The sequence below is a fragment of the Zonotrichia leucophrys genome, chromosome 5, assembly GCF_028769735.1.
Source record: "Zonotrichia leucophrys gambelii isolate GWCS_2022_RI chromosome 5, RI_Zleu_2.0, whole genome shotgun sequence".
Lineage (NCBI taxonomy): Eukaryota > Metazoa > Chordata > Aves > Passeriformes > Passerellidae > Zonotrichia > Zonotrichia leucophrys.
Window position 1 is genome coordinate 60,515,866 of NC_088175.1, and position 144,179 is coordinate 60,660,044.

A 144,179-nucleotide genomic window follows, 5' to 3' on the forward strand; every position below is an offset into this window, starting at 1 on the left:
AGGGATAGATCATCTCTCAAGGTCCTCTCTGCCTCTTCTTCTATTGGTCTATATTTATACCAGTCAAAAACATCAAAAATATGTTTGTTCCAAAGAAAGGAAAGAGAAAATCTTTCTTCAGCCCTCCTCTGAGATTTTTCCTGCTGGTTTTATCTATAGTTGCAGTGCATTTGGAGGCATCCACATTCATTTCTATTTAGACAATTAAGGAAAGGACCATTTTTACAGCCCTATGCCCCTGCCCATGTTTTCTGTTGTGGTTCATGCTATAAAATGGTGTGTCTGCACTCGGTTCAAAACCTTTTCTCCAGGTAAGCAACAACCCCACAGCCCCAGAGCACGGGCTGGGTTTGCATTTCAGTCTCAGCTCTGCTCATTCCAGTTGTGTCAACCCCTCCAGTTCACCTCCAATGCAAAGGACAATGGAGTAAAAAACCTCCCTGGCCAGTGAAGAAGAGATGATATGGACAGCAAGGAAATTTCTTCTTCTGGCCTTTCATGGAAGCAAAATGGTTCTGGATCCACTTATGATTTTTGTGTTTCATCTGCAAAGCAAAATTAGTCAACGTGAGGAAAAATATCTTCTGCCATTTACATTTAATAAAGTTTTTATGATGCAGTGTCTTCATTATTTTAATTTATTTTCAAATGGCAATAAATTACCTTACCTGTGGAGGTCTGGGTGGCCATGGTAGTTGAGGACAACCATTACAATTCAATCTGATTAAAAAGTTTTAAATAGCAGTCCCAGTCACCAGAAAACACAGTTTAAGAGTGGTCAAGCCTAAAGGTTTATTGTGTCAAGCTCAGATGCTATTTACCACCCATAAAAAGAAAAAAAATCAGAAAAAGGCAAGAATATTTGTGTGAACCTTTTTAAAAAGTTCGGACTATTCATCCAAAATGAATTTTTGAAACTCTTTGCATAATTGCATTTCTAAAGTGGTTTATGCATGCACACATTCCCATGTGTATGTAACCCACCAAAAAGAAGTAGAACATTTTATTTTAGGCCAAAAAAGCATTTAATACAAAGAGATTTTTTTTTTTAGAGAACTTTTCTCCCTAAGTTCATGTTATTAAACATGTGCAGACAACAGTAGCACTCAACACTTCATAAAAGGTGTTCTTCCTTAAGGTTTCCACCTCAGCTTCCTGGAGAAAAGCTGCAAATCCTACAGGTCCTGCTCAACTGGGCTGGTTTGATAACAGGGTTTGTCTCCATCTGCTGGTGTTTTAGCTTTCAGAGTCTCAAATGTCTGAAAAAATAGTAATATTTTTCAAAAGATTTGTGAAATTCAGGAGATAGTCATCAAGAAGTTCTCTCTAACTCCTAATTATTACTACTGAGACCAAGTACTGTCTGTAGGGCTGGATGCCATTAAGTAAAGTCATATTGATACATTGATCCTCATGAGGAATTTATTTTCTCTACTCACACTGATTTAAAATTCTTTTTTTTTTTTTTTCTGATATTGGGTGACCTCCTGCTTGAACCAACCCACCAGGGAGGGTGGCAGATTTACACCCAGGGTAAAACCCTACATCATCACCACCCAAATCACCAACCATGAAGCTCAGGTGTCCACCTGTGAGACTTGATCCTTTGACTTTGGAATGACAAAATCATCAGGAATAATCCCATTAGACAGGGCTGCTTCCCTCCATTGATGCCAAAATATGACAATGCCCCTAGATCCCTGGAAATGTTCCAGGCCAGGTTGGATGAGGCTTGGAGCACCCTGGGATGGTGGAAGGTGTCCCTGCCATGGCAGGGGGTGGGATGGGATGGTCTCTGAGGTCCCTTCCAACCCAATCCAGCCTGGGATTCCAAGTGCAGGAACAGATACCTCTCACTCTGCCATCTAAAGCCATGAAAGACACATCTCATCCCACACTCCAGGGGTTAACTGCACCCCAAGGGCTTGTTCCCTCAGATTAACATGAAATTCTTGTCTCCCAGCTGGATTTAGATGGTGAAGCACCTATCCCAGGTCTGTCCCAGCAGGGCACAAACATTTCCAGTGATCTGGCAGCACATCTAGGAGTGGGGGAGCTGATACACAATACCTTGTGCACTTCTCATGGCAGGATTCATCTTACCTAACTCTATCCACCTGAGAGGCAGCCTCAGGTCTGAGCCAGTCATTTTAGCTCCCTGAACACCCAGCAGAGAGATGCATTTCCAGAGGGCAACTTATTCCATGACTTCAAGAGACCTGTCTTTGGCAAGATAAATCCAATCCTAAGAAAACCTTGTCACCTACATTTTCTTTTCACTTCAAAATAAAAGATCACTGTCAGCCTTCCCACCTGGCAAACAGCAGATCAGAGCTGGACTCAACATCCATCTGATGGGCAAGTGAGGCTCTGGAGAAGGCAGTGGAAATGCCCTGAATTATTTCAGCTGAAAACTACAGTTGCTTGCCTGTATCAGAACTACCCTGGCCTGATACTACAACATTTAAATACCTTTGCCAAGGACAGTGCTCACATTCAGTTCCTGGGAATAGGAAGTAAGTTTTTATGTATTCTCAATTAAGGTAAGTCTCCTTGTAACTTGTTTCACCAGTGATTCTAAAGATGATGATCATTAAAAGTCCTGTGTCAGATTCTACATAGGCTGCATTTCCTTTTACATTTAAATGCCCACATGCACATAAATGCACCCATCAGAGCACCATTACATCAAGAATATACCATTACATCAAGATTTATTTAACTGAATCCCCCCTAATTAGGTCATAAGGTATGATTAAGCAGTTGTTAACTGTGTCATAAGGAAGTCAACAAAGGGAATGAAATATTTAAAACAGTAATAACATACCTATCCTGCTTTGCTATTTATGCACAGTTAAACACATAAAAACAAAGGAGCAACTCTTAATTACAAGGACAATTTATTTTGCTGACCTTCTTTTTAGGACACAAGCCAAACCCACTGGGGGCTGGTTTGGTGGTTGCTCCGGTTGGCTTTGCAGGGAAAATGTCCTGGCAAAGTTGTTGGAGAGGCTGCAGCTCCTGCCTGGAGAGAGCAGAGCCTTTCACAGGGCTAATTTACAGCCTTCCCCAGTGGTCAAGGGCAGCCATGGAGTACACAAATTACAGTTAAAAATAGAGATGGCTTTGTGGAATCTCATTCCGGTGGCTTCCAAAGGTGCAGGGCCAGGAACATACATCTCATTCCACGCTGCCTCTAAGCCCTAAGCTCATTTTCATCTTTTTTTTCCTTTTTTTTTTTAACTTTTCCCCTTGGATCCTGAGCTCCACTTCAGTTTTGAACTTCCATAGGAAGGCAGGAGGTTAAACCAAACTGCTAACTGTGTCTCTTCAAAACTGACATTTAATACAGGGTATAAATCACTGTGGGAGCCTGTTATTCCTTCAGGAATGCAATTACATAGGGTCAAATAAAACATGAAAGAACCCAACAAGTTTTAAAATGTAGTATGTTCTCAAAAGCAGGCAAGAAGGAATGCAAAGCAGTCCAAATATGCTAACATCCACATGTTGTCCTGTGTGAGGGGGATTAGAAGGGAAGGTTTCTGCTCTTTAATGATTATGTTGTTAAGGGTAGGTTTGTTGCAGGTTCTTGCTGAATACCAGCCCACTCAGGGAGCTTTGGGCAGATTACTGTATTTATTTAAAGCAGGTGTCTTTTATATATCTCATTATTTTAATTGCCACCGCAGTTGTGTTTAGGATGCCATTTAGCACACAATGGGATGTGCAAAGTGAGCATTCACCTTTTCCTTGAGACTCAGAGCCCCCACTCCTGTGGTGATGGAGAGATATCAGGGACACATCAGGGGAGAGAGGAACACAGCACTGCAAAATCTGCTCTCTGATAAACAAATCCTCCTGATTTGGGCCACCTCCATCTCAGCCTCATCGGTTTGCTTTTGAAACAACAGGCAAAAACATTCAATAAAACCTCATAGAACCTGTTAAAATCGGAACCAAAGGTGATTAAGCAGGTTCAGCACCTCCTACAGCATCACTCCCTGTCACCATTCACATTTCACTCTGAGAAAAGCCTTTCTGATTTCACATTTAAAATATATTTAAATAGCCTGGAAGGAAAAAGCCAGAGGTTCTAGCAAAATTTTGAGGTCAAATTTGCCACCCTCAATTTCACTACTCTGTATTTTACACAGTGAATAGTTAAACTTAGCAAACTTTGAAGTTATTTCATTGAAAATCTGGGGTTTATCAAAGGCAAGTTTTATCTGAAAGTAATTTTTTTTTCAGCTAAAAGGGATTTTAAAATTCAAAATTGAAGGCTTTTTGAAAAAAAACCAAACAAACAATTTTTAAGCATCTAAGTATAAGGATTCCTAGAAATTTTTCTTTTTCTCTTTTTCAATAAGTGACTTCTTTCCAAGAGTGAGTGATGTTTAAAAACTACATATATGAGAGAGTACTTTGCTTTTTAAGAGCCTTATATTTTTTAAATTGCTTCAATCTTGCTTTTAAAAGTTTTGCTTTCCAAATTTAAATGCAAACCTTTCACTTTTTAACCCTCTCCCTAAGAAAGTAACACAAGTAATACTCTGTATTTCAGATGTTTTCCAGGGAAAAAACATTTAAAAGAAATATGTGAAATAACTCATTTTTCTCTTTTCAAGTGAAGCAGGGAAAACCTTAATAAATTGGGCAAAAGTAAGGGTTTCCTCCAGATCTTTTTAAAATTACATTTTTACAGCATCTTTCCTAATGGGAAAATTACAAGTGGGGATTATTTTTCCCTACAAAATCCCCATAGCTCCCACTCTCAGGCTCCCTGATTTCACCTCCACTAAGGCTGCCAGAATAAAACTTTGGATTTCTCTCCTCTGTTTTATAGCAACCCACTGCATTACAGCTCCATGGGTCACTGGTCTTGCCAACACTTATACATATTCTCAGAACACAGTTTTTGCAGAAGAAACCCTTTGTTAAAGGTAGAACTAACACTACTGTCCATTACAAAGATAATTAAATACTTCCTATTGCGAGGATGTGGTTTTATTTGCTTAAAATGTTGATTCACTCCAGCTACAAGGGTGAAATACCCCATGTTAATCGTGGGCCTCGGGGTTGGTTTGTGTGTGGGGAGGATTTTTTAATATATTTTTAATATCAAGCAGAATGACTCACCTGTTTCAGAGGGGAACAAACACTGCTCCAGGGGTTTCTCAAACAATCCCTGAGCCCTGTGCTTTGAAATGTTTTGGTGTCCTAATTCTTTGTAGGTAGGGCTTAAAAATTCCTAGCAAGGGAATCTCTGGATAAAGAACAGATTTTTCACTGGTCATGTGAAACTGTCCCCAAATGCAACCAAATTCTGAATGTTTGTAAATTGCTGTTTCCACTCAGGCAGAAACTGAATGGAGAAAGAAATTTGAATTTCACTCCAAGTTTGAAGCTGTCTTCCACGCTTAGAGAATTCCTCTTTTTTAAATGATGTTTGGGAAGGAAATCACAGTGAGGAAAATCTCATCCTCACAGAAGGCACCCCCAAACTCTGAGGACACCCTGGGTTTGTTGGCAGAGGTGCAGGGTCTGTGTGGTGCCTGAAGCATCTTCAAGACCCCAACTCTGATGCCTGTGACATGCTCTGAGCCTGACACTGCTATGAGGAATTAGCTTGGAAAATGCTACTAACCTGGCAAAATGTTTCAAGTTTAAATGTTTCTATTTAATCCTTTCCAGTAAGTCCTCCCTCCTTCAGCTGGGAAGGTTACCTCCTTCAGATACAGCTCCTTGAGCTTTCCTCTGCTGGGAAGAGCTAAACCAACACCAGGTAAAATTCAGGTTAGATACAGGGCAGGAATTCTTGGCTGGGAGGGTGGGCAGGCCCTGGCACAGGGTGCCCAGAGAAGCTGTGGCTGCCCCTGGATCCCTGGAAGTGTCCAAGGCCAGGCTGGACAGGGCTTGGAGCAGCCTGGGACAGTGAAAGGTGTCCCTGCCATGGCAGGGGTGGGACTGGATGGGCTTTAAGGTCCCTTCCAACTCAAAACATTCTAAATTCTAAGTCCATTTTATGTATAGCTGAGCCTGTTTCAGGAAAAGCTCCCCACAGCAGTTCAGTGCCAGCAGATGTGCTGCAGAGATGCTCCTGACTGCAGGAATCTAAGGCAGGTCTGTGTGGTCAAGGTAGAAGTTGAATACAGAGTGAGCAAAAAGGTGAAATTTCAACTTTTTAGATGCATTTAGTACTGAAAGTCACAGAATCATTAAGGTTGGAAAAGCCCTCTGAGATCATCGAGTCCAACCTCCCCCCAGCACTGCCAAGGCCACCACTGACCCTGTCCCCAAGTGCCACATCCACAGAGCTTTTAAATCCCTCCAGGGATGGGGACTCCACCACTGCCCTGGGCAGCTGTGCCAGGGCTGGACAAACCTTTCCATGGAGAAATTTTCCCCAATATCCAAACTAAACCTCCCCTGGTGCAACTTGAGGCTGTTTCCTCTTGTCCTGTCCCTTGTTCCCTAAACAAAGAGACCAACACCCAGAACAGAGAGTTTGTAGTGGTCCCTCAAGGAGAAATATTCATTTCACCAACCCAAGCAACACTGAAATAGTGAATGTGCTTGAGCAGGTAAGGAGAAATGTCAGCCCAGCTCTGAATGCTGAAAGAAGTAGCCCATGGAACTGCAAATCTGCTGATAAGATTTATTACATTGAAAGTGATGCCTTAGAGAAAAGCAAAATGTAGTGGCTTTATTTAATGAGAGAAAAACAACTTGAACACTCATAGGCTCAAACCAGCATTATTAATATTATAAAAGGTTCTGAAGAAACACTGGGTAAAGTATAGACAGCTGTGACACAGGGGACAGGCTTCAGTCTGGATAGAAGTGTCAGGCTCTTGTACCAGGCTGCTCTATCCAAATATTAGGTAAACCCTTGATATGTTGCCACACAACATTTCTGGTGAAACTGGAGAACAGAGGGATGAGACAAGTGTTGTAAGGAGGATAATAAATTGTCTAAAATGGAGATGAGAGCATGTTGCACTGATGGAACAAGTGAAGTGAAGGGAGGTTACTGGAGGAATTCTCAATATCAGCTGTGGGATGACTGCAGTTAACACTGCCTCTACCATGCTGCTGCTAAACGTGGAATCATTTCTATCCTTTCCAAATTGCCCGAGGCACAGAGTTAAAAGACATCATCAGTACCAGGAAGATCAGAATATCATACCTGAGGAAATGACCTACAAACCACAAGATGACTCAGGGACCAATACAAATATCTACTGCAATTATTGACACTGAGTAGGACACTCGTGATTCTTTCTGATTAATTCTCTGCTCAGTTGTGTTTGACACAGATTAGTTCAAAGTGGGTTCAAAGGGATAAGTGTGGAAAACAGGTGCTGGTCAAGATGCAGGAGACATCATGACAGTAGAGGGATGGAGTAAATGGAAGGTCAACACTGGTAATTGTGGTCAGGAATAAGAAGAGGAAGATTTCTAAGGATTACATCAGTGGGGTTCATAAATAGGATCCCAAGAGGAGCCACAAAAGCCTGAAGCTGCAGCCTCATTAGGTTAAAAACAGACATAAAATGAGGCTGCTTGCTCTCACTCATGGGAAGCTGAGCTCTCAAAGGGGAGAGAGACTTAATCTCAAAAACCTGATAAAAACAACACTAAATATGGGTTATTCAGCAGGAGGAGGAAAGTGCTGAAAGACAGGATGGACTTAGCAAGCACTTAGAGCTGAGTAGTGTGTTCTCTGCTGATAAAGTTCTATTCCCATTTCCTAAACACCCTGAGTGAGCACACATTTCAGAGGAACCATCAGAGCAAAGGCACTGCTTGTTAGACAGGATTTCCATCCCCTAGAAAGAAGCCAGCACTGCACTGGAAGTGCCTCAGAGACCAGCAAACGCCTGGATAACTAGGCATTATTATCTTTAGATTTAAAACAATGTTCTGATTTGGAAAATCCAGGTCAGATGGAGGGTTGCAGGGTAAATCATAAACCAGGTGTGTGAGCAGTTACTGTGCCTGCCATAAACACAACGGCTGAGCCCTAGGGGCAGACCCTGAGGATCATTTTCAGTTGGTGCTTGATCTCTCTTATCCCACTGGTGAAACTGGATTTTTACTAAGTATTGTGCTGGAGATCCTCGTTCCACTCCACACAGGCACACTCACACACACACACATGCATTCAGGCAGGCAGTCTCATAAACTTTAACTGCATACAGAAATTCCCATATTGCCTCTTGGATGTGCTCCAGCTCATGAAGGAGCACTGTGGATGATCAGTACCTGCCAGGTACAAAGCCTTCTCTTTTCTCCCCAGGTCATGGGCTGTCATGAGCTGCCCTAATGCCTTTGCAATAAAACTCATCAAATTCTCCCAGTATAAAGTAACAAGCTGTAGCCCTTCTACCAACCTACATCTGCTACTTACAGCAGGCCAAGAAAACAACCGGCGATGTCAACTCTTCATTCTGTTCCTCAGATCATCAACTCTCTGAAAATAACAAAATCTGAAAGGCATATGGACCTTCTCATAAAAACAACAAACACACAAACAAAACCTCAGATGAGTTTCCCAAGTCAGCAGGATCTGCCTGCTAATTATTACAGTACAGAGGGACCGAGCATCCTGTAGCCAGAAATTCCCCAAGAAGAGGCCTGAGATCTTCCCCCAGGCTGGACTGTTTGGACACACTGAACTCCCTCATATCTGGGGATAATATGTGGGATTTGGCTGCCCAAATCAACACAGCCACAAGACCTAAAAGGCTACATTTAGATTAGATATTGGGAAGGAATTGTTCCCTGTGAGAGTGGGGGGCCCTGGCACAGGGTGCCAGAGCAGCTGTGGCTGCTCCTGCGTCCATGGAAGTGCCCAAGGCCAGGTTGGACAGGGCTTGGAGCAGCCTGGGATAGTGGAAGGTGTCCCTGTCCATGTCAGGGGGTGGGAAATTGATGACTTTAAGGTCCCTTCCAATCCAAGCCGTTCTGGGATTCTGTGATAGCAGAGCACTTGTGATGGATGGTGAGGGCTGCCTTTACCCTCACCTTTGTGCTCCTGCCTCTCACATGTAGACAGTGTGGGCTCTGCAGAAACAAGGAACTCCTCTCTGCCTCAGGAGTCCTTGAGGAGATATTTTTACCCACACAGAGAGAAATACAGATTGATGAATGGTATTGGGCCTGGAAAAAGCAGGCTGGAAAAAAAAGGAAAGAGAAAAATCTGTAGCCACAGATGGTTTTGACCCTGGAGTGCTCTCTCCCCCACCAATCCCCTCAGAGCCTCCAAGAAAATGTGTCCGTGGGGCATGAGAGGATGGGGATGGGAAGAACACAGCATCCTACACAAACATGACCTTCCCTGCAGACCCAGGGCCTGCTCTCTCCTCATCACCAAGGGCAGGGAGCAGCGATGTGAAGCAACAGGACAATTCCCTTCAGCAGATGGGCCCCCCGTGCAGCCCCCACCGTGTCTGTGCTCAGAGCTGCTGCCAGCCCTCTCTTCCAGGGAGAGGATAGAGCTCACCTCCTCATCCAGAAAAAAAAAAAAAAGTAGCATCTGTGGGAGAAAGACATATGTCTGGCCTCCACCGTGAACCCTGCGCCTGGCAGGAGAAGGCGATGCCGATTCCAGCCCCAGCTTTTCATTCCTGTTGTAACAGTCATAAACGCCTGCTGAAACCTAAGAAGAACAAGACTGTAATCCTAATAAAACAACATTCTGGAACCCTGAAAACTAGATGGAGGCTTCTCAGGCCAACTTTAAAATTATATTCACTTTTCCAAGAGCTGCACTTTGTGTGTGCCGGCGGGATGGACGCTGGCAGGCTGACCCCGATGGGATGGGGGATTTCAGCAGGAAAAGGGCAGGAGGCAGCTCTGCAGCACAGCAGCCATCCTGTCCCAAAATATAGAGAGAATCCCCCAAGCTCAGGTTCTCAGGATCCCCTCCTAAAAGCAAGCCTTGATATTTTTTCTCCAAATCCAGCCTTTTTTCCAGATGCCCTGAAAGCATAGAGCAGGAACAGGCTGTGCTTGTTTGAAGGCAAAAGCTCATGCAAAGGCCCAGCTTTCAATGCCGAAATCTTTCCCTCCTTTTTTGGAGTGTGGTGTTGAACAGAAGCCGTGGGACTTTGTGCACCAGCCACCCCCAAAGTGAAGAGCAGGAGAAAAAGGGGTTCAGCTTTCCCTGCTCTCCATCACCCAGCTCTCCAGGGATGCTGTTCTCCCTTGCTGGCATCGTCTTCGGCAAGGCACCACATCAATTGTGCTTCTCTGTGGGCCTTAAAACACTGACCAGCACTGAGCCCAAGGGTGGCATGTCCTCAGTAACCATCAATTTGCATCCTTCCCCTGGCATCTGCAGAGCTGGAGCTGCACCAGCCAAGAAGCTGCACTCTGGAACACCGAGCTGTGCCAGCCTTTTCAGAGAAAAAACCCCTCTGTTGCCAACTCTTGTGATTTTACTGCAAATCTTCCCTGATGTTACATGAAACCTGAGCTCCTGATGTGCCACTCCATCCAGCACTTCCACTTTAAGGAAAAAAATCTGTGGTCTTTCTGGTCTTAAAGAAAACACTTTCCAGGAGGTGGCCTGAACACATGCTAAGGGCTAAAAGTAGCATTCACAGAATAAAACCATGTCATGATTTTTAAAAGGTTTTTGCAGTTCTGGGGGCCAGACCTGGGATCTGCCAAACCACATTATAGAGAACCCAACAATTGATTGGACAAGCACACTTTCTGATAACAGGTATTGGTTGGTGGTGGTGAAAGGGATGTGACAGCTCCCCAGTCAGCTCTGTGGGGATGACATGAGTCAGTCCCTGCAGGGAATAGCACACTGGAATTGCAAACACCCACAGGGCACTGGTAATATTTATCTGGCAAACAGCATTTTCTATCATCACATTGTCTTAGAAGCATCAATTAATTAACTTTAACTCACCAGTGAAGTAGGAAATGTCTTCCCAGGCTGGGAAAGGTGTGGAGGTGCAGAGAGGCTCCAAATCCCAACCCCAGCCCAGGGAGGCTATCGGGGTCAGGGCTGCCTTTTTAACAGCTCAGCACTTGAGCAGTGGATGAGCTTCCCCAGCATCCCCATTGCCACTGACACACCACAAAAAGCAGCCAGCATTTCCGAAGAGCTCAGCGTGTCCATGTGCACCACAATCTCATCACCACTGTCCTGGTGGAAAATGAGGGGCTGAAAATCTTCTCCCAGGCCACAAAAGGCTGCTCTTGGTGCTGACACTGAGGGCCTCTTTGGACCTGGGTGAGTCACTTCACACCCACACAAACACACACAGCTACACAGCTCCTCCCCACGCCACAGGACGTGTCCTACTCGTGACATTCACATCACTCTTGACTTCCCAACTTGGCCCTGACTGTGGGTGGTGAATTCTTAGAAATCTGGCCCTGAGTTATTTTGGATTGGCCCTGCAGAGCACAGAGACTGACACACCTCAGCTCTCATGTGCATTCAGTGCTGCACAAGAGAGGGCAGATCCCAACTGATCCACAGGAGCCTCGAGCATGGAAGAAAAGAGGAAAGATCTGCCCACATTCATGCACAGTTCCTCATTTGGTTTGAGTTTTTCCTGAGTGCTGCCTTTAATCTCTGCAGAGTGGAATTTTTGTGGAGGGGAAGTTTTGGAAAGGAATCAATGGACAACATCACAGATCAAAATCATAGCAGGTATTTTAGCTGGCCTTAAAAGAGAGAGCATTTCTGAGTGTAATGTTCAGATGGAGGAGGTTCAGCTCTCAGTGCCTTTCACACACTACAGTTTTCACACTTTAGCCAATAAAGGCATCTCCCCTGTGCTTCTTCCTCAGGATCTCTTCTGCAATAGGATATATAAGCTGTAGAAGTCACATTTCACTTTCAAATCAGTGAAGCAGAACATTATGTGATGTTTCAGTCCACAGAGAAGGAGGAGAGAACGAACACTTTGCACTTAAATAACTAAAAGCTTCTAGCGTGACACAAAGGCAAACTTCACTAACCTTTCATTTTCCCCACTTCTTAACAGCACACAGATCCAATGAAATCAAATGAGATAATCCCAGCCTGGTGCAGCCTGGAAGCAGAGGTGAAAACCTCCCAGAGCTCATGCAATCTGAATAGAGCTCGGACATTGTCGACTTCCCCCCTCAACTATTTCCAAATAAAACACTTTGTTGCTTGGCTGCTCCTGCCAAATGAGTTAACAATAAAAGAAGGAACTTGCAAAGCTTCTATCCACAAGAAAAAAAATAGTGAAAAAAAAAAAAAAGACGAAAAAGAAGTTAAGGAACTTTAGGAAAAAAAACAAAAGGGAAAACCCTCCAAGAAACTATAGGGCAGATGCTCTGACTGGAGTAAATCAGCACAGACCCAGCTCTGTTGCTTTACCCCAGGCAAATTGTGGGCCTGGTGCTATTCTGCATTTCTCAGGGGCAGGGGGTGGTCTCCATTGGAAGATTGCAACACTGCAGGATACTTTTCCATATTAAAAAGGCGCTTTTTAGCGTTTTGTCTATTGCCAGGTTTTGGGTTTATTGAGGACTCATTTGGCAGAGCCATCCTGGAAGAACAATACAGATGTTTTATGGAGAAATAAACTGGGACTTGGGCTGGATTCTTTCAGTGCTGGATTCCACCTAATTTGGAGGGAGAAATGGCTCTTTTAATGAAGGGTGCAATCAAAACCTGTATGAAAAGCCAATATGCCCTGGGCAAACGGAACAGGAGATACACTGCCCCTCTCTGCTGCCTAGTAAATTCTGGTCTCTTTCGCACAGCAAAAGCCTCCCAGAAAGGCTAGAAAACATCCTTTTTTCAGGCAGGGAATCAGAGCACCATGGCTTTCCTTCTGCTGAATCTCTTGGAGGGACATGGTGACATCTCAACTCAATGGGCCCCTCAATAGAGAGGGTCTTTACAGACTAAATCTACCACTTCTTAATAAGGAGCTGGTCCTGTGGAGTCACCTGGCCTTTGTGAGCTCTCCCTCAGCAGGGACCCACATTCATCTTCTTATTTAGCACCATTTTTTAAATAGCAGCTTCTGGAGCACCTAGAGATGATGTGAGTGTCTCTTCACTGATGCAAGAAGGTGATGCCTTGTAAGGAAGGGTTGAAAAAGTATTGCTCTCCACTCCCAGGCAGGTTGGGTTCTTTTCCTTGCAAGGAAGGTGATGCCAGATGACTGGGAAATGCAGGTTTGTTGTTAAATGTCAGCTACACGATGTAGAGTGCCCCTTAAATCATGGCAATTGTCATTGATAGAAGAAAGTGCTTGCCACCCTCCAGCGATGCTAAATAGTCATTGTCCTTTAGGTCAGATCAAGCTAGAGGAAAGCTGCAGGCTAAAAAATACTTTTTTTATCTTTTCTTTGGCTTCTTCCTTACTTCCCATTACCCAAATTTTGCTTTTTACATCAACCATCCCTTCAGATCCTTTTTTTTTTGTAGCACTGAACACTTCGGTTAGCAAAGCAAAGGAAGAGAGACTTGAGTGTTAAACTGACATGCCCTCCCAAGGGTTATTAAAAGTGGCCAGATGTGCTGGGCTATGCTAAAGAAATCTTCACAGGGGAAGACTCCAAAAGTGAAATATTGGAACAGAATTCACACAAATTCCCAATCACAACGCTGCAGGTACCAGAAAATAAAATACAGCCTCAGCAGCTCCGGGGAGTTGAGAGTTTGCAAATCAAGGGGTTGGCTGATGGGAAGAAAAGAGTTTTTGGGAATTGCTTTGGGCCAGCATCTAGCAAGGCAGATTAGGCTGGCTCTGATCCAGCAATGCCCTTAAGCACATGCTTAACGTTAACCCTGAAGGAGCCACTGGAATCAATGGAAACAGCACCCTGGTGTCCCACAGGCATTCAAGACAGGTTTGGGTGGTCACAGCAGAGAAATGAACCCCCCTTGCCAGGCAGAGGTTTCTGTCTCCAGCACCTGCTCAGGCTGCGTGGGGTCAGTGCATTGGGCTACCTGCAGGGACAGAAATCTCCTATTCCAAAACCATTTCTAACTTCTCATTTATTTTCCTCTCTTTTGAAGTCAACAGCCAACTCTTCAAAACCACCTGTGAAATTCTGTAGGAGTGGTTGGAGACATTCCTGCTGGCTCCTCCAGAGCCTGGATTTCACTGACATCTCTCTCTGCTTCACTTTCAGTTTGTTTTTGGAACAGCACAATGGGGGATTTTTGACCTGTCTCGAGAAACTCCTTTTTAAGGATAGATGGGTTTGTTTAAGGTGGAGTTTCTCAGCTCTGGACGAGAAATGGCTACCTGTAAAGCAAGGATGGAAGGTCCCTCTGAGCCCTGTGGAGAGCTTGTTCTGGGGGTACAACAAGGGATACAACAAAGACAAGGAGTTGGTTTTGCCTAGCAGCTGAATAACAGTGCTGTTATTTATCAATAATACTTAATTTTTAACCACCAATGGAAAGGATAACAACAGTGGTTTAATATATTCCATTTCCTATATATCTGATGAACTGATAGCCAGTCATATGCTGTTCAATATCCAGTTTTTGGCCTGGCCTCCCTTTGTGGCCTCTGTTTGCATTTGCATTAACGTGGGAGTATTAATCAGGTCATGTAGACACCCAGGAACATAAACCAACTCAAACACCCAAAAGATACACACCACACTCAGAATCAACACACAGAAACCACAGGATGGAGTGCAGTGTCCATTAACTGAACCAGATTAATCACATACACACTAAGGGAGGCCAAACATAAAACATCTGATTCCCACCAACCTCTTACTATACAAACCCCAGTAAATACTAAAGTACCCAGAGGCATGACTGGCCTCCTGCCCTTACCACATATGCTCTTAAGCCCCCCTTGGAAACAAGGTCCAGGTAAGGAAATCATTATGCCACAAAAAGGCTTCTGATATGACCACTCCCCAGGAAACCACCTCCAAAGTCCATATTCTCAAAGCCCAAGTGTTATAATCCTTTGCACAAACATGTCAAGCTTGTTCTTATAAGCTTTCCTTAAGTCACAAATCTTCCTCTGATTTGAACCCAGTGTACTCAGACAAATGTAATCATAAAATCATAGAATAGAATAGAATAGAATAGAATCAGCTGGGTTGGAAAAGCCTTCCAAGATCACCAAGCCCATCCATTCCCCCAGCACTGCAAAGGCCAACACTAACTCCTGTCCCCAAGTGCCACATCCACATGGCTGTCAAATCCCTCCAGGGATGGTGGTGACTCGACCACTGCCCAGGGCAGCCTGTGCCAGTGGCTGATCAGCCTTTCTGTGAAGAAAATTTTCCTGACATCTAATGTAAAATTTGTATTCATTTAGCCTCATGTTCTTTACCTTACATGCCTTATTTTCCTCTCTGATATTTATCATCCTGATCTTTAGATGAACAACCCTCACCCTTCTTCTCAGCTTTCATTTTCTAGGTTAAAATTTTCTCCTTTTCATTGCTATCCCAAAGGACAAGCTCTTCCCTTCCAACATCTCCACCATCTTTTTCTGTAACCAGCCCAGGTCAAACTCACACCTCAGGAACATTGGGACCAGAATGATCCATAGGATGCCACAGTTCCTGGCATATTTACCTTCTCCTGAAAGAAACTCCTCCTGGGATATATGAAGGTGTGCCTACCTTTTTCAGAGCCCATCCCATGAATTATCCACATTTTTTCTCCTTTGTCATCTACAGATGATGAGTCTCTATAGTGGAAATATTCTTATTGCTTATTACTCCCTAAACGCGTGACTTAGCATTTTTCAGTACTGGATTTCATCTCTTTGCTGTTATTCCAGTCTTCAAGGTCATCCAATTCTCTCTGCACAGTACATCTCCCAAGTCTGTGTCATCAGCAGACTTCAGCAGCATGCTATGTTTTGTGCCAAGGTCATTCATGAAAATTTTAAATAAGATCCATCCCCAAGAAAAAATCCTTGTAGAGTTCCTCTCATACCCAGCCAGAGACTTTCCCATGCTACTTGTTGTCACTCAATCAGTTCATCTGAGCAATACTTGCTCAATCTCCAGTTGATGTGTTAATCATGTAAACAGCACAACACCAAACTATTAGGAAAGGGTTCTTCATCCAAATAAAGCCTCGCCCTTGCAGAGAAAGATTGTTGGATCTTTCCCACACCAACTCTCCCAAGTAAAACAGCTCAAAGGGGCCCTAAGCAACCTGGTCTAGTGGAAGTTGAAAGCCAAACCACTCTAGGATTCTGTAGTGAGCAAGTTGTCATATGACAACCAAGACACAATGAGGATGGCTCTGCTTTCTGGTAGGTGAGATCTTACACCTGCCCAACTTGCAGAGCAGTGTCAGGTTCCTAAAAGCTGTTAGGCCATTGTTCATTGAAATTAACACTGTTAAATTAATGTTAAAGCACGAAGCAAGTACTGAGTTACTGTAATCATTCCTAATGGAATAACACTTCTCCAGAGAGGCTGGGGGACGTGGTTTAGTGGTGAACGTGGTGGTGGTGCTGGGTTGAGTTGGGATTGGTGATCTCAGAGGGCTTTTCAAACCCCAATGATTCCTATGCACATAGATGGCTTTATGTATTTGTAGTCTAATATTGATAAAATAATAGCCTACTAATAGTAGTCTATGAACTTGTGCCTATTTCTGTCTCATATTAGGTGGGGAAAATAAAATGACATCAATCCAAAGGGAATAAAGGTTATGTTGCCTTCCTTTGATAACACTGGGAAACAAGCAGCTCACCATTCAGGATTCGTTGGTATTCGGTGCCATAAACACACTTCCTGATGGATGGCTGTGATTACAACGAGCACTGTACAGAAATGGCACTGCAATTTAGGAGCAAGGCAAACAGGAGGGATGGAGTTCAAAGCCCCGCCGCGCTCGCTGGGCTCGTGCTTGGTTTGCTGGTTTGTTTTGAGCCGACTCCACGCCCGCCAAAGCCGCCATGGCCTCGAGGGTCGCCCCAGCTGAAAAGCATCTGCAGTGATCCCCGCTGACCTTTCCCTCTGATAGCACCCTGCCTGCCTTTTAACGGGGGCCTGAACCCAGTCAGAGGTGAAACAGATAAATGACTGAAGATCCAAATGTTTTCTCAACAGGCAAGTTCCCACATGCTCAATTTTCTTTTCCTCCATGAAGAACAAGAGGGGGAAAAAATTGCAAGTGATTAGCTAATGAACATCTGGTTTGCTTTATTTGGGCTTCCTTGCAGCCAGGGGTTGAATTTACTAATTTTTATTTCCTACTAAAAACAAAAAAGGAGCTTTTTTTTTTCCAAAGCCTGTAGAGGAGAGGCTCCTCACAAGTGTGGCCGTTCTTTCCACCACTATGATTACCTGGCCCACATGCCACGTCCTGTGTGGTTACCTTCTGTCCTGAACTTTTCATGTGGTTTGACATGTCTTTAATTTAGACAATCAGACCACGTCTAACCTGAAACAAAAACACTCTTTGGAGATCCTGAACCCTTTTTGAATCCTACAGATGTCAACCCAGCGGGATGCGATGGCAAACTGTTAATTATATGTGCAAAAAGGGTCGATGTAATTACATAGTAAACACAAATATTATCTGATGTAAATATAGACTGATTGTGCTCTTGCTCTGCTGACTGCTAAAAATAGCTGATTTAAGGCCCAGCTCTGCACTGACTTTAGATTTGAGCAGCACCATGGACTTGCCTGTGCTCACTTCAGCTCCTGAATTCATCTCCATTTGTTTATTTTCCAGGGGTTTCACAGGACTGAACACGTTACCTGCATGGGAATAATCAGAGATGGGATTTATGAACAAGCAAACAATGATTTGGAAATCTGTTCTTCCTCCACCTCACAGAATCCAGTTTCCCAAAAAGGCTTAAGCACACACCTCAACTTCCCCAATGATTTCAGAGCACTTCAAGCAGATTCCCAAAATCTGTTGCTGCCTTGGGGAGTTACAGCCTTTCTTTGCATGGTCAATTCATTTCAGAGGCAGCTATGAGACTAAATTTCACTGTTTACTGTTGCCCAGCTCTGAACAAGGGGTTAAGGAAATAAATTGCCAGCCATAAACCCTTTAAAAACATGGTTTAGTTTCTTCCTCCCACTCCCACAGATTTACCTTACACTGACTTTGCCAATGAGTTGCTCACTCCAGTCTCTCTTCAGTGCAGTCACAAAAGCCCCCAAGCCTCGATGGCACATTTTTATTCAACAGACATAACTCCAAAATTGTTGAATTTATGGCAAATCTTGGATCCCAATCCAAAGCAAAGCTGCAGCAGTGTAAATCTGGAGGGACACTCACGTGACACTTGTAACTGATATCATACCCTGCCCCAGTTTATCACCCCCATCTTTATCGTTCAACCAACTTGTTCTCTAGAGAAGGATCATAAACCCACAGGTAATTGCAGGATGGCCACACAGACAGTAAAAAGAAAAAGCCTGCAGATGGGTAGTTCAAAGACAGATTTCTCAAAAAACACCAAACCACTGAAAGGAGCCAAGCTGGGTCTCATTTGTGGATGCACTGAGCATCTACAAGTTTATTTAAAATCAGCCATAGCTGCAATATGCAACGCCTATCAAAATCAGACATTTACCCACAGCTGTGGCTTTTGAAAGACGTGATTTACTTCAGAAGTGAAGAAGAAATAACAGGGCTTTTAGACAGACTAATAAATGTATGGTCCAGAGACTTTTCCAGTAGCATATTTATTGTCCAAGCCCTCCAGTCAGCAGCACACTTAATTTTAAGCACATGCTTAAGTGCTTTACTGAACAAAGCTGAAATGTGGACCCACCAGGCAGCTCAAGAAAAGCACTTTCACATCAGTCATCCTGCATGAGCAGTGATAGCAGCCCAGCTCTTTACCATGATAGGCATAATCCAAGCTCAGAAACAGCTCTTCCCTTTGCAGCTGGAATCTAATTGGGAACAAAGCAACCCTGGGGAGCAAGAAGAGTTATCCTGACTTCTTAGGATGTCCCATATGACCACTGGGTGATCCAGCATGGAGAGCTGGAAAGGCTTCACCCAGTGTGCAGCTTTTGGAGCAGCTGGTGGTAGCGACATACAGCAGCAAAAAGGATGCAGGATTAGGCAAAGCTACAACAACAACACTGTTACACCAAATAATTTTATATACCTGAGAGTGCTAATACACATCTGACAAGGTTAGAGGCCCACCAAATTCTGCATATTGTCTGTGCCATGTACCCCAGCTCCATAGCTCAGGAGACAAGGAAAAGATCCAGGGTGACCACAGCCATAACAGGTGGGTAAAATGCCTTGGGTTAATTTCCTACTCCTTGGGTTTAATTTCTTGCCTTGGGTTAATTTCCTACTCCTAGGTTTCTGTCTGGAAAAAGGACTGTTGGCACCTCTGCCATCTTTAAAAGAGAAAGGAAAAGTAAAAATTGTATTTATCATTTTATAAGGAGTGTGGTATAAAAATGTGCCAGTCAGAAGGAGGGCAGGCATTATTTTGATAAATTATCACCCACAGTGCTGAACACTAGAGAAGCCACATAAAATTATCTCTAATTGAAGGGTGGATTCTCTGGTATCCACTTAGATTACAGCATGTTCTAAGCTTTTCCTGCTTTCCTGCTCCTGCCATCTTCTAGTCTAGTTAAAGTTGAGCTCAGCTTTCCCTGCGCTGGGAGGAGGAATTAGAACTCTCTCTAAAGCCTGGCCATCTATTTGCATAAGAATTGTTAAAACTGACTATTTTTGAGATTCTTTCAGATGTGACTGAAACTGGGCTATGGATAGAGAGTGATGGGGCAAAAATCAGGGACAGGGATCCACAAACCCAAGCAGTCACACAGAGCATGGCTGCATTAATCCTTCTCTCCCTTTAGGAAATAAGACTAAAACAACAACCTCACATTGTCACAGTGCAGTTTCTTGCTCATTTAACACAGGACTCTGTGACACCTCAGACACATGGTTGTGCTTGGAGGACTTGGTCATGCCAAAGTTCATGCCAGGCTCCATTCACCGGCACCAAAATCAGCTCTTTATGTCCACAAGCAGATTCAGAGCCTGCCCTGCAAGTACAGATCTTTTTTTCTGAGCAAGCCATTGATAGTGGAACCCTGGAAAAAGTTAAAGATAGAATCTAAAATGTTAGGCTTTGTGCTTTCCCAGATCAACTGCACCTGCATAAGCAGTATGATAAATTATATAATTGTTAGATGTGATGATTGTTTAGTAATTAAATGTAATTATTATATAACCATAAGAAGAATAGTGAGAAACTATGTTGGAAATTCAGAGAGGGGCTAAATTTATGTATACAATAGAACAATATAAGTTTAATAATTAACATGAAAGTTATGTAACGATAGAGTATAAAACATGATCATTTCAGATGTATGGTCGGAGTCAGATTTGGGTTGAACATACCCCGATTCCCAGAGCTCTTAATAAAAAGCACCGCATATAATCCCCCGTGATTATGTGTTTTTGAATGCTAACACCATGGCCAGCAGAAATCTGTGAAATGCCAGACCTGCAGAAATCCTGTGAACATTCCAGAACCAGCCTGGACCCCAGTGGAGCCCATCCCAGCCTTCTGACCATTTTCCCTGTTAACTTTTAGAGACCCCTCAGGAGCAGTCTGCAAGTCCCCCAAAGAGGCAGCAGCTGTAAAGCACTGCCTGATCTCGGTGCTCCAGAGCCCATTTCCAGCTGCCTTGGCTCTGCCCTGGCTTTGAAAGCCCTGCAGGACATGGATGGAGGCTGCTCAAGGTACCCCAAACTGCCTGAGCTTTGAGCCTTCCTCCCACAGCTGAGCACCAGCCACAGGAGATAAATTCCCCAGCACCAGGGATGTGTGTAACTCTGGGAGGGGATGTCAGTCCTGTCCTGGGAGCTCCAGAGTGAGAGTTTTGTGCTGTCCTGTCCTCCCTTTCCTTATGGAAAGACAAAGAGTTTATATTATTCTACAGCTGTAGGAGTCAAGGAGAAATCTGGGCAGTAAAATGTCACCCACCAACACCTGCATCCATAGAAGGAGAAAGGTTGGAACCTGAGTCCAGTCATTCCCCAGCACCCCCAAAGCCACCACTGACCCCTGTCCCCAAGTGCCACATCCACACAGCTCTTAAATCCCTCCAGGAACTGGGCTCCACCACTGCCCTGGGCAGCTGTTCCAATGCCAGATCACTCTTTTAGTGGTGAAATTTTTCCTAATAACCACCTGGCTCCATCCTCCTGGCAGGAGCTGTGCAGAGCCACAAGGTCCCCCCTGAGCCTCCTTTTCTCCAGGCTGAGCCCCTGCCCAGCTCCCTCAGCCTCTCCTGGGGCTCCAGACCTTTCCCAGCTCCTTTCTCTTCTCTGGGCATCCAATTTAAATCCTCAAGGAGAGTACAAAGCTACATGCATGGCTTTAAAAAGATTATATTAGATAAATACAGGGGAGGAGCAATTTTATTATGAAAGGCAGTAAGAGATCTGGATTTTCATTGCTGTATAGTTGGAGCTCCTCTCCCCTCTCTTCAGTGGTTGTAGACCAGGACTCCACTGCAGTGATACTGAAAAGCACAGGACTAAAACCCAGTTGTTTCCCCCAAATACTCACAGCCTAAGCAGTTTTTCTGTGGCAAGGAACATTTCAGTCCATAGGAACCTCTCTTTTCCTGAGCTGTACTGAGGCAATCCTGACCCTGCCTGATTTTCCAGGTCACTTTCTGCATTGCCCACACGTCCCTGAAGCACATGGAGAGTCCCTGAGCTTTCCAGACATCACTTCCCAGCACAGAGGCAAAGTAAGGAAGAATCACCCTGCTGGTTCTGATGGCTCCTGGATCAGAGCTTCACGTCCCTGCTCTGCACCTCAGCTCCCAGGGCCAAGCAGCCATCCCAGAACTCCCAGCCCCCATTAATGCTGCAGAACTTAAAGATTTGCAGAGTTTACTTGCAAAGCCTTTTAGAAGCAGGGATGAGTAAACAAGAGTGAAAAGTTAAACAAAGGAAATACATTTATGCTTGTACTGTTTTCAAGTTTATGCAAACAATCCATTTCTAAAGCTGTCACTGACAGTCCTGGCACGTTCTCATTCCCCAGCTCAGAGTCATGTTGGAAACTGAAATCACAAGCATTTCTGAGATGCTTTGGGCAAAATACCTCCCTCAGCTCCACCAGCTGAAAGTCAGTGAGGTTGGCTGTGGCTGCAGAGCCATGGCAACATCCTTGTGCCATGATTCTGGAAGAAGAGGGAGAAGAGGCTGAACCTCTCTGGCCACAGCAGCTGTGGAAGAAACTGGAATAGAGTTATCCCAATGAGTTGTGGAGAGATCAGTTGAAGAAATAACAGCAGGAAGCCATCAGGCAGAGAAAGAATTAGAAAATACTATTTTCTAGCTGGTCAGGCAGTAAGTGGAGCTGCCATAAATGCAACCTTTTGCTCATGGCTTGCCTAAGGGAAGGATACATGGAGAGCCTGCTCTCCATCACCACACTCCACATAGGAAGGGAGGACTCTCTGCTAGACCCAAGGGTCAGCAAAGCCACAGCTTCCCAAACCACGTCCCAAGAAGTGGCACACAGGTTTGTTTCAGAGGGAAAAGCATGCACAGGCTCTGCTGCAGCTGGAAGACAGCACAGTTGCCATTGTGACGCCTCCTCCGCCTCTTTCCTCCCTCCATTCAGCAGCACGGGACAGCACGTTTAACAGCTGAGCAAAGCCTACAGAGTTAATTTCTAGCTTTGAGATGGTTACTGGTAATTGTAGGTAATTTCAAATATAATTGCAATCGAGTTGAAAAAGATCTGTTTGCAGTGTTTATGCTCATCACTCTAATTTAAGACCTAGAAAGCTGGATATGCTGCTCTTCAAATACACACCCATTTTTCATCTTCCTGATTTTACCACGAGCCATCATAAAAACAGCCCCAGCAAACCACAGTCTGCAATGCAAGGCAAATGTTTGAGAAGCTGCATATAAAGTTTCAAGCAAAGCTGCTTGAAGGTTAACGACAGAACATGTTAATGATTATCAAATAGACAAGGAAAGCCACAAAGAGCTTCCAACACAGAAATGCAAGAGCCCCTCAAAATAAATGGTGGCTAACCTTGTTTGGAATAATACTTCTCTTCAAAGCCATGGGCCTGTTGCATGTCACAAATATGTCCACATGTAGTTTTAATACAGGAATAATTACCCATGGCATGTTTGTTAGTGGAAAAAGCAAAGGTCTCCTGTTACTTACACATAATAAAACCTGCATTGTTTACCATGAATGAGTTATATGAGAGTGGCAATAAATAAGTGTTGTAACAAACTTTTGCTGCCCAGGCCTGCAAACTGTTCTTAATATTTGCAGTTTGGTAGCACCTAGAGGCCCTGCTAAAATCTGTGATGCTGAGCCTGCTGCAGAGCAAGAAGCTGCCACTGCTCTGAAACACAGAAAATATGCTGTAGGCAGAATAAAAACATTCAAACCCCTGGGCAGGGTGACTCAAAGCATGCAAGTATTTGCAGAAAGCTCAGCTGGGAGGGACACAGTGCAGGTGGCCCTTCTGCTCCCTCTGGGATGTGCCCCATGTGTGCAGCCATGTGAGTGGAGAGCAGGAGCCAAACAACCTTTGATTCTTTTTTCTTTTATTCTACTTTAAGTGGGTACTGCCAAAGAGCCTGCACCAGGGAAAGCTACTCCTGTGTTCAACTGCTCCCAGCCTGGGGACTGAAACATGACCATTTTAAACACCAGGATACACCCTTGAAGTTAAAATCAACAGCTGTGTGCTGGCTTATAGACACTTAAAATATCTGGGGTTTAAAAAATACATCTGGCTTTCTATAGTTGACAAAACTCTTCCTTGGGAGTTTTAAGCTCTTTGGTAAAGTCAAAAGGAATCACAGGATGGTTTGGGTTGGGAGGGACCTTAAAGACCACCTAGTTCCAGCTCTCCTGCTTTTATCTGCCAAATCTGTGCAGGGATTACAGAATCTCTGGTCATCTCTATCCAATGTTGATCTCTGTCAACATGGGGCTGCTTGAAAAAAACCCAGCCAAACCAAAATCCTTTGCTTGCTGTACTCTTCACCCATCAAACAAGACACTTTTAAAGCTGGAAATTTCCTTTACTCAGGAAATTGTTTCCCATGAAAAAGTCAGAGGAAAATTAAAAACCAAAAATTCTTTACCTTAACATTTTCCTACTTCTTGTTTTAAAATTAAAAAATATCTTTCCTTCAACTGGTTTTGTTGGGTTTTGGTAGCCATTTGGACCATTTGAGAATAATTTCAGGAGCAAGTTATCCACCCAGCTCTTCACAGAGCACCACCTCTATGAAGATTGGAGTACTTGCTTATTTTAATGCAACCCGCCAAGGCAACCTTCTCAGCAGAATTCAGTCAGAAATGCTATAGTTTAAAAACTATTTGTAACTTATCCCAAGAAAACTTCAAAACCTTGCTTTAAGTAATGAAATGGACTTTTTTTAACTTCTCAGGAAGTTGTTTCATATAGCAAAAGAAGCAGCTGTGGGATTACTGCTAACCCTGCACAGGATCTGTAGCCCTGCACCACTTGACCTGAGCCAGACATTGCCCCCAGCAGTGTTTGCTCCTCCTTCATTCATCCCCCAAATAATGCAGGGCCATTCTCCTATTTATTTCTGTTTCTTCACTTAGGAAGAAGGAGTTTAGGACAATTTAAGACCATCACCTCAGGACGGAACAACATCCCCGTTACTCCTGGTTGGATAAAAGGTTTACTAAAGATGAAGAACTATAAGGAAAAACTAGTGAACAAACTGAAAGAGAAAAATTCAAGCAAATTAATTTCACGGCAGCCTTGCAAGACAGCAAGACTCCTCCAGACTTCTGCAGGAGGAAGTCCAAATGATTGCTCCAAAATAAAGCCCTGATCTCACAGGTATCAAACAAACCCAGGTGAGCTATGCCCTTCTCCAGCCACTTGGTTGGATGTGTTAGACCCACAAGCCTCTCCAACCATCTGGTACATGTGCCAAAAGGAAAACGTGAATGATTTACACTCAGGAGCAATGGTGGTGGTGGGGACCAGGACTTCAGATTTATCAGCAGAACCTCAGCACTTCATTGTCAGTGAATGACCATGCCACAGGAACAAAACCTCCAGCTCCCAACAATAATTTCCATTCTGTTTTTCCAGACTTTCAAGGTTTTTGCTGTGCTATCAGGGACTAAAGCATCTTTTAAGGCTTTACTGAGGAGGCAAAATAATAGAGGGGCCTCAGAAACCTGGTAATCAAAGGCAGCTGCATGCAAGACATTACACTCAAGCTCTAAGAATAACCATTAATTGCTTGTGTGGGTCAAAAAAATCAGCTCCCATGAAAAATTAATATCTAAATGAAGACTAATGAGAGGCTGGTTAAATGTAGCAGAGAAATAACAGTAAGGAAGAAAAATTTAGGACCCTGATTCTAAGTGCCTGGAGTAACCAAAAGTGATGGTGAAGCTGAGACTTGAAGTCTGATCCTTCAGACAGGGCTGGGCATGTTTATTAGCTCAGTCCATGGGTCACCTTTCTGTTATTTAGGGGTGCCCAGAAAAGCCTCTGTTGTTATTCAAGTTGAAAGGACAGCAAAACCACTGAGATAAGTAAGAGTCTTTCCTTGTGAGGACTCTGGAACAAGTTAGCAAGAAAAAGTATGGAAAAGGGATTTTTCCTGCCAATGCTGTGCATACTGAATGCCTCAGAGATACTCCTCCAGGAACACAGAGAGCAGGGCTCTGAACACACTGCCTGCAGCTCATCAGTTTGTTTTCCTCCTTTATAGCTCATGCTGCCTTCCCATCCAGGCTGGAGGCACTTCTGCATAACCTGTGACCCAAGGAATAACCTCAGTCCATCCACAGGAGTCTATGCAGAGCAGAGAAAATCAGCCAGACCTCACCCACCCCCCAGGTTCACATCTTTGCCCAGGCTGGCATCAGGTGTAGCTCATGGTGATAAAATTGGTTGGAAGTAAAATTATAAATAAAATTGGTTGGAAGTAAAATTTATAAACTCAGTTGTCAAGACAAATTTGAAGGTCCCAGCCTGCCAAGCCCTCAAAAGAAAGGCAGAGGAGATCTGAACCTACTGTAAGGGATAGATACTACTCTTCCCCAAGTTACAGTGAAATGCAGGGCAAAAATATTCCATCCCAGAAGCTGCTGTTGCTCCTGCCAAATACCAGCAAATACAAGCCTGCATTTCTTGATCTCTGGGTATTTATTAGACCTGAAAGATGGTCTCATGTTGTGCCCCTCAGCATCCCAGCACGGCAGAGGCAGCAGCAGCTCAGCAGCCTTGCTCAGCAGTGCCTTGCTTTGTGCTCTGGGGAATGGCAGCACCACAACCCCACGAGATGGGAAACAGCTCCCTGACCATGAGTGCAAGGGAGGGTCTGTCAGCCAGATGCCTGGGACAGGAATGGCAGGAGATAATCTGGTACCATGAACATTTCAGGGAGGTCTTACTCTTCCACAGGGAACCATGAAACCAGCCAGGGAACCAGGAACCAGGGAACTTGATCTTCTCAGGAAACCTCATTTCAGCCCTGCCATTTGGTCTGTGAAACAGGGAATGGGGAATGGGTGGGTAATCCCCAAGGAGCACCAGGCAAGTTCCCAGACTTATTCCTCAAATGCTTTGCATTTCAATGTACAAATTGGAATACAAGCAAAGACCTTTCTTGGTAGCTGTTCTTCTATTCCTGGAACTTGGCAAAGGGACACTCAGTGATGCTGGAGATGCTCTGGTGTTCCACAGGCAATGTGAAATACTTGGAAAAAATGCAGCAAATTCAAGGCCAAGATAAAATATTTTTGGCCATGAAGATCAACCCTAACCTTTGTAAAATGCCTGTCGACAACAGCATTGTTTATTACAGCTATAGTCCAGCTGGTACTTTTGAGCTGAGAACTGGTTCTGATTCATATTTCATCTGTTCTGCATCACAAACCTCCATCCTTCTGCCTGTGCTCCAGTGAGGAAACTTAACTCCAGTATTTCACATTCAACCCAGAGTTTGTGGGATTCTCTACTTATCTTGAATCAATTTTAATACCTTGCACTTGGTGTTTAATGACATTTCATAGAGTATTGTACATTCTAAAATAAATAAATACATAAATACACTTGAATTATGGATTTGATTTGTGTCTGTTAATCCAAATATTTGTATTTACTGTGATCTCTGAGACACCTGATGTGGTTGCTGGTTTTGATTCAGTGACTGAAGCTATATGAATAGAAGGCTCTTTCCAAAACTGCAGTTTGATTCCTTCTCTGAAGTCACATTAGGATATGTGTTTTAAGCACCTCATTCTTGGGCACTGTCTTCTACAACTGATCCTAGTGGTCCCTTCCAACTCAGGACATTCTATGATTCTATAAATTCATTCACTTAAAACACTGAAAAGGAATTTAATGCAAGTGAAAAGGAATTTGATTCCTGGCTAATCAAATTAAAAGCCTTTGTTCAAACATAAGCTTTCTATCCCAAGAAACCATATTTAAAAATAATTTTTTTAAAAATCTGCATTTAGGCCTCAAAATCAAGCACTGCCAATTAAGGAAAGCAGGTATCTCACTACAGCTCTCTTGTGCTTATGCTTCATGATGGGTCTTCAGTTACAGCATCATTTCAGACCATTTTTACATAACTTAATTTACAGAGTGAGCAGTCCTGAATAATGAGCAGCTACTCAGTATTTTGCTCCACCCTCATTACACACTATGTCACTACAAATTCTTTTGCAGCTTTAACCCTGATCTGAAGGCAGGATTAATAATTTCTCCTTAGGTTTTCCTAAAGAGCATTTCAATGGACTATATGAGAGCTTGCCCAATAGTAATCAATTCCCATTCACCCTGCAATATGGGGAAGTGGTACATTTCCCATTTTACAGGCAAGGAGCTGAGGCACAGAAAGGAGGTCAAAAGTGCTCATTAATTTCCAGAGGCCAATTTGCTATGCCTTGGACATGATTATTCATGGTGATTAGCATTAAATACGTTATGCATCCAACATCCTGGTCTTGTTGAGTAACATGGCTGCTGGTGGTCCACATCAAATTTGTAGGATTTTAAGTTGGATGGTGAGCAACAGAAGGTGAGGAGCAGTGACCCCCAGGAAATATCCAGTTAAGGGAGGGATGGTCCCACCTAGGGACCTATTTTCCCAGGCCAGCATGACAACACCTTGATTTTGGGACCATCTAGTTGGTCATTCATTACACAATTTCCTGTTGCTGCACCAGCAGAGAAAGGAATCTTGCAGACAATAACCACACTAGTAGGAGAATGCAAATTGTTCATCCAGACATTTCTCCCATTTACAAAAAAGACTGAGGGAAAAAATAGTTTGTGGAGATAAAATGAAAGGTCCCAGGGGAGCTGCATCAAGCTTTATGCTGATATTAGCTAATATAAGCTTTATGCTGATATTTCCTTCACAGTCTGGAGAGCTGGTACAATGAAAGTTTTGGGTTGGCCCTTCACATTTGCAGTAAAACATGTTAATTTTTCCAAGGGGATGAATTTGTGTGTAGTTTGAGACTGTTAAGACAGACACAGTCCTGAGACTGCTGAGCAACCCTGTGCCTGGGTTTGTGCCAGTGTCCATTGAGGAAAAGCCATGTGTGAGATGATCTATTTCTAGCTGAGTCTTAAAAACTTCCAGGGATAAAGATTTCCCTCCATTCCTCCTCCACTAGCAGCTTGTTTCAGCCAGGAAGAAAGGTTTCTCTGATGTCCAGCATGAAGCTCCTACACTGCAATCCATGGCCTTTGCCCCCTTACGGTGTCACCTGCCACTATCGAGAAGGGTTTGATCCCATCATCTTTGCAGCTGAATTTCAAGCAGTTGTATTAAATTTCCTCCTTATTTGGCCTCAGTCCTGAAAGAAGCCATGATTTCTGTCCTTTCTCTGGGGCCCAGATACACTCTTGGCCCAGAACAGGGGGCCCTGCTTCTTTCAGGGTTAAGGCCAAGCACCTGTACAACCACCCCAGGGCTCCATCTGAGCCACAGGCTGAAGTTTCCCTTCCATGTAGACAGCTGGGGAGGGTTATTGACCTATTTGATACAGACTGGGGACACAGCCAGAGTCGGCATGAACAGAGGAAAATTCACATCAGAGGTTTTTTAGAAAGCAGAACAGGCAAAAATAATCTGTGATGTGTAACTTCAGGGCTACAGCACACAGGCAGAGCTATGGGGGCACCCTGAGTGGGGTCCCAAAACCACAAGCAGAGCCACCATTCCTACCAGACTGTTTAACCACTGAAAAACCAGAAATTATAAAAAAGAAAATTCTTCTTTCCCCAGGTGCCATTACATTCTGGGAAGCCTAAGCAGAGGCACGCAGGCAGGGAGGGAGTTTAGACCAGGACAAGAAGAGGAGAGGCTGAGCTGGCTGGGGCAGTTAACCTCTGACAGACAGTCTGTAATATACCTGACACAGAAAACAAACCAGGTGGTGCCACTGCTTGGAAAATACAGACACAGCGGGGGCCTGGGCATGGAGGAGGGGGAGAGAGGGAAAACATGAGCAGGGGAAAACCGAGAGGGCAGGAGTCGTTAACCCCTGATAGTGAGTATAAAGTATTTTACTCCCCATCTCATTCATTAGACCATGTCAGCTCCAGGAGTACCATGGCCATTCCCTCACATAAATCCAGCAAGTTTCTCTTTTAAAAAGGCCAGACCCTGTCTCTGCCATGGCAATCCAGCTGTCTGGCTGGCTGCCTGCCCTGCGTGCAGGAGCACAAGGGCTCAGCTTTGGCAGGTGAGGGCAGCCCTCTCCCAGGGGCTCCTGCACCCTCTGCCTGGCACTGCCACTTGCCCTCTGCTTCTGTCCCCAGGGGCCACTGTGTCCTGTCCCTGTCAATGCCAGCCCATGGGCAGGAGCAGAGAGACACTCAGCAGAGATCTCTGTTCACCACCAGCTCCGTAGCAAAAGCTGATGAGGAACAGGCTGCTCAGGGAAGTGACAGAGTCACAGTCCCTGGAAATATTCAAAAGATGTGTGGATGTGGTACTTGGGGACATGGGTTAGTGGTGGGCTTGGCAGTGCTGGGTTAGCAGCTGGAGTCAATGATCTTAGAGGGCTTTTCCAACCTTAATAAATCTATAGTTCTATAAACTTCTGGATGACTGATTTTATCCATGGCCCAGCATGGTCCTCTCAGATATCTGATCATAGGAGCTGTGACACAGGGAAAAAATGGGACTCTCACCCTCTCTGCAGAGCCACATCCTTCACAACCCTAAGGAACAAATCTTTTATAACCCATGCTTAAATAAGGGTACATGTTGAGAGAAAGGAATTACACAGAATAACTTGCATCTGGTACTAGTTTGGAGCTTATCTCTGCACTTCCAGCATAAGGGGACACAATGTACCCCCATCCTGCCCCATTTTTATAAGTTCCTCAAACCAGCAACCACCCCAGCAAGGCTCTAGGAAATGCAGGAAATAGTTCTGCCCTTGAAATCTGACCTGAATTTTTACTAAAAAGCTAGCAATTCCAATAAAAGAACAGAGGCACAAAATCAAACTATTTTTAACACATCTGTCTACAGTTAAACAACATTGTTTTTCTTTGTGAGAACTTGGTAACATCAGAAAAGTTGGAGAGCCTTCCTGGGGCTGAGGTATTACAGGGCATCTTGTATACCTTGGCATTGTGTGGCTTTCCAGGACATCATTTTAACACTTCACAAATCAGGCTTTATGGACATTCTTCTCCCATAAATCCACTGCAAAGCAAACACAGAAATTACATGTTACACATAGCCAGGTAAACTGCACGGAAGATCACCAGCGAGCAGAGAATTTTTAAAATGTATAAAAACCATAAAGCATTTTTGGTGTTTTATGATGGCAACATTTCTTTTAGGGCCTGATCCAGCCTTCTTTGAAGTCAAATGGAGTCTTTCCATTGACATCAGAGGGTGTGGGATTTGTCTCACAGCAACTTATACCAATGAGAACAATATTTTGCTCTGAAGTCATGACTTTCTGCCGTGGATGTTTGGAAAACAGCTCGTCACCTGACAATACACCCTGAAGGTACTGACAGTCCATGTGTTTTCATTATTTCAAAATGAGACTTGCTAACAGGCTCAGCTGTTTAGGGAAGGTAATATTTTTCTTAAGTACGCCTACCATAAAGTAAATTAGCAAAATCTTCTTCGAGCTGTAACTAAAACATAAGGGCACAGCTGCCCTGGAGGAGTAAAAGGGCTCTCAATGTAAACTCCACTGATATCATCACCATCAGAAGGTCATAAAATTGATTGATTATAAATACAGTCCTCATTTGTTTACAGCTTGCATTTTTGGGTCCTGGGTAATTAGCACATTAACCATCCCTCAAAGTGAGCGCTTACAGGTGCCGCTCCCAGAGAGCCAAAGTGGAAAGCTGCACAGGAGCAGCCTGATTTTCCTGCCACAATTCCAGGATGGAGGGGAGAAATGTCAGTTATGTGTTTAGCTACGTGATCACACCTACCCAGGAGCCAAGGGCTAAGGGGGCATTAAAATGACCCCTTAATTTCCTTCAGCGCTAAGGTAGCACCCAAAAAATGAGAGACATGTCAGCAATGTGAGGGAGATCTCCTCTTTGGGAAGCCTGCGGCTGCCAGAAGTCTTTTAAGATTCTTTTTCCCTCGGCACAAGCCAACAAAGGAAGATAAAGATCACCCTATTTGTGGTAACTGGTACTTAGTTCCTTTTAGTTACACTTAAAATAAACTCTCTTTGAGTTCTCCAAAGGTTTCAGCCTTCAGACACACCACTACCGAGCTGTAAGCCAGCCACCTTCCTCTCAGCCCCTCTTGGCTCCAAGTTCACGACTACTCTGTGCTCAGGACATTAAACTTTAAAGTCACGTTTTATTTGTACAGCTGGATGCACCAGGTTTATGCTTATTGTCTAATTAGCCAACTAAACCACTTCTGAAAGGGTTTTAATGCTTTACCCCCAGTGAGATCTCTGTAGTGAGTGTGTGTTGAAATGCTAATGGAGACAAAGAATTCCTTTTTGTAGGAATTTGCAGTATTTTGGATACATCTCGTGGGCCAAATCTTCAACTGCTGTGGCTTGGTTGGAGTGAGGCAGGTTATTCCCAACTACAGACATTGAAGGACTCCTGAAATTTAACAGCATGCCAGAGAAGCTATTAACTAATATTCTGGTTTTCAGATGGCTTAAAACTCTATGGCAAATTTCCAGGTTTTTCCTGTTTTCCACAGAAGTTTATTAAAAATTCCTCCTGCATGTGGGACAAGATAACAGCTACAGGATTCACCAAGGCACTAAAGATTAAAGTAGGCATCATCTGCCCTGGCATTTACATAATTTTATAGATTAATTCCTTCAAAACATTTCCACTGGCATCATCTGCTGCACAAATAATTTAAAAATCTCATACTTACATTTTTTTAATCCATTAAATGAGAGTAGCAAGTGAGCAAAAAGTGAAGTCCCTGGCATAGCTGATATAATCTGTGCATTAAAAATGAGACCTTGCTTTACTTTTGGGGGTATTTCTGTTAATGCTACCAGTTCCTAAATGGAAATATTCTGGAGAACTGCCTCTTCTGATGTATTTGTACAAGCTAGAGCAAAAAGGAGCCTGAGAAGAGCCTCTAAACACTACAACACCGGCAGTAAATAATGCTAATAACCCTTAATTATGGGCCTTATTTAATTCCTGTTTCCAAGTGCCATGAATGTAGCTAAATGAATGTGCTAAATGATAGCAAATTAGCTTTAAAAATGTTAATGGAAAGTTGCTTAGTGCTGAAGGCTGTTTTTCACCCTTCTGGCAGGAGGGGAACTCCTCCATTGATTCCTCTCCAGCCCAATTGAATCCACAGCTGACCCATTCAGTTTTTAGATCCTCACACCTCTACACACCCAGAGACCTATTTTCACTTTAAATCCAGAAAATTTCAGTTGTTTTACTCCTAAGATTGTTTCATTTATGGTTTGACTCGTGATCTTAAAGGTCTTTTCCAGCCTAAATGATTCTGTGATTCTAGGTTTTGGATGACTGAATCCTCCTTTACACAGTTGTTCGATTTTTTGTTTGATTTTGCTCTAACTCAACACCCATCAGTACATGCAGCAGCCAACCCCAGCTTGGCTCATTTGAGTTCCAGGTGGCAAAATTTTCCCATAAAGTTTATCCAAAGAGGAACATGACAAACATTACAGGTGCAGAATACTACACAGAGCTCCCTTGGTCTGATAAAATTTAGCATTTCAGCATTCCTGCATCCTGGGCATGACGCCTCCTTGTAAAACTGTCTCATGACCAAACCACAGAAGAGGAGATCAAGCAAATGATTCAATTTCTAACTTTTGAAATCTCTAGGGTTTTTATACTGGAGCCAGTTGCCCAGCTGAGCCCATAAACTCAACTGGAAAATATGATGTGCTTGGTCAGACCGTGTTCCTGTAACAGTGATGACCCAGCAACATGAGCACAGCAATTTTTCTAGCTGCAAGTGCTGATCTTTATTGAAGCAATTGGTACAAAGAAGAGCAAAAATTAATCACAGATTACCCTGAGCTGGAAGGGACACACAGGGATCATCCAGCCCAACCCCTGGCCCTGCACAGCACCATCCCCAGGAATCCCGCCCTGTGTCTGAGGCATTGTCCAGATGTTCCTGGAGCTCTGGCAGGTTTGGTGCTGTGACCATTCCCTGGGGAGCCTGGTCAGGGCCCCACCACCCTCTGGGAGAAGAGGCTTCTCAAGAGGAAGAGCTTCTGTTCTGAAGGTTATCCACCCACCCATCTGCACACCTGCATCCCTTGTGCTAATATTATTCCTCCTTACAAATTTGGCTTCAGATTTGATCTTTGCAAGCACTAAGAGAAAAAGGTGATGAGAGACAACACCACCACCCTACACCACCTCCCCCACCCCCTAAACCTTATCTTTGCAAAAAAATAGCCAGACCAAATTGCAATTTATCCCAGAAATATCTCTGGCTATTCTGAAATGTTTTGCTGCCATTCCCCATCATTTGTTTTTTTCACACTGCTGTCCCCTGCACTTTGAGGCTGGATGATCACTTAACATAAATTGTCACAGGCACCCAAGTCATTGACTTAAGCTGGTTTATAGCAGTTAAGGATCTAGTTCCTGACAGCTCAGCTCTGGCAAAGAAAAGGCTGAACTGTGTTTTGCAAACAAGCAATGCAGTGAATTTCATTCTGTTTCTCTGTTCATGAACCAACATTGGTTTGGTAAGAGATATTTGTTATTCAAGTACTTGTTGGACAGCTTGGATCAACAATGGCTCATTCCAGAAACAGTTCATTTCAATTTCTTGCTGCTCATGGGGTGAGAACTGTCACCGAAATCAGATGGTGCTGATGCTAATCTTTGAGGGGATGAGTAAGTCTTTTAAAAATAGGAGAACAAAGGCTGATGAAGAACAAATATACTTGTTCACATGTAAATGCAAGTACAGATACAAAGAACAATCAATTCCCAAACTAGCATGCAAATAAAAATCTGTCCAGGCATAAACAGAAAGATATGAAGGACATAGACAGTCTCAGTCTGGCAAGCCCAGGTGGAGTAAAATTACCAGCGTGCAGGGATGGTTATAGCCACTCTAATTAAACTTCTGTCCCAATAGCAACAGGATTTCAACCTCTAATTCCTGCACTGACTCTGCTAAACTGTGGCTGAATTACAGAATCCTCCCTTGCACAGCTATTTAGGCTTTCAGAGATGAAGCATTCAAGGCATCCCTTAGTAAAATGCAGCAATGCTTAATTGCTCACTGTTGTTATTTGCTTACATTTTCCTGCACAGAAACGATCCCAGCCATGTTCCCACCTATCTGTTCATGTTATTTCTTTCACTGCTGAATTACAAATCAGCACTGGTACCTTTTTGTGATGCACACCTCGCAGCCAAATAGACTCTTCACCTCCTCTTTCAACACTCACAGTACTCAACCAGAACCTTTTTCTAAATATTGGAGACTTGAGGTGAACTTCAGGAAAAATATCAATTAAAGGTTGAACTTCCTATGAATTTCTATAAGGCATCAGGAAGGTGTCATCAGAAAGTCCCTGCACTGTATAGTGGTGTGTACAGGGTTTTCTCACACCTTTTTCATGTAGGCACAGGCAGAAAAACAAGGGATTTTTCAAAGCTCTGTCACTTTAACTGCCTTATTGAAATGTCTCTGAAGATCCTGCAGCTTCACTTACTGCTCTGCATTGCTTCTCTGCTGACACCAGCTCAGGACAGTCTCCTTGGCTTGACTATCTGCTCGGCCAGCCAAGCCAAACTGACTTCAGAACATTTGATGAAAATGTTAATATTGCTTTGTTACCTTACCAGGCAGATGTGAAGCTGTTCCCAGTTGGATTTCAACATCCCAGTGCTGGTGGGTCAGTGCCTATGGCTGCACAGAGCCTTATGGAGCTCCTCATGACAGCACTGTTAGAGTGATGTTGTTGCAAAAAGGAGTTTCTACATGCCATCGCTGCAGCTCTCACCTCATCACCAGCCAAATGAAGGAACAAGGAAAAATACTAAAAGAAGGAACTAAAAGTGAGCTGGAATTAATTTCACTGAAATAAATATTTTTGTAAAATCAGCTGTACAAGCTAAGCTGTTACTGCACCACCCAGGAATGAAGGTTCACTTCTCCAAGACGCAGAACTTTTCTGTGGATTGTTCTGAACCCACCATGATTCCTCATCCTCACCATACTTTCTCCTTGGAAGTAGCATAAAGAATTTATTCTACAGCTTGGGCCGTATACAAAACTCCTGAGCACTAGGTTAGCTCAAAAGTGGAAATCATAGTTTCATTAAAGGCTTATCAGATCCAAAGATTAAATTTTCTCTCCAGATAACCACAGGATGCTCACAGTCCCCTTTGAATTCCATGGCAGATGCCTCAAACTACTAGAATTACTAGAAATTACTAAATCACAGAATCACCATAGACTGGTTTGGATTGGAAGGAACATTAAAGATTATCTAGTTCCAAACACCTGCCATGGGCAGGGATGCCACTCACTAGATCAGGTGCTCAGGATCCCATCCAAATCACCTTTCCATTAACATTTGAAACCAGGGCCTGCTTCTAAAGAGGAGCTTTCAGCTGGCATAAATCAGATTATCTGCACAGATACCAAAGAGCCACAGAAACTGTAGCACTGGAGAATCTGCCCTGCCTTTCAGGGATTCAGATTCAGGGAGCTCCTGCAGAGCTCTCACACAGCCCAGCAGTGGTGTATAATATCCAGATTTCAGGAAACCATCTGGGAATTCCCCACCGTGCCCCTCAACCACAAAGGTTACCCTGTGCTGATTTAATTTAGCTGGTTGTGGTCTGCCCCGTGCAGGGAGAGCACATCCTTCCTAAGACATTAGTGACTCACAGCCAGAACCAACCATTGTTGAGGGAATTTGTTGTTTGTCAGGGGAAACTGAAAAAAAAAAGTTTTGCCAAGTACTTCCTTTGGTAACATCCTATACATTTAAATGTCACAGCTGCTGCCCAGGCAAGGGAGGTAATGTCCCCATAATGAGCTGCAGCTAAATAAGTGCATCCAAATCACAAGAGTGCCCTCGAGCTGCCCCAAGGAGCTGCTGTCCTTCCCTCAGGCATCCCATCCTCTGCACGTGGCCCCACAGCTGATCCATATGAATCCAGCGTTTGATAAACACATTCCAGCAAGTGGCAGGACCAGGCTCTTCTCAGGGGAAAACAGGGAGAGGCTCTGGCAGTGGTAATTCTCAGGAATGTTCTTCCTACACTTTTGGTTTTTAATTACAACTGCAGCAATTACTGGCTTCGAGACAAAAAGGAAAGAAATTAGATTTTCTTGGGTATATAGAATCACACCCTTGTGGGATAATTAAATGAACAAAATCTGCTGTAGAAGGGAGAGCACCCAGTGCTGCCTGTGGGAGAGGGAAAAGTCACTGAGCTCTGCTCCCTTAGCTTTGCACTTCACTATCTGAACCATCTCAGAGTGAGTCACCTGTGTGAGGTCCACAGCATCACTTTGTTTCCCAAATTGCTCCCTAGATCTGCATCAGCATCTGACTCCGTGTCAGGGCCCTGAGGGCCCTGGGTTTCCTTCCCCAGCCCAAGGCCATCAGTCCCAGCCTGAGCCAAGCCTGCAGGTCCAAGCCATCCTAACCAGAGCACAGCCTGTGCTGCTGCTGTGCCTGAGCACCAGAGCAAGTGTGACCCCTGGAGCAGGCAGCTGGAGCAAGGGGATGAGAAGATGAGCAAGGTGATGCTCAGTTGGTGACCCAGCTCACCTTCCACCTCCATGGAGCACCAGAGCCCAGGGAGGAGAAAATCACATATGGAGCTTTTAGACTGTGGTGTTTTTCACACAGGTAGAAAAGGAGATCTACAAAACTTATTCTGTGTTAAAACACCCAGCTTTAAACACAGGCTAAATTTGGGGGATATATCTCCCAGGAGTGAATTCTATCACTACTCCAGCTTTTCCCAAAAAGCCTCATAGAAAATAATCCACGAGAAACAGCTTCTTGCACCAATCTCACTTCAGTTACTTCACAAAAGCAGTAAGAATTATAGAAAAAGCAGCACAGACAGCATTCCCCAGACTCGCACATGCACACTCACAGTTTGCTTTGACACCAGGCTCCAGTTTCCCTGAAGTAATCATCGATGTTTCAGGTTTCAATTTTTCATTGCCCACTTTGGGGCCTGACTTTCAAAGAACAAAGAACTTCCTGAAAATCAGTTCCTGACATTATGGGCCAGTTGTTAATTAGAGATGCAGGTGCCTACATGAGGCATTTCATTTGAACATTTTTGCTTACACACTCTGAGCCATCGACTTCCTCCTCATCCATCAGCTGTGCAACACACAGAGCTTGTGCATCACCAGGGAGCTGAAAGGAGCTTCCAAAATTAAAATAAAACTTTGGAAATCATTTTCTGGCAAGTGCATTGAAGGCCTGCCTGCTACTGATGTGGACAAGATTTGTTTTACTTTTTTGGTGGGCAAGATGAGTTCTGAAAGAGCAACTCTGATGAAAGTTGCCCTGGCATTTAAGTGACATTTTGGCAAAACACCATGGAAACATTTGGTCACATCCTCTCAATGCTTAATTTCTTCCTTAAATGTGCTTTTTATTATGTCACAGTTGTTAAATTCGTAACAAAAATTCCCTTGAGACTAAACAACAGTGCTTGGTATGTGAAAAATGAACAATACATTTACATCAATAAACCGAGAGGAAATCTTAAATAAATATATCATTGAGTATCAATAGATGTTACTTTTATGAAATTTGACGATTTTGTGGACTGATCTTAGCAGCAGGATGTTGTAAATAAAAACTACATAAAAATATTGTCATATTCATTCAGTTGTGACTTAACTACCCAGATTTGCTTTCTCTGATGGGTTTATTGCTGTCACTCAAACATCACTGTCTGGGAAAGCAACTGAGCACTTAAATTCATTTCTAAACTTTCATAATTTTTAAATGAGCAGCATAATCCTAGAATCAAATATTGAAATGTATGGACACTTCCAGCTATTTTTTATGGGAGAGGAGTTGAGTTTTCTATGCAAAAAGACTCAGATAAATTCCTGCTAAACATGGTGTGAGATTTGACTGCTGGTGTTGCTGCCTCCATGGGCTCTGCACTAAAACTTCTGCCAGGTCTAGTGGAAGGTGTCCCTGCCCATGGCAGGGGGTTGGAAAGAGATGGACTTTAAGATCCCTTCTAACACAAACCACTCTGTGGTTCCATGGTTCTGTTCTTGCTGCCCTAACTTTCCTTATGTAGCACTAAGACTTCATTGCATAAATGCTCAGAACAAGTAAGTAACAACTTAATTTATTTGTTGTGCAAAGTGTTGAGGACATTTCTGGGTGCTGTGGACATGCTGAAACCTGTGTATTTCCCAGCCAATATAAATAGATTTCAGTGCATTTGCATCTCCCACCAGGACTGAGGGCTGTAGTCCCATTTCAGTGGAATTTCTCTTCTCATACACAGCACTCTCTGTGTGCTGGTGTGGCAGCAGGACCATTCAGAATAGGAACCAACCCCTTTGCTTTTTTCCTTTAAAAAGTAAGATCGGGCCATTTTGTATTCTGGTTTCTAGGGCAGAAATCCCACAGTGCCTTTAGCCTTGAGCATTTATTCAGACATCCTTTTGGCTTTGGTAAGAACACAAACAGCAGCACAATTTAACAGACACACCAGTGCAGTGGGATTCAGAAGTTCAGGAATCAGCTCTGCTGCTAGCTGTGGCCACCTGCTTTACCTCTCAGTTCTGCTGCTCCTCTCCCACTCTGTCTGCCTCCTCTGTTTGAACTGTAGGCTCCTTAATGCAAATACCATCTTCCTCTAACAGTGCTGAGTGCCCAGCCCTGGAGCACTGACCTCTTTTGGGATTATCAAACATCTGTACTATAGAAAATAAGAGCACAGAGTCAGCCCCTGACTCTTGGCTTTACTAATGTGGGTATTTCAGCCATGGCCTATCAGCCCTGTGCTCTCCAGCTTTGTTATCTCTAATTACTTATCTGCTAAAATTGTTTCCTTCTGCACAGCATAACCCTTCCCTGCCTCCTTCACCCGCTGCTCTGTGTTATTCCCTGAGACTGCATTCACAGGATGTCAGTGCAGTTGTAAATGCAATCATTCCCCACTATCAGAAAATGCTCAGGTCAAGCTGCCCCTGCCCTGACCCCCCAGAGCACAGGCCATGATGAGCACAACTTTTTTCTATGCCCATGTCTAACTGGTGTTATATATGCTCTTTATGGACAGCAGAGGTGGAGAGGAGCTCAGATAGAGGGGGATGGTGTGCTCCTGACCCCATGTCTCATTCCAGGATGGGCACAAATGGCCATGGACCTGCCCAGGGTGGTCCCAAACTCTGATTCCATTCAATGTTGTTTGAGAACCACCTGTAGCTTTCATGCCAGTGCTGGTTTCCTCTCAGAGTCAACTTACTCCAGTTCCCATTTTCACACTCACACTTTACAACTGTCTCCTTTTGCCTGGACAGAGAGTCCCCACTCCTTGTCCCATAAATGTCCCTCTCCACACAGAGTGTGTCACTATCCTGCTTCCTCCTCTTCTTCTCTACCACCACAGGTGATTGTTTCTGTCCCATAAGCTCCTGATTTTATTAACCCCACCCAATTTTGTCTCAAGCTCTGCCTGTCCTTTCCCAGACAGCTGGCTCTATCCCGTTCCTTGTACCCACTCTCAGTTTCCCTTGATTCATTATTCTCAACCCCTCTGTAAGTCCTGTGCAGTTTCCTCACACTGTTTCTTCAGGCATAACCTTGGAAAACTCCTTGTTCCCATTTCCCTTTCCACAATCTTTGTGCTAGTCCTGGTCTCCTCTGAATTTAACTCACAGATTCCTCCTCTATGTTTTCTGGCATTTGATGACTCAGGAAAGAAGAGCACAAAAGGAACAAGTTCTAAAGCCAACCTACATCTGAAGGGGGCCTCGTGGTGTGTGCAGCTTCCTCACAAGGGACAGTGGAGGGGGAGCTCCAATCTCTGCTCTCTGTGACAGTGACAGGACCTGGAAGGAATGGCTGGAGCTGTGCCAGGACAGGTTTAGGTTGGATTTCAGGAAAGGTTCTTCCCCCAGAGGGTGCTGGCACTGCCCAGGCTCCCCAGGGCATGGGCACAGCTTTGAAGCTGCCCTCAGAGCTCCAGGAGTGTTTATACACTGTTGTCAGGCACAGGGTGGGATTGTTGGGGTGTCTGAGCAGGGCCAGGAGTTGGACTGGATGATCCCTGTGGGTCCCTTCCAGCTCGGGATATTCCATGATTCTGTGCATCCCAGCACCTTGGACTGCATTATGTTTGGGGCAGGCAAACCCTGTCAGGATTTCAGCTGAATCCCCACTGAGCACACACAGACTGATATCTTCCAATTTTATAATTTGCCAAGGTAAGGCAGATTTGTATTGGTACAGCAAAAATTCAACATCCTTGGAAGCAGCAGGACAAATACACCGTGAAGAAATGATGTAAGAAAAGCTTTTTACTGTTCTTCTGAATGGAATTCCAGTCCTCAGTCACCAAAAGAGTACCTGCTGCTTCTGGGCAGATATTTCAAGGCACTTGATTCATTAATTACACTTCACCTGATAAGTTTCTGGGCCAGTACCAAAAATAACTGTATTCTCTGCTCAGACATATTTTGAATGGTGCCATGTGATGCTGGGGGGAAGGGAGAACATGTAATTCTGCAACCTTCAAAGCTCACAGTTCTCATTAACCAGCACTAAATGTCAGAGCCTTTCTAGCTGAACCTGGCAAAGTTATCAACAGAGTTTCAAACTGGGACTCCTATAGGAACAAATCCACTTAATGTTTGCCCACATCACCTCTCCTGGCCATGGGTATCATGAATGTGTCTTTGATCTATTTCTGTGAACGTGATAAAAGGCAACATGTCCCTAACCAAAGCAACACCTTGCTTGACTGGATGGGCTTCCAGTATTCCAGAAACTACTACAGAAACTATTTACAAGAGCATGGAGTGACAGGACAAGGGGAAATGGCTTCAAACTGTCAAAGAGTGGGTTTAGATTAGATGTTAGGAAGAAATTCTTGGCTGTGAGGGTGGTGAGGCCCTGAGTTTTTCCAGAGAAACTGTGGCTGCCCCTGGATCCCTGGAAGTGTTCCAAGCTGGGCTGGACAGGGCTTGGAGCAACCTGGGATAGTGGAAGGTGTCCCTGCCCATAGGGGGTGGAATTGGATGCTCTTTAGGGTTCCTTCCAACCCAAACCAGTTTGGGATTCTACATTTCTATGAAACTCCTGGCACCCAGTGGCCTAATCATGCCACACTGATCTTCCCAGGACAGAGGGACACCAGCACCTTTCCTCTCTACCTGTTCTCAAGACACTGGATCACATCTCTAGAAAACAAAGATCAGAAGAAATCCAGCTGTGACAGCCCAGCCCAGCCTCTGTGCAGGTGGCAAATTCCCCCAGGAGTCAGTCAGACAATGCTGCTGCTCATTAGGGGTGGGTGGGACAGGAGAAATGGGAATAGACATTTCCCTTCATTCATCAAACTGGAACAAGATTGAGAGTTCTGAAAAAAAACAAGCACTTGGCAGAGTCAATGACTGGGGACAAATCAGGAGAGACTTTGATCATTAAAAGTGCAAAGAATGAAGGTTAAAAAGCAGTTGTTACATAAAGGGGATTCTTTAGTTACAGGAATGTTTGATCCGATTCACAGCTAAGGATGTGTACCCATTTTAAATGGAAAAATCCTTTAGCTTTGGTATGAATTTATCTATGCTGCCAGACAAATTGCTCATATCAAACTGTCTTTTGGATGTTCAGCCATTGAAAACACAGTTAAAGCATGTCCCTTAATTAGAAATCCCGTGGAAACGAAAACAATCCTCTCTGGCATCTACTTACCCTGGATGGTAAATTGGACTTATCATCTGGCAGGGCTTCCTTCCTGTTTGTGTGGGTGGATGGAGGCAGACAAGGAATCCTGCAGCCCTTCCAGCAGCCCTTGGAGACAGGCAGCCTCCCATGCCAAGGTTTCATCTCCCACAAGTGTCTCTCTGCAAATAGGTCTGGGAGACACGATGAGCTTCTCAGATTAGAGGTGGATGGGACAGGCGTCTTCTGCTCAGTAGGGACCAAGGGAAGCTTAGCTCAGTGTTTTAATGGATAAATCTGTTTTAAATCTGTTTCATTTCACTAGATAGGAGTCTCTTTGATGGGGCTGAATTTATTTTCCATGCTAGTAAAAACAATAGAACTCACTTATTATCTTCTGCTACTGGAAAGATGAGGTAACCTGGCCATATCTGTCCTTCCAACCATTTTAGTGCTTTTTCTTTATTAAATATGTTGTTCAAAGTCCCATTTACCAACAGCTTGTTATTATATAAAAACTTCAATCTCATTAAAAATTAAAAGAGGTCTCTAATCCTTACAGTCATTAAGAAAATTTTAAAAGATTAATCCCAAAGTCTAAAAAGCAAAAAGTAGATTTTACCTTTCAGTACCTGCCTACAGTCAATCAATGCACCTTTATATGTTAGGATCTTTCTAATTTAAAATCTTTAATTCAAGTTTGAATAAGATCTTGAATGAAATTGTTCTCTTGAAGGCAGTAGGTGGTCTGGTGCACGGGCTTTTGAGCTCAACTTGGGAATCACACAGTGAAATTCTCCAATTTCTCAGATCACAATTGAGAACCACTCCCAGGGACCTCAGACTATTCACTGATGGGAAAAGAACCCCAAATGCTCTGGTTTTGTTCTTGTGGTGACAAATTCACGAGCTTTCAATGTTGTGCACTGGCATCCAATTTCTTTGAAAACTTGCCTTGTTTATGGCCCTTTTTTACAGGACATCTCTCACTCTATAGGAAACAGATCCTGAGCTCTCAGCCAGAATGGTCAGTTCACTTGAGATGATCTACATCAGGATTTTACCTAAAGTAGATCTAACAATTTCTCCTCTCCTTCAGGAGGAGATCCTGAAGGGGTTACCAGATCAAAGGGCATATGCAAGAAGACCTCATCTCAGATTTCCCAGGTTTTACAAAAGTTACAGACCAGCACCACAAAGCCTTGGTAAGAATTTCTTCTTATCCCACAAAAGGACCTGAGGAGACTGAAGAAGTGACATAATCCTATTCTACAAGGACTCCACACAAGCAGGTTCAGAGGTGCAAAGAGAAATCACACAGAAGGGAACCTGCCTGTGCCAGTCTTTCTCTGGAAAAGCCACTTCTGCTGTGGGAATACTTCAGCAAGTCTGGAGTGGTTCTGCTCCTTTTCCATCACTTTCCCCACCAAGAAGTTCCCCATTTCTTGGCTAAGCTACCCAGAAGAGAGACCGAGGAGAGGAGATTGACTGCTAGAAGCAATAAAAATAAGAGTAGGGTATTAAATAAGGCACTGCTGTAGAGTAATAGGCAGGGTGGAAAGGAATGGGCTCATGCATATTACAATCCTATAAAAGAAAGAATTCTTAAATGAGTATTAAAGAGTACTGAGTTACAGCATGAGAAAACGAGTTTAATCACCTATTGTGCAGCTGTAGTTAATTCTGTACAGATTTTGCAGACATCCCAGCTATCATGCAATGCTCATGCAATCACTGTGGGTGACACTCCACTTTTATCACAAGTCCTGTTAATGATGTCATTACTTGGGCAAGTCTTCCATCAACCTCAGTTAGATGTTTCCTTAAGTAGGACCCGAGGTCAGATAACACCTGATGAATATACATGGCAGGAGGACAAATCTGCTTCCTGACTGCACAGAAGAGAAACATATGGTATGTGGGGATACAGAAATACACACACATGCTTTCCACCCTCCACCTCAGCAGGATTAGCTCCAACCATCTTGGTAAGAAACCTTTAAAGCCCCTCTGGTGAGGGGTGTCTCCATGGGAAAGCCACGTAATAGTCTAAAATTCATTGGAATTCTAGTCCTTGCTAGGGAATGTAAATGACTTTCTACAGATTGGGTTGGAAAATTCATTAACAGCTGGTTGATCTCATGACATCTCAGTCATGACTGAGTGATCAGAAGACTGCTTTTGATGACCACCTGAAAATCTAACAAACAGGGAGCTTGATGGCTAAACAAGCAATTAGCAGTGCCAAACTAGATGATTAGTTATCAATCAGCTCAGCTGCTGATGTTCATCAGACACTTTAAAGAGTAGCAGCAAGCTAACTGGAAAATTATCCTTAATCACTTATCAGTTTGCTAAATCATGGAGAGCCAAATGAGCTCAACAAGTTGTTCATTAAATCCTAAGCAAGCCCAATCTCTTTTCACAGTGCTTTTAAATCTCCAGGCATCATGTGGAGTGTGTCTTATCCTGACAGGGACATCCCCCACACATCCAGCAAAGAAAAAGAAAAAGAAGATAAGAGTCATATTTAGTGTAACTCAGTGAAAAGCCAATTTTTCACTTGCCAGACAGCTCATGCCCTTAGAAATAAAACTGCAGACAGCCCACATGCCCAGACCACCTGTAGCAGGTTCACCAGCACAGGGAGTTACACAGAGCATGGCAAACACCTGCAGATCTTGGAACAATATGGATTCTTCCATCTCCTGCCTCAACGGAGAGGAGGATGAGGGTTAGACATCCTGGAGCTGCAGAGCCGAAATTCTGGGAAAGGGTTAATCTGTCAGCCCCAGAATGTGAAAAGAAAGAAGGAGCAGTAAGGAGTGGGAGATAATTTGCACCCAACTAGTGAATCCACATGAATGACTTGCAAGATGCACACTTAGAAATACATCAGTTCCTGCTTAGTTTGGGTTTGGACATCAAGGTTCTTTCCATTACAATGGCTACTGGAACAGAGTCACTGATTTCTGTCACTACTAGACTACAACATTGTCACTGAGCTTCATGAAATTAAGAGTAAGCAGACCCTGGACCAGGCTGTGCATTGAGGTAACTCCTGAACTTTCCCTGGCTCTAAAGCCTGGTGAAAGCACTTGCACTTGGTGTGTTACTGCACCTGCTGTCCCCAGATTTCAGCACACACTGACAAAGGAAGGCCAGCCCTGTCCCCAGGGTACTGATGGGAAATTGCAAAAGGAATCACTGATGTCACCATTTCTGATGTGGGAATGTATTGTAAACACACTCCCTCACAAAATGAAAACTTCTCCAGAAGAAGAAAGGAAATTCTGCTCCTTGGGAAAAAAAAGCCAGATGACTTGGGTTACAATAGTTAACTTTCCTCATGGCCATAGAAAAAAAGCAGTTCCTGGCTTGATTGGAATTGTCCATATGTGCTGGTATGTGTTAATGTTAAATCACTGCTTGGTTGAGCCTCTCCTGGTGGCCTGGAGTAACAGTGGAAGCCATTTCATTTCTTCCTCTGATTTTCATTGCTGTTCTTCTATGAATGACTTCAAACATAGAGCCAGGCTTTTCCTGACCTTTGCACACATTGTGGCTGCTTCTTTCCACTGGTCTCTGAGCATTAGGGAGAAACCAGCCAAGATTTAGAAGCACTTGTAATTGCAATATTTTGTGTACTCCAGACCCAGCGCTCCTGGTCCTTGATGCCTTTTGGTTTTGTGACTTTTAATCTGCTGAGTAAGTGCTTGTCAAAGGAATGGCATTTCTGCCCCTGTGTGTTTGAAGTGCCACAATCCTGTCAGTTGTGCAGCAGATGGGTTCACTGACACAGCAAATGCTGCAGCCATGGAGGGATATCTGTGTTCCTGCTCTCCTTACCAGGCAAGTGAATGTCAGGTTTTATGTTCTTCTTCCACCTATCCAAGCTGGTCCCTTTTACTCCTTGTGGTGAGGCTCCCAAATAGGTACAAACGAGGAACAATCACAAGTCTGAATCACATATTTCTAATCTGATAAGAATTTTTTGAAATGCCAATCTGTGTAGCTAATTCATTACACTACTAATTTTTATTCACTCTTCCAGTTGCTGCTTCCTCCCCTGTTCTCTTCCCATGAATATTCAGGATATTCTTTATTTATGGACTAGAATGATCACAGCCTCTGAGGTGAGTACCCACAAACTCCTTGGCTGTTCTTTCAGTCAGCAGCCTGCCCAGTGACAGAGTAGAAAAGCAATAAAATAAGGTTGGCTTTGCTTTAGCAATCTTCTTGTCTTTGAGAGTTGTCTGGATTTCCCAGTACAGCCTGTTACAGAGCTGCAAACACAGAGAGGAAGCAGTTGTACAATTTCATAAGTACAATTTGGACAATGAAGCAAAAATACCTGGAGACAACAGTAAAGGCAAGAGCCACAAGATCAGCTTGTTCCCCTGTGTCTTTGGGAAGCAGGGAGGCATAAACCTCCTAAATTGTATCCTTGCCTTTGTACTGAGGCATTCACATCAACACATATAAGAAGGTTAAAGTAAATCATAACAATTGTGGGTTATCTCCTTAATAGTTAGGCAATTTCCTTAAAAGAAAATACATTTTATTATCTTAACAAGAGTTGAAAATTTTAAAGAAAGTTAACTTTCATTCATCTCAATGGCAACCTATCAGTGGGGGATGGAAGAAGCCTCAAGTTTTATTAATAAAAGGTTGCAATCACAAATGGCCATTTTGAGGCCAGAACCCATAAAGCAGGAAAGGCAGCAAGAAGCAAAACACCACCTGAATTACTACAGCTGACCATCAGGACCCTGCCCACAGCAGGGTCAGGCTATAGGTGGCTGGGAAGCCCATCACATGTGTGTAGACAGGATGGGAATGTAATTTTGCACTAAAACTGTAAAAGACCTATTGAACAGAACTTTTCCAAGCATGACGTCAGTGGGTGGGGGCACTACCAGGCTCATGATAAGCCAAGTATAAACCACAGCTGAAATAAAACATTTGCCTATAAGTTTTCCCTCCTAAAATTTATTAGCAGCAGAGAGATAATGGTGTAACAAGTTGATGAAGAGTCGCCATGAGATCATATTTGACTTAATGTGGGGCTTGCAGGCATTTTTGCACAGAGGAAAGGCTCATTGTGTGTAGTACAGTAAAAACTGTGGTTTAAAACAAAGGAATAAAATAGTTGCCTTAACACAGCAGCAGCATTGTCATTATAAATCTGCCATGCCACATGTTTTATTACATTTTCATAGCAGAAGAGGGAATTTACGATGTGATACTACAAGCTCCGCCAGCCTTCTTCTGTCAGTGGGGTACCTCTCTTAACTCATATCTAAAATATTTGCTGATACTGAAACGTGACTGTGAGATACAAAAACAGTCTTTTGCAACTCCAGAGGACATTATATTCATCTAGCTTAGAGCAAAAAGAAGAAAAACAAATCGCTTGAGCATCAATTTCTTCAGAGAGTGGGCACTTTCTGAGGGAACAAAAAGAGGGAACCACTGCTGAGCTGAGGCTGGTTTTGTGGGTGAAGAAGTAACACTAAGATGATACTATTATTATCATCATCATCATCATCATTGCCATTACCACCACAGACAAAATTGTGCCAAAGGTGTTTGTGAGAGCTTCACCTTCATCATTACATTTTGGGGTAATATTCACCCAATTTGGGTTTGAATCTCCTGTAGCCAAATATCAACAGCAATGGGTCAGGGCATTGCATTTATTCCTCCTGGCTTGAACTAAGTCACAACATGCTCCTCACAATCAAGAAGGATCATTTACTTTCTTTCTGGGGGCCATATTCTGAATATGCCGGCCTAAACACAATTGTTACTTAACCATGACAGGACCATGTCCATTCCAAACACAAGCAAAGACTTTTGATACTAAAGGTTCAGTATTGAGAACACTAAAATTAGAAAATATTCAAGTGACACTGCACATTTAATTTGATCAAGGCAGTTTTCTGTTCACTGTAGTAGATAAAAAACTTGGTGTCAAGTAAATCCTTAGGCAAAAAGAACAAAGAAAAAGAGCCACAGCTTAAGAGTAAGACAACAGTAACAAAAATCTAGTAGGTTGGTTTTAAATCAAGAGGGAAATAATAAGAAAAAGAACTTCAAAAGCATTTGCAGGGAGGAACATTCCACCAAGACAAAGTCATCTGTCCTTGCTTTCCCAAAAGCAGCATGATCAAAGCTGATTATGGGATTTCAAGTCCTGAATGTTTCTTTGTATTGCCCAAGCAGAGAGGGAAAATGCTGGATGATACCAAAAGGACAAAAAGAAGACCCTGGGATATTACCAAGCAGGGAGCAGGATTTAATGTCTTTAAAGAGCATCAGTGCCTCCATCCCACCCGTATGATGACGTGAGACACAGTCCAGCAGGGTTATGATTGGCTGCGCAGTTTGAGGTAATGCACTGATATAACACTAAACAACAACATATGCACAGCATTTGTAATGAGATTGGACTTTTAACCTTCTGAAACAGTGGGAAATAACAGGGCTTTTAAAAATACCAGCTCTGAGGTGAGGAGAGGGTCAGCCCAATACAATTTATAAATATAAAACCAGTTGCATAGCTGAGTTTCACTTTAAAACATAAATTATTTGAAAGACTAAGAGGAAGCCAGAGGAGGAGTGGGAAAAAGAAAGCTGGCAAAGAGGAAAGAACCAGAGACAACAGAAGAGATGGGACAGGAGGAGGGTAGAGCTCTCACAAACTCCTCAGTACCACCTCTGGAGCTCCACCTCACCCATCAGTTACTGACTGTCCATTGTCTGAGCAGCAAACTCTGAATACCAAAGTCTGAGGGGTGACTCGTCCTCACTGGCTGAAATGAGACCAAATGTTTGTTCCTCTGTAAGGCCCGAGCTGCAAACACCACGTGCTGACAGCTCCATCACGATTGATGGACCAGATGAGGCTGTAGCAGACACTCTGAAGCTTTAACTGCAGCTAGAGTGGATCCAACAGATTGACATGAACTTAATAAATCGGGTGAACTTGAAGGCTATCATAGAATCAGAGCTGGAAGGGATCCACAAGGATCATGGAGCCCAACTCCTGGGCCTGCACAGGACAGCCAAAGATTCCCACCATGTGCCTGAGAGCAGGAGAGGTTCAAACAGTGCCAAAGCCAAGAAGGCCTAAAGCAGGGGACTAATTCTGGGCACAAATATTCAAAATTGTCAAATTCTGGCAGCATTTTTGGTAGAAATATTGGACTAGACAGAACCACACTGAACTCACATCTCTGCAATCTCAGCCAATGACACAGAATCCTCTATTCCAGGACATTTCCTTCACACATTATCCAACATTACAGGCCACTCAGTATCATTACTCAGTTCCCTACTGAATGAACTTCACTGGAGCTACAACTTTGACCTCCCTCAAGAAGAGCAGAAGAGATCAGTGGCTCACCAAAGCAGTTATGGGAATTTTATACATCAAGGAACCCAAGAAATAGATAATCTGCCTTGAAAACAAGAAACCCTAAGTCTCTTCTCTCAGGAATGGAAGGGAACTCAGGGGAGGCCAGTTTCCCCACTCCTGTGGTAACAACCTGGAACCCACCACGAGTCCTAGATGTCAATCTTGCCACGTCAAACATATTTTCATCTTGGTGCCATCTCAGCTGGTTTTACCCAGGAAAACTCCAGTTCTCCAACACCTATGCACTCATGTTAGGAAATATATCCCAAAACCTCTTCCATTAGGATCCCTTCAGGAGTCTACTCCATTTAGGCCCTCTGCTTCTCTTTCTTGGGTCTGATTTTTAAGGGCACCTTTTTGCTTTCAAATCACAGCATCTGCACCAGCCCTGTGAAAGGCTTTCAGCTCTCCACCAAGCAATTACTCCCAGCACTGCCATGGCACTTGGAAAGTGGCACCTCCTGTTCACCAGGCTGCTCACAGCACTGGAATTAGCCTAGGACTGTAGTCCCTCATCAAGCAAAATTACTCAAGGAGGATTTGGCAGGAGAAAGAACAGCAAAATCAGACCTGAGTCAAATGCAGCTCTCCAAGAAATTCCTTTTTATTTGCAAGCAAAACGTGCAGATTGGAGTTGCCTTCCTGTGACTTACCCCCACCCTCCTGCAAGGCAGCATTAGAAAGGAGCCTGTCACCCAGGGATGTTTTTCAACAATACTTCATGTCCTCTTTTACTGTCTTCTTTTTAAGCCACTTCCAAACTCAGTTCCCTTTACTCCATACTCAGATCAGACTAATAAGAACACCACCTCAGGGAAAAGACTTGTACACAGACAGACTTCCTCTTCAGAGGATCAAACAGACCAGACTGTTCCTTTTCAAGTTTTATTAATCCTGGTTCATAATTTCCACCACATCATTAGTCATTTCCTATTATTGAATAGCTGGTAGCAGCATCATCGCTCAGTAAATAGCAAGATAACCATGCCACCTGCAATTTCTTGGCTGATACCTACCCACAACCACATCTGGGTGAAAGACGGTGAGGTAAAATTAAAAGCCAAACCCTGTAGACTTTTTTTTGATCTGTGGCTCATTTCTTTTATTCACATCATCTGCTCAGCTGGCTACATAAGCTGCTGCAGACCTTGTTTAAAAACAGCTTCAGAAGATTAACACTGAAACCACCAGTTTGGAAATGCAGTGATTTTCACTGGAATTCCCCTTGCTGAGGCATGCAGAGTCTTTGGAGAGCTTGCTGATTATCAGGGTTTATTATTTGTTTGGTTTTCTAAGCTTTTCTTAGTTTGTCAATATACTTTGGGTGATTTTGATAGCAAAATGGGCAGAGAATTCAAGTGCCTTGAAGCAATCTGTTTTCTATTCAGGTTTCCTTGCTCCTTCCCTAATAAAGCTTATTTTTCTTAATAATATCCTTCTTTCTGCCATCTGGCTCAAGCAACTAATTGGGAGAGAGTAACCTGGTCTTTTCAGTGTGGTAGCTATACACTTAAATTTCTGGAATGTGCTCTTGGACATTCATCATTTTTTCCCATGCTGAAAGGTTCTCCACACACAAGTTCTGTGTTGGGTGGATCACTTTGTTCTGTATCAGGAGTGTGTAGCTGTGGTGGCCCAGAGGCAGATGTTAGATGATCAAAAAGGGCTCTTCTCCACCCAGCAGCAGCATTTCTCCGGTCTCCTTCTCCCCATTACCTCAGGATATTTTCCAGGCTGCACTTTCCCCACGTGCTCTGCGGGAGAGCCTCGCGGCGGCTCCGAGCCAAGTTCACAGAGGACAATGAGCCTTTCCAGCATCTCCAGGGGCAGGGAATGGAGCTCCCAGTTCCCAGCCTGGGAAAGGATTTCCTCCCTTTCACTTGTCCCGTGAATGCAGCCTGGTGCTCTGAGCACAGCCACTGCAGTGTGACTCCAGCAGCCAGGAATGACTTTGGGTTTATGGCTGGGGTTTCTGCCACAGGCCTCCTGCACGGCCTTAGCCAACAAGTCACTGGTGCTTAGACTTTCTCAGGGCCTGTTGCAATTCATCCCTGCTGTTTACAACACAAATATTGGTCATTAGAGGTCAGCTGAGTCCAGGTGAAAAGAGATAATTAAAAACCTAATGACTAATGCATTTAGCAGCCTTTTGGGGAGTGCACAGCTGCTTTTATCAGGGTGTGACCTGTCAGGACAGCAGTGTCAGGCCTGCAGACTCCTTGTCCCATCCCTCTGGCACTTCCAGGTGGAGTTTGATAAATCCAGGAGCAGGATTATGTAGTTTGGCTGCAAAAGGCTGTGGTAACACACAGGAGATACCTTCACTGAGTCTCTCCTGGCACTCCTTAGCAGCTTGTAGGTCCCTGACCGTCACTGCTGTCACTTGGTGCTTCAGTCTTGCCTACGAGAGGCAGCAGGAGCTGGCAATACCTGTTTGCACTCACTCTGTCTGCCTGCAGCATGAGAGAACCAGATTTCATAGTCCCAGAGGCCCAGCTCGCCAGGTGTGTGTTACTTTATACATATATATGGGTTTATCTCTTTTATTTTCCAAAATAAAAACATATGCTGTTAATATAGACACATTTCTACAGAATCATGGAATAGTTTGGGTTGGAAAGGACCTCAAAGGGCATCCAGTTCCACCACCTGCCATGGCAGGGACACCTTCCACTATCCCAGGGTGCTCTAAGCCCTGTCCAGCCTGGCCCTGGACACTTCCAGGGATCCAGGGGCAGCCACAGCTGCTCTGGGCACCCTGTGCCAGGGCCTCAGCAGCCTCACAGCCAAGAATTTCTTCCTGATATCTGATCTAAACCCCTGTATTTCAGTTTAAAATAATTGCCTCTTGTCCTGTCACTATTATGTATTGGACATTGCCAGTATAAAAATCCCTCTCCCTCATTTTTGGTTTTATTTTTTTTAATGTAACATACATATTATATAAGACACACTTATATTGTAAAAAAGCCCCTAAAAACTAACTTCCCACAAGTGTATTTCAAATTCCCAGTCTGTTTGTATGAACAGTTCCTAACCACCTGTTCTATTTTATAGTGAAATACACAAGGCATGGGAATTGCTTAGGTTGTGTATTTACTTATATGCCCATAATACAATCATCTGTCAAAGTCTCCTAATCTCCTTTCTCCCTGACCCATCACCCTAATTCCACATTAATTTTTGTGGCTCTATCTCCTCTGTGGTATAAATGGAATTATTCCCCTCTTGAGCAGGGAAAGGAGAGGAGACACCACTACAGGTCAAAAATATTGCATGTCCAGAGCATGATATTGCAAAGTAGTTTGTGTTTTACATATTTTTTCATGTACACACGTTGGAATATTAAGCTCACCTGCAATCAGATGAAGCTCAGTACCCAGAAAAAGAAAAGCATAAGGAAAATAAAAGCATCTCACTTCATACAAGACCACTGTGGCAGCATGAAAGGCACAGCTCAGTGTCTAAATCCCAGGATCACTTGTTTTTTTTCCCCTGCTCCTCCATGTCTCACTCAAACTCCCACACCTTCCCTCGGTTTGGATAGTACATTCCTTCCCCCAGGTTACTCCTCCTCTCAGCTCTCCTGGCTCCTCACAGCTGGGGAAGCAGAATTAGGGTGAGGTGGCCTCAGTTCACCTTCACCTCATCTAACTCCTCAGATGTCATCACAGACTCCTCGCTGTCACACAGGCAGGAGACTCAACTCCCTACTCCCTTCCCAGTGAACATGAGCTGATCCTCCTTCCTTCCTTCCAGGGCTGAAAAGCCCTAATTAGTGTTCCTAAAGACCTCAGACCATAACAGCCTAAATGGCTTGTCTTCTTAATAATAGTAATGAAATCCTGGAACCACTAACTTGATAATAATTGCTATATGGGTAAAATAAATGGCTTTTGCCACCTCAAAATGAATTTTCATTAACTGGGGCTTTTGTTCTCACAGTCACCAAGCTATTTGTTTGCCCTCCTGGTTAAATTCCTGTAGTAATGATGAGGGAAGCATGAAATGGGGAATGATGGGCATCTTTATAAACAAAAGAGGTTGCATGAGATATAAATCAGAGAAATGGATCTGGTACAGTAACAGCAAAAGCCTGTTGATCTTGATATTCTGTACAGATGACAGAGTCTTTATCTTCAGATTCTACAATCCTAAGAGTTGGCCAAAAGGAGAAATCATTTCCATTCACATGTAACAAATAAGAAATGAGAGCAATGAGAGACTGATCAAAAGCAAGGACTCTGAAGGAGGACTGGAAACTGAGCCAGGTTTCCTGAGACCCAGATCAGGGCTTGAACTACAAGACCCCCCCTATTTTTTTCCAACCCCCAAGGCAACCTGTGCCTTTGTCAGGCTCCCAGTCACAGAGCTGCTGTGTAACTCCTCTGTTACACTGAGCACTGCTGAGCTCCTGTGCACAGCACCAGGATCCAAGGGTTTGGCTCCTACTCTGGTCATTCAGCCCTTTGCAGGATCAAACCCTGACATCCCCATCCCCACAGCTCAGCATTTCACGTTCCCTTGCAGATATTAACAGCATGTCTGAACTCCAGGAGAGATCAGGCTCTGCAAAATGAACAGGGGGAAGAGAAAGGTTTATAATGGAGCATAATTATTCAGCAGCGCATTGAAGAGCTGCCTGTCCTCACAGACAGCACTTCCTCCTCTAATAGCTGTCCTGATAGCTGGAGCTGTCTTGGCTTTTATCAGCCAGGCAGCCTCGCACTCTGCTCAGACCCAAATGATCAAGTGGCCTTCACAGCTGCCACCACTTCCTATTAAAAGACTACAAGGGGCCTGTGAGATTAAGGAAGGATAAAAACAAGTACTTATCATTTGGGAAGCAACATCGCTGGTTATCTAAAGCAACGTAATTATATCGCAGCTTTATCTGTGAGTGGCTTTTTCCTTCCAGGAGGTAGGGAACAGAAAAAGTTTTCACTTCATAATGAATCCTATTGAAACTCCATTTTGCCCTTGGCAAAAGGCCATTATCCAGCAGAAACATGTAATCATCCTAAAAATGCATAATGGCATGGAAAACGGACAAGTAGTTTCTTGAAATATTGTTTGTAAAAGGCCTAATTTATAATGGGGATTGTTTGTGTTAGGGCCTTTTGGCATGTATGGTTAACAAGAACTTGCTGTTCTGCTGCCAGTTCGTTTAATCAAGAGGGCCTTGTGTCAGCCCCCTCGATATGGCCGAGGAAACAATGGGAGCTTTTTCCCTGAAACTGCCCCATCGTGACAGAGAGAGCGCCCTGCTATTTAATCTGGAGTTGTTGTTCCCCTTGATAGACACCACTGCTGTCAATGCACCCCATCCAAACATTCACACAGTCAGATCCATTGCACTGCTGTGCCCATTGAAGAAAAAATATTAGGAATGATCTGGCAGCACCACTAATTGGGGGCAATTGTGGAACTGTGGCTCCTTTGTACCGATGCAATTGTAGGAACAGAACCCTTTCTGCAGAAATGTAGCAGCTCACACACATCCAGGAATGGGACCTCTTGGTCTTGTGGGTGCTCAGGGTTGGGTCATGTGTGGGATTGTGTGTTTTCCCAAAAAGAAATGAGAAAGGCTGTGGTCAGTACTCTTCACCCCTCTGGGGTGTTGGAGTATGCTTTGATCACATTTTGTATCTGCAAAAAGGGGGTAGAAATGACCCCATCTCATGTTTTTGTCACACATATTAATAAATATGCAGATGCTATCAGGCATCCTGGTCTGTGGTGCACAGAAAGGTCTCTCTGATGTGTGACCTTTGCAGATGCACAGGATGTGCTTGTAATTCACCCAAGCATCTCCCTCCTGTTAGGAGATGCTTGTGTTCAAGTTCTTGTGTTCAAATTCTGCAAACTGTTTATGGCAGATCCAGCACTTGGCACAGACAATGGGACATGGGAGCCTTATTCCAGTGCAGAATTAAAGCTGTACACAGCAGGCTGAAATGTTCTTGCCTCAAGTCTCATGTAGTCATTCACACTAAAAGCAAACTCCACAAGTTAGAGGAATCTCAACATCTCTTGTGTACCAGTTGTGTCCAGTACCCAAAGGGGCTCCAAGAGAGCTGGAGAAAGACTTTGGACAATGGCCTGGAGTGACAGGAAAAGAGAGAAGAGTTTCACACAGCCAGAGGGTGGGGTTAGGTGGGATATTGGGAAGAAGTTATTCCCTGTGAGCATGGTGAGGCCCTGGCACAGGGTGCCCAGAGCAGCTGTGGCTGCCCCTGGATCCTGGAAGTGCCCAAGGCCAGCTTGGAGGGGGCTTGGAGCAGCCTGGGATAGTGAAAGATGTCCCTGCCCATGGCAGGGGGGTTGGCATGAGATGGGCTTTAAGGTCCTTTCCAACCCAAACCATTCTAGAATTCAACATTAAATTATCCATGAGGCACATGGTGGGGGTGGATGGCTGCTCCTGGCATGACGTGGTGCTCCTGGGCTGAGGCCTCAGAGCGGGGTGAGTCCCAGCACTGGGTGACACAAGGCCACCCACCCAGTGAAGAAATGCTGAAGATCCAGGCTGCTGCTGTCAGGAATTCCCTTGAAGGCATAGTAGCACCACAGCCTTGTTCCTCTCTGCTGCTCAGGACTTCTGGTCAGAAGAACACACAGATCCAGGGGCTGGATGTGGAAAGCAGGATACAGATCCAGGGGCTGCCTGGATATCAGGATCAGGGTACAGATCCAAGGGGAATCACCACAGTGAGGGAAAGATGTGCTGAACATGAAGTGACAATGTATTTTGACAGCATAGTGCAATCAGATACAGCCTACACAGGAGTGCCAAGCAGCACAATGTGGAGAAAAAATGAGGAATCCTGGATTTCAAGATTCATAGTGCCAAGATCTAGACCTGAAAAGTTGCATCTTGTCACACAAACCAGCTGCTTGCTGCATATATGGCAGTTGCGCCCCAAAGTCTTGGGCACAGCTGAGATCTATTGTGCCTGGCACTGCACATACATTTATTTTAAGACAGTCCTTGCTACTGAGAGCTTAGAATAGACACAGAATGGTATTTTTAACAAAAGCACAATAATTGCCACAACTAAAATGAAAACAAAGCTATAATTTGGGCAGCTTGACAGTGTGAAGGCCTTGTATAAAGAAATGTAACTCAAAGGATTTTTCACTTTTGTAGCAATCTGCTGAATCCATGGGTATCTCCCTAACATATAGAAAAAAAAGGAACCCTTCTTTATTTGCTCCAAAGCTGTGTTTGTACAGCAAATGCTGAAGAAAGACCTTCTTCCTTCCATAACCAAATAAAATGATCCCTTTGGTTATTTATAGTCCTCACAGCCCAAAGACATCACTTGGCTCCCTACCACAAGCCCAGCCATGTGTTACTATATTAAAAAAAGTGAAAATGTAATTATGGGGTACTCAAGCCAGTGTCTGCAGACAAAACCTGCCAGGAGGAAGAGACAGGAAACGTGTGCCCTTCGGAGCAGCACTCGGCTTTTCCGCCTCAGGACTCCACCAGGGCTCACAGAGGAGGGATGGGGGCTGCCTCTGCAGCACAGCAAAGTCACATCTGCCTCTCAGCAGAAACCAGCCTGCTGTAAACTGCAAGTGCAATCCTGACCAAAAAAAAGAAAAAAAAAATCAAATTCCCTCCCTGCCAACTCCAAGAGCCGCATCATTTACGCTCGGTCACACTGCGAGCCACCCTGTCTGCCCACAGAGGGGAAGAGGGAGTGGGGTGGGATGCAGCAGGACTTACCTCCCCTGCACAAGCCTCTTGCATCTGTCTGGGAGCTTGGCCCTCTGTGGTGAAGCCATTTCTTACGTGTTCAAATGAAGAGCAGAGCACAGAGACCAAGTCATTACCCCCTCACAGCCTCTTCCAGGTAAAGAGCTGGTGCTCCTAGGACAAAACTCTGATCTCGATGTCTTTTCTCAGCTCTTGTGCATCTTCCCAATTCACAGGTCTCTTCTGTCCAGCTGCTCTTTACTGTCCCTTTGCACACAGGACAGCAGAAGGAAAACCTGTCACCCTTCATGATTTAATCCAGCTGGTCCCCACAGGGCTGCAAACTCTGTAGGCTTTGCTCTTCTCCTGAGTCAGGCACTGTACCCAGGCACAAATCCTGGCCAGGGTGACTTCACAGCTTTAGGACCTGGAGATCCTCATTCTCCTGTCACCTGTTTAAGCACATCCACACAACTGTGGAGGGGGAGCAGCTGGGAGATGCTCTGGAGAAGGTAAAGGTCCCACCTCATGTGCCCAGTAAGCCTTTCCACGAGTGGACACCTTTGACTTTAATAAGTGACTCCAGGTTCACACTGGTTAGGATGGAATCAGAGTGGAGATAAGCTGAGACAAATCCAGGCACAGCACCACTTTCTCTGAGACCCCAGGACACCCACACAAGTAGCTAGTGAGGAGTGAAGGAATGAAGAAAGAAAAAGCACTTTTCCTCAGGGCACATGAGCTGTGACAGGAAACTTTAGAGAAACTTTGGGGGAGGGATAAGTCATTTGGATGATGAATCGCCCACTGGCCTTCCACAGTAATTTCCAATCAAATTGTCTTTAGGAGGCTTCCCTTGGAGCAAGGTATAAAATCCTCTTCTAATACACACGGTCTCAGGGTGAAGAAGCTGTGTGTGTAACCTCAGAGCATGTTATGTGTGCGTGTATGTATATAAATATATATATATATATATATATATATATAGTGTTAACAAAGAGCTCACAGCCAGCTGTTCACCTGCTCCTGCCTTCCAATATCAGTCTCTTGTTTTTAGCCAAACCACAGATCAGTTTCTCCCTCATTACTGAGCATTCACTGACAAAAGAGTGTTTACTCACCATCAGACAGAAATGCAAGAGATACAAAATGCAAGAAATGTGAGCAGTTCTCCCCACCCAGCACTGCCAAGGCAGACAGAGGACTGGTAAGGCAAAGTTTTGCCCATTTCAGCAGAAAACAACCCAGCTTTCCATACTGCCCAGCCAAAGCCAAGCACTCCTCTGCAATGCTCACTTTTAAACCTCCTGCCAGGCTCATTCGCTTTGGGGGTTTGCAATAATCTGCAAGTTTCCACAATTTTGCACAGTCTGATGCTGTGATTAATAAGATTACAAGCTTGCCGGTGGAAGATGAAGCCCCAGGATGTTCCCGTAGCCTCACAGCACTCGCATCCAAACTGCGCATTGCTTTAGGCTCTCTCAGACCCTGCCACCCCTCCACGCATCCCGTCTGACGGTGCCTCTTTTCTGCAGCATTTCCCCCAAATTCCCGGCTCTGGCCGGAGCCGATGGGACCTCTCCAAGGCAGTATCGGCAGTGCCACCTTCTGGCCTGCGACACGAATCCCAGCCACCAGCCGGGTCCTGCTGCAGACAGGCTGGACAACCCCCCGGCCCCTCTGGGGTGCAGCTCCCATGGCCAAGTGACAAATCCCACTGGAAGGTGGTCCCCAAGGAACACCGACTGCAATGATCCAGCTCGCTGGATGGAAGGGCTGGGAGCACTCGGGTCCTTTCAGTGGGACATCAGTAACATCCGTGCACCATCACCAAGTGCCACTCTTCCCTCCAGCTCCTGGTGGACCAGCCTGGAGATCCTCACACTGTTTTCCCCACAGGAAGATGTATAAGTAAAGGAGCAATTGCTGATTCCATGCACTATTTTCATAGAATTCCAGAGTGGTTTGATTTGGAAGGGACCTTAAAGCTCATCCAGTTCCAACATCTCCATGGGCAGGGACACCTCCCACTATCCCAGGTTGCCCCAAGCCCTGTCCAGCCTGGCCTTGAACACTTCCAGGGATGGGGCAGCCACAGCTTCTCTGGACAACCTGTGCCAGGGGCTCACCACCCTCACAACGAATTTTCTTTCCAACACCTCATCTAAATATCCCCTTTTTTAGTTTAAAGCAATTCCTTCTTGTTCTATCACTACATGTCCATGTTAAAACCACGCTCTATCTTCTTTACATTTTTTGGCCTGGTCTCCCAGGATCTCAAAATCAGCTGCTTCTCTTACTCCAAGTATCTGTGTGCAAACAAACTCCAGTATCAGTTCCCTGGGTACTGAAAGGAGCAGCCACTCTGCAAACAGCAGCAACTCTACATTAATTTTCAATGCTTAGGGCTCTCACCTGGCTGGCAGATGCTCCACAGCTACTTTGCACCTTCTGCCCACTGACAGGTGCATTTCCAGCCAGGAGAACCTCAGATCCATACCTGAAATGCAGCACCATCAGCCACAGGAGGGTGAAAACCTATTTTCAGGAGCACGTCTGTAAAGTCGTTCTCTGGATTTCAGTATTTATTCTCTACATTATTTACAGCCATATTAAAAAATGAAGTGCTTCATGGAGCTTCTCTGTGGGTTTTGGCCACATGGAACAAATGGGATTTCCTGATGCTTGTATCACACTGGCAGCATTTCAGCAATTCCAGTGCATCTCTCTAAAGGAGCACTTAATGCTCATTTATTACAGGCCCCATTACACCACTGGCAATGGCTAAAGGGGCCTTGATTTTGACAGAAATGTCATTTATGCCCACCTTATGTCCTTTTTACAGCATCCTGGACTGGCATAAAAGAGGGACAGTGTATTGCATAGCTCCAGCTTGTATCCTGGAAGCCAGAAGTTTTCCACTCACCCTGGCTTTGGTGAGATGGGAAGACAATTCCAAGGAAGAGCTGAGCCTCCTCTAATATTTATTTTTCCCCTTCTTGCATCTCTCAAGCCCTTTATAAAGTTATATTAGAAAACCAGAGAAAAACAATAGAGCAAAAGCAGGACTTGTGCTGGAAAGGATGGAGTTCACTCTCTGTGTGGGGGATATGTAGCTGCAGCACCTGGAAGAGGCCTGGGGGATTGGTGCTGGGAATCCCTGCCTGGAAAAGGCCTGCTTGAAGATGATGCACTCACTTCTCTTGGTTCTGGAGTCTGCAAAACTCCTGTTTGCGACTCAAACCCAAGGGGTATTCCTGAAGGAATTACATTCTTTCTGGTGCTGTTGAAAGGAGGCCACGGAGCCACCATGTGACCTTGGGAATTTTATCCCTGCCCTCTGAACCAGACAGGAATCCTTCTTTCCTCTCCTTTTGCTTCTTCAGCCCAGAAGTTCTCCAAGGCAAGGGCTGCCTCCTACACCCATGGACCATGCCTGGCACAGTGGACCCTGATCTCCACAGAACCCCTGAATCACAGAATTCCCTGAGCTGGAAGGGACCCACTGAGTCCAACTCCTGGTCCTGCACAGATCCCCCAAAAATCCCACCCTGGGCATCCCTGGCAGTGCTGCCCAAAACCCCCTGGAGCTCTGGCAGCCTCGGGGAGGCAGTGCCCAGCACCCTCTGGAGGAAGAACCTTTTCCTAATATCTAATATTTCTAATATCTTGGCTGGCTGCTGCTGTAGCACATTTGGATGAGGAGAGTTTACACATGTGGGAAGTCCCTTCTAGAAGAAGTCTCCAGACTTAGCCTGGGAACTGCAATTGAGAGATGTTATCATAACAAAACACAGCTTTTATCTCCCAGTGGGAAACCTTCCAAATTCCATTTTTCCTTAAACCTTATCCACTCTTTTGTAAAATACGTATATTAAAGAAATTAAGAACTTCCCAACTTAACTCACATTTTTAAATATGATTTTAAAATTCATGTACAATGTTGGTGACAAATGGGCAGAATTCCAATCAAGCTATCACCACTGCAATTAAAGTGATTTTTCCATCTGAATATATCTCTGACATGGAAAGAAATTACACTATCACTGTATAAAGCTGTTTTGATAGATCAGTTCCCTCACTGAGCATATTTTATACTCATCAAAACTATTTATACATCCTCACATAACAGAGCTATTCTAGGAATTTCAAATCTGAATAATAATATTAGTCATTATTGAAAGAACAAACACATGCAGTATCCTCAATAATGCAACATACAAATGCCAAGGAAGAACCTGATTCCTTTCTCTTTTTTTTTTTTTTTGCCTGCTCTTGTGCACATTCCCAGATGCCTGCATGGATCAAGCATCCAAAGATTACACTAAACCCAACTGAAGAGCAAAAGGAAGCAGTTTGAGGCTATTTTTAAACATGCACAACATGCACCATATCCAAACTCCTTAACATACTCTCCTGAGAGCTTTTGTAAAATCCAGCTTAAGGGAATTAGGCACTCGGATCTAATTGAATTTTGGTGCGAAATACATGGACACCTAAGTCCTTGAAGCTCATTTGGAAACTCATCCAATACAGGGTTCATTTTCCAGCTGAGAAATACCTTAGTAATGGTACACTTAACACTCACCAGCCATTTGACCTATTTTCCTAATGTGTTTGGGAAGGAGGTTAATTAACAGTGGATAGCCATATCCTTAAGCTTAATTTTTCCAACAACCCTGCTCATAAAAGGAAAAACTGAGTACATATTAAAGGAAGCAAGCAATTAAGTTGCACAAATAGTGAGCTCATTGAACTGCAGCTGACTTCTATCATGTCAAAGAACAACTAAACACAGAAGCAATGAAAAGATTGTTGCCACGACCGCCACTGAGAAGTGCCTGGCAATAAAGATGAATAACTTCCTACTTGAAGATTACTGATTAAAGCTCTTAGGAACCAAAAGGTTAGACATAGGCATATCTGGAGCAAAATATTTTAATGCATGTTTGGCAGATTCTCTAACATATTTACAGTGGATTTAAAGCAAAGATTTATACAACTCCAGTAAACTCAGCATTAAGCAGCCTTTAAAATCACAGCAGTTCCAAACATCACAAGTACAGGCGTAACTGGTTCATTTGGATGCCTCGGAGAAGGAGCTACCCCTGCTGTTTCCCAAGGACAGAGGTGGAGAAATGGAGAATTCACAGGCCTGAGCACACTGTGGGAGGGAACTGGGCCCAGTGGGATGAATCACAGAATCCAGAATGGACAAGGTGGGAAGGAGCACTGGAGGTCGCTGAGTCCAACCTCTCTGCTCAAGCAGCATCTCCCTGTGTGTGTCACTCAGGTGGGTTTGGAATGGCTCCCGTGGAGAAAACTCCACTGCATCTCTGGGCCTGTTCCATTCCATGGATGCACCATTTCCACCAAGATATGGCAGAGCTTATCGTCATCCCTAAAATGTAGCTCTTAACTGAGCAAAATCCTGTTCCACAATAGATGCAAATACATATAAATACAGTTAACCTCATTTCTCACTCACCTATACCAACAAGATCAGCAAGTTGGAAGCAAAATTCCCCAGAGCACTGTTTCAAAAGACTTCTTTTTCATCATTTCTTGCTATGCTTTCCTGGAGTGTTTCCCCAAAAAGAAACACTTGTTGCTTGAAAAGGAATTTTGGTTTTCATGGTTTTAATGCAGATATTCCCTGATGGAAATGCTTAGCTGAGTGTTTTCTGTTTCACCTGGACCACAAGGCTATAATAGCCAAAATCCAGTGCCCCACAAGATCCACTGGGATAGATGCTCCATTAGTACAGCAGCAAACCTCCCATCTTGGTAATTTCCTAAACGAAAAAATGCAGATCAGCCAGTTCAGGAGAGAGTACTTTTTAAGAAGAGAGAGTGTGTGTATCCCAGAGGAGCTCTTCTAGGACCATGAGGCAGGAGCCATGCAGCATGGACATGTTCCCTCCTCCTCCACAACACAACTTGCAGCAATGCTTTTTGGCATTTCCAGCCCATTGAAGTTTTCACATGGAAGTGTAGGCCACGTACTAGCAAATCTGCAACAACTGTGCTTTTCCTGGTGACATCCCATGGAATTCTATGGAGGCAAACTGTGGCAACCTCCTTTTCCTGCATCCTGAGACTCTGCACCACAGAGAAAGCCACTGGCCCAAAGAGATGTGCACAGATAAGAGAGAGACATCAAACAAAACTCCAGTGGAGGAATGAGGGCAATGAACTATGCAGAAATGCAGGGAGAAGAACTGGAAAGGCAGTTTGGCTGGGAAATGACAGTGAGAACATTCAGGCAGACGACTCAGGAATATTTATTCAGGTAAGTGCTGATTATTTGCTGTCTGCGACTAAATGTGAGGCACCTGCAAATGCAATAGAGCAAAAATGTACAAAGCAGAAAAGCTGCTTCATCCAGAGCCCAGGGATGAGTGGCTTTGTGTAGCAAAGACATTTAATTTTAAATAGAGAATGTATGCGCAGTTCTCTGACAAATGACCATAAATATGATCATTACACTCAGTTCTCACTGTAAAATAGTTCTGTGCATTAATGACATGAATTTAGAGATCACATTTTTGAATCACATTGGATCCAAAATCCAGACAGAAATCTCTGGGCTCAAACAACAATTAGCCCATTTTAAGTGCTTGACCTTTATTTGTCTCACACACATCCTCCTCGAAGTCAACTGGCATCTTCTCCTGACTTAGGGAGATTTTGGTTCAAATACCTTCTTGTTCCCAACCACTGAATGCTGATGGAAGCAAGACTTGCTATTACAGCTCTTTTTAATCGGACTTGGAAATAAGTAACTTGGAAAAAGACCTCCTTTTCCACCTACTTTCTCCTCTGACTTGTGTCTTTTGGCCCTTGAAATTTTTCTGAATCCACTTCCCCTGCAGTGAATCACATGAGGAAGTAAAAATCTTAATTGTAACACGAAAGTTAAACAGCAAGACATGACTTCATTGGAGTGGACATAAAAGGGCAAGGGATTGCTGGATGAGGTGAAAATCCTCATCTTAATTCACGGGACTTCTTGGGATTGATACAATACAAGCATATGAGAGCAGAGGGAAGTGGGATTTTTAAAATGTTTTTATTTTAGTGCCTTTCTCTATCCCCTTCAACTGCAGCCCTGAGCTTTGGGAACACACTCACAGCAAGTCACTAACACAAAGCACAGGAATTAAACATCACATTGATCCAGAGCAGGCAAGACTTGCAAACCCAAAGTGCTCACTTACCTGTAGGAAGGTAACAACAAGCATTGAACTGGCCAGGGAGTGTCTCATTAGCATGAAGGTGATAGTGAGCCTTGGAACATGAAAGAGGCAAGATAAAAGGACAGTAGTGGGAAATACAGGAACTCTAATTACAGCAGCAGCAGGAAAAAGAAACCCAAGTGGTTTGCAGTGAGTGTGTAACTCAGAGATGAGCACGTGTTCCGTGTTCCATCTCTGTCCAACGCCGACAGTGGATCAGAGTCCTGGACGGCCTGCCCTGGCTCAAACCATAGGTTCCTCTGTCTCTAATTTCAGAAATACCCAATATTGGCCAACAACTTAGAAACAGCACAGCCCCTGATTGTCCCTTCTAGCCCTATGATCTATGAATTCTCTCTACATTTATGGGGATGAAGCAGTTTTCAGCATTTAAGTATTTTTCTGATAAGCTTTATTTGCAGTCTTCCCTCACCAAATACATTAAATTGGTTTTTTTTAAAAGTTCCTTAAAAAATTTACATCCACATTCACAGGCCAGTGAGAATTTTGTGCAAAATGAATACTGGCATAAGGTATTTCCTACCTATGGATGTCTAAACAGGTAAATAACAGTGCCATTTTGAACAGCATTTGTATTTTCTCTCTTATAACTGTTTGGCCTAAAAATTTCAAATCTTCCTTATATTTGTGGAGGTTTTCAGTATATTTATGCTAATTTTAAATTCAATACATTAAAGTGCATTGCTATGCAACATTTGGCTTTGTTCTTGCCAGGCAACAGGAGCAAACCGATTTCCTGGAATATTCCCACTGTGACAAGAAGATCTGGAAGGAAACAAAAGGCATTCCTGCACATCACATGCACAGGGATATTCCCAGTTCTTCTGAGAAAAATAATGACATCTCAGACCTATGGATATTTTTCATTTTTTTGTGTCATAAGTGCATGAATCACCACTTTTGTGCAGATTTTAAAAAGTCAGACTGACAGAGAAGGAAGGAAAGACAGTGAGAGTAAATGAAACATACTTCTAAAGGAGATTTTCATGCTCCTTAAATCAAGGCTTTCAAATCTGCTTCCATAAGCTCAGCTTTTCATATCTTACCAGTCTGGCAATGCTGTAAAATCTCCTCAGAACACATAAAAACTCAAGAGAAAATCATAAAAATTGACACTAAAAGAAATGATAGGAAATCCACCACGTACTACCTTGACCAATTATGTTGACATGACCAGCATGCAGGAGATCCTGCCTGAGGATGGAAGCTCTGCAAAGTCACACAAGGACAGATCTCAGCCACTTTCAATTTAGCAACAGGTTACTGATTGTGCTGAACTTGCAGCTAAAGCTTCCAGCCAAGGATTAGGGGTTTAGGGCTAAGGTGAAAACCATTTTATCCATCACAACACAACAGCAATTCACTGAAAGGAAGAAAGGTGAAGAGAGGTCCCTAAGGTGTTCAGTGTGGAGCTGATGACAAAGCCTGCCCAAAGGTCATAGGAGCAGCCCTGCTACTCTTGTGGTTGTTCCTTAGGGGTTTTTAATCAATGGCATCTGCAGAAGTAACACAGTAAGTGAAAATTATTTTATTGATGAAAAGACTAATTCCATGCTGGGATAACATGGCATGAGTGGGCTCCCAGCAGAAAAGGATAGGAAGGAATTTTGCAGAGCCAGAAGATCTTCCGCTGCCATTTTGCCTAAAATAAAACTTCAGTTTGAAGATTTGGATTTCTGCTGGAGATCTAAACTTGTTCTTGCTGTTTTTCATGTATCAATCCTTCTACCATGGAAAAGAGTGAACCAATGCAGTTTAGCCTATGGGAACAAAATCACACCCTCCTGAAAGGTGGGTCTGACTCTTGTGCACTGAAAAACTTGGTGGAGAAATTCTGCTTACAGAGCAAGCCCATCGTCCAGCTAATTCAGGTAGAATCTGTAACAACAGATGGAATTTTTTGAAAAATGGAATTTAAACTATTTTAAATAATAATCCACCACCTCAGCATTCCTGACAAACAAAGGCCATCAATACACCTTCCTTACCAACTCCCTCTTGGAGAAGGATGAGCAAAGAGACTTCATGTGCTGGTGCTTCTCACCTCCAGGAAAACAGCATGGAAAGAATCTGCTTGTCACACAAGGAATTGAGGAGGGGGTGGGTAAGAGCCAAATTCATGTCATTACTGAAAAGAAACTCTTTTTGGTATAGGCATTACTCCTGGGCTCATTACGAGGAACTATGAACTCGGTTTGACCACTGTGTTGGCGAGAGTTTCTGCAGGAGTGGGGGGAATTGAAGGGGAGAAAGGATATTAAATATACAGGATTATGATAATAAACAATAAGGTTATTTTAATGCTACTCAAGCATGCTTTTTCAAGCAATTTTAAAATTCAAATGAAAAATACATGCACATAAGGAATTTAGGGCTAGATTTCTTCCTTCCCCACCCCCTGCCTGCAGCTACTCCATTTCTCCTGGCTTGCCCTGTTTGCTGAGCCACGTAAGTTGTGAGCAGTTTATCTTCAGAGCTGTTTTGCTGGTTTGTTTGTGTTTAGCTGGAGTTCTGATCCTTTCTGGTTAGCGTCTTTCACTGGTAATTACAGGCAGTGTACCGTGAAAAGGTTAGTTTGGTCAGTGGAGCAGAGGGCTGGGCGGGGGGAGAGGGTTAGGAGAGTTTATCAAATGATCAGAGATGCCTTGTTGGCGCTCATCCTTTGTAAACAATAAGAAATGTCAGCGTGGCTGGTTGCTGTCACTGCTGACAGTATAAAGAGCAGAGAGTGTAGCATTCTTTTGGAAAGCTGGTTTACTGGGAGAGGAAACAAGGCTATGGGATGAAGGCACTTGGTGGATATCCGAGTACCTTGGGAAAAGAGAGGAGTTTGGGCTTCTCACTCAGCAACCTAATGAAAACTAGACAAATAGTCCTGCATTTAATATATAGTTTCCACCAATTCATGCTTCTTTTGTTAGGAACAATTCCAGTCTGTATTGGAAAGAGACAGTTAAATATAAAGAAATCATTTCACATTGACAAGCAAGTTTCAGATTAAGAAGCCAGAGGAAGTTTATGAAAGAAAAGAGGGCTGCATTCGGATAGGTAAATTTCCATTCCCTGACCTCACATTCCTTCAACTTTGCAAGAAAAAGGGGGGAAAAAAATCTGATGCCTGAACAAATAGTCAAATGGTAATCGGGAAACCTAAATAAGCATCTGTGTTATGAAATGCTGGGATACAAACAGCCACAAGTAAAGCAGAAACTTTGAAAAGTCTGTTAAAGAACTGCAGCAGAAATAGGAGCAACATGGAACAATTTACAAACACAAAGCTATACCTGCAGGCAAACATTTATCTAAAGGAACAGAATGTTCTGCTATTTAGAATCTCATAGGAGAATGTGTCCTGTAAAAACACAGATACTTTTCCAAGATTTAACTGGATCAGTAAACTCAACCCACCACATTATGCAGCATTTCCAATATGTGGCCAATCTTCCTAAACTAAAATAAAACCCAGTGTAAAATAAAGGCAGATTTCCTCCAAGAAAACAAATCACACGTGTTGAATTGTAATAAACAACATACTGTCAAAACAGTGTTATTTAAAACAACTGACAGCACTCCATATTCACTGCTGCCTTGACACACAAAGTACTGAATGGATTTTGAGAGTTATCAGTCTATCAGTCACCCTGGGAGATTTATTGCACTCGAGTCAAATAAAACTCACAGAGCTGTTTAACTCTTGATCTTCTAGACTCCACAGAAGGAAAAGGAGAGTGAAATTAGTCTGGGAAAACAGGCAGGCTCTCTGAAGCAGAACTTCAGGTGGTGTTAACTGACACAACTCCCTTGCACTGCACTCCTAAACCCACAGAGAGAGTCCACACCCATCCCTAGTCCATAGAGATGGCACTGCCACACACACATGCTGTAAAACCACATAATAAATAAATTCATACACCCAAAACACAGACATTTAGAGACACAAAGGTGGCAGCATTCTTAAAATTTAGTGGTTTTTCACTCCAGACTTGGGATACCTGGTGCCAGAGAGACCTTCCCCTGGCAATCCCAGCAATCAACATTGCTGTGCTTCATGTTTCCCACGTTCCACTGTGAAAATGTGCTTCATGTTTTTCACTGGGAAAATCACGTTTGGTAGCTGAACAGAGCCCCAGTAACCTGGAATTTCCCCTTCTATTTAGATTCTGGGTCACAGCAGTAAGAGTGGATTTAAACCCAGACACAGATGAGGCCTCTGAGCTTCCACCAACAGTGGTTTAGACTGCTGGAGTCAGCAAGGATGTCATGAGCTTCCCTGGGCACAAGATCAGGCCATACCTCTCATACCTAAAACTGCTTTATTTCCTGGGAAATCCTACCACCAGTGAAATCAGCAGGAGTTTCACCTAAAAACTTAATAACTCATTCTAGAGCTTTTATTCCTCAATGATAATCTCAAAACAAAGCAGGCATTATCAGTGACCTACTCCTGCACAGGGGTAAGTGGACCTCTAAAATATTTATTTTCCTTTTTTCCCCCTCCTTCTTTTTTAATTGCAAAGTAACAAAAGGGACTCGTGCTGTTTGGATCACTTTTCATGAAGTAAATCTACAGACCCAGTCTTCAAGAAACGATTGTTGTCGAACTGCTTTCTGAACTAACAAATAGTAAAAATAAAATAAAATAAAAAAGATTTGCCTGTCATGGGAGTTGGTCAATAAAATGCAACAGTGTTTATTACAACATTTAAAGTCTGTGATTAAGAACACCAAAAGGCCTAAACTAGAAAGGGTTTTAGCCTGTAATTTCCCTACAGTCCTGGCCTGTACTTCCTTATGAGTTAGCTCAGCAGGGCTTTTCTTCCATGTCCATCATCAGCTTGTAATTATTGCCATTCTCAAAGCTATGCCAGATGGGCTCTTTAGAAGCCGGCATGCAGCTTGTTTATGAGAGAGTGAGCTGTAATATTACTCTGCACAGAGACCTATCTGGTCCTAGTCAAAGAGCCATGGTGTTCCCCCCTCCCTGCTTCCCTGGGCAAGGCTCTGCCTTCCAGCTTGCGTCCCCCTCGGAATGGGCACAGCATGGGGATACTGGAACCCAGAATGTGGACACTGACCCCTGTCTCTCACCATTCACCCTCCCAAATACACAGCATGGGGATACTGGAACCCAGAATGTGGACACTGAGCCCTGTCTCTCACTATTCACCCTCCCAAAAACGTGTGTCCAAACCCAGGCAGGACACTGACTTGGGGCATGTTTTCCTCTTTCTCCCACTTCCTTCCTCCTCTCTGAACTTGTTTCTTCCTCAGAGCGAGGGCTGAGGTTTAGGGACGGGATCTCCCGTGCTAGGGAGAGGATAAACATTTGTGGAGAGGCTGAGGTTAAGCAGCGGTGCAGGAACGGGAGAGGGAATAACCCGGAGTTCATCTCGTTGGAGGCGGTCAGCGTTAGATATCTGGGAAGGCCAAGACAGTGCTTCTATCAGTAGTTAATGAGGCAGGACTTGCAACAGATAGCCACTTTTAACTTACAAAAGCTTTTAGATGTCTCTGTTTACTTTGATCCATTTCAGTTCATTTGAGCCTTTTTTCTTTCCCTTTTTTTTTTTTTAAACCTTCCCCCTCCCCACAGCCAGCACAGATAAACTGCCTTCCCCCTTCTCCCCCCACCTTAACTCAAACAATAGTATCATTTACCAACTTTTATACTTAACAAGTTTGAAGATCTTTAGTCAAGTTCTGCTACAATGGCATAAAGAAAAAACATGGCTCTTGAGAACACCATCATAAAGAGAGAGGGAGGGGAATCTGGCTGCAGAGACGTAATTAAAAAATCCGACTGCCGAAAGATAAATGAAAGGAAGGGGGGGTGGGAATAACAGGAAAGGCTGCATTTTCAGGAGAGATTTAAAGTTATTTGTTCCTGATTGGGGGAACTGCTCATTCTTTTATCCCTTGTTATTTTATCCATGTGATGCCAAAAGAACTTTCTTTGTTAAAATGTTCTCAGAACGGATAAAACTAATTTGCTGGAATGTGAAATAATCCAGAAAGTAAGAGGACTGTGCCTAATGTTCACAGACTGAGAATGGCAAATTAACCGGCCACAGTTTCCAGTCCCTGGGGCACAGGACTGGAATTTAAAGCTTCCGAAGAGAGCCCTGGTGCTAATGGATTTGCATGAAACTTGGCATGCTAATGGAGATTGTCTCTTGTAATGAGCTTTTAATTAGGTCTGCTTGGTGCTTGACCTTCTTGTAATATGGGGCCACTCCTCAGATGACAGCATTTCTAACCCACAGGTGTGGATAAACAGAGCCTGTAAACAGACACGACTTCCCCCACAGCATTCCCGAGATCTTCTCCCCCCAGCATTCCCCGAATCCTGCAACTTCTTTCCCTCAGACTGCTCACCTCCTCCTCAGTCACTATTCCTTCCCTCCTGAGAATATCCTTGCTTCCTTGATTATTATTTTGAAAAAGACTTCAAGTCAGTTGTTTTCGTTTTCTTGTCTGTTTAAAGATAATATTCCCACCCAACTGGAAAACAAAACAAAACCAACCACAGGAAGCTGCTGTTGTAAGTACACACGGGCAGCCACAGCATGGCACAAGGATGGCTTGTGGATTCTAAGGGTTCTCTGGATTCCCACTGTCTTTCCAGAAAATAAATGTGGGGCAAAGCCTTTCTTTGCTAAACAGGCAGCCAGAACAGCCATTTCTATTCAGACACATGAGCCCAATTAGAGGCTGTACCACCCTTGAACTGCCCTGAACACAAGGATATGTATTTTTGTGTTTCATATTCCACCAGAAGGGGTTTCTTACCCCTCACTGTGTCTCTCTGAGTCACCACTCTTGCCTTTCATGCTCACAGGGTGCCCTTCAAACGCTGCCAAGATGTGGTAACGTACTGGAAGGCAGCACTTTTTGGGAACTGTGTGAATCACTGCTCACAGCACCAAATTCTCACTGGGGAGGCTACCAGCAACCAGGCTTTGCCAAATGCTCCAGATCCTCTCACTGAGGAATTTGTTCTTAAAACTCTGGGTGTAAGTCTGTACATTGAATATGTAGCTAAAGAACAACGGATGCCAGTAAATAAATATAAATCTTTCTTTCACAGCAGCCTCTGCCTGTTCCCCTGGTTAGGAATACAACCAGCAGGCAACCTCAGAGGATACATATTCATGGATTCATAGAGTGTGAGGCCAGAAGAAACCATTAGATCATCCAGTGTGATTTCCTATATATCACAGGTCATTAACTTTCACTGGGTTACCCCTGTGCTGAACCCAATAATTTGTGTTTGACCGAGTGTCGCTCGTAGCTGACACGAACCTTTCGTGAGGGTGGCCAGGCTTGATACGATGACATCAAAAGATGGAGAATCCACTGAGCCTTTTGCTACAATCCTTGGGTTCCTTAATTATTACATACCCCTTTCATGAGAAAAGGTCTCATTTTCAGTTCAAATATATGTAGCTTCTGGCTAGCAGGTTTCTCCAGTAAATTTCTCCAATGGCATTTCTCCAATAAATTAAGAAAACAGTGTAAGTATTTTATATCTGTGAAGGTATTTGTACTCTGAGATAATTTACTATCAATCTTATTTTGACAAGATAATCTAATTGAAATTAGGAAGCTCTTCTTAATTTATACTTGCTGGGAAAGACTCAGAGATAGCTGCCAGCAATGAAAGTGAAAAGGCTCTGAGGAACAAAATCTGCCAAATTCCACAATGGAGAAAGATTATTAAAGGTACCTACATTGGAGATATCTATCCCTGAGCTTTTCAGGAAAACAAATGAAATAAAAAATTTAGGAAACATATAACCTGAGTTGGTTTAGGCCACCATGTCTGGGAGACTGATACACCTTAATTCTCTTCAGGCAGTATTTTGGGAGTTAGGCAAGTAGCTGAGGTGTAGGCAACTTGTGTTAACATCTTTATGTGGCCCCTTGTCACTGTTAACATCCTAGTAAAAATTGTGTCAATTCATACCAACCTAATTCATACCAACCTGAAACTGAATAACAGCTTTTTTCCACTTATACAAAATTAGAAGAGCCCAAAGTGCATTCCTAAATAAACTGGCTCTACCCAAAATAACTCTAAAAACCTTATTACTGCCACAATATCAACCTTCCTTTCTCATCCTTCTGTCTGGAGCAAAGGCTTCAGATGGAAAATCTGAAACTGAATATTATAATTTAATCAAAATGCAGTCACTCCTCTTGGCAAATACTTCAGATGAAGATAAAGGACAAGCATAAGACTAGTTTGTCCTTGTGGGATGAGTCATGGGAAGATCAGCTGTCAAGGCCTACAACTCATTTGGTTCTTCTTACAGATGTTTTTACAATTAAGAAAAGTGACTTGAGTGTCAAGTGGGAAAAAGAGTATTCCCCCAGGATTCATCCATTAACTCTGTCAGCAGTACCCCAAGCCTCCACATCAGAGCATGTTCCTTGCCTGTTGACAATACAATAAAGAATGACTATTTACCATATGGTAATTATAGTTCAAGATGTGTTGTCCACATGGATTCTCCTTTTGCTTCTCATGTATCCATACAGGCAGTCGAGGTCTTTAGGATAGCAGTGCCTATGGAAACATCTTTATGGCTGGATTTGTATCTTCAGAAGAGCTACTCTCACCACAAAATGCTTGCTGAATGCCTCAGGGCTGTGAAAAGGTCAGAGAAAAATCCATACTTGAATCCTAGTGAGATATCCTTGTGGATAACTCCAGGTACTTTCTGTAAAGTGAATGAACGAGCAGATGAAAGACAGTATCTTGCCACCAGCTCTGTAATGAGGTATTAGGGAGGAGTGTTGAAAAGCCATGGAAAGTTGTTGAGATATTCAAAACCCAAGAGAGAATGGTCAATATTTTTTTTTTCTTTTTTTCTTTTGTGGGGGAAAATACAGCAGGAATTTTAAAAATGTCTCTGATTGTAAATTCTCTCTCCTCTGGGTCTAAGTTATAGTAGAACCTGTGGTGGTGAGATCTGGGAGCAAGCTAAGGAGAGATTGTGTCTAGCTCATTTCTAAGAGTTTCTGTCCAATCCAGGAGCTGTTTTCTTCTTTTCCCAGTGATTATCAATCCTAGATAAATTCCTCTGCACATCACAAGTGTTACAATGCATGTAAAATGTTCTTCTTAAGTCTGTTGCAGCTTGAATGCTTCCACAATGATAAGACACATATGAATGTATTAAAATAGACAATTGGGATTTCTCCCAGAGTTTTTCTCCCCAGATGTCCTAAGCCCTCCTGGTGAAACAAGAAGCAATTCTCCTTGGAAGACTGACAGGTAACATCAACCCTAGAGATATATAGAAGCCAAAATCAATACTCTCAGTACTGAAAAAGTTTGATCATCTATTTTCCAATTGGCCACAAGAACAGGATCTAAATTGCATAATCCAATTATTAATTAAAGTAATGGTGTCTACTTTACATCTTATACTATCTTATACTTTATATCTTATACTATCTATCTACATATAGTTTATTAAACTTGCTCCTGTTCCTGATGTTTCAGAATTCCACCAAAAATAAATGATGTAGTTACTACCTGAATCCTTAAGGTGAGAACCTGTTAATCTGTTGGACAGGAATTATTTTTAAAAAGTCTTCCTTGGGAAAAGAAAAGAACATGAAATAGATCTACCACTAGTGGCTTTCCCTCTGCTCTTCTGTGCTATTGCTTAAAAGAAATCAGAATTACTGAACAATTGAAAAAGAACAATGGAAGGGTGATAAGTATAAAAAAAGTCTCCTGAGCATAGTCAAAATTTAGTAAAAGCTTGGAAAAGAACAATTCCTTTGCAGGTAAGTGAGTCCTCTTGAAGCCTTTTATTGACCTGTTTAACAGGGGTGTGAAAACACAGAGCATTCCTCAATTCTCCAAAGGCTCATTTCCATTTCAGCAGGTATTCTTAAACTATTTGAATCTGCCTTTTAGATGGAATCACCACAGGACAACAGGCCTGGGTAGAAAATTTCCTTTATTTATCTTCAAGATACACTGCTCTAAACTTTCCAGCTAAGGAGGAGGGTTTGTGCCCTTCAAGAGCAGGTTTGCTTTGCCCTAACAAAATTAGCAACTTTCTGGATAAATTGTGGAATGCTAACAGTGCAAATGGGGATAAAAAGTGATATCACATCCTCTGTGAGAAGAACCAGCATTAAATGGATCATCACTTTTTTCAGGTCAGAAAACCAATACTGTTTTGGCTAACAAAGACTCTCCAAATCTTCTTAGCTTGTTCTTGTGCCAGCTTCCTGAATTGGGAGGAATTGGAGGGAATGTGGATAGCATTTTCAGTCTCCACAGGGAGAGCTTTCCAGCCTGCCTTGTTAAAAGAGGCCAGAATACATTCAGCCCAAAGTTTAGTCCTGAAACAAAGTAAAACTTTCTGTTACCTCTAACTGTAAATACAGGTGTATCTAGAAACTTTTTTTCCATGATTATTGACTGCATTGTGTGGTTTCTCAGGGACCGCATGCTTTGAATTTCTTTATGGGGTGATCATTATTAGGTGATCTTCTGCCCTAGAAAATTGGAAAACTTAAATTCTAATCAGAATTCAAATTCAAACCAGCACAATCTCTTGAGGTCTAATCGAATTTAAGCTGCCTCCTCACCCCAGAGATTAAAATTTGCTCTCCTCCAATACAAAACTGTGTGTGAATCTGAAAATCCACTGGATGTTTCCCTGTACAGCACATTTAAGTGAGAACAGGAGAATTGCCACACTGGAGCAGAGCAAACATCAATATCTTTTTCCCAGTAATGCTCCTAAGGAAACATCCAGGAAAGAGCAAGGACAGGACAATCATTTCTGATACTTGTCTGAGTACTGTTCAGCTCCAGCTGTGCTCAGCCTGCTGGATTTCATGGTTCTTCTGTTTAGAAACTCTTCACAGATCTCTCTTTCAACTGCTTGTAAGTTGTAGGACTCCCTTGCAACTATTTTTGCATCCATCTGCACATCCTCTGATGAGGAGCTGCAGGGATGAACCACCCATCTCCTGTGTCTGGTTTGAACAGGACTCCCATTAACTGAATTAGCTCTCAGTGCCCTCCAGTTCTTGTACTGATGTATGAACAGCAGATCCCCATGGATGCTCTCTGTATCAGTCAATCTGGACAGCTTTTCCAGGCTGACACATCCCAACAACCACCCTGGACATTTATCAGCCCTATTGTTCTCTGACAGTTCCTGTTGGATAGGCTGGAGCTGTGCCAGGGGAGGTTTAGGTTGGATGCCAGGAAAGGTTTTTCCCCCAGAGGGTGCTGGCACTGCCCAGGCTCCCCAGGGAATGGGCACAGCCCCAGAGCTCCAGGGGTGTTTGGACAGCACTGCCAGGGATGCCCAGGGTGGGATTGTTGGGGTGTCTGTGCAGGGCCAGGAGTTGAACCCAATGTTCCTTGTGAGTCCCTTCCAACTCAGGCTATTCCATGAATCAGGGATTTTAATATGAGTGTCCAGAACTCCACACCACACTGAATGAGTAGGCAATAAATTGATTTCTAGAACAGTGTAATGAGCTTCTCTTTTCATCTCCACTCCCTTCCTCATAATTCCTAATATATGATTTTTTGACTGCTATTAAGCATTGAATTGACATTTCCACGGAAATATAAAGAACCCTATTGATCATTGCATATTTTATCCTGAGTAGTAGTAGCCAGTTTAAAGTGGCAGTGGTCAGCTTAAAGCTCCTCACTTTATAGTGAAACCCAGATCCTGTCTCCCAGTGTGCATCCATTTACAGGTAGGTCTGCTGAATTTCACCCTCTATTTTGTTTATCAATCCCTCATTCCTGACAAGCTTCTTCACATTCTTTCACTATCCATCAACAACTTTATTCCCCTGACTAAATCCTGCCTCATCACCAGATGTTCTCACTGTTTCCTCTCCTCTCCTGACCTCTTATGAGTGCATTGAACAGCACAAGCTCCAGCCCAGGGCTCCACTGGTGAACTTCCCTCACTGCAAGAACTGATTTATTTGATTACTTATCCATGCAAGGATTTTCTCTCCTATCCCATGGATGCTGAGTTTTATTAAAAGCATTTTGTGGAGAATTTTGTGTACAGTCTTTTGGAATTCTCAAGTGGATTATATCTGTCAGATCAGTCTATTCACTTGTTCATTGATCCTTCCAAAGAACTCCAAGACATTTTTAAGGTAGGACTTTCCTTCTCAGGTGCCATGTTGACTCTTCCCTGCCATGTTGACTCTTCCCAAGTGCATCATATTTATGCATGTGTCCATTACATTCTACTAATTTGTCCATACAAACACCTGCATTGCACTTCTGGAGTTCACTGAATCCTGGCTGAAGTCTTTTGAAAAACTGGTGTTACATTTGACCCTCCCAATGCTGGGAAAGCTGGAAGATATAAGCATCACACAAGTGACCCATGGAGCAGCTGTTCAGAGAATATCTTGTCTTTACAGCACATAGAAATGGTCAGAGCTCAGCCAAACTGCTCAGTTCAGGCACAAGAGATCTTAATTGCCATGATTGCCTTTGCTCTCTACATGAAAATTCGAAAGCAAACATCCAAAACCTTAAACTCACTGCTCTAGCCAGACACTGCCAGTTTACACTCCAAATTATTTAGTTTTGTAAAAGCAGACAATGAGGCCTTTGTTCAAGAAAAATGCAAGGAAGCCAACAAATAAATAAGACAAGATAGACTCTGGGGATAAACATTTCAGCTTGGGACATTGGCGATGTGGTCTCAGTTATCAAACCCAAGCGATCCTGGTGAAGAGGGCAGGGAATCTTCCTGCAGCCACCTCAGAGTGCACAGAGGGGGCAGGCACTGATCCCCCAATATCCTCCTGTCTTCATTTCCTACCCCAGGTGCTCAAAACAATGCTCTGGAATGATGTAGCTCTTTCTCAAAAATAAGGGTTTCTTCTAGGGGTTCATTCCCCTCCTTGTGACTCCAGTTCCAACATCCACATGTTCCTTCCACATCTGCCAAATGTTTCCAGCAACCACATCTCCCTGCCTCACCTTGTCCATACCTTTACCCCTTTCACCCCAAACCTCAACTACCTCATCCATTTACTTTAGTCCTTCCCAATTAGTTCATCTCCTCAGGGTAGAGACTTCCTTCCCTTGGGCTCCCAACATTTTAATGGCTGACTCTCAACATTAATTCACTTTCTTTTATGTGCAATAGTGATGAAGGGTCAGGCTATACCCACTATTTTACACATGACACTTAATCAGAGAGAATCTAAGCTGCTGAGGCTCACAGAGACAATCTGTCACAGCAGAAAACTAAACCCACATCTCCCAGGTCCACAGGAAATGCTGTAATGATGGAGCAGCCCTCCTCTCTCAGGTGGTGATCCCATTGTGGAAGTGGTGGTGGCATGCAACAAAAAGAAATTAATTGTTCTAAATACACATAGCTCTAAATACACATGGCCCTGGTCCGTGTTCAGACCTCTGTAGTGCTCACATCACAGATCTGTTTAAGCAGGTAAGACAGAAATCATTGAGTGGTTGCAGCCCCATCCTGAGATAAAGCACTATCAGTACTCTGCAGCTCAGCTAAAGGAAGGCATCCAGAGAAAATTCCATTTTCCAGCAGAGCAGGGCAGTGATTTTGTGTAAAAGGAGCCTCAGCAGTGGGTAAGCCCAGCAGCTCTGGCAGCACCAGCCTGTTTGTGCTAACGATGACAGCTGCACACAACTGGGAAAGTTTCTAACTTTGCGTGTTTCCAACCCATTTTGTTGCCCCTTTCAGGAGTGCTGTCCAAGGGGAATGGCCCAAGGCCTTGTCTCACCCCTCCCTGGAAATGGAAAGGCAGCTGGTATATCCCATTCTGTACCAACAGCCTGTAAAAATTGATGGTATCCAGCAGGCCAGGAACAGGAGGAGTTTCAAGAGCTAAAGCCACACTCAGGGACTGGTGCATTTGCTAAGTGCCCACAGAATGAAGGGAAGATGGGTCTGAGCCTCAGGACTGCACTCCCGCTCACGGGTCCCATGCCTGCAGACCCCTTGTCGTGCAAGCATTCCCAGACAGATCAGGGAACAAAGTGTCAGACTTCCTTAGATTACTCACATGAACCAAACAAGTGGGATTTGGCCTGAATACAGGAATCAGTCAGTTATCCACTGCTAAAATATAGTGGATAATTGAAGATGAAAGGCAGCTGTAAACAAACAGCAGAGCAGAATATTACACTATTCAATAGCACGAGGACTGAGCAGTGCATGCAAAAGTTCATTCCTGTCCATCTGAAATGGCAGGATGAGCTTTGATAAACAGGACATCATTATCAAATTATGGGTCAGATAAGGTGTCCTCTGCCTCACAGACGAGGGAATGTTGTCACCCACAGAGGAGGTGATGCCAGGACCTGGCCCTTCTTGCCTGGACATAGTAGGGGAGCTGAAAGTCGGGGAGGAAAGGAAAGGTGAAGAGCTGGGAAGAGTAAGGTTTGATGCTCCTGCTGCTGGGGAAAATGAGAGGACAGCAAGGCAGCTGCTGTTGCTGCTGGGAAAGGCCATCTCCTCCAAGCACCCCAACTTCTCCATCAAAGTGGAAGAGATGGCTCTCCCAAGGTCTGGCATGCTACGAGCAGGCGTCAGGGCCAGGAGTCTGCCAGCTCCAAAACTGCTTTGCCTAGAACTACACTCATGGTCCAATTCAATATTCAGACCAGATGCGAGTCTGCCAAGGAACACATCCTGCCCTTGGTGTTTCTTCTCACCAACAGAGCCAGAGGCAGCACCAGATGCTGGGAATCCCCATCTCTCCATATGCCCACTCCCACACAGGGTGTCTGAAATTTCTCTTGATATCCATGGTGACATCCCTGTGCTGTCGCATGGCATAGAGCATCTGCTAAAATCCACCCTTCTGCTACATGTGCACCATGTCCCATGTGGGCAGCTCCAAAGACCAACCCTGTCAGCTCCTGCCCAGGCCTGGCTGCAGCCCAGCTGACCCGAACAGGCAAAGAGAAAGGTCAGCCTCATTTACAGCAAATGACACAGCCACAGGGTGAGATTGAGCTTTGGCTCAAAGCCTTCAGTGTGATCATCCTGCACCACCCGCAAGGAACTGGGAGAATCAAGTATCACCCCTTCCCTGCTCACCACATGTTGCAGAGTGGGGGGAACCATGGCAATCCTGTGGCCGGAACATCTTGCTTTTCCCTCGTTCCAGCTCAACTCCACTGGCTGGCACACTGTGAGAGAAATAAAACACCTAGAGTTTCTCCCTGACCTTCTTCAGCATCTCCCTGCTCATCTCTGCACCATCAGCCCTGCCTCCATCTCTGGGGGAAGTGGGGGAGCAGAGGCTCCCATGCTGGGTGGGAACGTTGCACGTCCTCGTGCAGCTGTGCCATGGCTGCTCCAGTTCAGCACATACTGTGGGGATGATTCAGTCGCAGTAAACTCACCACAATCTGTGTCTTTTCCTTTTTTAAACACGATCATTCCGTTTCCAAGAACAGACCAATAGCTTTTATAAGCCCTACAAATATTCACCTTTAAAAATATGCTCCTTCTTTCTGGAGAAATTACTTTTATGTCTATTTTTAAAGTACAAAGGAGTTGTGGTTCTCCATGCGGTTTTACAGTTTATGGTCCCACACATTTTGCAAACTGTAAAATACGGATGTTTCCCTAGTGGAAAAATTTCACTATAAAAAATTCATGGAGTTTCCTGTTTTCACATGGGGCTTCAGTATTTTCTCTTTAAAAAAATATCACCCCTATGGAAGAATCTGGTAGAGCTTAATGGCAAAGGAGCAGCATGCTACAGATGTGGGAAGTGTCCAGCAAAATGCAATGGGAAATGATAACCTCTGTTAAGAAAGTCATAGAGTAATTCAGAAGTCCCTGTTACAGTTTACATTTACTGATTTGTGCCTTTCTTTAGGAGGTTATTTTTCATTATATATTGACTGGGTTCAGCCTTGTTACATCTCATGTTCCACTGAGATAGAACAAGGAAGGAGCACAGAACAGAGCCTGAGCCCAGGAGTGCTTTGGGACACACAGCAAGGGGACAGAGGGATCTGCAGTATCCTGGTGTGTGCAGCATGTGTGACAGTGACTCCACAGAGTGGGGCTGACAAGAGGGACCAGGAGAGCCCCTGGAAAATATTCAACAGGACACTGAGCATGTGGAGGGCATTGGACTCACAGCACAGGTTGCACAGGCTTATAGCAGAGGAACTGAAATATCACAGAACCACAGATTCATAGGATGGTTTGGGTTGGGAGGGACATTAAATCTCATCTTATTCCAACCCCCTGCCGTGGGCATGGACACCTTCCACTATCCCAGATTGCCCCAAGCCCTGTCCAACCTGGCAGTCACAGCTTCTCTGGACACCTTGGGCCAGGGTCTCACCACCCTGACAGGGCAGAATTTCTTCCCAATATCCCACCTAACCCAGCCCTCCATCAGTTTGAAGCCATTCCCCCTTATCTGCCACTATCTTATCCCTTCTCAGGAAACCTCCTCTTGTGGGGATCTGCTGGAGGAGCCTCTGAGGCGCAAAGGAAGAAAAATGTGCCACAGGAGAGTAATCAAGGAGGTCTTAAGGTCTCCTGGGATGTCTGGGTGGCTGCTGCAACTTTGATGCCTCTCATTACTCAGGGCTTAAAGTGCTTAAAGGCAAACTCTCTCCTCCACTTCTCTTTTCTATCCTTCACACCTCGCTTGTGTACAAGAGTGACAAGTGCCTGGTGGCAGCAGCAGGATGTCACTGCATGGCCACCCTGTGAGGCAGCATTTTGTACAGGATGAGGTCTGATCCAACAGCCCAGGGAAAGGAACTCTGCTACAGCCTGGGGTGAGAACTGGCTTCCTCCTTTCCTCCTGGAAAGCAAGATCCTAGATTACAGTAATGACAGCAGCAAGAATAATACCTTGCCTGTGTGTTCAAAGCCCTGCCTGGATTTTTTTGTGGCTGTACAAATGGGCCTGTTGACAAATATTAGTGCTCAACACAGCCTTTGCTTCCCATGTATCAGTAAATCACCAGGGCTGCAGCAAAGCTATGAGTATTTGTCTCACAATACTTAATGTACAGTCATGATCTGAGCTCTCACAGCTGCCTTTTTCACTCTATTTATTGTGATTTCAGCAATGCAGGGATACCTGGACAAACTTACAGCCTTGTTTTATCACATACTCACCACATAATGTTGTCACATAATGTTTATCACGTAAGACTATTGGTATTTTCAGTGTAGCTCAGAGAGGAAGCCCCCCAGATGGGTAACAAATCTTTCCTAGAACTTTTTGCACCTGGAATAATGTCTTGAAACCTCTTGAAACCTTGTGAAAAGAGTTATTTTGTCACAGAAGGAACATTTTTTTTTTGCTTCTCATCTCTCATCTCAGATGAATTAGCCAAATCAGAAAGTCCAGTGCTGTCAATGGAGATTGTGTGAGTTCAGTTCAAGACTGTCAATCTAGAATGTGTTGTTCAAATCTGCAGATAACATGAGGCTGCCTGCAGTGCCTTAAGACACCTAGGAGTCACACTGAAATATCCTTCACTGCACAAAAACCCTGGAAACTAAGGTAAGGGGACACAGACATCAATAAATATACTACAGTCCCACAGCCAGGCAATGTCAAGCCAATAATTGAAAATTTCTTTTTTATTTTTTTAAATTTCTTTAAGTATTCTGTGCATTCCCTCTGCAGTTCTCTGCTTTTCCACACTGGTCCAAGGGCTGACCACAGCTGGGGACAGGGATTTCTCTGTAGGTTCTTCTGTATATAAAGAGGCTGAGCAGGACTGTGGTGCATGAACTGGTCACAGATTTCTCCACACCCAAAGCCTCTATGAGCTTTTCTCTTTGGGCTGGGAAACAGCACAGCTTCACATCCCAGAATTCAAACTCAATTCACTTCCTACTCCCCCTCTATATTCCTCTCTCTTTTTTTCTCTCTCTCTTTTTTTTTAGCTGAATGGCCATAAACTTCACCAGCAGATTCCATACGGGTTATGTTACAGCACCACCTGACTCCAAATCAATTACAGTCCAAAGGGATAGAGTTGCAGAGAGTCTGTGAAGCCCAGCCCTGGGGTTTCCATGAGGGACACAGAAACTACAGTGCTAAGAACAGAGCCTGGAGATCCAGCTGAAAGAACTGAGTGATTTCACGATGAAAGCATGGGCTGGGAGGCAGGAGAGCCAGGTCTGTGTGCCCTGCTGCTGGCTGCCTGCATGAGATCAAGCTCTTTATTTCATATCTTAGCATAATGGCTCCTTGCACACCAGAGTCCTTCATTTCTGGGGTTTCTCTGTGTTATATAACCCAAATATTTCATTATAAAGATGCAGAATGTTTTCTGGAGGACAAAGGCACTGTGAGGGTCTGAGATTCTGTTTCAACACAGCACCAGAGATTTCTACTGCAATTCTAAGAAATATGAGCACACTGATCAGTAAGAGCTACCAGAATAACCCATATTCTTCTCTGACATCCATCATCAGAGAGAAATCACAGAAAGATGAGGATGGAAAGGAAATAATTCACCATGTTCTGCTTCCTGCTGTTACAAACAACTGTGTCATATAATCCTTTCCATAAGTCACACCTGACAAACAAACAGGTGTATTTTACAAGGCAGCAAGAAGTGCTTGTGAAGGGTACAGCCACAGAGATGAGATCAGGCAGGGTTTGGATGCCACCCTCTGCCATCAGCACCAGTTGTGCTCCACACCAGAAACAACACAGAGCACAGAGGGCACCTGGCTTTGTGCTTATACACAGAAAAAGCTGAGCACAAGGATTGCTCATCTCTCCTTCTTCCTGCCTTCTTCATTCCTTCTTCTCAAGAGAAACTGGAAAAGGGATATAAAATACAGTATTTCTTGCAAACTTGGGACACACAATACTCAGCACACCATTGTGCAGCACCATGTTGAAATAGCAAAGATCATTTTTTTTTTCTGCCAGTCATTGAAGCAGCTGTAGCATTCCTAAGGTTCAGCTCCTTTACCTTAAGTTTGAACTCACCAAATCCAGAAAAATCTCTGAGACTCACAGCTCTTTATCCTTCATTGTCTCGCTGAATGGAGAAAAACAGCAATTACCAGGCACTGTGGCAAGAAAGAAATGGATACAGGGCCTGGTACAATGTGCTGCATCCCTACATGTCCCAGTGAGGCACAACCTGAAGTCTTGGCTCAGTTTTTAATTCAGCACAGCTTGGAAGGGCAAGGGAAAGAAGGGAAAATGAAAGAAAAGTGAAGATTTCTGGAAAAACCAACAGAAGATGCTGTTGCTAAGCACCTGTTCAATAAGTTACATAAAAAAACATGACACATCACCCAGAAGCCCAAAGCCAAATTTCTCTCTGGCATAACTCTACTAAATCAATCCAATTACACAAGGAATGACCTTAGTTGAACACACCTCTGCCTAGCAGCCACTCAGGGTTTGCCCTTCCCAGTTTTAGCACTGTTTCTCCAAAAGAATTGCGATGGAGACCAGGGAGTTCACCGGAAAGTCAGCCTTTGTAGATTTGGAGTTATGGGGAGGGGAAAGGAGGGGGGTTACAGCTCCTCTCCTGCCAAACCTGCCCTGAACTTCCCTGCTGCAGGAACTCCGAGCTCAGCACATCCGTTAGCGCCTTTCAGGGCATTCAAACCAACACAAGCACAGAAAGGGAAAAAATCTCCCCTCGCCAGCTTTTGATACAACCTGGAAAACAAACAGCCTGGAAGAGTTCCTTTTTCCTCAGCAGTGAAAATCGTGGTAAAGCACCATCTTGATAGTTCCCAAAGAGATTCATTTACAAAGATCAGTATAGGGGAGGCTTGTTTGGTCTCCCGAGATGTATCTCATCCTCTGACAATTCACTGAGACCTTTGCTGTATCTCGCTATATGTGTATAATTATCTGCTCTGATACCTGAGCTCCTATGCAATAGTCTTACTCCAAGTAATCCAAACTATCCCCAAGGCATGGCACACACAGAATGGTCAGGGGAGAGAGGGGAGGAGGGGCAGCGGACTTCCCTCGTTTGCCGCTGGAAGTCGGCATTTTAGGGCCTTGTAGTCATTTCCTTGCTAGTGTGAGGAAACTTTTTGTACATTTATATAAAATAGGAGGCCAGAAGTGCACACCCCCATCTTACTTCCTAATATATTATGTTCTCCCCTGCCGAGTCCTGGGACTCAGTCTGGATTTGGTAACTGAAGTAATATAAATGTTAGCTAAAAAGTATTCCAGCAATATGGTTCCAATTTAAGCTTGTTTTGAAGTCTAAAGAACTAATATGTCTCAGAGATTCTTCACTGGATGTTTAGCTCTAATGTAATTTGTGCAGGAGTGCACACTGCTCTCTAGAAGCCCTTCTGCAATGCTCCAGAAAACAGGTTCCTTCCCAAGCAGGATGGAATCATAGAATCCCAGAATGGTTTGGCTTGGAGGAGACCTTAAGGATGATTGAGTTCCATCCACTCTGCCATGGGCAGGGCAACTCTCACTGGACCAGGTTGCTCAGAGCCCTGAGTCCTTAAGGTTGCAGAGCAACCATGAGCCCCAGCCCTGGCTGATAGTCACTGGCCTCTTGTGAATTTTGAGGCTTTGCCTAGGGAATGGTGTCCTATTTGCCAGGATAAATGAAGGCTGCGTGTCGCCACTGGTTTCACTCCCCTTTTCCTCTTGTTTTTCAGAGGTGAAACAAGCCACCTCTGAAGGAAGCCATGCTCTGCAAGCTGTTTGCACTTTACTTCAATAACATGCTTCTTGCAACGCTGCCTTTATTTGTGTAGACATGCATTCTCAAGGTTTGCCTGCCCCCTTTTCCTCCCTCACACCCCTACGGAGCCCCTGCCTGAATCCAAGTAATGAGCTAACCCATGGAACTCATTGCCCTTTATCTTGCTGGGGAACGTGCACCTTTTGAACTGCCATCTGCAGATTGTGTTGATGCACTGACTTGTTAACTGTGCCATACTGTGAAGGAAATGGCATGATTTAGATCAAGTGCTCTGGACGGCTGTTCATAAGAAACACTTGAGCCAAGCTGTTACTGCTCAGGATGTGCCCTGGGGAGAGGGGTTTCGTTTCGGGTCATGCTCTTGCCTTGTATGAGGGCAGGCGCAAAGTACTGAAATCACAGTCCTTCCCTGAAGCTGAGGGGAGGGGGGAGGAGAAACATTATGAAACCATAGAAGCGAAGCTGCCAAATTAACTTCTCACCCTTTCAATCACACTCCAGAGGATAAAAGCCTAACATTTCTGCCTCAGAAACAGGCTCAGTTTACACCAAACAAGTTATTTCTCTAATTTATCAGACTTGCCAGCTATCATTCTAATTATTGGAAACCTCAGACTTTTTATGAAGTCAGATGTACAGTGTTATTTGCATGGTTGTAACATATCACCAGATAAATAGGTCTTGGGGAAAGCAAGGTATTTTAGAAAGGGATCTGCAGGTTTCCTTACAGAGTTAGGGATTTAAGAACACTATCACTGTGACAAAAATGTGGTTCTGGATTTAATTTTCTTTAAAAAAAAATGCTACTTCCAACATAAAGTAACATAGCTCAACATGAGAGGGAGGAGACTATGACAGAAAGCTCATCAAAAGACTCCCGTTGACTTTCACTGGCTTTGGATCAACCCTTAATTCTTTATCTTCCTTTGCCTAGTAGCACAATCATGGAAACAAGCTAACACCCAGCAGCCAGGCCAGGGGGAGGAGGAGGAGGCAGCAAGAGCCATCGGGGCCGGCGGCTCGCCCAGCCATTCCCAACACAAACACTGATTTGTCCTCTCTATGTAAATGGATGATTAGAGTCATTCTCTAAGACAAATTTACTTTTCTGCACACTCTAAATCTGTTTAGTCACTTTAAAGGTGTCAATTATTGGAGCATGCTAAGACTATGAATTTCTTAGTAATAGCTTTAATAACATTTTGAAATGAAAAGCAGATACCTTGAAGTTGGCTTACTTTGAAAAGACATATGAGTAGATCTGGTTTTAATTTATGTCCTATTCTACATCTGGAATCCCTTATAATTAAAACTAAAAGCTGGACTACTACTTCCACCTGTCAAATGATGAAAAGATGAATGCACTAATAGCTTACTAAATAGCCCAACACGATCGAGTTTACTTTCCCATTCTATACAGTAAAAAAGGATTTTGGACAGGAGGCTAAAGGTCTTTGGTCATTACTAATAACACACTTTCAGTATTAACCTACATACCCCACTACCAGCACCACCACCAGTGCCTTTTAGCACCAAGATCTCTAAACTGCACTTTGCATTTTGATCACTTGTGTGTACTCAGCTCTGCTGCTGCAGCCTCTCTGACTTTCCCAGTCCACAGGTGGATTTTCTTCCCTATAACTATTTTCAGCCGCTCCACATTTTTCTTCTTCTCATCTTAATCTCTTGTTAACTACTTTAATCCATCAAGTTTTCCATCTGTATTTCTGAAGCACTCTTATCCCAAATTACAGCTTTCTCACTGATGTGAGCAGTTCAGGGCATGTGGCAACTTGGACTCTATTTTTGCATCCTCTGGTTGTGTTCCTTTATGATCCCATCACCTCCTGCTCCTGATGATCCACCTGCCTCATCTTACTACACTGGCTGATTCATGACAATCTCCCTGAATGGACTGGCACAGAACCAAACAAATCTGGACCCTCAAAAGGTAAGTAGGGCCTTAAAGTACACACACTATAAATAAAGTGACAGCTGTTGGATTAATAGTTAAAACACAATAAAAATACTCTGCTACAGAATTACTGACCACTTTTTCCCTAATGTGTTGATACATCACTCATGGGGTGTAAATGGGTCTTTATAGATGCACAGTTGGATTATGAATCTTGTAGGAGAATCCAGGAGATTCCAGCTCTTCAGTGAGAGCACACAACCTTTGGAGCCAGGCTGGGAGAGCTGGGGGTGCTTACCTGGAGGAGGCTCCAGGGAAAGCTCAGAGCCCTTCCAGGGCCTAAAAGAGCTCCAAGAGAAATGGAGAGGGACTGGGGACAACGGATGTGACAGGACACTGGGAATGGTTTCCCACTGCCAGAGGGCAGGGATGGATGGGATATTGGGAAGGAATTGTTCCCTGTGAGGGTGGTGAGGCCCTGGCACAGGTGCCCAGAGCAGCTGTGGCTGCCCCTGGATCCCTGGCAGTGCCCAAGGCCAGGCTGGATGGGATTTGGAGCAACCTGGGATAGTGGAAGGTGTCCCTGCCATGGCAGGGGGGGTTTGGAATGAGATGAACTTTAATGTCCCTTCCAACCCAAACCCTTCTGGGATTTCATGGTACAGCATTGCAAAGGGATTCACCCCTCTGGTGTGTTTTGGATGTGGGGTTTCATTTTTCAACATCTTTAAAGATAACTGGGCAAACACATTCTGGAAAGAATGGCTCTGAAAGGCCAGAAGAATCCCAGGGCTGGAAGGGGCTTAAAGATCATTTAGTTCTGCACTTTCCACTGTCCCAGGGTGCTTCAAACCCTGTCCAACCTGGCCTGGAACACTTCCAGGGATCCAGGGGCAGCCACAGCTTCTCTGGGCACCCTGTGCCAGGGCCTCCCCACCCTCACAGGGAACAATTCCTTCCCAATATCCCACCTGACCCATCCCTTTTCAGTGGAAAGCCACTCCCTGTGTCCTGTCCTTCCATCTCTTGTCCCAAGTCCCTCTCCAGCTCTCTTGCACATATACATTCTTTTAAAAACAAAAGAGTAGCAAAGGAGTTCACTTCAAAAGGAAAACTTTGGTTCTGTCCTTGCAGAATCCTTGCAGCAGCCAGCCAGCTGTGTGGGCTGTCTCTGAAGATTAATTGTCTCATCGCCTGCTCTGGTTTCCTCTGTTCATAGAAATATGAAAATATCCGATCTGGAAAACAGGATTTCACTCTGCTTGCTAAACAGCTTGGAATATTCTAAAATGTGAAGGTGTCTGGCCTAGATAAAGCAGTCTAATTAACACTGTTGTTGGTATCCTCACAGCTATTGCTATTTCCAGTGAACAAACCCCCCTCCAGTAGCTCTTACAGTTCGGAATATTGAGGAATAATCATTTTTATATTATTTCATTCTTCAAATGAAAATAAAAGTCTCCTGAGTTGCTAGAGAGCTGCCCAGAAGCCTCCTTGGCATAAAAATGCCAAGAGACATGAATATTCCAGCAAAATGCTCGAGCTCAGGCAGGGAGCTATGGAAAAAGCTGTCCCAAATATTACAAATGCACAGCACTCGGCCTCTTACGTCAATGCAGAGAGTAATGTTTCAACTGCCCCAGCAAGTAGGAAATGATGCAGGTATTAAACATTATTACGAGAACAGAGACACATTAGTTTCTGCTTATGCACTAGGACTGTGAATGGAGCTTTTTGTTGGGGAGGATTTTCATGGGGAAAGTTAATACACTTTGTCCAGACCCTGAGATGGTACAAATCAGTGTAGTTCCATCTAAATCAGTGGATCAGTGTTGATTTACAGCAGCTGAGGATCAACCCCCTGTTTTTTTGGCCTGCTGAGGATTGTATAACATATACTGCCCAGAAACACTGATGACAAATTTGAAACTGTGTAGGGATACGCTGAACCAAAAACCTGATTCAAACCCAAACTGGCTACTCTCCTTTTAAATCACTGAGAGCTGCTGTCTTTAACATTACTGTCAAAGGAGCATTTTTAAACATGGATCAAAATCTGGTGGCTGCACCCTCCGGTCGGTGCCACGCATGCTGCATTCCATCCAAACTCCAACCCGCTAGTGCCGATTCATAAATGATGTGTTGGTTTAATCTATTTTTCACAGGGGGTGTTTCAGAGCTGGAAAATTAGAAACAGGTAGAAGGGACTATTATTACTGTCTCATAGTGTGCTCTTGTACATGAGGATTGGATTAAGATAACATCTGGTCTATATTTCTTGAACTATTTCCCTTTTATCACAAGAAAATCGGCAACCCATCTCACAACTGCTCCTAATTTAGATCTAAATATCACTGATGAAACATTGTACAACATGCTGTTATCTATTAAAATGATTTCCCTGAAGGAACAGTGGATACTTTTATATTTTCCAGTGAAGCCAACCATATTCCCCCTTAGCACTAACTAGTTACCTTCTAATCATATGCACAAATAGTAAAAGCAAAATCACTCTGGAAAAAGCAAATGAATGCCCACCAAACCTTCAGCTGGTGTAAGTTACAGCACATTCAGTGATTTCAGGTCCATTGACACAACTGTCCTTGTGATAATGGTTTTGGTTCATGGTCTGAAGAACTTTGAGGTGCTGAGCATCTTCTACACTCATTGCTTTTCAAAAGAACTGGCTAAATTATACAAGCATAGAATCATGGAATTGTTTGGGCTGGACAGGACCTTAAAAATCATCCAGTTCCAACCCCCTACCACGGGTAGGGATGCCACTCACTAGGTCAGATTGCCCCATCCAACCTGGCCTTGAACACTTCCAGGATGGGGCATCCACAACCAAAGCTGAATCCAGTCTCAAATAATTCAGCAAAGTTTTTAAGGATGTGCTTTTACACACAATGAGCAGCCTGAGGTTTTCCTCGGGAAGCAGAAAGGCAGAGCACAGCACCCTGTCATCCCTCCCATTTGGTTCAAACAGAGAAATTGTCCGTGGAATGCAGTAATCTTTTTTTCAGCACTTTGCAGAGTTCAAGTCCCCAGAAAGCTGCCTATTGAGTTCAGCAAATAAAAACTTCTGTTTTCTTCACGAGTCTATAATTCTTTTTCATGGACAGTAAATCAGAAAAGGGGAGGAAAAAAGCATTTTACAATCTCAAGCTATTTTGCATACCTTAAGTTCACATCAGTTTTTCCCATTTCCATCATATTGTTACCACTTAAAACAGGGGAATTAGATAAGCATACGTGCCCTGTATTAACTGCTTTAATTTAAAAGTAATTTCTACCATCTGGAATTGCTATTTACTGTTGTTTGGAGGAGGGAAAAAAAAAAGAATCTGAAACTGTAGAAAAGATCATCACAATTTCTTTCAAAGAATAACCAATCTGAAGGAGGGAGATGCATACAAGGAATGCAATTGATTATCCACTGGTCAAGTTGGATATTTTGGAGGGAATTCTGAGAATAAAAAGTCTCTACAAGTTATCAGCGGTCAGACTGGAGCCATTCAGTTTTCACCTGCTTGTGTTTGTTGTCTGGCAACCAGTCAAGGGTGCTATTAGCAGAATTAAGCTCCAGAAGAAAAGATTACCCTGTAGGAGGTAAGATAAAGACTGGAAAGTGTGGCTTGTTATCAGTATCACAATAAGGACCAGGTCAGAAAGGATTCAGTGTGGGTTTCCTTTCAAACAGGTAATCTCTGCTGAAATAATAGAGTAATTGTTGCTTTGAAACCTTTCTGTGCTGCAGCACACTGCAGCTCATTTGATACAGATTCTGGAATTAATGCAGAACTCCAACAAACCTGAAACACACACAGGGAAAGCAAGAAAAGAACAGGGCACCAGTGGAAAATGTCTTTATCCTGTAATTCCAGGTCAATATAGCAAAACATAAAATATTATTCAGGGCAGTTTTATACCTTGATTTATGTCTCCCTCTTTCTCAGGCTGCTTTCTATCTGTCTGTAAAGTTTTGGTCTATAAATGTGCAGTAACGTAATACAAAATATTGCAAGAGTAATAACATATGCAATTACAGTTCATCTCACAAATCCTGAACACAAGCAATGAATCAAAGCTTTCCAGGGCTATTCCTTGAAATACAACTTTTTCTAGGTTCTATTCAAAGGCCTGAAAGCAGTCACTGGGACAAGCTGCAAGAGCAAGATGCACATTGCAGATGAGGGGCAGCATTTTATGTTTTTCTGGCAAATTGCCTAAAGGTTTGTCTTGAAAAGTAATCGTTGAGTGGGCTTCTCCTTTTTTGTCTTCCTAAAGATAATGCACCTTTCTCTCAGCCATCTCCTCTGGAAATGTGCATTAACTGTTTGGAGATGAAGCTGCAGTTTGGTTTCTTACTGTCTGCAGAAAGTGTTAACCTTTGAAGGTTGAACTTTGAAGTCTCAAAATGCAAAGATGAGCTATTAAACAATGTCAAAGGAGAAGAAAATACAGGAAAGAATTCTCTCATCTATCTATCTATCTATCTATCTATCTATCTATCTATCTATCTATCTATCTATCTATCTATCTATCTCTTACCTTGTGGCAATTTTTGATTTCCAAGACTTGGAGAGGAAGATCCCTGTTGGTGTAGATGTCTCCAGTCTCACACACCATCCTTTCCAAGCTCTGGCACAAGGAGGGAAGCCTGGTAGAAGCTGGTCAAGGCTACAACATCTTTTGCTGGAGCTATTTTGGGTCCTGGATGTGAAGCAGAAAGCAGCACATTACACAGGGTTGTTCCCTACAGAGGCAGTTCCCTGATCCTCACCTCAGCTTCCTGATGCTCCAGGTTTCCACAGGGTTACCTGGATTCAGATATGAGATACTTTACCCTTAAGAGTTGAAGAGCTGCTCAAGGAACTCTGAGTTTATACAGATTTTATTTAAGAATTATTATAAAAGCAAGGAATGTGCAGAAATTAATTTATGTACCAATGTTTCTATAGAATTTGGGGATTGTGGGTAACTACAGCAGGATCAACACAGCATCAATTCCAATTGTAAGGTTGTGAGGAGATGCACTCAGTTCTAAATCCAAAGGTTCATAACCTAGATAATAACAATCCTCTTGATGAAATGGAATACAAGTCTTAAATTCTTAAAATTATTTCATGATTTCATTACCAGAGAAGCTGTGGCTGCCCCATTCCTAGAAGTGTTCCAGGCTGGGCTGGACAGGTCTTGGAGCAACCTGTTCTACTGGAAGGTGTCCCTGCCCATGGCAGGGGGTTGGAATGAGATGAGTTTTAAGGTTCGTTTCAGTCCAAACCATTCTGGAATTCTATGTTTGCAATTTTTTTTTAAAGTAGTGGAGCTGAAAGAATAAATAAAAAAAAATCTGCAAGGCACACTTCACACAATGTCTGTTTTCAAATAGTACTTTATAAAACTTGATTCAACACCCAATTAATGGTATGAACATAGTCAAGAAAAAGGACTCCATACAGAAAATCAAATCCAAAGGTGCAAAGAACAGAGTCTGGGAACTCCCAGGGGGGCACAGGTAAGGGCACAGGGATCTCACTGTGGACAGTGCCATTCAATCACACTCCACAGTTCCTCACAGGGAAAGAGGCAGCATTGCTGCTGCTAAAGATTGCAGGTGACACAAAGCTGAGTGAAGCAAAGAATAACAGTAAGGATTTGTCAATCCATGAATTTGATGTGGATTATTTGGTGGTTGAAGCTCTTTTGTCTATTTACACATCTTTTAACACAGTCAGATGCAAGGCCATGGCTTGGCAAGGGCAGTGCAGGACTGGTTGGCACTGGGAGCTCTTTGGTTCCTGTGTGGGACATTTCAGCTACAACTTTGCCTTCTGGGCATTTGCCTTCAAATCACTCCAAACCTCTCCCAGTGGAAATGTTTGCACTGGCCTAACCCTGTCTGTGCTGCCTACAGAAAGCACTAATGGTTATCCTGGGAGGGAAGAGAACCAGCCTTGAAGGAAACTCAGTGTCCCAGTCCTTTAAAGTTGATTACCAAAACAATTCCTTGCTGTATTTTGTATTTTGCTAACCTGCTCCTATTACCCTTCTGCTGCTGTGATCCCTTAAAGGCAAAGAAATCACCACAAAGGCATAAAAGGAAAAAAAAAAAAGATGGAAAGCTCCTCATTTGTAATAAAACTTAGACTCAGGTTCCAAAATGAGCTGCACAGAAGCAGCCTCCAGGCTCTCCTGACTCCACTGGAGTCACTGGGGAGCACATGGCCTTGCCTACAGAAGGATCATGGCAGATTTGAGCATATGAGCTGAGGGGGCTGATCCTGCTAACACTTCATACCAGGCAAAGAGCCAGGTGCACAGAGATAATCAAACCAAATCCTAATTAAGTGTCTGAATTCCCAGGGAAATCCATGCATAGTGAGATGCCTAAATATGATTGTGGATGTCAATCCAGCTGCTAATTGCTGTAAATACACTGCTGATTTCCAGAGCAGATGATGGTAATTCTTATTTCATTCTAATTCATTTGTTTTTCTTGAATGTGGGAGAAGCAAACTCTGAGGATGACTGCACTATTATTATTAGCTGCATTTTCCTAAAGGAAAACAATAACTTTTACACCTAAAGATGATTGGGCAACACAGGAAGAAAATTAGCACAAGACTAGAAAATTTTAGAGAATATATACCATAAAGCTTTGTAAGAGAGCTGAAAGATCTTAAAGAGATTTACATAGTTTGAAAAAGAATGACTTCTGTGCTTTTTCCCACATTACCATTGAAGTTAGCTGATAAAAATATTTGGTGAATAAACCAAAATAAAAACATTCTGATCTCACCCAAAAGGCATGCTCAGCTTGTCACAGGAAATAAGAACCCTGCACCTATTAGATCATATCTTTGCTACCCACTCAGAGCAAATGATTGATATAACAGACATGTTGAATCAAGATGTTAGATCGTTCTTTTCCTTCTCTACACACTCACTTGCAGCCAACAGATTTTTTTTGCCCCAGAATATCTGTGATTCCTTAGATTCTTTGAGGCTATTCCCTCAATAATTGGAGGAGCTGGCTGAGCAAAAACCTGCAGCCCAGTGCTGGGTCAGAGGGATCCTGTCTCTGCTGCTGCAACCAAAGCAGCCCTGCCTGAGAAGGATAAACAGTGGAGTGGGCAGAAGAGCCCAAAGTGGGGCCAGGAGGGGAAACAGGCATGTCCTGGTATTTCTTTAACAGATTAGGGCCTGGTCCAGGTCCCACTGAAGGCAATGACACAATTTCTATCAATTTCAACAGAAGTGATCTTGAAGAGAATCTTTTCTTGCAACTATCTGAGTAATAGCTGTGCTCTACAGGTGTCCAGGGAACAGAAAAAAATCCTTTCCCACCTGCACAGCTCTTCAGAGAAGCAGAACCTCAAAAGAGAACTTCAAAAGAGCAGCACCTGAACAAGGTGGGATCCTGTTGGCAGGATCCATTGGTTCCTCCTGTTCTCTGTCCCTTTCCTCCTCTTTGCATATCAGAATTACAGCTGGGATTTTCAGTTGTGGGGCACATCTTTAAAGAAAGCAGCTCTTCTATTCTCTATTTGTATGAGCTTTTGCTCTTCACACCTGGAGATCAATTAGAATAATGCAGAATCATGACTACAAAGTTACTTATCTCTGCATTTTGGGATATAACTCAGAGCATGTGTCATCTTGGTAACACAGCTGCTAATTGGACATTTTTCACTTAAAAAAAAAGTCAAAAGTCATAGGGAAAACTTCATCATTTTATTAAATTAGTTAGGACAGAGTAATGGAATTTGACACCTTCCAAAATACAGAGTTGTTTCTGTTTCTTGGGTTCTTTTGTATCTTAAGGGAAGAAATGAGATTTTATTGAGTAGAAGTGTAATGGGAATGACACATTTGAGGAAAGAAGTACCCACATCATTAGCACCAGGAAATGTGCTACATTAAGAATGTAGGAAGAAATTTCTTAATAGTGTAAAAGAGAGGGTTTATTAGTTTGGATTATCCCAAGGGGTGTTTGTTTCTCACAAGACTGCAGCAAATTCTTTTCCTCTTTCAACTCCCACAGCAGCATACCTTTGGGAAACACCTACTTCTCCTTCAGTAACTTTCTCCTGCTTCTAATACATTCTTACCCCCAGTCCAAGGAGCTTGCTCTTCCTACAAAGGACAGAACACTGTAGGGAATTTTTCAGAATAAATCCTAGATTTGTTAGGACATAGTATGGATGAAAATGAAGGAAATAATAGGAGAGCAGATACAAAGACAATGCTGTTTCCTATGAATATATACTGGGTGCATATTCAGGATTTATTATCAATAACATTTATTCCTGACAGATTCCTGACATCAGTCCATGTACTGCCCTCCTATTGCACCTTAACTCAAAAGGTGTTACACAATGGCACTCACCTGTATTTATGCATGAATTTATAATTCAAGCTGGATTTGTGTGGATGAAGAGATGGATGGGTACATGAATTGTGGACAAAGCTGTGAGAATTACTGTAATTTTGAAAAACTGGATGGTAAAGATTTTTCTTAAGATAGAAAAATATTTGATTCACAGATGATACACAGAGTCAGACTCTAACTAAAAATACTTTGCTCTGAGGATGCTACTTGTTTTCTTCCACTGTCAGTGAGAAAATCCCAGATCTACAGACTCTGGGCAGGTCTTATAACCAAAGCATTCTGAGAAAACAAATCTTAAAAACAATAGATGCAATACAGCTGCTTAGCAGTTCCCCAGGGCTTACTGGTGCTCACTGCCAGCTCTCAGCTCTTTTGGCTTTGAGCAGGGAGGGCCAAATTCTTTAAATTACCCTACAGAGTATGTAGGTCTCTGTGCCGTCCATGCTGTCACCCTGGTGGCTCTGACAAGTCTCCTGCTGCCACATTCTTGTTCTCAGGAAGATCCGTTAACATTTTTGGCTCCTTTTGATCTCTGGACCCTTCTCCTGACACTTTTCACAGCCTCCTGAAAATGGGATTCTTACAGTCAATAATTTGCTTATTGTCTCTCTAGTGTAAACTTAAATGTTTTTCATCTTGGAAACTATTTCCTCATGTGTGGGGTTTGGGGTGGTTTTCTGTTGTTTTTTTCTGTTTTGTTTTGGTTTGGTTTGGGTTTTTGTTGTTGTTGTTTTTGTTTTTCACAATTCCTGTTGGATTCAAGTAATCTGGGATTTAATAATCCTTCTACCACCTGAAATGAGCACTGGCACCTGCCCAGTGCACAAGAGCTATCACTCTTCTGGGATTTATATCTGGTAACTCCTTTTCTGTATTCTGTTTGATCAGTTTAAGTACATGGAAGTGCTGCAGCTGACAGTGGATTTTACATGTGAATCCACACTTCAGGATGTGATAGAGGACAGGGAGTCCCACTGGGCCTGGAAGGGTTCCTTCCTACAGACCCTGGTGCAGGACAGAAGCCTAAACAAACCATCAAGCACAGTAAGAAAATACTTCTCAGCCTATTATATTCCCCCCAGCACCATCACCCCTCCAATTGGTTAAAATAGCACAGTTTTCTGTACCACAAAAGTCTGTAATTTGTAAGGAATTCTAAGCACTTGGAAAGCACAAGGGGACACTGGGAGTGGGGAGGTCCTACCCCACAGACAGACACTCCATCCCTTTCAAACCATGGGAACACAGCTGCCTCCCTCCACATGAAATGCAGCCTAATGAGAAGAATTCTGTTCTCAGCCTGAATAAAAAATTTTAAAAAAAGATGTTTCCAAAAGTGCACAGCTCTCCCTTAGCCCAGAATCCTTCTTTAAAACAATAAAGCCTTGTATAGATTGCACACAAAGGGGGAACATGGAAGATAAGTTTACTCTGGCTCTTCAAGGAAATCTGATTATGTAGCAGTGTTCAGCCCTTTGGGACAGGGGTGTCAGCTCTGGGGACATTGGACCTCAAGTGGCACCTAATGTCACCTCCACCCCCATGTGGCACTGAGGAAGACCAAAGAAATAAATTGAGCTGAATCTCCAGTTTAAGAGCACAAGGAGCTCTGGACTGGAGCACATTGCTTCAGTTTCTGATGGCTTCCACTCGTTTCATGATTAGAAAAGCAAAAACCAAAAGAATTTATGATGTCTGCTATTACTGGAAAGAAAAATGGTCTGGTTACCTCAGGTACAGGTGAAATCAGTGCATCAAAGGACATTGAGATGTCATGAGCTGTGCAGGTCAGGTGGGACCAGCTCAGTGTCACAGGCAGCAGCCTCTGAAGAGGAGATGACCCAAAATGGGGTTAATGGCAGTAGGTGACAGAGATGATATCTTGCACATGATAAATAGAAATCAGGTACTTAACACTTTGGGTCATTAAATCAGAAGATACATTTCAAGGGGGAAAGAAAAGAAATTCAGCTAAATTCCAACACATTCAGGCCATGCTGTCCTGGGAGCAGGGGGGCAGGTGGGACCTGCACCACCCAGGAGCTTCACCTTCAGTTGTTTTGGGGCTCATGGGAAAACACTGCTGCCAGAAGTAACTCCAAAGATTCAGCACCTCCAAATAAGCTGTATCTCCACTTCTGAATCCAAAGCCAGGCATAACCTGAGGTGAAGCCTGTGGGCTGTGGAGCATTGGGCTGTGATCACAGAACCACAGAATCAATCACAGAATCACAGAACTGCAGAACCACAGAATCACAGAACCACAGAATCACAGAATAACAGAATCACAGAATCACAGAATGGTTGGGGATGGAAGGGACCTTACAGATAATCTGGTTCTAATCCCACTGCCACAAACTGGAGCACCTTCCACTAGACCAGATTATTTGATGCTTGGCCTTTTGGATAGCAGAAGTCAGATTTTTGGGTTTACTTTATCCTTGGCTTTTTGGAAAATAGGAGACAATTTTCTGAGGCCAGTTCTGCTGGAAGAAAAGAATCCAACACATTGCAGTATTCCTTCTGTGTTCCCTGGCACTCCCCTGACCTCTGATGAGATTCCCTCAGCCTGCAGGAATGCTTTTGCTACACCTGACCAAAGAAAAAAGATTATTTTCTTACAGATTTGTGAGTTGATTCAGCTTTCACTATGCAGTCAGGCAAGTAGGGGAGCAGCTGCAACAGAGGAAATTGATCCACATCATTGAGAAGAAGGGCGAGGAAGAGGAGTGAGAATGCCCCTGTGCCCTGAAATGAGGTGTTGGACTGTTTCAGTTTTATCAGGCAAGTTCCCTGAGGTTTCTCTAAAGTGAGACAATGTGGCCCATTGCATTGATGGCCTGAAGAAGCATCTAGAGGGATCCTTTACCCTGAGAGGAGACAGTAAGCCTGGTACAGCAATATTCCTGACTTCAGATTGTCCTTAACTGCTTTGCCAAATAAGGAGAGAATTAAAGCATCTGCATGAGCTGAGGTAAATACAGCCCATGGTATCTGTGCCTTGATTCACTCTTGCCAAAAGGTCACTTTAGCTGCACCCAGAGGGAGGGCTGCTTTATACATCTCTCTCCAAACAAAAATCCTACTTTTCCCTTGAATACTTGCTTTTTTGCTCTTCTGACCAGGCACACCTGTTTTCTCTACTAACTCAAATCCTTGCAGCCACGTGTGCCCAGGGGATGGGGGGGCCCAGGGGGGACTGTAATAAATAGCAGAAGCAAATAATTTACCCAGTAAAGAGCATTCCATGCTTTCTGTATGCAAATTCTGCATAAAAATTCTACATATATGGTGCAAAACTGCTCTGAACTGAACTCTAAAAATGTTTAATGCAAACACAGCTGTTATCAAGTGTTGTTCTTTCCAAGAGTCCATTCAGTTTGATGGTTATCACTATGCCAACAGCATTCCCAGTACAAATCTCTCTTCCTGAGACTTCAACAACTGCTTTACAGACAAGAAAAGTTCATTTTGCCCTGAACTTCGTTCTCTGGGTCCCTCCTAAATGTGTTTCTCCCTTCTAATGGTACTGAGACTAGCAGATACTGACATTTAACTAATTTAAGTTCTTAGGAATAATTTTAATTTAATGACATATTTTATTACATCCCTGTTCAGCAAAATATTGAAGTGCCTTTGAGTAAATAGTCAAATCTCAATGGTGTCATGAGAGATAAGGTAAATTGTTTAAAACCACATCATCTGGCAAAAATTCACTGATTGTTTTGAATTGTGGTAACACCTTTTTTAAATATCAGGTTTTGAGAGCTGAAATGAATTAGAGAATTCTGAAAAATGTAAATCTACTATTTTAGTTGACTGGTTAGTTTGCTATTTATATTGCCTTTCAGGAGGAAAAAGGTATTTTTCATCCAACTACAGAGGAGCTTTTTTAAGGATGAAAAGTCTTTTAAATTTATAATTGTACAAAACTAAAGGGGACAGCACTTCCTTCAGGGGCTGATCATCAGATCTAGCTGTGCATTGTGTTCTTGAAAAACACCTAAAATAACTCAGCAGCTGGCAGTTTCAAATGCCACAGGAATGGGAAGGTCAGCTCCCCAGCCGAGGACTATTTAACTCAAATCAGGACCTGGACTGTTGATTATAGAATATGGTTTAATATTAAATGCATGTGCATGATTTAAAAAATCAGAGCAGGAACATTCTCCTTCATTTCATAAGGGAAAGGGGAGTTTTTGCTGCTGTGCATCCCTGTTCCTGTGCCCTGCTGGAATCAATTCCCGTGGGGGAAGCAGGGATGGCAGCTTTGTCCGGCTGCCGCTCCTCATCCCTTTCAGATGGGTGGATCTTTCAGGATCGTCCTTCCCAGCACACCAACCAGCACTGCAGAGCTAATGAGGTGGAGCAGGTCATCTGCACACAAACACGGAGTGGGGACAGACCTCCTTCCACTCACAGGCAAAGACAAGCATGAGCTGCAAAGTTTATTCATTAATTGAAGCATAAATAGCATCTTTAATATCAAGTCATGAGAACATATCAGTATTGCTGTTGCAAACCCCAATCTCATAGCCCAAACTCGATTTTAGTGTGAAGTTAAACACTCCTTACACCACTTCAAACCACTCAGGACAGCCTCTTGCTGCAGCTCCTCCTCTCCCCCTCATTAGCTCACTAAGCAGCAGCACTGAGGCAAGTGGGGGGTCACTGATGTGTTGTAATTAGTGATAGTCTGTCACTGGGGAAAGCAGAGTCTCTAATTAACACAGGGCAGCTCCTTTCCTCCCTCACTGCTTCCTTTGCTCAAGGAAAAGGTGGAGTTACAGATGGGAAAATCCAATAAAAAGCCCAATGGACATTTGCATCTCTATGACTGGCAGTAATTTTAACAACTTTGGCTTCATCTGAGCACAGACAGAGCTTTGAGAAAAGCAGGAAATAAAGGAAGATTTTCCTGAAACAAAGTTATCAGCCCCTGGCTCCTCCTGGTGAACAGTGGGTGATACAAGCAGACAGTGACAGCTGAGGGGTCCTGACTTGGCAGTTCCCTGATGTCCCTGCAGCAGCATCACCTTTGCAGACTGTGCAAAGCTCACCCTCAGGGTTCTTGGTGTTTGTGTGATTGCTTTTAGGATTTTTGAGTAGCTGGCATCAGGTACAAGGATGTGCTGTGATTTCCTAAGCTTATTTTCAGCCCTTTGCCAGGGGATGGCACTGAGGGAGTACAGAGTGTGCCAGGCAAGTGACTGCCCGTGGAATTCCTGAGATTCCCAGAATATTCCCAGAGCTGAGCTCAAGTCTTTGCTTTGCAGAGTTTCCCATTAGATGGACAGAGGGTCATCAACTCATGCTACTACACTGGATGTCCAAATTTTGATTTCTCCTTCAAAAGAGACATGGGTTTGCCTTTATGAAGTACAAAGTAATAGCTCAGGTGGAGGAGAAAATCTGTGGCTGAGAGAAGCTTCTTTCCTCAACTGATAGGCCCAAATCACTGCCCAGGGCCTCCTGCACTCTCTCCCAGAGAAATCACATAAAAAACATAGACAAGGAAACAAAAGATGACTGAAAACATGTCAAGCAAGGAGGAAGCCCAAAATCTTTAACCCTGGGTGTATTTAATTGTACCTGACACTGCAGATAAATGAAGAGTTTGTCTTGCAAGAATGAGCTGGAGGAACTGCTTGAGAATTGCCACTGGCTCAAGCCAGACAGACTTCAGGGGTCAGAATAACCCTAAATTTCTCAGTCCTGCCTGAGAGCCCCATAAAGGAGACTGATCAGGATGATCTGCAAGAGACAGGAGTCAGCACAAAAGAAAATCAATAGTTTTCCAGGAATGAAGGCAACATATTATTACAATGAAGATGGAAGATTCCAAGTTCAGGAAGGACTATAGCATTCCAAAATCATTAAGGTTGGAAAAGACCCCTAACATCATCAAGCTCAGCTGTACTTCTTTGAGTAGAATCCACACTGATATCCATGATATTACACCAGGCAACACCCCAGAGCTCCTGACAGACTGCAGAAAAGAATTTATAAAGGAACTCTCAGAAAATTTCCCAAGCAAGGCCAAGAAGAGTAAGTGAAAGTTTAGCTCATTAAGGAAGCAGTGAAGGAGGGGGAAACTGGTTTTGTTGTACAGTACAATTTTTACAGAGAACAGGGGTTTTTTGTGTCTCACACAGAGGGTTAACAACCTCCTGGAAGATGGGCTGGGAATCTCTTACCAAACCGAGTAAATGGAGGTTGAGAATGGGATAATCACTATACTGTGGAGTGAGAAGTGGGGAGGAGCAGAACTGCCTCTTTCAACAGCAGGGCAAGATGTTAGGTCAGCTCAACTGTATCATATAACTTTACCCTTGGCTTTCCTAAAAGGAGAGGAAGAAAATCAGAATTTAGGTGGTCTGGATTACTCTCTAGAGATTTCTCCCTGCATTATAAAAGAAACCAAATGTGGTTGTAGCTTAATCCTAACAAAAAGTGAGTAATTATTCATAGGTTTGCCTTCTCCAAGCTGCCTCACTGCACAGTCTGATGGCAACTAAAGTCTGTGGGAAGGGAGGAGAAGGAGAAGCAGAGCTGAGTGTGTTGCTGAGGCTGTTCTACTTTAGAGAAACTAAAACTGTTTGGACGCACAGTCTGATTTAATCTGGCTCATTTTTGGCAAGCTGGGAAGAAGGAATCTTTATGTGCCAGTGGTAAAGAACAGCTGAGGTAATCATATCTTCAACTGGCACAGCAAGGCCTAGAAGACAATGTCTTAAGGCACTTCAAGGTGTTGTGGTTTGAGAGAGACTAAGTTAAAAAACCTCTATGTTGTAATAGCAAAAGTAGTAAAAAGGAGGTGTTAGAAACCTCCTTTTCATTCCTTCTCTCCCCCAAGAAGAAAGGATTATACTGCTGAAACTTCGGGATAAGTCACTTAATCAGTGGTTACAACTTCTTCAGCAAGGAAAGGAGGAGCCAGAGAGAATTTGGGTTTTTTGCAGACACTTACCTGTTAGGCTGTCAGAGATTGCTTTTCTCCGGGTGTGAGAAAAGCTGTTTTCAAGCCTCTGTCTGCAGTGGATAGAAAAAAAAACTGTATTACCATGGATGGGTGACTTGGCCCTATATTTTAATATATATTGAAATAAAACATGTAGGTTTTGCCAGCAGATGGGAGAGAGACTTGGAAAGCAGTAAGGCTTCAAGGGGAAATGGGCAGACACAAATGTCTGAGATGCTGTGGCAAAAAACAATAGTTCATTTGATCATGAGACATCTGTGAAATAAAAACAAATGCAACACTGCCTCTGTACACATCTATTAGACATCTCTTGGAGCAGCTGCTTTGTTCTGATGCTCATGCTTTGAAGGAGGTTGGAATACTCCTCAAGTATTCAAAGAAGGGTTCCAAAAAATATTCAGATCTTGGAAAGGAAAGCTTATAGTAAGAGCCTTAAGGAGTTCAGTCTGTTGAGCTTAATGCATGGAGAAGGGGCCTGAGAGCCAGGAACTTCTTGATCTAATGGAAGTGTAACAAAATCCAGTGGCTGCATGGAGACAGGTGAATTCAACTCTAAAACAAAAAGTAATTTCTTTGTAATAACCATTATTAAATATTGGAACACATTAGTACAGATTTTGGCTGACTTTGTTCTTCTTACCCTTTAAGAAAGACCAGATACTGTTGTAATTCAACACTTCAGTCCAGCTTCCAAAAAACATTCCCTGGCCTACAGAAACAGGGCTTGGAAACAGATGATCAGTGGGGTGGTCCCTCCTGCCCAGAGAGCACATGTACAGGTAGCAGGTACTTCTTTAAGAAAATAAACAAAGACCTGCTTTAAAGGACAGAGTGTAAACTGATCTGACTGATGTGGTCTGATGCAACAGACTTAGCTTTATTGGATTAACTGGCAAACTTTATCAGCTTCCCAAGAGTCCCAGGAAAACATTTGAGTGCTCACCCTTTCAAAACTGTTGCTTTAAAAGGACTGAATATAAGCAACTGCAAAAAAGGTGGAGCCAGAGAGCAGAGTGGTTAACCTGGGTGCATAATAGTTAGAATGCCTGGTTTATGTATTTATAGTCACAGCTACGAAGTCAATATGAATCAGTTTGTAAAACCCTGCTGCTCCTGTGTAAAAGAACAACCACACAATCATATAATCCAAGTTTGGATTGGAAGGGACTTTAAAATCCATCTAGTTCCAATCCCCTGCCATGGGCAGAGACACCTCCCAATATCTTGAGTTAAGCAGCAAAAAGCAATAGTAAAATGTAAATAAAATTTGCCTGTGCCATTTACACCACTTACAACCTGTGATTAACAGACTTTTCAGGAGTTAGCAGCACAACTATAAAAGGCCCTATTTGCCAAGCTCACTGTGCAGGAACCTACACTTCTTTTGGGAGATTTGTCAGAGGCTGTGAGCTGAAATGTTTGGAGACCTCTAGCTCCAATCTTCAGAAACCAACAAATGCATTTGAATGCCTTAATTTTTAGCATCATTCTTGTGATTTTTTTTTCTTTTTTTCAGGAGAGAGACAGTAGAAATCTTCAAAGTTTCCTGAAAACTAAAGTTCTCTGAAGAAGCTTAAAAGCAAAAACTTTAGAAAGGGGGAAAAAGCAGTTACTTTTTTCTTCCTTTGTTTTCCCCAAGACTTGTAAATTAATCAGAAAAGTTTCATATTGTATTTGACAAGCAAATTCTTTAAGAATTATCCAAAAAGCAAGGTGCAAAATCTCTAACAAGTGTCACTCCTTAGGGCTGGTCCATCTGCACTCTGAGCTATTCTCCAAAGAGGCAGGTTTGAAGATTCCTGCATGCACAACACCCCATGTGGGCTCCAAGCCCACAGTACAGCTCCTGAAAGTAGATTTTGATGGGTCAAAGCCATTTTATTGAATTAGCCCTTTATTGTTTACATTAAATCCAAGTGAGCTCAGAAATACTGATTTATCCTTCTGAAAGGCTGGATTATACCGCGTGGCTCGGATGCAAAAAAAGATTAGAGTTTTTATACTAATTACTTCCAGCATGAGGAGTGCATGGACAGGAAGAGCTCTGACTTTGGAGACACTCTGCTGGGCAGTTCAGAAATATTTCTCAGATTTTTTCTTGGATTTGTCATATTTTTTGCACGAGTTAAATGGCTGTTGCTCCATAATGCAATTTGGAGTGCCACACTGTCATTAAACCTTGTATAGGGGAATTGCCATGTGTGGGACAGAGGGAAGTAACAGCCCTTTTCCTTTTCCTCTTGCTCCTGGTTGCTTTATCCATTTTACCTGATGTTGTGAAGTGCAGTGTGGCATCACTTTCTTCCACTCTTCATTGCTCTTGGAGAAAGAAGGAGTCTACAAAAAGATTATCTCATTATTACTAAGTGAGTTTTCATTCATTTACATCAATCAGATAAGTAATCCTGCAGGAAGCAAAGTTTCCCAGATTAAAAAACCCAAGGTGTTCTCAGCAGCTTGGAAAATCCAAGTGGGATGCAGATGTGAATATTTTGGAAACTTGACATGTCAGATCAGTGTCATGACTGTAAATCACCAGTGCTGCAGTCAGACAAGAGCAGACACACCACGTGTGTAAGACACTCTCACATGTGTGTCCTCCCCTAAACAAACCCTCTCACTCCTCATGATCAAACAGGCACCTGCCTATGCAGAACAAACTCAACTCTGGGCAGCCTTCATGGCCAACAATGGAAATTCTTCACAGGGAAATCAGAATTATCAGGGAATTCCATAATATTTATGGGCAAAACAGATGGCCCAGAGGTGCCCACAGCTTTCACTGAATGACTCTGCACACAGTGACATCAGATCTGCTCACTACACAGATTACTCCTTGGGGCCTGGGCTCTGTTGGCATTTGTTTGAGTGATGATACTCTGTGCAGTTTGTGAAACAGAACAAACAGGAGGCTTAAAATGAGCCTAAAGATTTGTGAGCTGCTGATCCTACAGAAAGGACACCCTGTATTGCTTTTACATCCAATACAACAAATACATTTTCATGGTTGTTCTTAGATATTGAGCAAAATGTTTGTACCCAAACTCAAAAGTTACAGAAAGGAAATGCACAGATCTTTCCACTCAGCAGCGATGGGGAAGGTAAAGCTCACAAAAGGGTCTTGTTTTAAATCTTGCATTCAATAAACTGCTAGAAGAACAAAATGAAAACAAGCTATTGTGTTAATCTCCAGATTAGCCCTCATAGTCTGTCAATTTAATACTGATTAGTAAACAATGTCCATAATTAAGCTGTTGTTGGAGACACAAATGCCCCACGAGCCCGAACTAATGCGTAGTATTCAATCCTTTTACAAAGGATGGCAGATACAATTCCAGGAATGTTAATGCTGTCAAGTATCCATGATGTACATAACAAAAGAGAAGGCAGAGAGTTGAGGTAATTAAGCTCACACTGGACCTTCTCTCCAACCTGTACGTGTTTATTGACTAAATGTTATTAGGTGCAGTAAATAAAATGCCACTGAGTCGTGGGACCAAAAATAGGATGGAGTTTATGGGGCCGTCAAACCTTGGATTCCCCTGGCATCAAAGCGCACACACCCCCCTTGCTAAGGCCAGTGACATTAATGTGCATGACAGGGGTCCATGGGGCCGTGGTCCCCTAATTGTTTAGGAGACCTTTTAGTCTGGTTGCAGACTGCATGTCTTGGTATTTGTGGAGCTAATTGCACTAAAATCCGCCAGCACAGTGTTTGCAGTGATGGGTTAACTCATTTATCCTCGGGATAATACTCAGCTCTTTGTCAGCCTGGTCTCCAGCATTCACTCCGGACTCTCAGCCCAGATGCAGCAGGAGGAAGCAGACTTCCAGCAGGGCTGCCCATGGAAACACCCTGGCTGCACATGTGCAGAGCAGAAACATTTAAACAGGAAGCAAAACCATTTTTCTGAGTGTTTCCATTCTTGGTAACCTGTTCTACCTTTCTCATGAGGGTCACAAAGCCCAGACTTAGGTTTAGACTCTGATAAATTCCAACAGCTGGGACCAGCAGAGGTGCTTGGCTGAGCTCCCCTTACTTTATTCTTCTCTGCTGGATCTTGAGGACCTTGGGTAAGAAGAAAATGATTTTTAATGTTCCTTCCAATCCAAATCATTCCACAATTCTGTGATTCAGTTTTGAATTAGCCCCGTGCAGCACAGCCCAGACAGGGTAATGCTCTGGGTTCCCTGTAACATTCTTTTTTTTACCTCTGAAAAAAGAATCAAGTGGAAATAATTATAAGCCATTTTTTATTGTGATCTCAATATTTCTACATGGAGACAAGATGTCACTCTGTTTTTCCAGCAGTTTTAGTGACAACAGAGTGCATAAAAATAATTTTTCTAATATGGACTCTAATATTTACAAACTCCAGACTGAAAGCAATGTCCAAAAAATATATTTCCTTTGGACATTTTTCCTTGATTCGTGGTATTTTCTCAGACTTCTTGCCCCATGTTTACAAACATGCAATAAAAACAAAATCATAATTATAGCAATACAGAAGCACTTCTCAGATGTCTTGGCTCTCAGAGTGTCACTGAGCAAGTTTCCTATGGGATGAAATGTATTGATAGCTCCATTATACAGTTTGGACATCTGCAAATTAAATTGTTTTGCCAAAGGTCAGAAAGAGCATAAATTAGTGGGAGAACTAGGAAAAATACTCCACAGCATCTTCCCCACTCTCCATCCCAGGCTGCCCATGGAACTGCAGAGCAGCACTGAGTGGCTTCCTGTTTGGACATGTGGATTTGATTAAGGCAGGCCACAAGTTCCCAGAATTTTTGGCCAGGTGGTGACTTAGCTTTTGGGTGTTACAGAAACACAGCACCTCTGCCCTGCCCTGCTGGCACCCTGCAAACCCCCCTGCATGTAGGGAGCAGCCCTGCCCCATGCACAGCTGCAGGCTCAGTGCAGAGAGGGAAGGAGATGGGAGTGGGAATGTGCAAGTGGAGCTAAGGGGTAGCACTAGACCACAGCACACTGATTTATTTTGGCTTAAACTGCTATGGAATCACAGGTTCAGTGGAAAATGCTCCTTCTAGAAATAGAGCCAGTGTTCCCATCCCTTGAATAGACTCATAACTGAGACACAGTTTTATCCCACATTTTAAACTTCTCTCTGACACCCAAAATGCCTCTTTTCCTTATAAAGGAGTAAGATTTGCTCTGTCTTCATAAAAGCCACAGAAAAAAAAAGCTGTAGTTTTCTGCAGCAGCTGTTTTGGGGTGGTTTTGTGGATCAAGGAGAGATGGCAGAAGGTGTTGCTGTCACAGCAAGCCTGTTGGGCAGCCAACCAGGATCACTGGAGCACTCTCAGAGAACCTCAGGAGTGCCTGGAAGTCACTCAGACACTGGGGATGTGTGGCTTTGCCAAGGAGCTACCAGAGGTTTCCCCAGTCTGAGCCTTTCCATAAAGCTGCTGCTCTGCCTTGCTCACCAGTTCCAAGCTGTCAGAACTGGAGCAGGTGAGACAACAAAGCACAAAATGCAGCTCAAATCTCCCCAGGTTTCAGGATGGTGCTTCAAAGGGAGCAAAGGTGACAGCTGACAGCAGAGGAAATTTGGGCTTGGGACTGAAGTACAGAAGTGAGGAGTAGAAAGTACAAAAATTTTTCCCATTTGACACAGGAAAGTCACACAAGAAGTTGCCAGAGCTTTTACTGAGCCACACGGGAGATTAATAGAGGAATAACCTCCGTTTCCACTTACTATCCTGCTTAGATTGGGACAGGCTGTTTAGATGAGGACTCCAGTTCTGCTGAAGAAAGCACATTTTCTAAGTAAACCCCATTTTGAGCACATTAGCAGAAAAACAAGAGTATGGATAAACAGTAGTCCCACTTCACATTTCAAGTGCATCTGACTAAAACAGAAATTTCCCGTTGCTTAGCAGGAAAGGAATATGTGTTTCTCTCTGCATTAATAAAAGAAATAGAAGCTGATCTGATATTTCTCCTTATTTTTTGAATTGTCTCATCATACAGCTGGTTTGATTACAATTTGCAGAGACCTTGGAGATACTTAGATGAGAGAAGTAACAGCAGCACTCACAGAGCGTATTTTAGAAAAACATTATCCCCTTTCTATAGAAGAATATGGACAGGCACATGAAAATTGCTGTCTCTTTTTCCTACAGGCCACAGCCAAGAGCTAATGATTCATATGTAAGAGCACAAATGCCATAATGCACTTAACCAGATGTGGAAAGCTGAAAATGGAGGTGTCAGTGGATAGCTGTCCTTAGCTCCTCAGTGTTGCAGTCATCTCTTTCCTTAAGACCTGGAGTGGAAGAGTTTGAAACTCCTCCATGCCAAACAAAGACAGCTCCTCTCACTAAGAGAGTCAGTTCTTTGAAAAATAAATTGTCAGCTGGAATATTCTCTAGACTAGCTGTCAGCTCTTTGAAAATCCACTCTTTCACATTCCCACAGAGCTTTGGTACCACCAAGTGCACCAAGAGGCAAATAATTACCTGAAGCAAACCTCACCCAAACACACCCTTGAGCTCCTCAGGCCAAATCTCAGCACAGGAGTGAATTCTGCCAACAGCAGCTTTTTCTTGACTTCTCAACCACAGAGGGAGGCTCAGGCAGAATGGAAATGTGCTAAGTTACAGACTCTGCAAACATCCTCTCCTGGATCCAGCAATACCTGTGGAAAATGGGACAGCCTTCAGTCCTGTCAGCTTCCTAGGAAAATTGCTCATGGAAGCACTGGATAGCAGGCAGAATTAGCAAAGGTCTGCTGCTTACACCCTTTAAAATAGCCCTGCTCTGTTAGCCTGGCATGGGATGCTCACAAGGACCTTGTTGGGACAGCTGGGGTGGCTGTGACAGGGCAGAAGGGCGGGAGAGCAGCTGCAGCAGGTTGGCTCCAACATCCTTCCCACCCCACCTGCTGTGCAGGGCAGTGTCTGTCTCCAGCAGGAAAAGGGTGTCCAGGGGCAGGGAAGTCAGGCCTCACACTCTGATTACAATTTCAATGTGATCTCGAGCAAATTGTTTGGATCCAGATCCTTCAGGGGACTTCTTTTACAGAGCCTTAAATTGCTGCTCAGAATTACACACTTCAATAGCTTTGTCATCTCAGTTAAAATTTCTCTGTTCCAGTGGTTCCAGTGAAAAATAAGACATCAACCCTTCCTTGCTCCTGTGGAATGCAATAGGAATAAAGAAAACTCTCTAAGATGGCAGGGTAAGTATCAGCAGAGACATTTAATGAAGTTAACAGAGCTTGTATTAAAATGTCATTTTAAAAAAGAGGGTTTGGCTCAGCTTTCTGATCATAGAGAGTCTGTCCTCTCCACAAACATCCTCACTTGCACATTTCAGTCATTAGTGCCTGGACTGAGAGGAAGAGGTTTCAGAGAAATTAAAGCCATTCAATATTTTAAAAGAAGGTACCTCTTCTATGAGAGCTTGGCTGTGTCCCACCACTGATAAAAACCTGTGGGACAAGCTCAGCCCTCACCAGGCACAGGAATCCACAGGGCAAAGAGGCTTTAGCTCTGCCTCAAACACTTAATTCAGAAAATCCAATGAGACACACCAGCACAAGGACCATGAATAATTGTTCCACTCTTTGCCAAACTTCTTGTTTAAAAATCCTTTTCACTGCTTCAGGCATTATCACATTTCCTGGTGCTCACCTCTCTTTTGTGAGCACTTTGAGGAAATGGTTTAGTGGTGAGCATGGTGGTGGTGCTGAGTTGAAGGTTGGACTTGATAACCTTAAAGGTCTTTTCCAACCTTCGCAATTCCATGATTCTATGATTGATTTACCTTTTCTTCTGCACTACAGGGTTATCAGACTGCAGAGATAAATCTCTCCTTTTTCTTGATTTATCTGTTCAGCAGCAACCATGAGGACAAACTATTACCTACAGTCCCACTTTCCCTGGGTAGTTCCACCCATCTCTGAAATTCCTTCGTGCTCTCCCAGCACAGAAGTTCTTACCTTGTAGTTTGTAATTTGTGAAGTCCTTACAGCCCTTCCTGGTGAGCTGTGGAGGACACTTGGTTCTGCAATGGTCCTGAAGCTTCTCTCTCCAGCTGGACCAGAACAATCCTACTGAGTTGTTATTTTAAAAAATTTAAGTGCATTTGGCACCTTCTAGTATTGCTTGGTTTGATCAGCCAAGGACACAGGTGCTACAGTTCCTATTTCAATAATCTGTTGCAAAACAGAGAGGAAATGGTTTCTGTGGCTGTCCAGTGGAGAGGATATGGACTGTGTGCCTCTGAATGGAAATCTTTGTACACACACATTTCCAAACCCCAAAACAGCATCAGAGACATCAATTAGGATTAAAGCCAGAGCAGCTCAAGGAAGAGCACAGAAACTGCCCACTGTGTCAGATCCAAAATCTACTGAGTTCACCCTTGTCCCTGGGAGGGAAGAGGGGAGAGAGTAGCAGATATTGAAGGAAGAAGTTGTGGATTCCCCATCCCTGAAGTGTTCAGGATCAGGCTGGATGGGACTCTGAATTACCTGGTCTAGGGGAAGGTGTCCCTGTGCACAGCAGGGACTGGAGTGAGATGGGCTTTGATGTCCCTTCCAACCCAACCCAAACCATTCTGGGATTCTGTGAATGCAGGGCCCAGGCCAAATATAGCACAGCTCAGTCTGAACCCCACCAGCTTCCAGCAGTCAAAGGGGTGTGCAGCTTCTGAGCCAGGGCTGCAACAAATAAACACTTGCAAAAGTCACCCAGAACTTTATGGTTCTCACTTTTTGCCTTCTCTAAGTCGTTGGAAGGTCAGCTGTGATAAAATTCCAGAGCAATTCACAATTTTGTTATTTGCTGAATTTCCTGAGAAAAAGGTAAAATGGCCTCTTTCATATCATGCAGTCATTTCCAAACAGAATGTTACCTAAATAGTGTTTAGCTTACTTGAATCACTGGTTTTCACAGTTAAGCTAAACCCATTTGAATAATTTTTGCATAATTTACATCTCCCTTTGCAAATTAAGATACTGCTTAATCCAACTCCCATTCCAGGAACCAACTCTTGAAATTTGCTGTAGGTCTGATCCCCTGACAAATCCCAGTTACCCATTTCTCCTGCCACTGCAGAAGCAGAATTCCCAGTGTGCTCAGAAGAGTTGGCTGGATTGTCTATTCATCCTTCAATCTGGGTTATCTTGGCTGTTTGAGGGGCCTGGGAGGCCCGGAGGTGGCCCGGAGGTGGCCTTGGAGCACCCGCGTATCAAAGGACGAGAAGAGGCTTCAGTTCTTCTTTCTGGTTTTATGTTTATTAATTGTTTATCTAAAAGATGTTCTTTCAGCCGAACAGAGATCTGCACAGCAGTCAGCCATGGGCACAATCTCTTCTGCTCTCTGGGTAGCTACGTATCTTTATACCCTTTGCTACGTGTACAATATTTATCATTTTTCTCTAATACCATCTATTCTTATAACTCGGTGTACTCTTAGTAATAACCAATAGAAAGGTGCTACCGTGGCCAAAGAAGATGGAGGAGAGGAGGAAGAAGGAGGAGGACAGGACACACCTCAATTCTTCTATCTTACTCCTCTAAACCCCCCTGTACATAAATCTTAAACTTTGTGTCTCACCTTCTAATTAACTAATCTTTCTACCCTTCACTTCGGTGAGGCCTTGTGAAGCTCTCATCTTTGTCGTCTCCTGTGTAGGGTTAAAGTCTAGCTACCAGACACTTCTAGCAACATTCTAAGACTCCCGAGACTCCTAAGCTGGTCTCGGAGGCTCAGCATCTCAGGGCTGAGATTTTGAAATCCGACACTTCAAATCTGTTTGTTCCTCATTCCCCAAATGCAGAGACATGGGAGATGTTCTGAAGCAGAAAAGAAGAAACACCTAACCCCTAACTTTGGGCAGCTTAGTTAGAATTTAAAAATTGTAAGATGTTTTTCTGTAAGCAGAGGCTCAGGCAAAGTTTTCTCTGTGTCAGTGAGAGTTTCTTCAACAGCTTTGAGGGACTCTGGATCATTTCACAAATGAAATGAGCTGAAGTTTTTGTGTCAGTTCTCATTTACCATGCAACAATCATGACAGAGGCAGCAGTTACACCCTGGAAGGGTGGAGGATTGGGGTTACTGAGCAGAGGATTCACAGCAACTGTCACCCATCATCTCTGCTGGTGGTTCCAACCAAGAATGCCATGGAAAATCCTGCTGCATTTTCCCCTGAAGGCATTCCCTAAGGCAGAAGGAAAGTAGGTTATAATTTGCTGCAGGAAAATTGGGCATTACTCCATCAAGGCAGAAAAAATAAAAAAGTGATATTTTAAAAGAAGGTTATGAAATCAGATGCCATCTTGTGGCCAAACCTCATGGAATTGCTATGGGAGATACAAAACAGCCACAAAACACACAAATAAAAAAGAAATAAGGGATTAAAAGACTGGTGACACACTATGGATACTTTTGGTCTCCAGGTCTGTTTTCAGGTGCAGAACCAATTCCTCCACACTTCTGACAATTAAACTCCAATAAAAGATTTAATTAATGATGAGATGGTCTTTATAGCCCCCTTCCAAACAAAACCACATTGTGATTCTATGCACAGAAAAGCTACTTATGGCCTTTTAGATGATTTCAGATCACCTCCCATGTCGCCTATGACTGGCTGTGTGTTCTTTGCAGAACAGGAAACCACCACACAACCAGGTAAAGCCTTTACTGCCACCCATTTAAAATTACTCTCATTCCTGTTTCATGGTTTTGTTAATGAGAAATTACAGGATGACAGATTGGTTTGGGTAGGAAACAACCTTAAAGAACATCCAGTTCCACTACCTGCCATGGCAGGGACACTCTCCACCATCCCAGGCTGCTCCAAGCCCCATCCAACCTGGCCTGGAACATTTCCAGGGATCCAGGGGCAGCCACGGCTGCTCTGGGCACCCTGTGCCAGGGCCTGCCCATCCTCACATCAGGAATTCCTTCCCAATATCCCATCTAACCCTGCCTTCTGTCAGTAGGAAGCCATTCCCCTCTTGTTCTGTCCCTCCAGGCCCTTGTCTGAAGTCCCTCACCATTAAATCATGTGCCTATCCCATTGCACTGCTGGAGGAGCCCAATTCCTCACTGTGAACACCACAGATATAAAATTAAGTTTCTAACATAAACACAGGCACCCAGTGCCACTGAACACACCTTCAGCCTCAGGGACATCTGCACAGGATGGGGGAGACACCAGAGGAGCTGGAGGAGCCCCAGGCCTTCTCCAGAGTGACAGCTGGAGCCCAGGTGGGATTCCTGCTGTGGAAATGGTGAGAGATGCTGTGTTTAGGGAAATGACCTGCTCCCACCCAATGGGAACACACAGGACTATACAGCTGAACATAAAAAGAAATCCATCTGAGCTGGTAGCAGCAGCAGCTGTGAGTAAGGGGTTAACTAGCAGCCATTACTACAGTGAGGAAATTACCCCAACAGAAGTATAATCCACATGGTAGAAGACAAGTGTTATTCACAAGTTATTAATAAAAGAGACCAAAAAGAAGGCAATGCTGTACTGTTCTGTTAATCTCATAAGCCCAGATGTTCTTGAAATGAAAAACAGTCCAAGTACATGACCTTTCATACTGATGTAAAGGAATGTTTAAGATATGATGGGATGTTATATATCACAGGATGTTAAAAACATCACAGAGAAAATTCAGTATGGATAGCAAAAATGTAAAGAATTGAATACTTACAAAAGATTGATCTGATAAGATTAAAAAAAGCAAAAAAAAAGCAGATTATAAATTTCCATAATCATTATTTTACACACTTTTATAGACACCACTGGTTTTACAGTGCCAAAGGACAGTAATGGCAGGAATCACCATGGCATGGAATTGCTACAAATATTACACACTTTCTGTTAGCATGTAAGGAACTGTTCATTCTTGGGAAGACATGACACGGCTTTATGCGCTGTAAAATGTTATGCAGAAAGCACCCTACATGCAAGAGAAATTAAATAGAGTCCAATATGGACTGTATTGCAGCCTCCTCCTGGAGTCAGTTCTTCAGGTAATCAATTCATTTGGGTAATTAGAAAAACCGGAGATTCTAAAATAAGATATCTCTGGATGCTGGTCACCCTTTTCTGTTCCAACCATGGTGAATGAACACCAGTGAAGAGCCACAGGTACTGTGGAGAGAACAGAAGGAAAATCTGTGTGTGCAGACAGCAAAGAATTCAGACATAATCTTTTGGTCTTTCCTCTTGTTTCTTTTCTTATGAGATGCTTCAGTGTAAAACATGTGGTTTACACTCATCTTTGTGTAAACTTCTCTGGGGTGATTTCAGAGCCAGGGCAGGCCCTCTGTAAACAAGGTGGACAAAGCTGGGCCTCAGAGTGTGGAACATGTGTCTATTGTAGCTCTTTACTCCTAACACCACCTGGCTGAGAGGATTCTGGATTCTGAGCCACAGAGCAGCACAGACCTCTTGGAATGGAGGGAGTAAAGGCAAAGAAACCCAGCAAGGTCTGAACCGGGGTCCCCACTCTCCTCTTGCAGCATCCCCACCCTGGCTGACACTGGAGCAATGTTGCCTTGGTGAGGGGAGCAGGGGCAGGTTTGGGAGGTCAGTTTACACCCAGGTCAGCTCAGACATGCTGTGTACAGTATCAGGGTCTGTTTTCTATTTGCTTGTCAAATACCAACACCAGAAAGAAAGGAATAGTACTAAATCCACCATTTTAACCTTACACATACCCACAATTACAGCTGAAATAACTCAGCAATTTTTGAGTTATATGAGTGCAAAGAAAGCATCTGCAACCAATCACCTATTTTTTGTTGGTGGGTTTTTTTTCTGGCAATTCTATATCTTAAAAATTGTGAATGCAGTTCTATTTTTTAAAAAAACTTGTTAAAAAAAGAAAACAACACATGTGCTCTCAGGCTGAAAACACACATGCCAAATTCAGCCTGGAGAGAATTTTTACGGCTGAGTTATAAAACCCTGAAAATAGGGATTTATAATGGAAATGCTGACAGACCATTAACTACAATAATAACATAAATGGAGCAATAGAATTTCCAAGTTATCTCCTTTTTGTTTGTGTCAGCATTCCTGCACCAAGGGCCTGTGTAACACACACACAGCATTAGCAGCACATCACTGAGGGCTCTCTCCTGTGGTGTTCACAGGATGCAGAGGAAGACACAGCAGAGGAAGCAGCAAAGGACAATATGTGTGATCTGTGTCTTGTGTGATCAATGCACCACATCTAACTCAATATAAAATCTAACTAATTCTTGCTGGACATAGGATTTGTGAGGAATCCTGTCACCAAGCAAAGGCAAGTAGCAGACACCAGTTCACCTGTTTTGCTCCGTGCTGTATCCACAGGAGAGCAAGGCACTGTGTGCTGATCCCACACACCTCCAGTGCCCAGCGTGAGGATTGCTTTGAGCTTTCCTTGTGACCCACAAAAGAAAGAGGGAGGTGATAACTGGGCATGAAACCAGGGCACAGGAGGGCTGTTAAAGAGTACAACTACACTTTGCATGTCTTGCTTTAAAAGCTCAAGCTCTGTCTTCTCTGGGAAGATGAATATACTAAAAATATGCAAAGTGTCATGCTGCTCAAAATAATTTGTGCCCTGTTACAGACAGGGATTAATTGTTTAAAATAAGTGGCAGCTAAAACTATAAAATCTGTGTATTCTTAACCCTTCCAAGAAAAAAAACTCTTACTGGTGAATCCGTATTTAGCCCATCACTGGAAGTTTACAAAGAATTACACATTTCTTATGCAAACAGAATTTCAAATTCATAGAATCCCAGAATGATTTGCTTTGGACAGAACTTTAAAGCTCATTACATTCCAAGCTCCTGCCACAGGCAGGGTCACCTTTCACTAGACCAGGTTGCATCCAACATGGCCTTGAACACCTCCAGGGATGGGGCAGCTTCTCTGGGCAACCTGTGCCAGGGCCTCACCTCCCTCACAGCCCAGAACTTCTTCAAATTATTCTGCACAGGGTTGACACTGGGAGCAAAGGAAAATGACAGATCCATGTACAGTTAGGATTTGTCAGATTCAGGCTTTGAAAGATCCTCCAATACAATCAGCATCTGGCTTGTTCCCTGGCTCGTTTGTCCAAAGACACCTGACATAACAGAGCCAGTATCACTCCCATTTTACAGATGGTTAAAGAAAGGCACAGCGGTGAAATAAATTCCTCAATATTACATATCAGATTTCTTTCAAAACCCAGGAAAAGAACCAAGTTTTCTCCTTGTTTTAGTAACCTCTGCTGTACAAAAACCAGATTTTAATCTTTTTCATTTTAAGGGTAAAAAGTCTCAATATGACCCAGGAGTTGAAATAACTCATCTGCTTCACAAAAGCCCTGGTTAAGTCCAGAAGTGGAGAGCAAACTCTGAGATCACAGAAATAATTTTCTTCACAAAAATCCTGAGTTTTACACAAAGAGAGGAAGTCTGAACAAAAGAACAGTCTTTTTCTGCTAACATCATCAATGACTCTGACCGTCCCTCCCTGCTATCACCCTTTGCTGACATCCACCAGCTCCCCCAACGGGGAGCCATTCTCCTACAAACATTCTTCTCTATTCTCTGCATCAAAAGAAGGAAAACCAGTGGCTGTAACTACTCAAGCTGCTTTACTGATCCTCCTGCCACTATTGCTGTGCTTTTGTCCAACACACGTGTCTGAGGCTGGTCTGTGCTGGGGATATTTGGCAGGCTGAGCACCCTTTGTCCCCCTCGCACGCCGAGCGCTCACAAACTGCTCCCAGCAGTGCTCAGTGCTCACGCCACTGTTTGGATTGCAGAGCCTGGAGAGGACACGTGCCTCTGCCTATTGTTTACAGCCCAGGATAGCACAACAGACACTCCGTTGTCCCAGTGTCTCGCCAAGATTAGCACGTGGAAGAGCAGGAGCTGGCCAGGGCTAAGGCTCAGCAGGACAGAGGTTAGGCTTGTGGCTACAGGGAAAGGCTCCAAGGAGCGTTGCAGTTCCTTCAGAGTGAGGACACATGCTCATGGATTATCAGGAGAATCTGGTCCTGGAAGGTTTCTTTCTCCTTATTGGTACTGAGCTCTGTCACAGCAACATCTGTGAGCAGCACTTTGTACCATCTCTGATAAGCCTGTGGTACATCCACGTGATGCCTCAGCCTCAGGGATAAATGCTCTCCTCACTTCCCAGCTGGCCATGGCATTGTAGCCCACTTGGACTTGGAGCCTTGGCAGCAAAGAACCTCCAGATGGTACCAAGGGCTGTAGCACAACTTCTTTCCCACAGTCAATGTGGGCAGGTTGTTTCCTTGCTATCACACTGGCTGTCCACAAAATACTGTCTTAAATTCATGGAATCACAGACTGGTCTGGGTTGGAAGGGACCTTAAACACCATCTTGCTCCAAACTTCTGACACAGGCAGGGACACCTTCCACTAGCCCAGGTTGCTCTAAGTCCCATCCAACCTGGCCTTGGACAATTCCAGGGATCCAGGCACAGTCACAGTTTGTTTCCCTGTGCAACCTGTGCCAGGGCCTCCCACCCTCACATCCAATAATTCCTTCCCAATATCCCATCTAGCCCTGCCTTCTGTCAATAGGAAGCCATTCCCCCCTTGTCCTGTCACTCCAGGCCCTTGTCCAAAGTCCCTCTCCAGCTCTTTCATAAATCTGCTTTATGTTCTGGAAGGATGTAAAGGGAGTTCTGGACTGGAAGGAAGTTCTCATCCTTATTTTCAAAGGACCAAATGGCCGAAAGAAAACTGGTCCAGAAGCCTATTGGCACCTCCATAGATCCTGTCTCAAGGATGCTGCCACAGCTGATATTAAAATGAGGATTATTGCCCTGAAACAGAGCTAGAACATTTTCTGCTACATCCAAGCCAACCACAAGCACTTTCACCTTCCTATCCAATCCCATCTTAAACCTTCCCTTCCACAGGAAAAATGCACTGCTCAACCCATCCAATAAACAGCAAAGCAAAGGCAGTCCTCCCTCCTTTTCCTTCCCACAGTTACACAATCCCATGCACTGCCATGCTCTGAAACTGGAAAGAAGTGTAGGGTTTTTGCAAATAATCACCAGAAGTGAAGCACTGAAGCAGCCAACAGAGTGTTAACCTGGCAGCTGACTGCACAGGGAATGGCAAGTGGATGACTATTCCCAGGAGGAAAACTTAGCTCAGTAATCCCCAGCCTTGCTGGCACTGCCTGAAGAAGGTTGGCATCTCAGAGCTTGATAATATGGTATTAATCATGTTCTTGTCCTGTACAGTCATCATCAAAATCAAACAGCAAAACCAAGAGGAACAGGAAATGCTGAATTAAGGTAACACTTCCCCCACATAAACCACCACTCCAACCTAATCCTGTTCCTCAGCCATGCCAATCCCAGTAAATGAGACTGCTCAAGCTGTTTGAAGTCCTGAGCAGCCAGCTCCAAAGTGAGGAGTAAGTACATGGCTCCCAGCCACATTTGCACTGCCTCCCTGCCAATTTCATCCTCCCCAGATGCAGGTTCATGAGCCATGACAAAATTTGGGGGCAAAGTGGAACAGATGCAGGGAATCGTTTCTCCTGGTTTGAGGTTTCAACAGGAATGCTCCAGACAGCTTTGGTGAGGGCTGAAGGGAGCAGGCAGAGCTCAGCACCTGCCCTCACCCCACTCCACACTCTGTGGTTTCACTGGGTCATGGTGAGAAGGACAAACTTGCACTATGTGCAGCCTTGGCTTTTAAAGTTACACAACTCCTTCTAAGTGATGTATAATAATATAAAGTGGTTTGAGCTAGTGAAAAACAGAGAGGTTAATTTTTTTTTAAGTGCTTCAATTGGTTTGGTTATTTGTTTCATTATAGGACATCAAAAACAATCTTGGTGTTCACAATGAGCAGTAAAGGCCATTCAAATATGTTGGAATAAGTTTAAAAGCAGGTGGTTACCTTATTAAGTGTTAAATATTCAGAGATGAAATATGAGTCTGTTTCCACCTAGGGCATACAGTAAATGGCTTCCACATATGCATAACAGCCCATTAGCACAATAAAAAAATTAGTTATCCAGCTGAAATTAGACCAAATATGTACTAAATGCAAGAATTTCAAAGGATCCATTTTATTTTAAGAACCCTTGTTCAGCTGGATAACCCTGGGTCCCCTAATCTAAACAAATACAGCAGAATAGAAATTATTCTTTGGAATTCTTTTACCCACAAAGTATTTGTGGGAGGGGAGGTGGGTGGACAGAGTGGTTTGAAATCATCAGGTATGTAACAAAGAACCTTCAGATTTTCATTTCCTAAAAGGATTGGGAATTCCATGGGCAGGAAAGCAGCTTTCCAGGACAAGATACTTCCTTGAGTCTGCAACATCAATAAAATTCCCTGCTGAAACTCAGCTTAGTGAAGCAAATTATGATTGCTCTCTTATTTTGATGGCATTTTTGCAGGTCTCATCTCTGCATGACTTACCCACTACAAAATTAACTTGTTGAACTTTAACTGACTCTTTTGGAGCAAAATATTCACTGGCAGGTGGGCTCCAAAGGGACAAGTATCCGAGCTTAATAAACATGCAGTCTATCAGCTTGTGTGTGTTTTAATAACCATAACAATTTTGTAGGTATTCAAAGAACCCAAAACAATTTTATTTTTACAACAACCTGTGGCAAGTCAAATCGGGAATAGGGCAGACTAAAGCCTAAATAAATGCCCATAAACTTTTAGCCATATATGCAAAAAATAAAACTCCACAATAAAAGCTGTTTAGCAGTCCCCATGCCCACGTTTCAGCTGAAGGGAACTGTTTCAGTCACATGTGCTTTTTCTCTGGAGAGTTATGTTTGGTATTTTACACTCAACTCTGGCACTATTTTTCACTTGTTAATTGGAAACCACAATCACTTCTGCAGTGTTTTGCTCTGCTTTCTGTACTTGTGATCTGCACTCTACTGTCAAATATATAAAGTCCAAAGCTGTCCTGACAAGGGAACAACATCTGTCCCAGCTCTCCTTGGAGCTGACCTTCCACAAAGTGAGTCCTGGCTTCCATCTGCAGCAAATGGGTTGTTACTGGAAAGACAAAAGCCAATTCCACAACCTGCGTGAGAATGAGACTCCAGCACTGTGTCTGTTCACACCAGGGTGGGGCTCAGCAGTCACATTCATCAGAATGTGTGCCTTTTGTACTGAAAGGGAGACATTTTAGAAATAGATGCAAATCTTCCTCAATATTAGCTTTCCAGTTAATTAGGGACTACTTGTAGTCATGTCACACAATGTAAAATCTGCTGTATGATACAAATCTTTATTGTTGAGGTTGTTGTCATGGACATTGTTAAAATAAATATCAGCCCCAATGATGGCAGGGTGCATGTATCTATCTCAGATATATACACATACACACACATGCCTGTATATATATGTATGTGCATTGTAGTTATTCTCATGTCTTAGCAATTAAATTCCAATTTTACACAGCACCTTTATGGTTACATTAAAAACATTTTGTATTTTTTAATCACTGGGAAGGAGACTGAGTCACCAAGGCTGTGCCAAACCAAGCTTGATTGCTTCAACCATTCCAGTAAGTAGCTCCTCAAAAGTTTTCATGAACAAATCTAATTTTCATCCTGTATCTCCAGTAAAAATACATTCCAGCACTACCTCTCCTACCGTTGAAATTAACACAAAGATCAAAAATATCCCTAAACAGAACAGCTCCCGACACCTGGGCACAGGGGTTAGGGGTGACCTTGGACATGCTGGGTTAATTGCTGGACTCGATGATTTTAGAGGCTTTTCCAGCCTAAATGATCCATGATTCCATTCCTCTGCCCAGCTTTGGTTTGAGCTTCACCTGTTTCGCTCCCCAGGTACCGCACCCTGGTTCCTCCCAGCAGGCAGGGACATCTAGCGACTAAAAAAGGACATTGCAAATAAACAATCGCATCTATTTCCTACACTGCATTGCTAAAATCAAATCTATTTTGTTGCTGTGGCTGATATTTTCAACACATCAAGTTAGCCAATGCCATGTCCACTCACCCCAATCTTTACTTGGTTTAACTTTTATCAGGGAAAATCAGAGGGTAAATAATTTATTTTTTAATTCCACTCTAGAAAGATATATTTCCTTGCAGTAATATCTCAACAGGAAAAGCTGCCTTACAAAAATAATATTCTTTGCATAGATCACTAGAATCCTGAACTTCTTAAGAGGACATTCACAAGTTTTGTTTCATTACATGTATCTTATGCTTCAAATAAGACATAAAGAAACATTCTACATCACTATCATCTTTCTTTTCCCTCCACATCTATAAATGCTCTCATGGAAAAGGCCCTGGTAAGTAAACCCATATTTCTGACCTGCTGCATGTCTAACATTTCTTCTTTAATAACTCCATGAGCATGGCAGGCTCTTCCTATTAACTACATTACATCATCATTATCAAAGACGAAAGGAAATTAATTTTGTTTTCCAAAGACTTGGCAATAAGTTGGGTCTTTACTTCATCAGACATCTGCTGTTTTTCTACGTATGTCATTTGTGAAGCAGAGTTTTCCTTATGACTTTATTCTCCTCACAGTTTATCATGCCACACTGTTTACCAGGGAAATAAAGCAGAGCAGGATTTCTCATTTGCCCTCCAAAAGTGTAAAGCTAACCTAAAGCCAATATTATAATCTTTATTTCAGTTTCACATGCCTTTTCTGGTTTAAAATAAAGCTCAGCAAAGACTGTCATGCAAATATAACCTCTCATGGTCTTTGCCTGAAATTTATTACTTGTGCTGCAGGACTTTGTTTTAACAGATGGGACTTTATCAGCAAATTATATGGGCAGGCCACCAACTTCCCTCAGGAATGGAGGAGTGCTAGTATTTACTTGGGCTCTTATCTATGCACTTAAAGCCATATTCTAACCACAAACTTCTATTTTCATTGATTGATAGAAATGACAAAACACAGAGAATCATCTGTTCTAAACACTGCATCTCCAACCCTTGTGTTCCCCATGTATGGGATCAGTGGCTGCTGTCAGATATTGCACAGGAGGAAAACTTCTCTTTAAAACTTCTCCTCTTCCTTTTTGAAGTTGAAGAGATTTCACAATGTGTTTTCACCTTCCCCACATAACCCCATTAATGCTTCACAAAAGAGAACAATTGAGATCACTTTTCCAAATATTTCTTTTGCTAAATAATTTGCTGTGGTTTGCTTGGAGTTTTTCTCCACTTAACTACACTGTCATTTACCCTGCAAATAATATTCTGTAAGAGAATTTTGCTCATGGAAAGTCCTTCTAAAGTACAGCCACTGGTGCATCAGGAAGGGGGAGGTTTAGTGAATGTATCCAGAGGGGAGTGACCCCAATTTCATGTCTGGTACCTCAGCAGCACAGAAGGGCTCCCAGAAGTGATCCTGCTGTGAGCAGGCAGGAGAGGGTGCAGGACACCACGGGGAGAGGGAGGGAATCTGAGCCCCAGGGCAGCCTGGCTCCCACCTGCTCCTGCTGTCACCTCTGTGGGACACTGTGGGCTGAGAAAGAGGCAGGTGAGGGAGAAAAACTAAATAAATAATAACTCCAGGGAGAGAAAGAAACAGTGATAAGCACGGAGTGTCATGCTAGCTGCCAGCTGCTATGTCCCATTACAGAACCTGATATTTATGCTTACTGCTAATCAAGATCTAAAGATGTAATTTATAATTTATCTCTGAATTGCACACAGCATCCTCAAACAAACACTTTTTGAAGGAATTTTGAAAATGTGCATTCTACATCTAATGACTCCACTCATGGATGGAATTCTGAAAAATATGGCACATGGCTTATTTTAAGATTTTCCTACTGAAACACAGTTTCAAAGCAGTTTGAATTAATAAGAAGGATGCCAGGTAAATTCTTTCAAATGGGAAAGAAAATTTTAATACAAAACCATATAAAAACTTGCAAAAACTACTGAAACATTTGAAGTGTTTTGTTCCAAATTATTGAAAGTAGCATTAAAACTAAACTATGCTTTTCTGTTCAATGTAGTTCTTTCAATACAGTTTCATTTGTATGTGTGTGATAGGATCCATACTACAGGACCCAATCCTGTAACAATCCCCTGGAATTCTCTCATAAAACACACCTAGGAATATTTGAGCAATGCATTTAAGATTTGACATTCTGTCAGATGAGATTCTTTGTTAGCAGAAAGATTCTAAATAAAATGTCAACTATAAAGTTCAGAATCCAGCACAGAAACCACGTACATCACAGTGAGACACAGTTAAATGAACTGTTTAACTACAGTTAAATGCAATTTGTCTTAATTTTTACTCTTGATGACTTGATTATTCTGTTCTTCAACCACATATAAAGCCCTGCTAAGCAATGAGATACCTCCATTGTACTCCATAGGTCTTGAATGAAACTTTGATGGCCAAAGTTGCCCTGTTTTATTCCCAGAATGAACAGTTCCCAGTCCAAAAATGTGGTGTTACTACAAGAAAATGTATCAGAAACCAGACCTCAGAGCAAAACTTAGTAATACAGAGAAAGTTTGAAAATGCATTACAAAAGTAAGAGAATTTGTAAAGCAACGCTGTGAAAATCTGGCCATGGTTCTGGCCCAACAATCCATATCTGGATTTCAAATATTTTAACCTTTACCAAACCAAATGGTGTGATATGAACCACCACAAAGTTATTTTCTAAATAATCACCAAAACTATGCTTAGAGGCAATAAACAACTTCCAGAGCTGTAATTCATGTGAGAGCAGTTAAGCAAAGGCGAATTCCAAAGTATTTTAGCTGAATATGGTGTTCAAATTCTGACATACAAGGATAGGAACTCATGTGAAATGTGGACCTGGATTTCAATTTTAAACTTCTTGCCATTAAAGCTCAGGGTATGTTTGGGTCACACAGCTCAATATGGGTTTAGATCTCTACAGGATATCGGGGTTTTTAAAGATACTTTTCATTTTCAGATGTGACAGTTAAAAAATCCTGGGTACAATAAACCGTTTGACTTGGAGAAAAAAAGTTGAGCTATAAACTGAAACCAAAGTAGCTCAACTTGGGAGTGTCCCAGCTGCAGAAAACTCTTAATTTTAAAACATTTTGATTGATCCCCAATCTCTTAGAATTACACTGCAGAAAGGGCTGTGCACCCTTCTGAAATCGGGCTATGCCTCAATTACTTCATCTGCGGATAAATTTCATTGTTATTTGAAACATGTGCAAAAGGCAGATACCAGCATACCCTAAAATTGATTAAATATCTACCTCATTAAAATACAAACCCCACAGTATAAGAGGCCCTGCTAGGAGGGTTCACTTTGCATTAAGAATGCTAAATCTTGCCAGGGAAATACCATTCTGGATCTGGATCAATCCAGTTAAGTTGGACAACATCTGTATTTTAGCAGCTGGACACTTCCAGCACCAACAGCCTCATTAGGGCTTTGACAGAGTTTCTACTGACAGTAAACACAAACTGACTCACCTGGTTGTCTCCAGCAATCCAAAGGAGAAAGGTAAATAGGAATCCTCCTCAGATAAAACCTGGAGTGAAAAGCTTCATCCCACATGAAGCTGACATTTTTGAGCACCAAATTTGGATCAGAGTATTTCAGAATGTTTTGTGAATTCAAAAGTGACTCAAGGAAACGTGAAACCTGACAGGCTATTAGTCCATTCTGGGGGACTATTACCTTCCAGACAATTATTTTCAACATAAAATTCTGAGGTTTGGAAAACCCTTGTGCCACTTCCCATGAGGATTCACAGTCTGCTGGCCAAATGTGTCTCTGCCTTGTGATACAGCACACACAGTAACACTGTGCTTGCTGCCCTTGGATTAACAGACAGGAGGAAAATGTCATACTTTTGTTCTGGACACTATTTAAAAAGGACAATAATTATTTTTAAATTATACAAAAAACTTACATAAACACAAAACTGACAGAAAAAGCAGGTAAAGCCAGTCCCATCATGGCAGGGAAGCAAACTAGGTGAATGGCATTCATACATTCTGGCTGGATGGATCATTTTTCCTGACCTTCCCATATAAGATTTGGGGTGCACAAATAGCAGGAATGGCACTTCCTGGAGTCTCAGTTTTCCATGCATGCAGAAAAGCTTCTAAGAATCACAGCATTCCCTTGGAAAAAAAAAAAAAGTCACAAATGTGTGCTGGATCTGTTTGATGAGGGTGTCCCCAGTTGCTGCCTTGTTTTTAGAGGGAGAGTTGAGAAGATGCAGACAGCAAGCCAGAGATGGTACCTACACCTTGCTGATATTCTTCCCTGCAGCTCACATCTGGCAGCATGCCCCTCATGGAATGCAAGTCCAGGAACCCCACAGGAAAGCAGGAATTCTGATTTTGGGTTTTCACTATCCCAACAACTCTGGCAGCCAACACTGCACACTGTGTGTGCTCCTGAGTTGCTACCTGAAAAGAAGGAGCAGGTTGCAAACTGGTTTGATCCTCTGGGTGGGCACTACTGCAGCCTGTGGATCACAGCTGAGCACCCTGGTGATCAAGAACCTCTGCAGGTGTTTTCAGCCATATTTTGCTACTGCAGCTCTGGGAGAAGCAGTTCAATTCCACATTGCTGCTGCTCAAAGCCATGTCCACGAGGTGTACACCCACCCTGTAGTTAAGGAAGGAATTTGAAGGGGTGCTTGGTGAACAGGATGAGTTACAGAGTTGTATCAGGTTTAAATCAATTCCTTTTCAGCAGAGCACTTATGTATGTGATTACCTCAAAGGCTGTATGTTCCTCATTAAGTGTGGGGTTAAGTATGCCCTTAATGATATAACAACGATCAGAATATGCTTAACTCTTTTACAGATGGCAGCCTGAGCCAGGACCCTCATTAGTGCTCCCTCTACACTGACAAAGGGACTGGGCCCTTTTACTACAGGGGAAATGGGATGTGGTCTTTCATGAGATTTCAAGCATTAAATCCAAATGGAGTTTCCAGAAGAAAGCCACTCAAATCCACATGGACATCCCAGCTATGTTACTGTACATCTCACCTCCTGAATTCTGCATGGAAATGTCTTCTGAGTGTGCAAGTGACTGTCCCAAGCTCTTGGAGGATCATTTGTAAACTTGGCACGAGGTTTGTTTTCCAAAATGCTGCTGTGAGCAATTTGTCACTGACTGAAAGTCTGACAAACAAGTCCCTCTAGGCTAATTCAGACAGTGATTAGGAATCTGGAGCTAAGGATGGAATACAAGCTTTGAAAGCATTGCTTTTACTTATGACATCCAAACACTGCCCAAAAAAATATAACAGTGACAATACAATGCCAAGAATCCAAAAGTCAGGAAATGCCACAAGCTTCATTCAGCCCTTTTTTGAGTCAGGTATACATTGCATGATCATGCACAATTCTTTTCCACCAACCCACCACTTCACTCATTGTGAGAAAAGAGTTAGGGCTGCCCAGGAGACAGCTCACTGACTTCAAAATTGTTATTTGTCACAGACATCTTTTATGAAAAATCCTTTCCTGAGGATTTTCCCTCCTGAGAAGCTGAGAGGCCTCAGGGACAAAATGTAAACATTGATTATCTGCTGCTGTGGAATGCAACAGGTGCATCTGGGATTGGCCCATGTTGATTGTTTCTAATTAATGGCCAATCACAGCCCAGCTGTTATAGCTGTTATAACAAGCCTTTGTTATCATTCCTTCCTATTCTATTCTTAGCCAGCCTTCTGATGAAATCCTTTCTTCTATTCTTTTAATACAGTTTTAATGTCATATATATCATACAATAATAAATCAAGCCTTCTGAAACATGGAGTCAGATCCTCATCTCTTCCCTCAACCTGAGACCCCTGTGAACACCGTCACAGTTATTCAATTTCTTTCTATTCTTCCATTCTACATGCAGCCCCAGGTTTTATCCTGTCCATGGCCTTAAACTCCACATTTAATATGGAATTATCCATTTCCTCACAGGCATTCCTAGGATGTTTTTGACAAATCATCCAAGTACACCACACTGGATAAAAAGTTTGTCTTCACAACAGATATGGGAGCAGAGAATTAACATCTTCCACTCAGATCATTTGTTTCCTTACCTCTACTTCCTACTTCCCTCCCATTTTCTCCATTGGAATTCCCATCAAGTGCTTCTTCCTACCATTTATCCTGAGTGTGTACTTGAGAGACAGCACTAGAAGGAAAGAAAAAGAATTATGAAATGAAAAATTCAGAGAAAAGCCTCTACTAAACATCTGTGAACTAAAATCTTTTGAGAGCCATACAGCTTGGCCAGATTTGGGAAAAATTTCATAGGGATGCCAAAAGATCTCAATTTGAAATCAGAACAACTTTCATGCCAGATTTCAGGTGTTTGACCAAAGCCTGCTTGGGCTCACAATGAGAATGGACAAACCTTTGGTTTGCCTGTGGGTTATTTGTTTGTTTGGTTTACACAGTGTTTTTTCATTGAAGCATTTCTAGTAGGTTGAGAGGAGTGTTGCTAATCAAAAACAGTTAAAAAGCTGTAACAGAGATCAGTGCAATATGCACTCAAAGCATCTCAGTTCTTCTGGGGATGCCAATTGAGATTTAAAATAATTAAAAAATTAGGAATAAGGTTCCTTGATTTTAAGGGTAAGTAATACAGATTAGTAGGCAAAGGTGTGTTAGACCTTAGATATTTCTGACAAATTTCCAGTAGAAAATAATTAATTTCAATCAATAAAATGCTAAGAATATGGAAAGTAAATTTTCAGCATAAAACATATTTTGTGATTTAGTCAAAAATTTCCACAAATGTAGATGTTTTCAACATAAAACTCCAAAATCTACAGGGTTTATCAGAAAAGAGCTGACAGCAAATTATGATCATGAACATTCTGATGCATTTTGTTTCCTTATTGTTGTTTTTCTGAGTAAATCCTTGTGGGCCACAAAGAACAGCATCTGTGACAGAAACACAGAATGATCCCAGAGGGCAGCCAGTGGGATCTAGGAATGATGCTGTAATTCCTCCAGGCTCTCTGGCTTTATTTGTGGGGATTTCTTTTCACTGGCCTCCAAATGCTCTTCTCAAGTATGACTCCTCCACCCAGGATGTGAAAGCCTAATGCTTTAGGTCAGATATGTGCAAAGGAAAAAAGGAAATCTGTTTTAAATTCAAAGGAAGACAAAGCAGATAAAGTAGTGATTTTAAGTTAAGCTAATGAGAAGTGAGAATTAATTTATTCTTAAATGAAGATATTTATTTCTTATAAATAAAATAGAAATGAGCTTTTATAAATGAGGATTTTTGTGGAGGATGATGGCTGAGACACACGCAAACAATGAAGGCAGGTGCTGCTAACCCTAAACATGTAACCCTAAACATGCCTAACCCTAAATATATAAACCACTAAGTTGTACAGAGTGCCTCCCCACTTTTAAATTGACTGAAATGAAATCAAATTAATTTGGTTTTAATTTATGAGTCAGCTCAAGTAAGCACAAGATTCTTCCTTTTCTTCACATTCACTACTCTAGGCAGGAATAAGGCTCCTGTGGGGCAGGATTTACATTGAAGGCCCTAGCAGTGATCCATGGAAGAGGCTCTTGGCTTGCTCCTCACAGTTGTGCTGACAGCTCTGGAGCTGCCTTTCACACTGTTGTTGCGGTGTGTTTTAAACTTTCAGGTCCCTTCCCCAGGTGTGCCAATACCCGTCTCCCTTCCCCCCCTCGCCCCCTTGCTGAGTGAGTCCTGTCAATCAGGCTTAACATTCCAACAAGGCGCCGTGTGGTTGGGCAAGGTCAAAGGATGCCCCTCAGGCCTGGGGGTCATTGGCCTGTCTAGGTGTCCCTCGTCCCTTGAGACCCCACCCCCCCCACCTGGTTGGTGGCTCACCTGTCCCCTCCCCTTGAGCTTAAAAGGTGAATCAGGCCATGTGGCCGGCATTCTGTTGGAGCTCTTCCCAAGATTCAGACCTCTGTAACCATAGAATAAACCACTGGATATAACCCTCCAGCAGAATCCTCTTCTTTTTCTCTTCACCATCGCTTGAAGCTTTCCTCCTGAGGTAAACGGAGTTCCTAACAAGCCTGGCCTTGTTTAGTGCCCAGCTGAAACCACCAGCAAGCCAAAGGTGTCTCTGGGGTGATACAGCACAGCTGCTGCCTTTGGCCTGGCAGCGAGGGTCAGACTGGCCCAGGCACAATCTAACTGGTAATATTGGGATTCACATTCCAATACACTGTCACATGCTGCTCATGCCCCCCTTGTCCCCTCCATGCCATTTTATTTCTTTGACTGATATTTAACAAAGCTCCACACCTCCATCCCTAAGGACTCAGGGCCCTGTTCCTGCTCTGCATTCCCAGCAAGCTCAGCCAAAGCTCCACACTGAGGCAACTTCCAGGCACCCCTGTGTGGGATTTCCTTCAGAGGGTTCTGGGGCTCATCCAAACCCAACCCCACAGAGCAATTCCCCCACACTGTCCTATCAGAGGACTGCAGCTGCAGCCCAGTGTCACTGCCACCTCATCAAGCTGACACCTCTTGGAGGTGCCAACAAAGTGCTGTCCTACCCCAGAACTCCAACTTGTCACCACCTCAATGTGAGCCAGTGACATTTCCTATTGTATCCACAGATCTCCAGGGTGTGAATCTGGGATATGAGCTGTAAACATAATTCACAAAGCAAGCTGAGGCTGCACTGATAAATTGTATTTCTTACCCCTTTAAACACTCAGCACAGCAAATACATAAAATATTTTGTTTATTAACTTCTTCCTGTGTGGACAGACCCACTCCAGAGAATCAGCCCATTTTTTTTATGTCACATGAATGAAAATCAACATTGGATGACAATCTACTGTGGGCCCATTTATGGTGATTTATTGAAGCTTAAGACACTGCTTTCTAAACATATTTTGTGTAACCCACCTGAGAGTCTGACCATCTGGTTAAATAAGATTTTCTAATAGTGTTCAAAATGTTGCTGCACTTGGCTTGAAGATACTAATGTTAAAAACCTCAGCAGTAAGGAAAAAAGTCAAATTACACAAAGGCACAAAGAATTCCTGATCAAAACCCTGCAGCAAATCCTGAACTGCTTCAAATTGGCACAAAGCAACTTACAGGGGGCAGGAATTTGGTGAGCTATGTAGGTATGAATGGCTGCAATTCCACAGGATCTGGAATTCTTTTTCTGGAAGAACTCAGGCAATCAGGGTTCTCCAGATTGAAATGAGGATCTTACAGGCATGATGCTGTGAGATAAAAAGCATGCTGGCTGTTTTCCAGCAAGGAACTTGAGCATGTCCTTATCTTTAAGCTTATGAGCAGTCACACTGAAGTCTCCTGCTTTGGGCCTGAAATTAAACATTAACTCAAGGATTTGGGCCAGAGCCAAGGAAATTTAAAAAGTGACAACTCCAAAAGCCAGGATTGTTTTGGGAACAGTTACTGAGGTGTATCTGGTCTGAGCTCAGCTGACAGACTCAGGGAGGGGTGAAAGTGCTGTTACCTTTGTGCTCTCCAGTTATTTCAGGCCTGACAGTCTCCCATTTACCCATGGGAAATGTTTTCAAGTTAGTAAATAGCTATTGAGAGAATTGAGAGAATTTAAAATAAACTTATATAATGCCTTGCAAAATGTAGCACACAGATAACTTCTTCTCAGTCATCCAAAATACAAATGGAGGAAAATTAAAAATCTGTCACAAAGCTTTGAATTAAGGGTTTTATCAATAGCTGAGTATTCTGCAGCTTTACCCTGCAACTTCAGCTATTAAAGTAAGTCAAGGAGACAGGAAGTGAAGATGGAAATCAGAAAGAATAAAAGCTGCAAAATTAAGCTGTTCTCTTTCACATGTGAAATTCCATATAAAATACTTCCCTATAAATAGTTGTCAATAAACACAACTGCTGCAAATGTATTTGGTAAATGTTGAGGTCAAAGGCCTCAACTGTTTATTGCCTTGTAAACTCAAAGGCAAGTAAATTTATTGCCTGAACGAGTTTCAGAGTATTGGCCATCATAAAAACTCTGCATCCAAGGTACAAACCAGCCATGGGCTGCATCACAACTATTCCACACACAACTCAGGACCACCACATGGAGCATAATTCCAAGGATCAGAAATACATCAGGAATATATTGCTGCCATGCTGGATGTGCACTGCACTTCACAGCTGAGGGACTGGATCTCACCATTTATGTCATCTAGGTCTCACAGAGAGAAGATTATTACTTTATAGGTTGAAAAAAGGTTGAATTGGTTCTAATTCTTTCTATAAATTGATTAGAACCATGGTTAGTGTTTAGTGACAAATCCTCTCCTTAGATCCATTATTCATGACTATACTTCCAGCATTACTGTTTTGAGAGCCTTGTTATCCTCCAGCTCCAAAACATAAAAGGGCCACTTGAGAAACAAAGTACATATATGAATGTGTGTGTGTATATATGTACACACATATCTAATGTATGCATATATATGTTTTCTTGACCAGGGTTCTATTTAAGGACCATTATGTTTCTGTCCTCTGAAGTTACAGCTCTAGAACTGAATGTGCTCAGTGCCCTTCTTCACATGATCCTCTCTCAAATACTGTATGATTATTCATTATTGTAAATTAGGAAAGAACAATCTGCACAAATTGGATCAAGAGAAAGTTCTAGGCCCAAGTAAATATGGCATTTGGGATAAAACACTACACTTAGTAATCTAGCCTGTAAACTCCTCAGGGATTTTCCCTCTAATGTTTTTCTCTGTACTGTGGAATATGCAGCCAGTGTTAGGAACTTTGGGGTAATTCCAATTTTTAATCCCCTTCAGTTGTGTGGTCCAAAGGAGCTGTCTGGCTGCCCAAACTGTGCTTTCCAGTTTAACTGGAACTGCATGCTGCCCCCACTCTGTGAGTGCATTTGTGAGCAGCTGATGATCTCTGCAGCTGAAGCTTTGCAGGGTGTTATCTGAGAGCCAAGCTGCTGTCAGGGGATGGAGCACTGAGTGCATCTGCCAGTGAGCAGCCCCACATCCCCACTGCAGCTGAGCACACACACGTGCACACAGACACAGGGCAGTGCATGCACACAGACAGTGCCCCTGAAGGGCAGGAAACCATCAAACAACAAACCAACAGCAGCAGATTTTAAAATCTGTGCAAAAATCTACTTCCACCGATCTGCAAGCTCAAATAAGTCAGAGATTTAAATACAAAACACCCAGGAACATGCAGAGGTACACCTCATTTCCTAGACAGCTATGGCACAGGCACAGAATGCAGATTTTTGGTTTTACTCCAGACACATCTAACTGTTTCCTGATATTGTTCCCATCAAAGAAAACTCAGCTTTCCTCCAGCCCTTTCTTGGAAATGTTAAATGGTAAATATTGCTCCATCTGAGAAACTGCCCCAGCAAATTCCATGCACAAACACCTTGTCAAAGTCAACAAACCAACATTTAAACTGAAAGGTACTGTCATGCTGACCCTCCTTCTTCTATTTGCACCTTCTAAAAAACCACAATTAATCCAAACCACACATAGCATGTGACAAGCATAACACCAAAATACTGTTATGTACGAGTGGGGAAATCAGAAAATTTAACACTTTTCCCCACGTTTCCAGAACAGCTTTATCCTGGGCTGATAAACACAAATGCAGAACACTTGTGACTGAAGACTTCATTGGAGCAATGGGCAATATTTCCATCCAGGAAATTCAGCTCCTGCTTCTTTCCACACCAGAACCACCTAACACACCCACTGATGAGGATTTATCACTTACAGGCACTGACTGCTTGGGGGAAAAGGCTAAGAAAGCAGAACCTCCCTCCCTAGCCAGTGTTACCTAACAGAGCATTACTCATGGTAGTAATTCCACTGGGCTTCATGGGACTAATCAGTAGAATATTAAGGTGAAGGAGAAACAGACTCCAAACTAACACAGGGAGAAAATAAGCCAAATAATGATAATGCACAATATTAAACATCAAATTTTTCCAGGTACTTCTGTCCTCTAAGCCTGTTTAGCACAATGAATGGAATAACAAGTGAGTGTTAGAACATTACCCACCCATTACACTGTCACCTGACAAACAACACAGCCATGAACTTTCCTTGGCACAATGTGGGATATAAATGGGGTTCTGTTGCTTAATCCTTCTCCATGATGTTTATAGGGGGGAAATAAGAGCTCAGTATAACTAGAGGCCACAGGAGGGACACTTTAAAGGCTGCACTGCCATGTGTGTCAATACCAAGAGCTCAGCACATCTGGCTTAATTCATTTTTTAGCTGTTTGCTAACTGGAGACCAGGTGTTATTTCCTCTTTGAGATGGGAAATGCCTTTAATTGCTGCCAGTGTATGTCCCTGGTGCCAAATGGGCACCCAGCAGACCCTGTGAAAACCAGGGGAGCTGTGGGAGAAGCTGGGCTGGGATTTGCCCATGTTCTGCAGACCACAGGCCCTTGGAGCAGAGGCTGTGGCTGACTGTGCTCTTAGTCTGACAGAGCCTGAGCCCCTGCAAGGCTTCTCAGTGTTTTTGAAACAGAAGCGTAGAAGATGGCTAACTCCAAACTCCCTACCCTCCTCTGAACAAAGGAAGTGCATCTCTTTAGCATTTTGTCTTCCAAGATTTCTCCCAGAACAAGTTACAGCCTTCAAGGGACTCTACCCAGCAATCCTTTTTAGAAAGGCAGCTTTTAAAAACAATCACCTGTTGCTACAGTCTTTTGGGGAGACCTTTTGACCAGCTGGACTCAGTTTGTCTTTCAAAACTCAGTTTAAACATTAGCAAAGCTGCTCATGAATAATTTTTCATAAGAAGCTTTTTTTTCACATCCATGTTTGGCAGAAAGTAGAAGCAATCTGAGGCTGTTAGAGAAAAATCAAACTTGCCTCAGATGATCTGTATCCCCAAACAAGTTTAGAGCACAGCTGCAGATAGGTTTTGGAGATATGAGCTTTGTGCACTCACACAAACATCAAACCACATTACCAGCCACAGGAACATGCCAGAGAAGTTCATTTGAAAATCATTATGCATTCATTTCTACAAGTAACACCTTGTGGTCCCTGCTGTGAGTGTGGTTGTGCTGCAGCTATTTCCTTTTATGTCAGAAATGTTTGTTGGAAGTTTGGCAAGAGAAACACACTAATACTTTTGTTAAGAAAAATTTTAGGTTCCGCAGCAGGTCCTTGAGAACAGCAGCATAATGGAAGTACTCAGATTTTTATCATTTGTAACTCAATTTCAGCTTTGCCTTACATCAGAATAAAATTCCTTCAAAGCTAATTTCAGTCCTGTCCCAAGAGAGCATTTGTCCATATCATGAAAGCAGGGATTTTATTTAACACGATTACATGCACATGCTGGTGCACTCAGATGCCTGGCTGGAATAGCAGAGTTAAGACAGGTCAGGATGAAGGTGCACTGGTGGAGCTTGGCAGGGAACCTGCTTTTAGTGTTTCTGGCTCTAGCTGAGAACATCAGTTTCTCATTGGTGAGTTCTGAAAACAAAATTCTTTCCAAAGAAAAAAGAAAAGAAATAAATCCCTTCACAAATTCTACTTCGGGCAATTGTGTGTTGGTGTCGTAACTTAAAATCAACAAACCATACAAAGGAGGTGAATCAAAGTTAAACACATCTGTGGACATGACATTCTTTGATTCTGTTTCTTACACCCACTTTTCAAAGCAGGCTTCTGAAGCATCAGCCTCAGCTGGCAGAGGCATTTTATTCAAGTTCTCCCAGCCAGTGCTCCTCCACAGGTATTAAATCCCTCTGGGGAATGCAGGCACCGAGGTAATAAACATATTCGTTTCATTACAACATCTTAAAAAATGTAAAAATTCTAAAAAACCAACTGTAAGCTGACCTGCAGCCAAAGTACACATTAATTATACAGCTTAAGTCAGGCGGATGCTCAAGGAAAAGAGATATAATGTTACACCCAGCTGGATACTTTGTAGTTAGCACAAATGTAATATAAAGCGTACCAGAGTTTGTCAAGTGTCTGTCTGGATTTTCAGTTTTCATTAGTACTATAATTAAAACCACATTTTCAGCTATATTACCTATAACAAGAAAGGAATGAGAAATGAGGTTGTCAAGGTCAGTCTCTTTCTGCTCTTTATCCTGAGTATCTGCAGGCCACAAGCTGTTGAATTTGGTGTAAACCAGAGTAATAGGATGGAATGTCACGTTACAACCAAACCTTTGTGGCTGCAAAGACAAACTGATGAGGTCACTTCCTTTTAATCACCAACGGAGGGTATTTATCAACAGCCACATAAGTCAGGGGGACAGGGAGGCAGATGACAGACAGACTGACAGATATATGGAAACACAAACACCCCAAACACAGATACCACAGAGCTGATGCACAGAACGTTCCTTTGCAGAGAGCTGCACTTGATCTTGTGCTGTCACGGCCCTTCCCAGCTATAAAAGGCACAGAAATGCTTTTTATGCCCCTTTCTATGGCTTGTCACAGAGGGCACAGCAAAGATTTGGAAAACGGGGACAATGGATGATTTGCACAAGATTTGGACCCAGATTCATATTTTTAAAACTTTCAGAGAATTCACTATTTTGCTAAAAGCCTCTAAGGCAAATGAGCAGGTAGCAGAGAGCAGAATTCCCAGGAGAGGGACAGGGTGTTACAATCACTATAGTGGATGCCTTCATTAGAGATGGGTGGTGAAAAGCAGCAGAGCTTCATTAAACCCAGCAGAGCTCAACATTTTCCAAGGATCTGACCCACAAATTCCAGTACCAAAAATGCAAATTTTTTTTCATTTTCAAGTGCAGATAAATACTTGAGGCAACCAGCGAATGGAATTCCCTAGCTGTGGTCTAGAAGGTAAATATGGGTTTAGCTTTCATGAAACTCAGAACAAAAAAAAAAAAAAAAAAAAGAAAGAATAAAAAAGCAAAGCAGCTGATCAGTCATGTTAAATATAAATGACAGTTTACTTGTGATACTAAAAGGGGATTTTAGCTTCATTAAAAACAAAAGCTAACTACTATGAAGGAGATGAGTGAACTATTACAACACTGAAAGACTTAAAAACGATACCCCAGGAGATAACATTCTGAGAATAAAGTGAAAGAGCTCATATAAAATACAAAAGGTGTGTTGTAAAGAAGGATCAGAAGGGCAGACTTTGAGCTTCATCCAGTCATAAATCAAAAGCTTGTTCTCCATCATTCTTGTCTATGAGGTCAGCTTTGATTCCCAAGCCACAATTCCCAAAGGATGGAGGTATTTCTATTGGCAAGTATGTGTCTTTCTTCCCCCGGGCTGCCTCTGCCAGCCCTGCTGTCACCATGGACTGTCATTATCTCAATCTCTTTACTGCCCAGGATTGTTCCATCCCGGAGCCACAGGGAACTATCACAGGGCTGCCAGAGGAAAACCCATTCAGAAGACTGAGGGCATTTGCAACAGATTAATTGACAAAGAAGTTTATCAAGCCAGGCCATCTGCAATAGTTCAGTGATTCTCCTTCACGGGGACCAAATGCTTTAGCACTCCAGGTGACATGGCAGGGATACAAGCTGTTACACAAAATAAAAGTGTTAAAAAACAGTTCAAAAACTCTAACTCACCAAAGAATATAATATCACTTCTTTACCCAGTCATGTGCTTCATATCTTTGCATTTGAGTAACTGAAGCAATAATCTGTGAGCTTTAGCTCAGGCAGACCAGCCACACTGACAAGAACGGTTTACTTGTGATACCAAAAGGGGATTTTGTGTAAATTAGGGCTCCCCACCTGAGCACTGGAGACTGGTTCAGCACCTCCGTTTGCAGTCAGGCATCAGATGAAGGGCAGACACTTCCCAGACTGAAATAAACACAAAATACATTTAGCATGTTGTTTCCTCAACCTTCATGTAACATACTAAACCAGATAACTGTCTTCTTAAATCGAAAAAAAAATAATTTCAAACAACTTCTTGAGTATTACTCAACACACCAGATTTCTACAGTGTTCTTGCACAGTGAGTTCTATTATTTGGTCCATTAGTATCCTAAAGGTTTTACTTCAGTAATTCTCACTTACTATAGAGCAACGTTGCTGTGTGGTGTAAAACCTGATAGTTACTGCGAGTATCCCTAACAGAGATAACATTTACACAGAATAATACAGACACCTGATCCCGTATGTTTCTGGAGATAAAAACCTTCATTCTTTTGACAACAATTCGTAGAGGAAAGGCTTCGATGGGGGTAAAACCTAAATTTTTAATACAAGATCGCCCTCTGTTGTTTAAGAGAGAGGAGAACGAGTGAGGATGGCAGAGCCTGGCTTGGGCATCTCGTTCCAACTCCTGCCATGGCAGGGACACCTTCCATCACCCCAGGGTGCTCCAAGCCCTGCCCAGCCTGGCCTTGGGTACTTCCAGGGATCTGTTCCACCTATTATTTTTTATCCTCCATAAACAACAACCTGGAAAAGTAAAATAATTCCGTGTGGGATGTTGTGGTGCTATGACTGGTGGAGGGCTCCTAAAGAGTCCTAGGACACCACATGAATTAATCAGGCTCACTAAAACTTCCAGAAACTGAGATATGAAATGAGAAGTGACAAGTCTTTGGCATCACAGATGATTGTATGGAGTTATCAGTTATCAATGTTCTTCAAATTATTTTGATGATTTGGATATTTCAGATCTGATTTTATATCTCATTGCAAGGAAAAAAAAATCACAGCTATAGAGCTTGTTTATTCAAGGTTTATCTTTACTAAGATACCTTCAATCTCCTCCATTCTTTGTTTCACACCACTCCCCTGGCTCTCCCTGCCACACACTCACATTCATTGCAAGCTTTTACCTGCTGTAAATCAATTATTTATTTTGTCCATGAAACCTGAGTGCTGAATGGCAGATAGGAGATGTCACATGTGTGCAGCACTCTGCTGTCCCCAGAGATGAGAGCTCCTCCAATGACCCAGGGACAGCAAAACCAGGTTAGGCTTGGCTGTGCTTGTCTGGAATTTCAACATTTTACTGGTGTGAAAAGTTATGAGCTTGGGATATAAAGTTATGACCTTGATATAAAGTTATGAACTTGGGATATAAAGTTATGAGCTTGGGAAATAAAGCTCTTCACTGTGGTTGGTGCAGGAGACACAAGAGCCAGGGGTACCCAGAGGAACATCTGCCTGCAGTTCCTGGCCCTGCCAATTATCTAAAAGCTCAATTAAAATTCTGATTAAATCATACCTTTCACTAACTAAATTGTCCAAATTATAAATTTCAACCTATGTCTGAGATTATTTTATTCACTTCACAGGCCCTCAGTTTATGAACTGATAAAGACTTCCAGAATGTAAAGCCTTGATGTTGATGCTCCCCTTTTTATATGTCACAAAGGACACTTTTTGGCAGAAAATTAATCTTTCCTACAAAATACACAACAAACAATTTGATGTGCTGGGCAACAGCTCAATTTAAGAAATAAGCAGACCACCCTTAGGCAATCAGCCAATAAACACAATATTTGTCATTTAATTCTGGAAGATGCCAAGGGTAATAAGGAAACTCACAGGACTTCCCAAAGTCTGGATTTGGGGTTCTTTTTCCCAATGTTTTTCCTAGATCTAGTTCAAATTTCACACTTACTATCCCTATTTATTTCTGCCACAGCCATTATCACCATTTTCTGTGCAATATCATTTTGATTTCCCCTTCATGAAGGCACCCAAACTCCTGAGAATTCTTTTGATCTTTTCAAAGAATGACAGAAGCATTACCATTGTTGCTCTTTTTATATTTATTTATCAGCCTCACGCTGCTTCTTCCATAAAGCTGCAATCCCAAGAGTTCAAGCCTGCAATAACTTTCTGGCGAATAGGAAAAAATCAATAACAGGGGGGAAAATACAGCAAATTTCACATTTTGATCAGAGTACAAGTGTTGCACATGATATCTAATGGGACCACAGCTAAAAACAAATGCAAACAACATACCTGCTCCTTTGTGCCTTTCCTGAGTTATTAAAATCATGTTTGCAGCTACAGTGACTGGCTGTCCTTACGTTGCCTCAATCCTTAGGAGGTATTTCTTCCCATAATTCATCATAGCCTGCAACATCTGGATTGTTTTAATTCTCCATTATGCTCAGTAATGTATTTTTTGTACCTCTGCTATCATATTCTGAGTTTTAATAAACTTCTCCTAGATCCTCTCATCATCTGTTCCTTCATTCCCCGAACCCATCCTAAATCCTGCCATTTCAAGCAATTTGCTCCTACAATCCTTCTCAGGCAGGTTTCAGTAAAACTTCCAGCTGTGGAAGCAAAGTTACTAATGCAGGACTAAAATTTAAAATCTCCACACCTGGAGATCTTGCACTGGTCCTACCAGGAATCCCACCAAGCTCAAACCACTTGTGCCCAGCAATTCCTTTGACTTGGAGCATCTTTGGAAGCCTCCATGGCATTACACTCCAAATTGATGCCAAAATTTCCTGTTTATGCCTGGATCCTTTAGAGTGTAGCTCTATGTGTGCCCAAACACAGGCTGTAGAAATGCCTTAATACAATTTTAATAAACAAAATCCCACACTGGTAATTTATGCATTTCTTCTTCTTGATTAACAGCCAGAGTTACCCACAGAATAAATCAGAAATTTTGCATAAAAAGATCTACTGGAATTTCCTAAGCACAGGCAATAGCCCAGCTCTTAATAAGAGGGAGCCAAAAGTACTTTTTCCTCCCTGGAGCCATCCTTCATGCTAGTTATGTTCAGATAAAACTCCATGCAGGAGCCTCAAAAAACTATTTTTACAGCTGAATTGAAAGTAGAATCAAGATAAGAACATTTTACTTCAACTTCATGGCTTAAAAGTGCAGAAATGGCTCATTTTCTACTATTGGAAAGTCTTATGGTCTCTGCACATGGAATTGACCACCCAAAACCCCCACAAGGCACCCGCTCAAGACCATCCCTGCACTTCCATATTCTATGAGTGAAGGCTCACATCCATCTCCATATTTCATCATGGAATCACGGAATGTTTTGGGATGAAAGGGAATTTAAAGCCCATCCAGTTCCATTCTCTGCCATGACCAGGCACCTTCCACTAGACCAGGCTGTTCCAAGCCGATCTTACAACATTGCCAGGCATGTGGCAGAAAGATTCTCTGGGGAGCCGGTGTCAAGGCCTCACCACCCTCACAAGGAAGTTTTCATGCTAATATCCCCTTTAACCCTGCGATATATCTTTGTGAATTCATTCCCCCTTGCCCTATCACTGTCAAGAATCACAGGGACTACCAGATGCTGCAAAAGCAGGGAAAAAAGTCAAGGAGGAACACTGCGCTTGGAGGGGAACATATGAGGGACATGCTATGGATAGTCAAAAAAAGAAAAAAAACTTTCCGCAAAGTCAAAGCCATGCAAAGGCATGGCATGCCATCAAGTGCAGGGACATGCACCAAAGATTCCCCTACTGGTCCCCATTGAAATCGCAAGATTCCGTTTCCCTTCCCGAAAGGTAATGAAATTGAAAGAAATGAAAATGAAGGAATTGAATATGCCATCAAGTGCAGGGACATGCACCAAAGCTTGCCCAAATTGATCCCTGCTGAACGCCAAAACAGAAAAGAAGGACTTACAAACGCTCTGGAATGGAGATCCCATCAAAGGAACTGCAATTGGAGGAGAAAAAATAAAAATGTTGCAAATTTTGTGACTACTAGAAAATGGAGCGGGATTCCATCCAGCGCAGTGCAAAGTAGCAAAATAGCCCAAAACTAAGTTGCCAGATGCTTCAAAATCAGGGGAAAAAATCAAGGAGGAAGACTCACTGTGGAGTCTTAAATATCAGTAGATTTCCTGCTGATTTGTTTGGAATTTAGTGGGAGGCGGATAGAAAATAGATAAAATAGATCTATTTTTCTTATTTGCCGTATGAAATAGGCAATATATTTATTCTTTGAAATAGGACTCTGAGATGACTCTGAGTACACGCTGGGCAGGAGCGTGTTCTCTCTCCCTCTTCCTTGCTGGTGAGTCATCCCAAAACAGAGCCTGGCTGTGGATGGTGTCTCTTTCCAACAGGTAGGAAACATTTTCACCCTTAAAGTCTTGCAGGCAGTTTAGATGTGGCCCCGGGAATCCAAGGCCAACCAGAGCTCTAGTTCCGGGCTGCTTCTGTCTGAGAGGAATCCTGACATATTTGCCATTTTAAGAGGAGGAATCTTGCATTAGGACCCCAGCTCCTGGCTGCGAGCAGTGGCTCTTTTCCACAGGAAGGAAACGTTTCCACCCTCCTGTCCTGGAGGTAGTTGCAAATGCCATTTGACCTAATCAAAATCATCTGCCAAGGCTTAATAATAACCCAGAGAATCTAGTGCATCCCCTGTGTGTAACTTCAGTCAGCTCAGTTGAGTTTTGTGAGAGAGGGCCTGTGTGTTTGAACCTCTGAGCAGCCCTGTTCTGTGGGATTAAGAACAGCAAACTAAATATATTGATATAAATTACAGAAATAATGTATTTGCATTGATTTCAATTATTTACTACCCAGCACAAGAGCTGTAAATGCTGATGCAGGGCACAATGTCTGAAGAAATATTGCAGCAATGAGAGTAAAGGAGGCAAAACCGATAACCAGGTAAAAACTGTTGTTCACCAAGAGCAACTCAGGGCAAATCTCTTTCTCTCCGCCTAGATGAGAGACCTTGGGGTTCTGACAACAGACGCGCTCTACAGAATCTTCACCCCTATGGTAACAGGGACTTGACAGCAGTAAAAATGCTTCTAATAGACGTTTTTAATATTACTTTCTCAGTTGTGTTTTCATGTTCTCTCCCCGCCAGGTCCCGCCTACACGGGGCGATGCATGATCTCCTGGAGGGAGCGATGCCGCCTCTCCGCTGCCTGCGGAAGGGAGAACGGGCGGAGCGCGGCCCGGCCCCATCTCCGTGCGGCGGCAGGGCGGGCGGCGAGGGCAGCGGGGGGCTCGGGGAGCGGAGAAAGCGAGGAACGCCCTCTGAGTCTGGCCCGGGGCCGCCGCCCGGCGTGGGAGCGGCTCGGGCAGCAGCGCATCTCCCCGGGATCAGCCGCAGCAGCCAGTGCGGCCGGGGTAACCAATTCACTCCCTGTAACCGACCCGATACTGCGGGGGTCAGCCGCAGCCGTGCCCCCAAACTGCCCAGGTTCCACCCCAGGCTGACGTGTTTGGCGGTGTGTTTTTTTTTTTTCTTTTCTATAAGGTGAAAACTAGGGCAAAGGAGGTTGCTTTTTCAAAATCCTTGATTTTAGGAGTTTCCAGTGCTTTTCCACAACATGAAAATTAGTACTTTTTGGTTTTGTTTTTGCCCATTACGATGAAGGGGCGTCTTTGTTTCTGGCTGCATCAATCCATGCAGTTTCTGAAAGAAATGTCACAGTTTTGGGCTTCTGAGAAAATCTTCTGAGAATTTCAAATCTGCTGGGATTCATGGAGCAAGAAACAAAACCCTTACCCAAAACTGTTTTGTTATTTCCCCCCATACACTTTTATATATTTACACTCAACTATTTAGGCTATGTCTATTTGCACTTAATATACAGAATGTCTATTTATACCTACAGATATATTGACACATATCTGTTTAACTTCTGTCAACACAAAAACCACATATTTAGACTGTTTAGACTTGTGTATTTTGACACTTCGAAAATATAAGTACTTCTACTTATATAAGTAGATATCTACTTCTATAAAATCTCTGCTTAGATTACTGCTAATATCCGCTTAGACTTTGTGTGCGAGAGCTAAGAGAGCTATTAGCTCTTTTTAATTCCTTCATATGTAATATTTTGTTACATTTGGAAGTCCTTTATTGGGTAATTTATATATATATACAAGAGTTATATTTTCATTTTAAAACCCTGTATCTTTCCGTTTTGGGCTCCCGTGGTTGGGTAGTAAGGGCGAGGGCGAAGGGGGAAGGCTACAACAGCGGCTTCTGCAAGGACCTTTTGGAAGCTCTCACCGTGTCTGGCAGTCCCTGGTGGCTCCAAAGAGATGATGCGCTGCTGGTCAAGGCTGGGCAATTAGAAATGGTGTGACACCTCCCTCAGTGATAACATATTTAAGAAGAAACAAAAATGTTTATTGCGCAGTTGTAATTGGAACCAGAGAAGAGCAGGGTGGGAATATGTGAGAGGAACAACTCTGCAGCCACCAAGGTAGAGCGGAAAAGGAGGGAGAAGAGGCTCTCCAGGCACTGGAGCTGAGATTCCTCTATAGCTCATGGTGAGGACCATGGTAAAGCATCTGTGCCCCTCCAGCCTTTGGAGGTTTGTGGGGATGGAGAGATCTACCTGTGGCCTGTGGAGGAGCCCATGCTGGAGCAGCCTTCCTCGAAGGTCTGCACCCTGTGTAAGAATGACCCACGCGGCAGCAGCTC

The 144,179-nt window shown here is 43.2% G+C and overlaps 1 long non-coding RNA gene across 1 annotated transcript in view; it reads right to left on the bottom strand.

Moving 5' to 3' along the window:
• Nucleotides 1–2,217, bottom strand: part of LOC135448754 (uncharacterized) — a 2,497-nt gene extending 280 nt beyond the window's left edge. The window contains exons 1-3 of the long non-coding RNA XR_010440565.1: nucleotides 2,104–2,217; nucleotides 1,147–1,259; nucleotides 1–545 (exon numbers count right to left, since the gene is read on the bottom strand). The exon at nucleotides 1–545 is cut by the window's left edge and continues 280 nt beyond it. This is a non-coding gene — a long non-coding RNA (uncharacterized LOC135448754). The remainder of the gene's footprint in view (nucleotides 546–1,146; nucleotides 1,260–2,103) is intronic.
• Between the last annotated feature and the right edge of the window lie 141,962 nt (nucleotides 2,218–144,179).